The sequence below is a fragment of the Monodon monoceros genome, unplaced genomic scaffold (genome assembly GCF_005190385.1).
Source record: "Monodon monoceros isolate NGI ecotype Baffin Bay Population unplaced genomic scaffold, NGI_Narwhal_1 Super_Scaffold_16, whole genome shotgun sequence".
NCBI lineage: Eukaryota > Metazoa > Chordata > Mammalia > Artiodactyla > Monodontidae > Monodon > Monodon monoceros.
The window spans coordinates 107,803,204-107,947,382 of NW_021703772.1; the positions used below are offsets into that span (position 1 = coordinate 107,803,204).

Consider the following 144,179-nt stretch of genomic DNA (forward strand, 5'->3'; position numbering starts at 1 on the left):
AAAACACAAAATATGAATGCTGATGCAAGAAGAAAATTGAAGTGGTGAAAGCCATTCCCACTTCCCCTCAAAAGCTTCAGCCACATGTTGTTTTAGTGTGTGTGAGTTCTACCAAACTTTAAAAAAAATACTTATTTATTTGGCTGCATTGGGTCTTAGTTGCAGCTCACCGGCTCCTTAGTTGCGGCATGCAAACTCTTAGTTGAGGCATGCATGCAGGATCTAGTTCCTGGACCAGGGACCGAACCCGAGCCCCCTGCATTGGGAGCGCAGAGTCTTTACCACTGCGCCACCAGGGAAGTCCCTACCAAATTTTTAAAGAACAGAAAGTTCCCATCTTAAACAAGCAAAAGGAGCAAAACAGTGCAACAGGTGCCCAGCTCATTTTACATTTAGTGCCTCAGTCATTTCCCAGTTGCTGGCCTAGGACTCGCTGAGGTAAGCTCCTCCCTCCCCTCCTTTCCTTCATGCAAATCCAGGACTGATGGTCACGGTAACTAAAACCTTTTCAGAGAAGGGGAAGGTCAGCCAAGGCTGAAGTCAGCTGTGAAAGTGGAAGAATTCAGTTTTCCAGTGGAAGCTGGCCATGCAGAGAACCCGAGGCTGGGGCTGCTGGAGCGAGGGGCTGGGGGTTCTGCCTTCTGAGGAGCCCTCCAACCCAGCTTCACCTGGAAGGACAGATGGGAAACTGCCAACCAAAGTGAGGCCAAAGGACCACAGTGAGCTGGGGGGAGACGGCAGGGCACTGGCAGGAGCTGGGAGGCAACGGTCCAGGAACCGGTGGGCCAAGTCTCAGGGGAGGCCAGGAGAGCCTGGGTGGCAAGACGGGCCCCAAGGGCTGTCCCGGGAGAGGCCACAGGTCAGGGTGATGGTGGCCATATTGAATACTTTCACTGCAGCTGACCGTGTGATGGAAATCTCACACCAACCAGAGGGGCGAACTGCTGAGGGTCCCCGTTTTGATGAAGAGGAAAGAGGCTAGAGGGGATGCCTAAGTTGTCCCTATCGGGGGAGTCCGGCTGGGGGTGTGGTTGGCTCCAAAGTCCCTGCTCTGTCCTCTGTGACACGGAGCCAGGTCGCAGGTGAAAGAGGAGTCATGTGCGGTTGGGCAGTGGCAGGACCTGGGCTCTGTCAATATTTGGGATGGTTCAATCATTAACCAACTTCAGCCTTGTCCCTTGGCAGACTCCCCAGGGCAGGTGCTGGGCCAGGCCTGGTCCTGGCTGCAGCCCTCGGAGACTGGAGCCCTGAGCCCACCCTGCCAGCCCTCTGGGGGCTCCATGGGGCTTCTCCAGGGTTGGACATGGAGCGGCAGGCAGCTGACAGTGGCCGCCCTCTGCTCCGGAAATTTCCCGCGTGGTTGGTGGTATCCCCACCTGTCCCCGCCCACAGGGCTGCAGTCCCGTCTCGGCGGCCAAGTGAGCACGCACTTAGGATGCTAAAACAACTGGGAAATTGAGTTTGAAAGTAATCTGTCAAGAGGGAAAAAAAGGCATTGAAAGTAGTCATCATGGGAAAGGCAGAATTTTGATGGACTTGATTGCACTTATTTTGTGGTTTAGGATGATTTTTATTTTCAATTATGTATGTGGGGAAAGAAAGCACACCATATTCTTTCTAGTGCCCTGCTCACCTTGACCTGTGCTAAGTGCCAAGGACTGTTCTAGGCCCTTCATATGCACTGTTTGATTTAATCCTCTAGGCCATCCTAAGAGACACACGCTCTCCCATTTTACCCATCTTAGGCTCAGAGAGGTGAAACTATTTTCCAAATGCACAGTGAGTATGGAGAGGATGAGGACCTGCCCCCACGTTTGTCTGACTCCAAGCGAGGACCCTTTAGTTAATGTCGGTCCTGGAGAGATCTCAGCAGAGTAAGGAACTGGGGAGGGGTGCAGGGGGGCAGGTGAGGGTGTCCTCCAAGCTCTGGCAGAGGCTGGAGCTGAATGGGACCAGCCCTGGGAATGCAGGGTCCCAGTGGCTGACATGTCCCTGCCATGTGCTCTCCACAGACAGAGTTCTGATTCTATTACAAAGTGAGATGCAGGAACAAGACATCGCCTGAGATAAGGCATGTGAGCTGGAGCTGGGTGGCGGCAACTGGGTGGAAAAGCCTAACTTGGTCCCAGAGAATTGATGTTGTTTGGGGGCCAGTCACCTCACCCCACTGGGCCACAGCACTCATCACTTGACCCTCATTTAGAAGGCAAGAAAACCCAGATCTCACTGCAAGTCGATGGTAGAGTTAGGCCTGAAATCCAGGACCCCTGGTTCTAGCCCGTGTTCTTTCCCCTGCACCCACTCATCATCTTGTACTAGGAGCATAAGGGCCAGAGTGTGGGCACTGAGGTCCCACAGGACCTTTCATCAGGCAGGAGCATGTTGTACGTGCTTAAAAGAAATCAAAATTATACATGCACATGGTTAAACAACCAACTAGTACAGAGGACTTAATATGAGCGGTCATTACCTGCCATCCAATCCCTCCTCATTTACTCCTTTATTTCTCTCTTTGCTGATTTGAGTAGTTTTTATTATTCTTTCTTCAAGTTCACTAATTCTGTCTTCTCCTGTGTCCAATCCCTGTGAAATCTGTCCAGTGAGTTATTAATGTCGGATACTAAAGTTTTCCACTCTAGAATGTCCATATGATTTTCTTTGCATATTCCATCTCTCTCAAAAAAATTCTCCATCTTTTCATTCATTTTTTCTCTCTATCTTATATTGTTATAGTCATTTTAAATCATTGTCACCTATTCCAATATCTGGATCATCTGTGGGTATACATATATTGGCTTTTTTTCTCTTGGTTTCATTTTCCTGTTTCTTTGCCCATCTTGGAATTTTTACAGTATGCTGAAAACTGTTTATAAAGGAACCAGTGATTGAAGAATATATATTTGTTCCTATCAGAAAATGTTTCCCATTTCTGGTTCAATCAAAAACTAAGCTGGGGCTTCCCTGGTGGCGCAGTGGTCGAGAGTCCGCCTGCCGATGCAGGGGACACGGGTTCGTGCCCTGGTCCGGGAGGATCCCGCATGCCGCGGAGCGGCTGGGCCCGCGAGCCATGGCCGCTGAGCCTGCGTGTCCGGAGCCTGTGCTCCACAACGGGAGAGGCCACAACAGTGAGAGGCCCGCGTACTGCAAAAAAAAAAAAAAAAAAAAGAACTAAGCTGGAGACACAAACTATTATATATAGAATGGATAAACAAGGTCCTACTGTATAGCACAGGGAACTATATTCAATATCCTGTGATAATAATGGAAAAGAATATGTAAAATAATGTATATATGTATAACTGAATCATTTTGCTATACAGCAGAAATTAACACAACATTGTAAATCAACTATACTTCAATTAAAAAAAAAAAAAAGAACTAAGCTGGGATGAAGCTGGATGGCAACTTTAGCTAGATTCAGAGCCCATCTGGTTTCAAATGCTTCCTGGGGAGACACTCTCAGCTTTGGACTGAGAGCCTGACAGGTCTGTCTTGTCCACCCCAAAGATGCCGTTTCTTCCCTTTAGCAGTTTTAAGCTTTGCTCTTTAGTCCTCCCTCTCCCCACCCAACCCCCTGACAGTGCTCCTACCAAGTTTGGCAAATATCTTTTTATTTTTTTAATTTATTTTATTTATTATCATTTATTTTTTTTGGCTGTGTTGGGTCTTTGTTGCTGCATGCAGGCTTTCTCTAGTTGTGGCGAGCGGGGGCTACTCTTTGTTGTGGTGCGCAGGCTTCTCATTGCGGTGGCTTCTCTTGTTGTGGAGCACGGGCTCTAGGCACACGGGCTTCAGTAGTTGTGGCACACAGGCTCAGTAGTTGTGGCTCACGGGCTCTAGAGCACAGGCTCGGTATTGTGGTGCACGGGCTTAGTTGCTCCGTGGCATGTGGGATCTTCCCGGACCAGGGATGGAACCCGTGTCCCCTGCATTGGCAGGTGGATTCTCAACCACTGTGTCACCAGGGAAGCCTGGCAAATATCTTAAGAAGGAGACTGGAAGGTTCCTTGAGGCAGGCCCTTTTTCTGGATAGGACTTTGTCTCCCAGATACCTGAGACTAAGGGAGACTAGGCTCTACCATTGAGAAACCCCTAGTCTCCTTAATCAGCAAATTAACTGGGATGGGAGTGGGGGTAGGTACACTTAAAATTTTTAATATTTTAATTTTTAAGCAAGAGTTTTAGTTTTGCAGAAAAATTGAATGGAATGTAGAGAGAGTACCCGTATATCCTCACCTTCACCACCACCACATTTTCCCCTATTATTGACAACTTGCATTGCTGTGGTGTGTTTGTTACAACTGATGGGTCAAACTTTTTATTTATTTTTTATTTATTTTTATTTTTTGGCTGCACCACTCCGCACGTGGGATCTTAGTTTCCCGACCAGGAATCGAACCCACGCTCCCTGCAGTGGAAGCACAGAATCTTAACCACTGGACAATCAGGGAAGTCCCTAAATATTGATACGCTATTATTAACTGAAGTCCATAATTTACATTAGGGCTCAGTCTTTGTGTTGTACATTGTATGGGTCCTGACAAACCTGTAATGAGATGTATCCAACATTACAGTATCACACAAAATGTTTTCACTGTCCTAAAAATCCTCTGTCTTTCACATACTCATCCTTCCCTCCCTTCCTCTAAGCCCCTGGCAACCGCTGATCTTTTTTACCATCTCCATAGTTTTGCCTTTCCCAGAACGTCCCAGAGTACTTGGAATCCTACAGTATGTAGCCTTTTGAGATTGTTTCCTTTCCCTAAACAATATTCATTTAAGTTTCCTCCATGTCTTTTCATGGCTTGAGAACTCATTTCTTTTCATTGCTGAATAATATTCCATTGTCTGGATTTTCCATGGTTTGTTTATCTATCCCCTATAGAATGACTTCTTGGTTGCTGCCAGGTTTTGGAAATTATGAATAAAGCTGCTAAAAACATCTGTGTGCAGGTTTTGTAGGAACATATTGTAATTTTTCAAATTATGTAACATAAGTTAACATTTGGAAAAATACCAAAGAACATGACTGCTGGATTGTATGGTATGATTATGTTTGGTTTGTAAGGAGCTGCCAAACTGTCTTCCAAAGTGGCTGCACCAGTTTGCGTTCCAACCAACAATGGATGAGAGTTCCTGTTGCTCCACACCCTCACCAGCATTTGGTGTTGCCAGTGTTTTAGATTTTTGCCATTCCAATAGGTACGTAATGCTACCTCACTGTTGTTTTAATTAGCAAATCCCTAGTGACATTTAATCTTGAGTCATATGCTTTTCTGCCATCTGCGTATCTTCTTTAGTGAGATGCCTGTTCAGATCTTTTGCCCATTTTAAAATACGAATCATCTGTTTTATTATTGTTGAGGGTTTTTAAAATATATTTTGGATATCTGTCCTTTATTAGATGTGCATTTTTCAAATATTTTCTCCCAGTCTGTGGCTTGTATTTTTATTTCTTAACAGTGTCTTTTGCAGAGCAGTTTTTAATTTTAATGAAGGCTAAGTTGTCAGGTTTTTTTCAAGAATGTTATTGTATTTAAAAAGTCATCACCGTGCTTGCCTGGTGGCGTAGTGATTAAGAATCCGCCTGCCAATGCAGGGGACACAGGTTCAAGACCTGGTCTGGGAAGATTCCACATGCTGTGGAGCGACTAAGCCCATGAGCCACAACTACTGAGCCTGTGCTCTACATCCCTCGAACCACAACTACTGAGTCCACGTGCCACAACTACGGAAGCCCACGCGCCTAGAGTCTGTGCTCTGCAACAAGAGAAACCACCGCAATGAGAAGCCCACACAGTACAGTGAAGAGTAGCCCCTGCTCGACGCAACTAGAAAAAGCCCACGCGCAGCAACGAAGACCCAACGCAGTGAAAAATAAATAAATAAATAAAAAGTCATCACCAACCCCAACGTCACCTAGATTTTCTCCTAAATTATCTTTTAGAAGTTGTATAGTTTTGAGTTTTTCATTTAGGTCTATGATACATTTTGAGTTAATTTTTATGAAAGATGTATGGTCTGTGTGTAAATTTATTTTTATTTATTTATTTATTTATTTTGTGGTACGCGGGCCTCTCACTGTTGTGGCCTCTCCCGTTGCGGAGCACAGGCTCCGGACGCACAGGCTCAGCGGCCATGGCTCAGGGGCCTAGCTGCTCCGCGGCATGTGGGATCTTCCCGGACCAGGGCACGAACCCGTGTCCCCTGCATTGGCAGGCGGACTCTCAACCACTGCGCCACCAGGGAAGCCCTAAATTTATCTTTTTACATGTAGATGTCCAGTTGTTCCAGAACCATTTGTTGAAAAAAACTATTCTTTCTCCACTGAATTGTCTTTGCTCCCTTGACAAAGATCAGTAGACTGTATTTGTGTGGATCTATTTCTGGGCTCTTTTCTCTGTTCCATTATCTCTGTGTCTTTGTGTGTGTGTATGTGTGTATGTGTGTGTGTGTGTGTGTGTGTGTGTGCGTGCATGCCAGTACCATGTTGTTATTGTTGTTGTTTGGCTGTGTTGGGTTTTAGTTGAACACTTGGGATCTTCATTGCGGCATGCAGGCTTTTCGTTGTGGCACGCAGGCTTCTCTCTAGTTGTGATGCGTGGGCTCCAGAGCACATGGGCTCTGTAGTTTGCGGCGTGTGGACTCTCTAGTTGAGCCTCTGGGCTTAGTTGCCCTGAAGCACGTGGGATCTTAGTTCCCCAACCAGCGATGGAACCTGCGTCCTCTGCATTAGGAGGCAGATTCCTTACCACTGGACCACCAGGGAGGTCCCCCATGCTGTTTTGATTCCTGTAGATTTGTGGTGTTGTCTGAAGTCAGTGAGATACCTCGAGCTCTGTTCTTTTTCCTCAAGATTGCTTTGGCTATTTGGAGTCTTTTGTGGTTCCACATAAATTTAGGATTATTTATTCTAGTCCTGAGGTTCTGCCTCCTTAAGTGTCAGTAAGGGCTGCCCTTGCCCCTTCAGGAGCTGTTTTGGGTCTGAGCTGGTTCTGTCCCACACCACTGAGCTCTTCCGCAGCCACGGCGGTCCTCGCCCTAGTGTGGAGCTGTGCTGGGGAGCAAGTGGGGTAGGGCAGGTGCTAGGCTCAGGCTGGGGCACACCCAGAGTCCTGTGCAGTTTCAATCCGCTTCCTCTGCCTCGTTCCCGGGAGTAACCAGGCACTTGTGTGCTCTTCAGAGTGGAATCTTGGTTTCTCACAACCCTCCTGTTAGTCCCGCTGGTTTTCAAACCAGCTAATGGAACTCGTCGGCTCAGTGTTGGACCCCAGGGCTGGGGTGTCCAATATGTGGACTGAACTACTCACTCCCCTAAGGGGTGCCTCACCTGTGTAATCCCTTCCTCTTCCGTGTCCCCTCCTGGGGGAACAGGTCCCAACTTGATCGCTTCTGTTCCCTTCCTGCCTGATTCCATGTGGATCTTTCTTACAGACTTGGTTGTACAAGAGCCTTTCTTCCAGTCTCCAGTTAGTTTTCAGTGCGAACTATTACACGTAGATGTACTTTGTATTTTGTTCATGGGGAGGGGGTGAGCTCTGTGTGCTCCTACTCTGCCATCTTGATCTCCTCCTCTTGATTTGCTCCTTTCTCTACTTTCCTAAAGTAGAAGCTTAGATTATTGATTTTAGATCTTTCTTCTAATTATACACATTCAATGCTCTAAATTTCCCTCTACTATTGTTTTTGCTGCATCCCGCAAATTTTGATAAGTTGTGCTTTCATTTTCATTTAGTTGAACATATTTTTCAATTTCTCTTGAGATTGCTTCTTGGACCCATGTGTTATTTAGAAATGGGTTGTTATTCTCCAAATATTTTGGGGTTTTCCAGTTAACCTTTCTGTTGATTTCTAGTTTAGTTCCATTGTGGTCTGAGAGCAGACATTGTACAATTTCTATCTATTCTTATAAGCTTAAGGTGTTTTACAGCTGAGAATGTGGTCCGTCTTGGTCAATGTTCCATGTGAACTTGAGAAGAATGTGTATTCTACTGTCATTGGATGAAGTATTCTATAGATGTCAATTAGGTCCAGTTAATGACTGGTACTGTTCAACTATGTCCTTACTAATTTTGTGCCTGTTGGATCAATTATTGATAGAAGGGTATTGAAATCTCCAACTATTAAAGTGGATTCATGTATTTCTCCTTTCATTTCTATCAGTTTTTGCCTCACATATTTTGACACTCTGTTGTTAGGTGCATACATGTTACGTATCTTTTTTTTTTTTTTAAAGAACTGACCCCTTTATCATTATGTAATAACTCTCTGTATCTCTGATAATTTTTCTTGTCTGAAATCAATATAGCTACTCCAGCTTTCTTTTGATTAGTTTTAGTATGGTGTATCTTCCTCCATCCCTTTACTTTTTTTTTAGTATTTATATATTTTTTAATTTATTTATTTGGCTGCATTGGGTCTTATTTGTGGCATGTGGGATCTTCGTTGCAGCATGCAGGATCTTTCATTGCAGCACGCAGGCTTCTCTCTAGTTGTGGTACATGGGCTCTAGAGCACGTGGTCTCAGTAGTCGTGGAGTGCAGGCTCTCTAGTTGTGACGTGTGGTCTTCAGAGCACACAGGCTCTCTAGTTGTGCCGTGTGGGCTCCAGAGCATGCAGGCTCCAGAGCGTGCAGGCTCAGTAGTTGTGGCATGTAGGCTCTCTAGGTGTGGCACATGAGCTCTCTAGATGTGGCATGCAAGCTTATTTGCCCTGTGGCATGTGGAATCTTAGTTCCCCAACCAGGGATTGAACCTGTGTCCCCTGCATTGGAAGGCAGATTCTTAACCATTGGGCCACCAGGGAAGTCCCCTCCTCTGGATTTAACTGAGCATTTTGCATTATTTTTTTCTCCTCTCTTATCATATCAATCATACTTTTTAAAAAACTTAAAGTTTTTGAGACTTACCTGGGGGCGCAGTGGTTAAGAATCCTCCTGCCAACGCAGGGGACACAGGTTCGAGCCCTGGTGCGGGAATATCCCACATACCACGGAGCAACTAAGCCCATGTGCCACAACTACTGAGCCTGAGCGCTAGAGCCCTCGGGCCACAAGTACTGAGCCTGCGTGCCACAACTACTGAAGCCCACACACCTAGAGCTCGTGTTCCACAACAAGAGAAGCCACCACAATGAGAAGCCCACACACCACAATGAAGAGTAGCCCCCACTTGCCGTAACTAGAGAAAACCCACGTGCAGCAACAAAGACCCAGTGCAGCCAAAAATAAAATAAATTTATTTTTATAAAAACTTAAAATTTTGTTTCCCTTGAGTTTGCAATATATACTTACATCCAGTATAAGTCTTCTTTCAAATAACACTAGTTCATGGATAGTGCAAATACCTTATTACAGAGTGTTCCAACTTCTCTCTCCCATCTTTTATAATATTGCAGTCATTCATTTCACCTATTCATAACCTATAATCACTATTATTATTTGGAACAAAATGTTACCCGTTAGATCAATTAAGAATAAGAAAATTAAAAGATTTTAATTTACCTTCATTTATTTCTTCTCTTCCTTTCTTTATGTAAATCTGAGTTTTTGACCTGTATACTTTTCCTTCTCTTTGAAGAATTTCTTGCAAGGCAAGTTTACTCGTGACAACTTCCCTCAATTTTTTTTTTCTGAGAAAGTCTTTATTTCCCCTTCACTTTTCAAGGATAATTTTCTGGATACAGAATTCTAGGTGTGGGTTTTTTCTTTCAATACTTTAACTATTTCATATCACTCTCTTCCTGCTTGCATAATCTCTGAAGGGAACTTTGATATAATTCTTATCCGTTTTCCTCTATGGGTAAGGTGTTTTCCTCTCTTGGCTTCTTTCACGTTTTCTCTTTGCCTTTGATTTCTGCAGTTTGAATATAATATGCGCAAGTGTAGATTTTTTAGTATTTATCATTCTTGAATGTCATTCTTGAATTCTCTAGGCTTCCTGTATCTGTGATTTAGTGTCTGAAATTGATTTTGAAAATTCTCAGTCATTGTTATCAAATATTTCTTCTCTTTCTTCTTTGGGTATTTCCATTATGCATGTTACACCTTTTGAAATTGTCCCATAGTTCTTGGATATTCTCTTCCATTCTTTTTCATTATTTTTTCTCTTTGCATTTCAGTTTTGGAAATATCTATTGACATATCTTTAAGTTCATGGATTCTTTCCTGGGTTAGTATACAGTCTATTGATGAGTCCATCAAAGGCATTCTTCACTTCTGTTACAGCATTTTTTGATTCCTAGTATTTCCACTTGATTTTTTCGTAGAGTTTCCATCTCTCTGCTTATATTGCATACCTGTTCTTGCATGGTGTCCACTTTTTTCATTAGAGTCCATAGCATATTAATCATATTTTTAAAAAAATTATCAGTCTGGTAATTTCAATATCTCTGCTGTATCCAGTTCTTGTTCTGACTTGGATTGCTTGCTCTGTCTCTTCAAAATGTGGTTTTTTTTTAGTATGATTTGTAATTTTTTGTTAAAAGCCAGTGTGAGGTACTGGGTTAAAATGAACTGAGGTAAATAGGCTTTTATGTGAGTTTTATATTTAACTGGCTATGGGTTAGGCTGTGTTTATTGTTTGCTACAGATGTAGATGTCAGAGGATAAAATATATTCTGGAGTCTTTGTTTTGTCTCCCCTATTGTCTTTGGGTTGCCCTAGAGCCTTCTACTTAAATTACATCTGAGACATGCAGTTCTTCTAGTTGTATTCCTTGTTATTAAACAGGATCTCTATTGATGTGGTTGTGAAGTGTGGAGAGAGGGGCATGTTCTATAGTCCTATGATTAAGTTTCAGTCTCTTAATGAGCTTGTGATCCTGGGCTGTGACGTTCACAAGTGCTTTTCAGTTGTTTTTTTCTCTCTTAGAGAGACAGGAAGGCTAGAGGGGGCTGGAGTTGCGTGTTTTTCACCCACATAGAAGGTTAGAGGAGGCTTGAGTTAGGTATTTCCACTCCCCCAGGTCAGTTAAGCTCTGGTAAACCACTTTCTCTTCAGGGCAGGACTTATTAAGACAGAGTGTTCTGGGCATATTTCAAAATGGCCATTTTCCCCTCCCCCTCCCAGAAGCATAAGGGGATTTTTTTTTTCTGATTCTGAGAATGTGGTAGGGCTTCTGGAGATAAAACTCAGAAAAGTGGGGTTGGGGGTATAAGACTGTCCTTCTTGGAGTTTTTAACTCTCAAACTTGTCCTCACTGAGCCTCCAGCAAATCATCAATTACAGTTTAGCTTATCCAGTGCTGGTATTGGCTCCTTGGAGTTTCCACTCCTGTAAGTTGTGATTCTCTGTATCTGCCTGTCTCTCTAATTTTGTGGGCAGAAGTTGTGATCTTGACACTCTGATGGATCTAAGAATAGTTGTTGATTTTACGTTTGTTCACTTTTTTTCTTGTTGTGAGATCAGCAGTGATGACTGTCAAACTCCTTACATGACAGATTGAAAACTAACAATGTTTTCTGAAGATCAAAAGTTGTTTATTTTGAAGAAGTCCCCCCTTTATAGTATGTACTTTTTGTGTTGTTTAACAATCTTTGCCAAGCTCAAGGTCACTACAATTTTCTCCTAGAAGCTCTGTAGTTTTAGCTCCTATATTTAGGTCTACAACCCATTTTGGGTTATTTTTTGAATGTGGTGTGAGGTAAGGTCAGAGGCTTAATTTTTTGCACATCCAGTTGTTGAAAAGATTTCTTGCAAAGATTTCTTTCTTGTAAAGATTATCCTTCCTCACTGAATTGCCTAAGCATCTTTGGCAAAAGTCATATGTGTGTGAGTCTATACAGACTCTCTATTTTGCTCCATTGATCTAATTGTCTCTCTTTATGCCAATACCAAAATTTTGATTGCTGGGACTTTATAATAAGTCTTTAAACCAAGTAATTAACATAAAGAAAAAATAATTCAACATTAATTATTTTTCAAAGTATTTTGGCTATTCTAGGTCCTTTTCATTTTCATATAAATTTTAGAATCAGCTTGTCAGATTTTACAAAAAATTCTACTAGTATTTTTATTGGTAGTGCAATAAATTTACAGAGCAATTTTCAGGAGAATTGATACCTTTTTTTCCATGATAACTGTTTACTGAACTTCTATCATATCCCAGGCACTGTGCTAAGTGTTTCATGCTTACTATTATTATATTTTATTTTTTTATTGAAGTATAGTTGATTTATAATGTATTAATTTCTGCTGTGCAGCAAAGTGACTCAGTTATAGACATATATACATTCTTTTTTATATTCTTTTCCATTATGGTTTATCCCAGGACATTGAATATAGTTCCCTGTGCTACACAGTAGGACCTTGCTGTTTACCCATCCTATATATAATAGCTTGCATCTGCAAATCCCAAACTCCTAATCCATCCTCCATCCTTCCCCCACCTCCCCTTCCCCTTGGTTACCACAAGTCTGTTCTCTATGTCTGTGAGTCTGTTTCTGTTTCGTAGATAGGTTCATTTGTGCCATATTTTAGATTCCACATATAAGTGATATCATATAGTATTTGTCTTTCTCTGTCTTACTTCACTTAGTATGATAGAGAATTGATATCTTAAAAATAGTGAGACTTCTGAAACATGAACATAGTATATCTCTCGATTTATTTAGATCTTCTTTAGTTTCTAACAGCAATTGTAGCTTTCAGGGTACAAGACTTACATATCTTTTGTCAAAGTCATTCATAAACAATCAATAGTTTTCATGCTATTTTAAAATGCATTTTAAAAAATTCAATTTCCAATTCTTTGTTCCTAGTATAAAGACATATGACTGAATTTCCATTTTGATCTTGTATCCTGCCACTCTGCTAAACTCACTCATTAGCTCTAAGAACTCTTCCATAGAGTCAATGAAACTATCTACATAGATAATCACATCGTTTGTGAATAAAGACCTGTTTTATTGTTCTTTTCTAAACCATATAAACGACTTAAAAAAAAAACTTACCTTATTGTACTGGTAAGAATCTCTAACACAATGTTGAAATAAAGTGGTAAGAACAGCCTTGCCCTGTTGCTAATCTTAGGGAAAAGCATTCAGTTTTTCACCTTAAATAGGGTGTGAGCTGTAGGGTTTTTTATAGATACTCTTAATCAGGTTGAGGGGTTTCCTTCTTTTTCCTGATTTTCTGAGGGTTTCTATTTGGAATGGATGGTGGATTTTGTCAAAAATTTTTTTCTTGCATATATGAGAGGTGGTTCTATTTTAGTCTATTAATATGGTGGTTTACACTGATTTTGAAATGTTAACCACTCTTGCATTCTTGGGATAAAATCCACTTGGTCATGATATACTATCTTCTTACACTTGTTAGATTCAATTTGCTAAAATTTTGATATGGATTTTTCATGAGGGGCAACTTCCTGTTTTCTTTTCATGTCTTTTTTTTTCTTCTGGTTTTGATATCAGTATAATGCTGTCTCAAATAATGAATTTACAAGTGTCCGTTCCTCTTCAATTTCCTGGAAGAATTTGTGTAGAATTATTTCTTCCTTAAAAGTTTACTAGAATTCACCAGACTTCTTGCCTTGGAGTTTTCCTCATGGGAAGGCTTTTATTTATTTTATTTTTTAATTAAAAAAATTTTTTAAACATCTTTATTGGAGTATAATTGCTTTATAATGGTGTGTTAGTTTCTGCTTTATAACAAAGTGAATCAGTTATTTATTTTTTTTAAATTGTATTTATTTTTTAAATTGAAGTGTAGTTAATTTACAACATCCTATTAATTTCAGGTGGACAACATAGTGACTCAACATGTTTATAGATTATACTCCATTTAAAGTGCCCAGAACATAATGGCTATATTTCCCTGTGATGTACAATACATCCCTGTAGCCTATCCATTTTATACACAGTAGTTTGTACCTCTCAATCTCCTCCTCCCATCGTGCCCCCCATTCCCCAACACTGGTAGGTACCAGTCTGTTCTCTATACCTGTGAGTCTGTTTCTGTTTTGCTATGTTCATTCATTTAGTTTTTTAGATTCCACATATAAGTGATAACACACAGTATTTGTCTTTCTCTGTCTGACATATTTCACTAGGCACAATACCCTCTGGGTCTAGCCATATTATTACAAATGGCAGAATTTCATTTTTTTTTGTGGCTTAGTAGTAGTTGTGTGTGTGTGTGTGTGTGTGTGTGTGTATACATCTTTTTCTAAATTAATTAATTAATTTATCTTTGGCTGTGTTGGGTCTTTATTGCTGCATGCAGGCTCTAGAGCGCAAGCTCAGTAGTTGTGGTGCACAGGCTTAGCTGCTCTGTGGCATGTGGGATCTTCCTGGACCAGGGCTCAAACCTGTGTCCCCTGCATTGGTAGGCAGTTTCTTAACCACTGTGCCACCAGGGAAATCCTGTGTATACATCTTCTTTATCCATTCATCTGTTGATGGACACTTAGGTTGCTTCCATATCTTACCTATTGTAAATAGTGCTTCTATGAACGTTGGGGTGCACATATCTTTTGAATTAGCACTTTTGTTTTCTTCAGATATATGCCCAGGTGTGGGATTGCTGGATCATATGTTAGTTCTATTTTTAGTTTGAGGAAACTCCATAACGTTTTCCATAGTGGCTTCACCAATTTACATCCCAACAGTGTTTGAGGGTTCCCTTTTCTCCATATCCTCATCATTTGTTATTTGTATATTTTTTGATAGCCATGCTGACAGGTGTAAGGTGATATCTCATTGTGGTTTTGATTTGCATTCCTCTAATGATTAGTGATGTTGAGCATCTTTTCATGCATCTGTTGACCATATGTATGTTTTCTTTGGAAAAATGTCTATTCAGGTTTTCTGTCCATTTAAAAATTTTATTGTTTTTTTTTTATACTGAGTTGTATGGGCTCTTTATATATTTGGATATTAGCCCCTATTTGTCATATCATTTGCAAATATTTTCTCCCATTCAGTAGGTTGGCTTTTTGTTTTGTCAAATGTTTCCTTTGCTGTGCAAAAGCTTTCAAATTTAATTAGGTCCCATTTGTTTATTTTTGCTTTTGTTTCCTTTGCTTTAGGAGACAGATCCAAAAAATATTGCTACGATTTATGTCTGAGTGTTCTGCCTATGTTTTCTTCTAGGAGTTGTATGGTTTCCAGTCTTACATTTAGGTCATTTAATCCATTTTGAGTTTATTTTTGTATATGGTGTGAGAAAATGTCCTAATTTCTGTTCTGTAGCTGTCCAGTTTTCCCAACACCACTTGTTGAAGAGGCTGTCATTTCTCCCTTGTATATTCTCCCTTGCCTTCTTTGTCATAGATTAATTGACCATAAGTGCATGGGATTATTTCTGGGTTCTCTATTCTGTTACATTGATCTGTGTGTCTGTTTTTGTGCCAGTACCATGCTGTTTTGATTACTGTAGCTTTGTAGTATAGTGATTGTATAGTGTAGTATAGGATTGTGATACTTCCAGTTTTGTTCTTTTTTTCCTCAAGATTGCTTTGCCTATTTGGGGTCTCTTGTGGTTCCATATACATTTTAGGATTATTTGTTCTAGTTCTGTGAAAAATGTCATGGGTATTTTGATCAGGATTGCATTAAATCTGTAGATTGCTTTGGGTAGTATGGACATTTTAACAACATTAATTCTTCTATTCCATGAACTTGGGAAGATTTTTAACTACAAATTCAATTAAAAAAATAGATATAGTGCTACTCAGTTTATCTATTTCTTCTTGAGTTAGTTTTGGTAGTTTGTGTTTTACAAGAAATTTGTCTAAGTTGTCAAATTTATTGGTATAAAGTTGTTTACAGTATTTTTTCTATCTTTTAAATATATGTAAAACAGTGATGTTTCTTCTCTCATTCCTGACATTGTTGATTTGTGTCTTTTCTCTGTTTCCTGATCAGGCTGTTCTATATAAATGAGCCAAAGATAAGTTCTGTATATTGATCCTATGCTGTTTACTTATTCATAGCAGGCTAGGATTCGTAAGCTCTAAAGCTGGTGCCAAACTCAAACTTCACACATCCAGTTGTTTTAAATATAGCCCTAATAAACAGAGTTTTAGCTCTTTAGAACCTCTCTGCTTTGCATACCCCAGGAAACTGCACCCAACATCTGCTAGCCACAGATAAAGTAAACCCAGAAATCTCTGATCCAGATGCTCTCCATTGCATGGCTGAGCGACACTGCCTAGAAGCATAAGTCCCCTCTTTAATTCTTCTCCTCCTTTAGCATTCTCTTGCCCTCTTCCCCTCCTGGGAGGTGGTCCCTGTGCAGTAGCCTCTGTAGCATGTAGATGGTCTCAGGCTGTGAGAGACTTCCCACATGTCACATGTCAGTGTTGCCCAAATAAAGCATGCTGTGTGCTACTGCTACTTCAGGATCATATCTTTTTTCTTGATCAGCCCCCCCCAGATGCTTGAGCTCACTACAAGGGTGATGAGGAAAGGTAGGATTTTGGAAATGATGAAGAAATTGATATGGGGTCTACTGAGTCAGTAGGACAATCAATTGGCAAAGTGATCCTGGAGAGCCTTAAGCGGTTGGGACTCAACATTTGGAACATCTCCACTTCAGTTTGATGTGGCATTGCTCTGTGCCATATTGTACTCTATTTTCTGTAGTCTTTCCAGTGCCTCATTAGCTTGGACAAATGGTTCCACCAGTATTGAGTGAACCCCTGCCACTGGAATTGACTTTTGGGGCCAGAGGTCCTGAGCTGCCCTGAGTAGGAGGTCAGTCCACGTTCCTGGTCTTCTACTAGGCAGGTGCTGGACAATATAAAGCTTTGGGGGCTGGGTGGTAAAGGGGGAGGAGGGCAGACCTCTGCACAAAGGGTGGGCTACTTCCGACTGTATAACAGGCTATAGCATGAGGAGCTCCCCACAGCCAGGCTGGTAATTTAGGGAACCCTTGAGATGAGAGGCAGGTAGAGGAGCAGATGGGGCAGAGATGTCAGGCTGAGGCTGGCCTCCTTGGCAGTTGGGGGAGATGCCTTTTAAAGAGCTAGCATGCCTCTGCTGCTTGGGTCTGTGGTGCCCAACCCTTGGGCTGAACCTGCTAAAGCATTATTCAAAGTGACTAAATATAAGGAAGTTTATATTCCTGCCCCTCCCAGGACTCTGAAGGAGGTGGCTATCCTATTGAACACGTGCTCCAAACCTTGAGAAGATGAGATGCCTGTTGGGCTCTGCTTGCCACTTCTCACCAGGAACTGTCTCTTCAGGATGTCATTGCAGAGGAGGCAGGAGGTCCAACTCCCAGGGGATGAGACCTAGGGGAGGATTCTGGGCAAGAGGCCTGGTGCTGCCCTCCAGAAAAGAAGGCATTAAATACCACCACGACAGTCATGAGAAGGGTTCTTCTGCTGTAAAGAAGCTGAATAAATTACCTGGGGAAGGTTAGGGCAGTTATATGTTGGAATCTCAGCCTCAAGTTCTCCTCGTTCTGGCATTCCCAGTGCAAAGCCTGGCCCTTGCCTCATGACCCTAAAGCAAAGCCTGCCAGTCAGTGGGCTCTGCCAATTCCTATAGCTTTTCTTGTTTTTTGTTTGCTTGCTTGTTTGTTTTTTAAATATTTATTTATTCTATTTTATTTTTGGCTGTGTGGAGTCTTAGTTGTGGCACACAGGATCTTCACTGCGGCATGCAGGATCCTCTGCTGTGGCACGCGGGCTCCTCATTGTGGTGCATAGGCTTCTGTCTAGTTGTGGCGTGTGGGCTCCAGAGTGTGTGGGCTCTGTAGTTGTGGTGCATGGGCTCTGTAGTTGCAGCATGCAGGCTCTCTAGTTGTGGCCCATGTGCTCAGTAGTTGTGGTGCACGGGCTTAGTTGCCCCGTGGCATGTGGGCCCTTAGATCCCTGACCAGGGATCAAACCCACGTCCCCTGCATTGGAAGGCAGGTTCTTAACCACTGGACTGCCAGGGAAGTCCCTCCTGTATTTTAAAACATTACCTTATTCTCACATTTTAAAAGATGACTGAATACTCAACCACAGTATTTATAGGTGCATATTTGCCTGGTGTAAAAACTACTTTTTTAAAAAAGGAGATGACTATATTGAGTCAGAATAGTAATAAGCTGGTTGGGGAGGGAGACAGGAAGTTAGAGAATTCTGATAGACAGAGGCATACAGAAGGCTTCTAGCGTAATACTGGCAACGTTCACTTTCTTCATCTGGATAAAAATTCATTCAGCTTAACATTTCTGTTTCATATTTTCTTTTTTGGTATGTGTTATTTATTTTCCACAAAAGAATATTTAAAGGAAAAAATACAAACTAAGACTCACTGGATATTTGAAGAAAACCCTTGATGTGAAAGTAAAAAAACTCAAATAAAGAAATAGAAAAACTGACTCCAGAGGAAAGAGAGAAATTCAGGAAACAAAAGAAAACTGTACAAGAAAAATTTAATTTCCTTAAAGAGATTTTTTTTGAAAATTATATCCTTAAACAAGAAAAAATGTAATAAAAAAATCAGAGACCCAATTTTAAAATGGGCAAAAGATCTAAACAGACAACTCACCAAAGAGGATGTACAGGTGGCAAACAAGCATATGAAAAGATGCCCAACATCATATGCCACTAGGGAATTTCAAATTAAAACAACAAGGAGATACCACTACAAGCTTGTTAGAGAAGCTGGAATCCAAAGCACTGACCACACTAAATGTCAAGATTGTGGAGCAACGGGAAATTTTAGTCATTGCTGGTGGGAAAGCAAAATACTACAGCCACTTTGGAAGATAGATTGGCAGTTCTTACACTGCTAAACATAGCCTCAACACATGATCCAGCAATTGTGTGCCTAGATATTTAGCCGACTAATTTGAAAACTTATTTCCAAACAAAACCTACACAGATAGGTTTATAGCAGCCTTTTTGCTAATTGCCAAAAAGTATAAATAGCAAAGATGTCCTTCAATAGCTGAGCAGATAAACAAATTGTGCTATGTGCATAAATGGAATATTATTATTTTTCAAACGAGCTATCAAGCCACCGAAAGACAAGGATGAACTTTAAATGCATAGTGCTAATTGAAATAAGCCTGTCTGAAAATGGTACTTACTGTATGAGTCCAACCATATGATATTCTGGAAAAGGTAAAACTCTAGACACAGTAAAAAGTCAGTGGTTGCCAAGGGTTTAGGGGGAAAAAAGAGGTTGAATGGGTGAAACAGAAGGGTTTTTTTGGGGGGGTGGGGCTGTGAAACTACTCTATATACTGTAATGATGGATACATGATATTATTCGTCAAAACCCATAGAATTTCAGTATAAAAAGTGAACCTTAATATATGCAAATTTAAAAAATCATTTAGAAGTTTGGGGAAATCCTACAATGAAATGCAGACTGTGACAAAAAAAAAGTCTCATGTATCACAAATACACGAAACAATCTCACTTAAGGGGATTGGGGTAAAGGTGCTCACTTAAGGGGATTGGGGTAAAGGTGCTGGAAATGAGTGGAGTCTGTAAGACTAAAGGGAAAAATAACTGCATATAACAACTGAACTTGAGTTGATAAAGTTGTTTCTCTTAGGTGTATGGGTTAGCAATTCTGATGGCAGAGGGTGGAAGTCAGGATTCTCCCTGTTGGAGTGCCAGCTTACAGATAAGGAAGGGAAGGAGGCTAGAATAATCCATAAGGTAATAGATTCGAGTTGAAAACATCAGTACGAATTCATGTTTAGCTTAACACAGATACAGGTGGTTACACAGAGAAATATTTAGAGATATGGTTATATACATGGGGTGGTATACACACATTTATATCCTTGCTCTGTCTCAGCTCTTGCTGGGAGGGCCTAGATGCAGCAACACCGCAGTAGCAACAAGCATGACTAGTGCCCAGATCTTGGTTTCCGATACTATTCTCCAAAAAAAGGAACCAGGGATCCCCAGAGAAATGTCTGATTCTAGGACTGAGGCAGAAAATATACAAGATGAGCCTGCAGTGTTTTATAGTGCCAGAAAGGAAGGAATCGCTCAAAACACACATACACACACACACACACACACACACACACAGACACACACACACACAGATGGGGCTACGTCAAAGAGACACAGGAGCCAACTGAAAGAGTTCCCAATGGCCAAAGCTAGATCCATATGAACAACAAAATAAAGAAGTATAGGATTACAACTCATAATACAAAATAAATATTCATACATAAATAACACAAGGAGAAAAAACACATAAATAGAGGTGCCCAGCATCTGATTAAACGGAATACCAGAAAAAGAGAATAGAAAAAAGTGAAAAAGTACAAATTATTGAAGAAATAATAGAAAAAAATGCCCCAGAACTGAGGAGGTAAGTCTTCAAATTAAAAGAACCCATCAAGTGCCAAGCAAGGGAGTAGAAAAAGACCCACGCCTATACACACTCTTGTGAATGTTCAGATCAAAGATAGACACTGGAAAGCTTCTAGAGATTTTTTTTTAAAGGTCATCTTCAAAGGCATAAGCAAATTTCTCTTTAGCAACATTAAATGCTAGAAGAGATAGAGGAACATCTTCAAAAGTCCGTCGTGAAGCATTTACCTGTCCGTTTGGCACAGAGACTCCAGGAGGCAAACTTTGAGGTGGCTGCAACTTCTAAGTCTTGCCCTCAGGGCACTACTGGGAGGGCCCAAGTGACAGCCTCCTTTAGCTTATCTGGTTCTTGTTACTGCGTAGGTCCCCACTGAAAAGTGGAAGGTTTATGGGGGGATTCAGTAGACAGGGCCGGCAAGTACTGGACGTGAGGGGCATGCTGGCACCAGAATCCAAACTTTCCTCCTACTGTTGGGCTTCCTTGACTGATGTGGGAGGTTGGAGCGCCAACAGCTTGCCTTTGACTGGAGCATTAGTTGGCTAGGGCTGCCCTAACAAAGTACCACAGACTGAGTGACTTAAACAACAGATATTTATTCTCTCACAGTCCTGGAGGCCAGAAGTCCAAAATCAAGGTGTCAGCAGGGCTGGTTCTATTCACGCCTCTCACCGGTTTGTGATGCTTTGCTGGCAATCTCTGGCACTCCTTGGCTTGTAGAAGCATCGCCCTGATTTCCGTCTTCCTCTTGACATGGTGTTCTCCCCGTGTGTCTGTTTCCAAATTTCCCTTTTTATAAGGATACCAGTCAGACTGGATTAGGGACCCACCTACTTCTGTAGGGCCTCATCCTAACTTAAACTGATCATCTACAATGACCCTATTTCCAAAGAAGGTCACATTCTGAGGTACTGGGGGTTAGACCTTCAACATATGAATTTGAAGGGGGCACAGTTCAACTCATAACAACCCAATAGCCATGAGTGAAAAGTCCTGTCCCCCCCTTCCCCTCTCCTGTTTCTGCCACCCCCCCATTTTTCTTCTCTCTCATCTCTCTCCCCCTCCCTTCCTCCCTCTGTCTCTCCCTTCTTCCAAAAGAAGTCCAACCATTAGTGCTGGCTGTAGACGTGAACAGAAAATGATCTGACGTGAGAGAGCTGGAGAAGAAAAATTTCAGGGTACAGAGCAGTGGCAATTCCCTGCTATGGTTGTGTTTAAGAATCTGGGGAGTCCCAAAGGCCTGCCTTGGGCGTTTCTTGATTATCTGTGCCTCTCTGTGGAGCGAAGTGCTAAAAGTCTTACCTGCAGGAGCGCTCCATTAGGAGCGTGGTGAGTGGGAGAGAAAGGTGACAACAGTGTGGGTGCCGGGCCCTCACTTCCTTTCTTAGAAAGGACCACTTAGAACCACATATGCTCACGTAAGAGAGTGGAAACGTGACTGCCTGTGTGTGGTAGGGAGATTTTCACTTGCATCCTTTGCACTGTTAACTGTTTTCTTCTTCAACCATGGGCAGCTTTTACTTTCCAATTAAACAAATAATAATGTAAAAAACATGCAGGGGTGAGTGGGTAGAGAATGAAGCTCTGCCACCGGAGGCTGCGATGACTCCCGCAGCATGGCGGGAAGGCCTCCTCCAGGTGCACCCTCATGGGTACAAGAACACATCGTTTTTGACCCAAAAGATAATTATCTTGATTCAGCTGCCTCAATTAGATGTGGCTCTGAATAACTTATCATTCTTGTTCCAAGCCTGCTCTTCTTGAAAGAACAGTTTCTTACCATTATGGACACTCAGGGGACTCTGAAGATGATGTCGCGGTTTGTTAAATATTTTGAGCAATGGCAAGTGCTCAATTTTGGAATAAGTATACGCCTTCTCAGGGTGGTGTATCTCCAGATTGACTGGGTCAGGACATACATACCTGGAACTACACATTCCCTCCAACATTCCATCTTCTTGGGAAGACGGGCTTGCTCTGTCACCCGATCCTTCTCTTATGGTGAATCCTTTTCTCTCAGGGCTCCCATAATCCCTGCAAGTGGGCCTCTGTCTGGGCCACTCCAGCCCATTAATCCAATCAATAATCAAACCCAGTAGTGGACAAAGTTCAAAACTTCCCCCCCAGGTCCTTAGCTCTAACGAAAATCAATGAATATGATGTCTGAAGGAGATTGTCATCAAACCATTTACCAGTTTGGCTGAATCTCAGCTCCTACGTGGTTGTGACCCACTGAGGCTCTTCATTAGGATTTAGCTTTGTCAGTGTCCTGAGGTTTCCATTTGTTATTCAAGGTGTGATTGCACTGAGCAAAAACAGCAAGACCTGGGAGAGAACGGATACAGGTGTTCATTTCAGATGGCAGAAGTTTAACAAGGTCCAAGAGCAACTACAGGCTCAGCACAAAAACTCCAAGCATATATTTAAATGCTAGCATTTCCTCCACAAAAACACCAGAGCATAACCAAAAGCTTTGGAGGCAGAATTGACTTCAGATCCTTGGATGGCTTGCTATTTACTGTGTGACTTTGGGCTGTCATTTCATTTTGAACACATTTTCTTACTTATTAAAAGGTAATGATAGATGGTGATCACTCTGTAGTGTATACAGATGTTGAACAATTATGCTGTACACCTGGAACTGATATAATTTAAAAAATAAAAGAAAGGTAATGATGACTTCTTTTAGTTAATTAAAAAATTAACCCAACACACAGTAGGCACAAGGCTGGTTTTAGTTCCTCTCCCTTTCAGTAGAGAAACGTACAGGATGGTCCTTATAAGACCATGCTATGGGATTGACTTACAAAGTTTTGCTTTTCTGCTTTAAAAGGTTTTAGAAAAGAAAATTGGTTGATATGAGAGCAAATTCATTCTGAATTCACCTCCAAGTTTAATATGATTATGCTGAAACTCTACTGTATTTGATTCCTTTTCAAATTTCATATTGAACAATAGCATTTCTCAAGAAACACTTAAATGGCTTTATCCACCTCATGATTTTCTCTGACTGCATCAGTAAAAAGAGAATGGCAGTCATTAGGAATGATCAGAAAATAAAAGCCAAGGCATGAAAAGTCTGAACAATAAAAGCTATCACATACTCCATGTGGAAAAGATCCAATTGATAAGGTGGCCAGGAATGCACACAGGATCTGGAATCAGAAGGTCTGAGCTTGAATTCTGGCTCTGCCACTCACCAGGTAGGTGGCACCTTGTTCCCTTGGCATTATTTTCTTCATAAAACAGGGATAACACCATCTCATAGAAGTAAGTACAATAAATGTCAAAATGTGAAGTGCTGTGTGTTGGTTTAGCTCAGCAAACGGGAGACAACCACATCGACCTGGTCCATGACCCCTGGGAACTCACAGACTCTTTGACTTGGTCCTACTTCTTCCTGACATGGGTTTCAGAAGAGGCCAGCTTGGAATGGCTACACATAAATACATTGGTCAACTACCATGTAAGCTCCTCAAAAGACCAGTGCTTACTGACCTCTGCCAGTCTCACGCAGAACTGGTCCAGGGGAACCCTCTCTATTTCTAGACTATGTCTAGCCAAAAAATATAACTTCCTGCTCAAAGAGCATACAACGAAGACAAGAACTACAAATAAATCACTCTTCCTCCAAACTCAAAGGACACTCCAGAATCTAGCTCTGCCCACCAGTGGGCCAGCACTAGCCCTTGGAGCCCCAGGGGCCCTGTATCCAGCAGCGTCAGGACCGAGCCCCGCCCACCAGTGGCCAGCAGCATCTGCACAAGGCAGGGCCTGGAGACCAACCAGATGGTGGCTAACCACACCTACCAGACCACCCACAGTAATCAGCCTGCCACAACGAAAGGATGCCCGCTGCCCAAATGGGGGCACCCCTACAGCATATAGCTCTGGTGACCAGAGAGGAGTGTGCTGCTGGGACTCATAGGACATCTCCTACAAAAGGCCACTTCTCCAAGGTCAGAAAATGTAACCAACCTACCACATACACAGAGATAAAAACAGCAAATTAGACAAAATGAGGCACCAGAGGAATATATTCCAAACGAAGGAATAGGATAAAACCCCAGAAGAAGAACTAAGTGAAGTGGAGACAGCCAACTTACCTGGGAAAGGAAAGAGACATCCAGGTCCAGGAAGCACAGAGACTTCCAAACAGGATCAACCCAGAGAGGCGCACTCAAAGACACATTGCCATTAAAATGGGAAAAATTAAAGATAGAGAGAGAATATTAAAAGTAGCAAGGGAAAAGCAATAAGTTACATATAAGGGAACTCCCATAAGGCTATCAGCTGACATTTCAGCAGAAACTCTGCAGGCCACAAGGGAGTGGCATGATAGTTAAGGTGATGAAAAGGGAAAACCTACAACTAAGAATAATGTACCAGCAAGGCTTTCATTCAGATTTGATGGAGACACCAAAAGCTTTAGAGACAAGCAAAAGCTAAGAGTTCAGCACCACCAAACCAGCTTTACAAAAAATGTTAAAGGGACTTCTCTAAGTGAAAAAGAAAAGGCCACTAATAGAAACATGAAAATTATGAAAGGAAAAAGCTCATGGATAAAGGCAAATATACAGTAAATGTAGTAAATCAACCATGTATAAAGCTAATAGGAAGGTTAAAATACAATAGGAGTAAAAGCATTTATATCCACAATAAGTAGTTAAGGGATACACAGACAAAGCATGACGTAAAATATGATGGCAAAAACAGTAAACATGGTAGGGAGTAAAAATGCAGGTTGTTAAAATGCATTTGAACTTAAGAGATCAGCAACTTAATCACATATATATAGATTACTATATATAAACTTCCCAGTAACCACAAACCAAAAATCTATAATAGATACACATACAGGAAGAAGAAAGGAATTCAAACATAACACGAAAGATAGTCATCAAATCACAAGGGAAGAGAACAAAAGAAGAACAAAAAAGAACTACAAAAGTAACCTCAAAACAATTTACAAAATGGCAATATGTACATACCTATCAATAATTACTTTAACTGTAAATGGACTAAACGCTCCAATCAAAAGACATGAGTGGCTGAATGAATACAAAAACAAAAGCTATATGTACGCTGCCTATAAGAGACTCACTTCAGAGCTAAAAACACACACAGATTGAAAGTAGGAGGATGGAAAAAGGTGTTCCATGTAAATGAAAACAAAAAGAAAGTTGGGGTAGCAATACTTAGACAAAACAGACTTTAAGACAAAAACTGTAACAAGAGGAAAAGAACGACATCATGTAATGCTCAAGGGATCAATCCAAGAAGATATAACAATTGCAAATATATATGCATCCAACATAGGAGCATCTGAACACATAAGGCAAATATTAACACAAAGGGAGAAATTGACAGTAACACAATAATATAAGGGGACTTTAAAACTCCACTTACTGGAGTTGCCTGGTAGGGAACTAGTGGTTAGGATTCTGGGCTTTCATTGCCATGGCCTGGGTTCAATCCCTAGTCGGGGAACTGACATCCTGCAAACTGCATGGCATGACCAAAAAAAAGCCACATTTACATCAATGGACAGATCATCCAGACAGAAAATCAGAAAGGAAACATTGGCCTTAAATAACACATTATTCCAGATGGAAAAAAGAAAGGAAAGAAAAGAAAAGAAAGAAAGAAAGAGAGAAAGAGAGAAAGAGAGAGAGAGAGAGAGAGAGAGAGAGAGAAAGAAAGAAAGAAAGATATACATATATATAAAACATTCCATCCAAAAGCAGCAGAATACATTCTTTTCAAGTACACATAAAACATTCTCCAGGATAGGTCACATGCCAGGCCATTAAACAATTCTCAGTAAATTTAAGAACACTGAAATCATACAAAGCATCTTTTCCAACCACAATGCTATTAGACTAGAAATCAGCTATAAGAAAAAAACTGCAAAAATCACATACACGTGGAGGCTAAACAGTATGCTACTAAACAACCAATGGAGCACTAAAGAAATCAATGAGAGAGTCGAAAAATACCTGGAGACAAATGAAAATGAAAACAAAATGACCCAACATTTATAGGATACAGTAAAAGTGGTTTTAAGAGGGAAATTTATAGCTGTACAAGGCTTGACCTCAAGAAACAAAAATATCTCGGGCTTCCCTGGTGGCGCAGTGGTTGAGAGTCCGCCTGCCAATGCAGAGGACATGGGTTCATGCCCCACTCTGGGAAGATCCCACATGCTGCGGAGTGGCTGGGCCCGTGAGCCATGGCTGCTGAGCCCGCGCGTCCGGAGCCTGTGCTCCGCAATGGGAGAGGCTACAACAGTGAAAGGCCCGCGTATTGCAAAAAAAAAAAAAAAAAAGAAACAAAAATATCTCAAATAAACAACCTAACCTCACACCTAAAGGAACTAGAAAAAGAAGAACAAACAAAACCTAATGTTAGTAGAAAGAAAGAAATCATAAAAATCAGAGCAGATATAAATAAAATAGAGACTAAAAAATACTAGAAAAGATTAAAGAAACTAAGAGCTGGTTTTTTGAAAAAAATAACAAAATTGAGAAGTCTTTAGCTGGACTCATTAAGGAAAAAAAGGAGAGATAGCCAAATTCAATAAAATCAGAAATGAAAAAGGAGAAGTTACAACTGTCATCACAGAAATACAAAAGATCATAAGAAATTACTATGAACAATTATATGCCAATGATGAACATAGATGTAAAACTCCTCAACAAAATACTAGCAAACCAAATTCAACAATACATTAAAAGGATCATACACCATAATCAAGCGGGATATATCCCAGGGATGTGAGGATGGTTCAATATCTGCAAATCCATGTGATACACCACATTAACAAATTGAAGAATAAAAATATGATCACCTCAATGCAGGAAAAACTTCTGACAAAATTCAATATCCATTTATGATAAAGTCTCCAAAAGTGGGTATAGAGGGAATATACCTCAACATAATAAAGGCCATATGATAAGCCCACAGCTAACATCATATTCAATAGTGAAAAGGTGAAATCATTTCCTCTAAGATCAGGAACAAGACAAGGATGCCCAGTCTCGCCACTTCTATTTAACATGGTATTGGAAGTCCTAGCCACAGCGATTAAACAAGAAAAAGAAATAAAAAGAATCCAAATTGGAAAGGAAGAAGTAAAACTGTCAATGTCTGCAGATGACACAATACTATACATAGAAAACCCTCAAGACACCACCAAAAAACTACTAAAGCTCATCAATGAATTTGGTAAAGTTGCAGGATACAAAGTTAATATATAAACATCTGTTGCACTTCTATACAATAACAACGATCAGAAAGAGAAATTAAGAAAACATCCCATTTACAATCACATCAAAAAGAATAAAATACATAGGAATAAATCTAACTAAGGAAGTAAAAGACCTGTACTCAGAAAACTATAAGACACTAATGAAAGAAACTGAAGATGACACAATCAGATGGAAAGATGTATCATGTTCATTAATCAGAAGAATTAATGTTGTTAAAATGACCATATTGCCCAAGGCAATCTACAGATCCAATGCACACCTTATTAAAATACCCATGATGTTTTTCACAGAACTAGAACAAATAATTCTAAAATTTGTATGGAAACACAAAAGACCCCAAATAGCCAAAACAATCTTGAGAAAGAAGAACAAAGCTGGAGGTATTACACTCCCTGATTTCAAACTACAGTACAAAGCTACAGTAATCAAAATAGAATGGTACTGGCATAAAACCAGACACAGATCAATGGAACTGAATAGAAAGCCCAGAGTGAACTCACATGTATATGGGCAATTAATCTATGGCAAAGGAGGCAAGAATGTACTATGAGGCAATGACAGCTTCTTCAGTAAATGGTGCTGGGAAAAATGGACAGCTACATGCAAAAGAATCAAACTGGACTACTCTTTCACACCATGCATAAAAGTAAATTCAAAATGCATTAAAGACTTAAATGTAAGACCCAAAACCATAAAACTCCTAGACGAAAACATAGGCAGTACACTCTTTGACACAGGCCTTAGAAATATTTTTTGGATATGTCTCCTCAGGCAAGGGAAACAAAAGCGAAAATAAACAAATGGAACTGTATCAAACTAAAAAGCTTTTGTGCAGAAAAGAAAACAATCAACAAAGTGAGAAGACAACTTATTGATTAGGAGAAAATATTTTCAAATCACATATCTGATAAGAGGTTAATATCCAAAATATGTAAAGAGCTCATACAACTCAATAGAAAAAATGTGATTAAAAAATGGGCAGAAGACATAAATAGACACTTTTCCAAAGAAAACATAATGATGGCCAACAGAGAAGATCCTCAATCATCAGGGACATGAAAATCAAAGCCACAATGAGCTATCTCCTCTTCACACCTGTCAGAAGAGCTATTAACCAAAAACACAACAAATAACAAGTGTTGGTAAGGATATGGAGAAAAGGGAACCTTCATACACTTCATATGCAAAGTAGACTTTTAAATCAAAATCTGTTATAAGGGACAAAGAAGGACATTATATAATGATGAAAAGGTCAATTCACCAAGAATGTATAACATATAAACACACACATATATATAGCAAACACCAGAGCTCTTAAATATGTAAAGCAAACAGTGACAGAATTAAAGGGAGAAATAGACAGATTTACAAAAATAGAAGAAAACTTCAATACCCCCTTTCAATAATGGACAGAACAGCAAGACAGTAGATCAGTAAGGAAAGAGAGGCCTTGAATAATACTGTAGACACTAACTAGACCTAGCAGATATATGCAGAATGTGTCACTCAACCGTAGCAGAATATACATTATTCTCAAGTGCACATGTAATATTCTCTGGGATAGACCAGATGTAAGGCCACAAACAACTCCTACTAAATTTTAAAGGATTGAAACCATACAAAGTATCTTTTCTGATCATGACAGAAGAAACTAAAGAAATCAATGGCAAAAGAAAACAGGAAGATCCACAAATATATGGAATTTACACAGTACATCTGATGGCTCAAAGAAATCACAATGGGAATTAGAGAATGTCTTGAGATAAATGAAAATACAACATACCCAAACTTATGGGATGCAGCAAAAGTAATGCTAAGAGATAAATCTATAATTGTTGTTATATTAAAAAAATCTAAAACAACCTAACTTTGCACCGTAAAAAACGAGAAAAATAACAACAAACTAAACTCAGAGCAAAAGCAAGAAAATAATAAAGATTAGAGCAGAGAGAAACGAAATATAGAAAAAAGAAAAAAAAGCAAAACAAAGACTTGGTTCATTGAAAAGATCAGCAAAATTGAACTTTAGCTAGAGTGACTAAGAAAAAGAGATGACTCTAATAACTAAAATCAGCTACCAAGAAAGGGATATTACCACTAATTTTACAGAAATAAAAAGAATTATAAGGGAGTACTATGAACTGTATGTCAACAAATAGGGTAACCTAGATAAAATGGACAAACTTCTAGAAACACAATGTACCAAAACAGAATCATGAGGAAATACAAATATGAATAGATCCATAACTAGTAAGGAGAATTAGGGACTTCCCCGGAGGTCCAGTGGTTAGTACCCCGTGCTTCCAATGCAGGGGGCATGGGTTTTCGATTCCTGGTTGGGGAACTGAGATCCCACGTACCACGTTGTGAAGTCAAAAAAAAAAAAAAAAAAAAAAAAAAAAAGAAAAAAAAAAAAAAAAACTAGTAAGGATATTGAGACAGTAATCAAAAACCTCCACCAAAGAAAAGTCCAGGACAAGATGGCTTCACTGGTGAATTCTATCAAACATGAAAAGAATTAACATCAATCCTCCTCAAATTATTCCAAAGTAAAATGGAAGAGGGAACACTTCCAAATGACAAACTCTGAGGCCACTATTACCTTGAGGCCAAAACTAGAGAAAGACAGTACAAGACAAGAAAACTACAGACCAATATCCCTGATGAATATTGATTCAAATATTCTCAGCGGGGCTTCCCTGGTGGCGCAGTGGTTGAGAGTCCGCCTGCCTATGCAGGGGACACAGGTTCGTGCCCCAGTCTGGGAGGATCCTGCATGCCGCGGAGCGGCTGGGCCCGTGAGCCATGGCCGCTGAACCTGCGCGTCCGGAGCCTGTGCTCCGCAACAGGAGAGGCCACAACAGTGAGAGGCCCGCTTACCGCCAAAAAAAAAAAATTCTCATCGAACGGTGGGTGAGGTTATGGGTGAAGTAGGTGAGAGGAATCAAAAGGTACAAACTTCCAGTTATAAATAAGTCATGGCGATGTAATGTACAGCATAGCAACTATAGTTAATAACACTGTAGTGCATATTTGAAAGTTGCTAAGAGAGTAGATCTGGTAAATTCTCAACACAAGAAAAAAATTCTCAACTATGTATGGTGATGGATGTTAACTAGACTCACTGCAGTGAGTGACCATTTTACAATATATACAAATATTGAATCATTATGGTGTACACCTGAAACTAATGTATGTCAATTATATCTCAATAAAACAAAACAAAAACCCACTACTTCAGTCTAAAATATTAAAAGGTTATTTAAAAATAACTTTAATTCTAGTAATTCACACCCCCTCCTGCAAAATAAATGAAAGGATATTATTGGCTTTCAAAATTGTCACAATTCAGTATAAGGAAGTATATCAATTCTTTAAAAGATCCATGTTTAAAAGAATTGTTACAAGGAAAATTAAATGGGGATATTGAACGAGATAGGTGGAAACATCCTCAACACAGGGGAAAAACAATCCTCTTGTGTCCATGTCTTACAATAAAGTAAATAAACCTGTAGGCCTATATTATTCACTTGTAACTCAGTGAAGGTCCTCTTCAGAATGACTTTTTGAATTTTGATATGACAAAGATGATTATGTATCAGATGACTGTAAGGTTGTTCAAACTAACAATCTCTAACTGATGCTTATTATTATTATCATTAGAGTGAGGCATTTCTAATTATTTCCAAGATTATAAACATCTTGAAGCTGGGATCATACTTTCTACACCTTGAGATTCCCTACATCATTAAGTATCATGATCTAAACATAAATGTTTGTTAAACTGAATTTCTGTATAAGCTGATAGTCTTTTATTTTCAAACCCTAGGAAAATAAAATTTATTGAACTAAAAAGACAATCTATTTCTCATGCTATAATGGACTCACATGAAACTCTCGAAACTTGAGAATTATTTTCAAAAATGTATTATGACTAAGAAAAAAAGCTCTTAGCAATAAAAGTTGTATAGATACTAAACAATTATCTCTTAACTTCAGTTTAGTTAAGACATAACTTTATACGTGGATAAACTGTACATATTACCACATTTTCAAAAATAAAGAACTTGTATCAAATGTTAGAACAGAGTAATTAGAGATTGCCTTTAAAATTCTGAATTGTTTCACTACAGATACTTGGTTAATTATTAACCCTTTATTCCTACCAGCAGAGAAGGGGAAGAGTCAATATGTTAATGATAATTCTCTTGCTATATACAATAGGATTGTGTATTATCAAATTAAGAAGTTGAATTAGGCCACACTGCCAGAGTAGCTAGAAAACTAACTTTGCCAAATTAAAGTTAAAATACAAGTTGCTATTAGAGTGATTTTTAGGCCATCTGTTGAGTAAGAAATATCAGTGAACAGTAAGATCAGTGCCAGAGTCTAGGAATCATATGACTATAGCATATAATATAAGCAAGAATACACATCCATTAGGTATCATAGGTGTTCAATGATTTTAACCATAAAAGCAAGAGAATATTCAAGTAATATTAATAGAGAGTAGAGGTGAACAAAAATTTTAGTCACTCTGTGATTAATGCTGTTAACAACAACAAAACCATGGTTTTTTATTTCTGGGAAATGTTTTTTTAAAAATCCTCAACAAAATTTTAGCCAACAAATTCAATAGCACATAAAAGAATTACACACCATGACCAAGAGGGATTTATTCTTTTTTAAAAAATAAATTTATTGGGCTTCCCTGGTGGCGCAGTGGTTGAGAGTCCGCCTGCCGATGCAGGGGACATGGGTTCGTGCCCTGGTCCGCGAAGATCCCACATGCCGTGGAGCGGCTAGGCCTGTGAGCCATGGCCACTGAGCCTGCGTGTCCGGAGCCTGTGCTCCACAACGGGAGAGGCCACAACAGTGAGAGGACCGCGTACCGCAAAAAAAATAATAAAAAATAATAAATTTATTTTATTTTTGGCTGTGTTGGATCTTCGTTGCTGTGCGTGGGCTTTTCTCTAGTTGCGGTGAGCCAGGGCTACTCTTTGTTGCAGTGGCTTCTCTTGTTGCAGAGCACAGCCTCTAGCCGAGCAGGCTTCAGTAGTTGTGGTGCATGGGCTTAGTTGCTCCGCAGCATGTGGGATCTTCCTGGACCAGGGCTCGAACCCGTGTCCCCTGCATCGTCAGGTGGATTCTTAACCACTGCACCAGCAGGGAAGTCCACGAGGGATTTATTCTTAGAATCCAAGTATGGTTCAAAACACAAAAATCAATCAGTGTAACACATCACATTAACAGTACAAAGGGCAAAAACCACATGACCATCTCAACTGATGCAGAAAAAGCATTTGACAAAATTCAACATCTTTTCATGATGAAAACATTCAACAAACTGAATAGAAGGAAACTATAACAACATAATAAAGGCCATACATGACATGCTCACATCACACTCAATGGTGAAAGACTGAAAGCTTTTCCTCTGAGATCAGGAAAAATTAAGGATGCCTACTTTTGAGACTTCTAATCAAATGGTACTGGAAGTCCTAGCTAGAGCAATTTCACAAGAAAAAGAAATAAGTCAACCAAACTGGAAAGGAAGAAGAAAAAGAATGAAAAATAATGTCTGCAGACATGCTCTTAAATACAGACATGCCAATAGATTCTACACTCACACACCCACACACACCTGTTAGAATAAAACAATTCAGCAAAGTTGAACGATATAAAATTAATATGAAAAAATTTGTTGCATTTCTGCATGTTAACAATGAAAAATTCTAAAAGGGAATTAAGAAAATTCCATTTACAATAGCATCAAAAAGAATGCTTAGGACTAAACTTAACCGAGGAGGTGAAAGACTTGTGCACCGAAAACGACAAAATGTTGCTGAAAGAAGTTAAAACAATACATGGAAAGACACCCTGTGTTCATAGATTGGGAGATTCTTAAGATGTCAGTACTACCCAAAGTGATCTACCGAACCAATACAAACCCTATCAAAATCCCAATGATGTTTACTGCAGAAACAGTATAATTCATCCTAAAATTCATATGAAATCTCAAATGATCCCAAATAGCAAAAACAGTCTTGAAAAAGAATGACGTATGAGGACTCACACTTTCTGATTTCAAATTTTAGTACTAAGCTACAGTAGTCAAAGAAGTATCAGACTGGCACAAAGACAAACATAGACTGATGGAGTCCAGAAATAGACATATATGGTCAGATAATTTTTGACAAGGGTGCCAAGACCATTAAATGGGAAAGGACAATCTTTTCAATAAATGGTGTTGGGAAAACTAGATATTCACATGTCAAAAAAAAAAAAGTTGTATGCTTACCTTATATCAAATGCAAGTTAACTCAAAATGGATCAAAGACCTAAATGTAAGAGATAAAACTCTTACAGGAAAACATAAGAAAAACTTCATGAATCACCAAAAAATCTACAAACAATAAATGTTGGAAGGGGTGTGGAGAAAAGGGAACCCTCCTACACTGTAGGTGGGATGTAAATTGGTACAGCCATTATGGAGAACAGTATGGAGGTTCCTTAAGAAACTGAAAATAGAGCTACCATATGATCCAGCAATCCCACTCCCAGGCATATATCTAGAGAAAGCCATAATTTGAAAGGATGCATGCACCCCGATGTTCATTGCAGCACTATTTACAATAGCCAGCACATGGAAGCAACCTAAATGTCCATCAACAGAGGAATGGATAAAGAAGATGTGGTACATATATACAACGGAATATTACTCAGCCATAAAAAGGAATGAAATAATACCATTTGCAGCAACATGGATGGACCTAGAGGTTGTCATACTGAGTGAAGTAAGTCAGACAGAGAAAGAGAAATATCATGATACTGCTTATATGTGGAATCTAAAAAAAGGGTACAAATGAACTTATCTACAAAACAGAAAGAGTTACAGATGTAGAAAACAAACTAATGGTTACTGGGGGTAAGGGGAGGTGGAGGGATAAATTGGGAGATTGGGATGGACATATACACACTACTGTATATAAAAGAGATAACTAATAAACTACTGTATAGCACAGGGAACTCTACTCAATACCATGTAATGGCATTTAGGGGAAAAGAATCTAAAAAAGTGTATATATGTATATGTATAACTGACTCACTTTGCTGTATACCTGAAACTAACACAACACTGTAAAATAAAAATTTAAAAAAACGAACAACACTGTTGTTGGAAAAGGCAAAAATAAAAACTGCATGGAAAAGAAAAAAAAAAGCTTCATGACATTGGATTTGACAATAATTTCTTGGATACCACAAAAGCACAGGCGATCAAAGAAGAAAAAGATAAACAGAACTACATCAAAATTTAAATCAACTGTGTGTCAGAGGGTACAATTAACAGAGTTGAAAATACAACCCAAGGAATGGGGAAAAATTTGCAAATCTTATGCCTGATAAAGAGTTATCCAGAATACATAAAGCACTCTGACAACTCAACAAGGAAAAACTTACTTTAAACTGGGCAAAGGATTTGAATAGACATTTCTTCAAAGAAGATACCCAAAGCATCAATAAGAATACAAAATGATACTCAATATCACTAATTATTAGGGAAATGCAAATCAAAATCACAATGAAATACTATTTCACATCCATTAGGATGGCTACTATCAAAAAACCAGAAAATAAGTGTTGGTGAGGGTGTGGACAAATCAGAACCCTTTTGTACTGTTGGTGAGAATGTTAAATGGTGCAGCCATTAAAAAAAATTTAAAATAGAATTACCAGGGACTTCTCTGGTGGTCCAGCAGTGAAGAATCTGCCTTCTAATGCAGGGGACTCGGGTTCAATCTCTGGTCGGGGAACCGAGATCCCACAAGCCACGGGGCAACTAACCCCGCACGCCACAACTACTGAGCCCACACGCCTCAACAAGAGAGCCCACGTGCTGCAAACTACAGGGCCCACATGCCCTGGAGCCCGCACACCAGAACTAGAGAGAAGCACGCGCCACATTGAAGAGCCCACGCTGAAACGAAAGATCCTGCATGCCTCAACTAAGACCCGATGCAGCCAAAAAAAAAAATTAAATAAAAAAAAATAATAACTGGGGCTTCCCTGGTGGTGCAGTGGTTGAGAGTCCGCCTGCCGATGCAGGGGACCCGGGTTCGTGCCCCGGTCCGGGAAGATCCCACATGCCGCGGAGCGGCTGGGCCCGTGAGCCATGGCCACTGAGCCTGCGCGTCCGGAGCCTGTGCTCCGCAACGGGAGAGGCCACAACAGTGACAGGCCCGCATACCGCAAAAAAAATTAAAAAAAACAAAATAATAAAGAAAAAATTTAAAAAATAGAATTACCATACGATCCAGCAATTCCACTTCTGGCTATATACATGAAAGAATTTAAAGCAGAGTTTCAAAGAAATATTTGTATACCCATATTCATGGCAGCATTATTCACAATAGCCAGAAGGTGGAAGCAACCCAAGTGTCCATCAACAAAATGGATAGACAAAATGTGGCATATACATGATAGAATATTATTCAGCCTTAAAATAAAATTCTTTCACATGCTACACCATAGGAGAACCTTGACGACAATTATGCTAACTGAATGAATGATCCAGTCAAAAAAGAATTATGTATGATTCCACTTACATGAGACATCTAGAGCAGTCAAAATCGGAGACAAAGTAGAATGGTGCTTGCCAGGCTTGGGAGAGAGGGGAATAAGGAGTTACTGTTCAATGGGTACAGCTTCACTTCTGCAAGCCGAAAAGATTTCCAGAGATGGAAGGCAGTGACTGTTGCACAACAAAGGGAATGCTTGTATTGCCACTAACTGGATACTGTCCTTTAAGATGGCAAATTTTATGTGTATTTTACATATTCACATACAACTGATTTCCCAAAATTAAAATTAATCAACAATTAAAACTGTTTCTTTTAATTGAAAAAAAAAAAAAAAGTGATTCTGCACCACTACGTCCAAGTGACCGAAGTTAACACCACCAACACTGGGACAAACTAAAGGTCCTTGTTTTGGGGAGAAATATGCATAAGTATTTGGGGATCAAGAGGCAAGCTGTCAGCAAATGTGGCAAAACGTTAACACTTCATGTATATAGGTGAAGGGTATATGGGAGTTTACCACTTTTGCAACATTATTGTAAATTGGAAGTATTTCCAATTAAAAAAAAAAAAAAGACTATTCTCGGCCAGTTTTGAGACTTAAAATGAACCACACAGCAATGGTAGTTTATACAGAAACCAGCAATTTTTTTAACATTTTGAATTCCCCAGGTATGCTTATCACTTTAACACCTGGCACCATCAGTTTTACCCTACATAGGTGAAATTTTCAGATAACTGGAGCTTACCCCATTAAATGCCAGAATGGTGTATTAATAACTTTAAAGTCTTTTTTAAAAAATACTATTTTAACTTTTCTTGTTTAGAATTTTTAATGATCAGGATCATCAACATCTGTTTCAGTAGATGGTTGTGTTTGTTTTGTTCTCACGAGTGTTTCTGAGGGTATAAATAAAAGCAAAAATGCCATTGCAGAAAATAGTTGTTTTTCCATCTCCGTCTGGTGGTTAGCTATTACCTGATATCTTTATGTACCTGCTTTTTACAACTATCACATTTGTGCTTTTAAATTTGTTGAAAGTAAGGGTAAAGAGATCATTTTTTTTATGAGTAAAGGGCACAAACTTCCTGATTTTTTTGGTTGTTCCAAGGCTTTTATCGCCAATAAGATTCTCACGTGTTTTTGAAAATCAGTATTGCCAGATAACCCTTCTCCAGTTTGTATCATAAGATTTCTATAATTAAAATCAATTACTTACTCTTGGATTTAGTCATCTTGACTAACAAGTGACTTCTCATAAATAAGTCTGCAGAGACTAATAAAATGACTTTAAAGTATCACAAAAATAGAACAATACAGCCATAAGCAATATTATTCTCTATCCCAACTGCCCGGCTGCTTATCAGCAATTACAGTGATTTTTAATTATGTCCATGTTTCCTCTGAGACAGTATTTCTCAATCTTTTTTTTCAGATTGTAGGACCCCCCCCAAGGAGAAAACAAATTTAATTTAAATCAAATAATTAAAAATTTCCCTAACGAAAAATACTAAGAAATGACTTTGTCAGCATTTTGTTTCAACCCCAGTAGGATACTGCAATTCAGTTCTGACACTGACCACCTGAAGTCATCACTGGACTCCACAGGTGTAAGGGCTCAGTCCTCCACGAGCTGCCTGCACTGGAGATGATGGCTGCAAGTGGAGTCCATCCCCACTTCTGACCGACTAGTTACTAGTTCTGACTAATTTGGGGGATCCCACAATCCCCTCACATTCAAGAATTTGCTAAAATGACTCAGAACTCAGGAAAGCACTGTGCTTAACATTAGTTTTATTGTAAAGGATTCAAATGAGGAGTACCAGCCAAATGAAGACACACACAGGGTGAGGGGAGGTCTGGGAGGAAACACGGAGCTTCTGCACCCTTTCTTTGTGGAATCAAGGCCCATCACCATTTCAGCACGTTAGCGTGTTCACCAATCAGAGCCTCAGTGTCCAGAGTCTTTACCTGGGCTTCACTATCTGGACACGACTGAGTACATCACTGGGCAACATGACTACGTCAATCTCCAGTACCCCCCAGCCCCCAGCCCATGAGGCCTGCCCAAAGTCCCGACCCTCTAATTACGTGGTAGGCCCTTTCTGGTGACCGGCCCCCACCTAAAGCTCTCCAGGGGTCTACCATGACTCACCTCATTCGTATCACAAAGACGTCCCTAGCACCCAGGAATCCCAAGGGTTGTAGGAGCTCATGGTCGGGAACCAAGGGTAACGACCAGACAAACCACACCACAATTAGGCAGTCTACACTCTGAAGGGCCACAAACCACTGTAATATCTAAAATTTTTCTGCACTCACCAAGAACTAATTTTCACTCCCATGGAGAATGCATCCTCGAAGACAATGAAGAGACAGCCCCCCAAAACCAGAATGGAATTTTATTGTGTAAAGTTGATAGAAGTAGGACTAGTATTCTTCTGTACAAAGTGCACAACAAATGGTTTTAAATAAAACTGAGATAAATGCAAGTCCTATGACAATATTTGATACAAGCTGAATCATTTACAGGTACACTAAAAAAGTTTTTAAAATATCATCTTTCTCCAAAGAGTCCATTGCGCATTTCTTAAGAGCAGAGATAGGGAACCTCCCAGGCAGTCACAAGGGCATTTTATTGCCCTCGATGCTGATTTTTACTGCGTGTGCAGATCTGCTTTTTTTCCTGATGTCTGTGAACTTTCTCATCTGTTTATCCAGTCGACTGATACCCTTCTTGGAGGTCCCCTGAAACTAAGAGTGGGGTAAAAATTAAAGAGCAAATTATTGAAACACATACACTTAGTTTTGTCTTTCGTCTTCTTTTATCTGAAAGTCAGCAGACAGAAGAGCTCCCAGCTCTGGAATAACCAGAATAAGCTTTGGTGACCTCAGGAACAGAGCAAGTATACACAGCAGTGTTAGAAAACATATTAAATTCTCTCAATGGAGAATAATTTTGTTCTTATCTGTGCCTTACTTTCAAATTTTGCCTCTAGTCCACGGAAATTTGCTAGAAGAGAGAAAGGGGGGTTAAAACTGAAACTACGATCCCCCTAATTCCATCAGATTACATTTTGACTGTATGCTTCTCCCTTTCAAAGACCAAATGTGGAGGTGACCGCTTGACACATACACCTTCAAACAGTGCTGGCATAAAAAACAATGATCTTCTAAGGCAAGGAAAGTCATCGAGAAAAAGCCTGAAGCATAATGAATGAGGTTAGAACCGCTAGGTGCTTGCTGGAACTCTAGTTTCCGATTAGAAACTAGTCAGGGTTCTGTAACCCTGTACAAATGATGCCCCTTGTGTGAACTACTTCCAGGACTGCTGGGAGAAGTGAATAAGATAATAATAACAAATACAAGCACAGAGGCTAGCACAGAATCGGCGCTCAAAATAAAAGCAGCTATTATTGCTATTACTACTACTTTGCAATCAATTAGTCTGACACAAAAAGAAAAGTAAATTAATTCTCTTGAACCAAGGGGCTTATACTTCTTGCATCTCTTTCTGCTTGCCCTTTATGTTTAAAGGTTTGCTTGTTAGGTAATTTCTCTTCTACTTTGAAAAGACTATGTCTGAAAAGGTGTGGTCTCCAAGAAATTGACACCTTTTAGAAATGCTGAAAAGGCCTGCCATTTATGTCAGATCAGGGCAAACTCTTCTTGCTGGCTACAGTAATCTAACAATTCCAATCTTTACGACTGTCGAGTGGTTAAAAAAAGATGGGATTTTCTAATTCTTCTCCCCAGATGTTTACTACTGAATCACCTGTGAAGCTCAATTCAAAGAATGCTAAAATAAGGTGGAGACTAGGAGACACTCTAGGGTCGGTACCAGTGTGGTGAAGTTCTTTTGAGTTGGGGAGACCTCCCCCAAGCCTTATCTCACCTCTGGACTCGTCTTCCACCTCAGTTATAAGCAAAGACCTCTAAGTCATTCTTGAACAAGAGCTGCATTGATCATCCATCCTAGATTTTCTACATACATCCCAATTTCAAATATTATTTTATATCAATTTTAATCCTGGGCACTAGTAGTCTAAGGGAGCATAAAAATTCATTATCAGATGAGAAAGTTATGCGACTATCACCCTATGCATGCAATACCCCAGATTTCTAGACAGTCCCAAATGTCTGATTTCCTTTCAGACAATGTGCCCTGATTTTTAGTAGCTGCAATCAGTCCACAACGGAAGCCTTAGCTGCTCAGATCTCTGCCAACTGCCCAACTCCCAGCAGCTCTACCCCTCAGCCTGGACTTCTCCTTGTCCACTCCCAGGACCTTCTCTAATAATTTGACCCTCTAGCCTCAGCAACTGGGACATGCCCAGGCTGCGCTGATCTACTCCTAGTTACAGCTTGTATGACTTGTATCTGGCAGATGCCTGGTTACCCCAAGCCTGAAAACACACAGAACTGAGTACCTAGCCTGTCAAATTCAATGACTTCTCTCTTGATTTGTCAACCCTACACCACGTCCTTAGGACAGTAAAGCTGTATGCTGCACTGCTTTATCAGCGAAAAACCAAAAGTAGCCTAAAAGATTAGCAAGATGGGTTTGCTTAAAAAAATATGGTACAATCATATTACAACACAATATTAAGTCACTGAAGGATGGTAACTCAAATGAATTATTACCATGTTAAGTAAAACACAAACCCAACAAGGTATAAATGAGTATGATCACAATTTTGATTAGAAGTTAAAAAACAAAAACAAAAAAACACCACCACCTCCAACAAAACCCTCTCCAAGCCAGTAATAATGTTTATGTACACATATATAAAGGACTGGAAAGAAATAACCCAAAATGTTAATATTAAGGTGCGGTGGGATTACAAGCGACATTAATTTTATTTGTGCTTTTCGTATTTAAAAGTTTATATAAAAACATGCACTGCTTGTGCCATTTTAATGTTATTTTAAAAGCATTCCATGGAAAAAATTAGCATATAAACATACAATGTAGCACAGGTTACTGCATTATTTAGAAGCGAAAAATCAGAAACCATAGAGGAATGAATAAACAAATTATATATTCACATGATAGACTATTATGCAGCCATTACAAATGATAACTCTATAAGGCGGTTTAATGAGAAGTGATCAAAATTCTATACAATATAATTTTAATTATATTAAAGTATCAATAGAAAACAAGGCAAAAATTTTATCAAATTGCTTTTGAGTGGTGAGTGATTTTTCTCTTTATAATCTCAAAATTTTCTACAATTGTAAGCAGAAAAAACTAAGTTTAAAGCATTACTGAAAATACATGTAACACATCAAAACTGTTAACAGTGGTGACTTACACAGAGGAAGAGCAGGACTTGGGGAGTGGGGTTTATTCTCTAGTATATTTACTCTCGTAATTTCAAAAATAAAAATTACATTTAAAACAAAAAGAGTTTCATTTGAAAGCCATTTACTCACTCCAATTTTCTTCTTGGGAAACATGTTTTCTAGTAACACTCATTAGTGTCTGTGCAATGTGAAAGCCTTGAGTGCATATGTAAGGAAACTTCTTGAACAGGAAAACAGTGTCAGGTGGTTTAAGGACAATTTACTGAAATGTAACATGGGACTACCAGCCCCCAAAACGTGCCTTATTATTATTTTTCTTTTTTTGACAGAGCTCTGTAAGCCAGACACAGGCCAAGATAAATACCAGCCCGTTTTGATCTGGGGAGTGTTGGGGATGAAGGAGAAGAACTCTGCTTGAATTCCCCTCTCATCACGCTGGCCACCTCTGGCTCTAGCAACAGGCTGGGCCACCTCTGCCCACCTCCCCATCACCTACAGGGAGGGTGGGATCAGAACCAGCAACACCAGCAGACAGGCACACACCCTTCCAAAGAAGACTGGCCACTAGGATTTTTTATTACGTTTTTCACTGCCCTATTATAGTTCTTGATTCTCAAAATAGTGTGCTGGGGTGGAAAATGTATTACAAAAGAGAGGAATAAAAGGATGGAAGAGACAGTGAGAAAAGTAAAGGTAAAGAGAAACAGGGGTGGTGGGGGGGAAGGAGGGATATCAAGGGACATGGAAATGGAAAGAAGAAAAAAGGGAGGAAGGGGACTTCCCTGGTGGCCTAGTGGTTAGGATTTCATGTTTTTCACTGCCGTGGCCCGGGGTTCAATCCCTGGTCAGGGAACTGAGGTCCCGCAAGCCCTGAGGTGTGGCCTAAAAAAGGGGCGGTGGGAAGAAAAAAGGGAAGGAAGTAGAGGTGAAGAAATTCTTAGCACTGAACCAGTGCTCTTCTACCCTTTATTTATTCTCATTAAGTAAGACTGTGTGCTTTGTTTTGACAGTAGCTTAACAACAAAGTGAAACGGCAGGAAGGAAGGTGAGTGTGTCTGTGGAAATAGCTGCCAAAGCAGGGGTCACGGAGGAGTCACAAAAGGAAGGCAACACACTCAGACAGATGCTCAGGAGGGCACTGCCGCAAAGGCGCCACCGTTAACCTCCGAGCACAGCAGGTCAGTGAGTCTGGCTTTATGAATGTTTCAAAGCCTTCTTCATTTCTGACCATGAACTGAATATGTATTAATTAAATTTATCTCCTAAATATTCAGTGTCAGGCTTTATGCAGTGAGCCCTCAAATGCAGTTACTGAGCCACTGACAACAAGAAAAGAAGCCACCTCCCTTTCACCAAGACGTTACTAACCAATTACATGCCTGTAAGGGAGACCACTCGGATTCCAGGCCCTAACAAAAACCTTTTTAATAAAAAGGGTACCAGTCAGAAAGACCAAAATGCCTAGCCATGAGGTAATTATCTATTAGTCTCTAGGAAGGGAATCCCGTATCAATTTCTCAATATTCAAGAGGACTAGAATGTCACTAAGTGCCTGTTAGGGTCATTATTTCATAAACTAAAAGTGGTCCTGGCCTTTTCTGGTTAAGAAAGCACACACACACTGTTTTCACTCTAGCTGCTGACAACTCAAGCCCATGCACAGAGCATGCTTCCTTGGGGATACCTCCCGGATACGCTCTGGTAGGGCCAGGCCTACAGGGGCATCCTGTTGCCTTCAATGCTGAACTTGACAGCACGGTGCACTTTGCTGAGTCGTTTCTGTTCTGCAAATCGCCTCTTATGCTTTTCCAATCGGCTTAGGCCCTTTTTAAGAATACCAGGCTAGAAAGAGTAGTTTGAACGGAGAATAAAAAAAGATTACTGAGAAGCAATAAGGATCACCGAATAGTATTTACAGTGATGGCAGAAGTGTCTACCCTAATAAACACTTCACAACAGAATTACTTAAAACAGCTGAATAGAAAGGGAGGGGTAGGTTGCAGAAGCAGGTGAGTTTTGTTTCTCAGGGTTCTTAAAAAAAAACGACTGTACCAAAACACTCTAGGCTTCAAGATTCAGTTGAAATAAAGGGATTAATAGGAGGAAACTTCCCAACTTGATAACGTTTCTTTAAGTCTGAAGTAAACCTCATCAGCAGTAAGTGATCTGGCTAGATAACTGACCAGAAAATAGCTCTCGTCAAATCAGATAAACCTTAGGAGCTGTTAAGGGTTATTGAACACGAAGTAAAAGACGAACAGTAATCTGCATTTCAGATCCACCTTGCTGTCCCCCTGCTTGCTTACCCTGGACGACTCCATTTCCACATTCCACTTGGGCCTGACAACATAGTCCTTGTTCGAGGGCATGGGGACCCTTGCCCGGGCACAGAATCCAGGATCTCCAGGTCTAAGAGCCCTGAGAACGGGAAGAAGAGCATGCTGCTTATGTAGCCGACCACACCCGGGTCCATCCCATTCGGCTGCATATCTGTGTCAAACCTCCTCTGCCCTCCCGAAGTCACCCGCTCCAGCATCCTGCTGCCTGTCTTAGATGGCCTCATCATCACTCACACTGCTGTACCAATGGCTCAACTTCCCCCTCAAAGCCAATTTCCCCTGCATTTTCAGGACTCCTTTTCACCTCTCCTCAGCTTCAGATATAATCGCATCTCTCCTTTCTAAGGCTGGTTCCTCCATCAGGACTCTGAATCTCAATTTCTCTGGTCTAATAGAGTCACTCGTGTTCACGTGTGAGGTGAAAAGCCAGGGAGTCAAAATGACCCCCCAGACTGAGTATGCCCATAAAGTAGTTTACATGGTTTTGCATATGCAACTCATACAGTAATTTTTTGGTCTGTTTCTTGTTTTTAAAAAAGTTCGAGATAATTATAGATTCACATGCAGTTGCAAGAATTAATGCAGAGAGATCCAGTGTCTCTCCCAAAGGTAACAACATGCAAAAACTATAGTACAGTATTACAACCAGGATACTGATGTTGCTATAATCCATCAATTTTTATTTACATTTCCCCAGTTTTACGTGCACTCATTTATCTGTGTGTGTGTGTATTTAGTTCTATGCAATTTTATCATGTGTGTAAGTTTGTGTGTCCACCACAGGATCCCTCCTATTGCCCTTTAGTAAACATGTCCACCTCCCTACCCCATTTGCCCAGTCCCTAGCCCCTGGTGACCATGAATCTACTAATTTCTGTAATGCTGGCATTTGAAGAATGTCATATAAATGGAATAATACACCATGTAACGTTTAGAAATTGGCTTTATCCACTCAACATAATGCCCTTGAGGATCCAACCAAGTTGTTACATCTATCAATATTTTGTTCCATTTAATTGCTGAGCAGTACTCTATGGTATGAATATACCATGGTCTGTTGAACCACTCACTTGCTGAAGGACATCTGGGTTGTTTCCAGTTGTGGACTATTACGAATAAAGCTGTACTACTAATGGACAGGTTTTTGCACAAACATAAGTTTTCATTTCTCGGGGATAAATGCCTAAGAATCTTGTGCAAGTGCTGGGTTGTATGATGGTTGCATGTCCAACCTTACAAGAAACTGCCGAACTATTTTCCAGGGCAGCTGTGTGCCATTTCACCCCGCAGCAATGGATGAGTGATCTAGTTTCTCTGCATCCTTGCCAGCACTGGATGGCATCACATACAGTAACTTTTATGTACAAATTTGAGAACTACCGTGCTAGACTAACCTAAGACTATCATCCTTCAAAAGTAAAGCCTATTTGATGTCTGGGAATTCGAATCGTTCAACCTTCAGGTAACTAACCACCTCAGTGGTAAACGGAGGGTGGGTATTTGCGGGGGTGGGGGAAGAAGACGAAGAGAAGGCTAAAAAATTCTGAAATTGTTTCTATTCCCTTGTATGGTTTACTCCATTCTTAGTATCAAGCTTCTGTAACTTTCATATACGTGAACTGAAACTTCTATAACTTTCATATACATTAACTGACTAGAAAATCTCCCACAACTCTTATTTTTCCCCTGAAGCCATTGTCAGCACACCTGTCCACGAGCAAACGACACTTGCTCCCTCTAGCTCATTTCTCGTTCTCCTTTTGCGATCTGGGTGCTGCCTGATTGCCAGCCCTCACTGCACAAACCCCCGTGAAGCCTACCCTCTGCCATGGCCCCCTCCAGCGTGGCCTCATTCTCCTCTGGGTTCTCCTCCGACGTGTAGGACCACATCTGCTCACTGGCCTTCACTGGCTACAACCCTTTTCAAAGGGTTCAGTTTATTTCTTACTCTGTACTCTCTTTTTTTTTTTTTTTTTGCGGTACGCGGGCCTCTCACTGCTGTGGCCTCTCCCGTTGCGGAGCACAGGCCCCGGACGCGCAGGCTCAGTGGCCATGGCTCACGGGCCCAGCCGCTCCGTGGCATGTGGGATCTTCCCGGACCGGGGCACAAACCCGCGTCCCCTGCATCGGCAGGCGGACTCTCAACCACTGCGCCACCAGGGAAGCCCACTCTGTACTCTCTTGAGTCAACAATCTTTTCTACGGAGGTAACTATCAAATCTATGTCTCTAGCCCAAATTCCAGTTCTACGCACAGGATAATTATAGGACTATCTCAGTCACCTTACATTTAATATGCTCAAAACAGACATCATCTATGTTTTCACGTCTACTCCTCCTCTCCACTCTAGTGAAGGGTAATACCATCATCTCAGTTGCTTACGTTTAAAATTCTGGGTGGTATCTTCAACTCTAGCCAACTTCTCGCCCACCCAGCCAGACTCCTGGCAGTTGCACACCTGCGAGGGCTCCTCACCCTTCTGCTTCTCCGTTACAGTCTCAGTTTAGCTGTACCACTGCCTTCAGTTCCTCTGCCCAGCAACCCATCCTACATCGTGCTACCAGCAGAAGCATTCCAAATCAATCTGACGACTTCACGTCCATGCTCAAAAACTTTCTAGGAAACCACAAAGAGAAGTGAGAATTCCTCATCTTGACTTAAAGCACTTCAGAATTTGGTCAACAACTGCATTTCCAACCTTATCTTCCACCACCTCAGGCACCATACTACTGCCCGACTACTTGCCATCCCTAAAACAGGCCTTGCGTGCTTACCCCCCCATCTTTGCTTAAGCTCTCCCCTTTGCCTACAATCCCTCTAAAGACTTTCTGAGAGAATGGACTACTTTTAGTTTGATTCTGTATTTTCAGAGTTTACCAGAGAGTCCAGCACATAGCAAGCAGCAACAAAATCTTTACTGAATGAACTATTTCTCAATATTCTTATAACCTCCAGGGTACCCACAGAATGTGAATATTCAATAAATACTACACTAGGAATCATCCCCTGCCAATGTGAACAGAGCATCACTTCATTTGCTATTTTTCTTAAAACAAAGCAGCAAGCAGAACATTCCCAATACAGTCTACATTGAAAAGCAATACAAAAATCTTACTTTTCCTCGCCTGTCAGCACCTTTTCCAAATCTCTTCGGGGTGTCTGACCACCAGTGCTGGGAAAAAAGTAATTGATGAGTTATTAGGAAATGTCAGGACCTTATAACTAAGGAAAAAAGAGCAAAATGAAATATCAAACTTAGACCACCATTAGGTCCTTTACACTGGATCAGGGAAAATAATTCCTAATATTGTATTATAAAAGTACTACTTATTTTAATGATCATTTGCACACCAGGTTTCACTCACCTGTAATGACCCTGCCATCTTGGATGCAACTACATCCAGTTTATTGATACAAATCGAAATTTTTTTTTTCTCTTAAGGATCTGGAAATGGGACTGAGAAAGTTTTTTCTGCAAGAGGCTGAAACAACCTAAGCAACCTCCAGAACGGTGGCAGAGGCCAGATCCAACCAGAAAAGCCTGGGAGGGGAGCGGGTGTGGAGCTTCACTGTACACTACCACATTTAAACTAAAAAGTATCATGAACTACAAGACATATCAAGCAGAGGAAAGACAAAATCCTACCATCTTGTAGGTTTCTTAATGATCTTAATTACCAACCCCCGCCCTGAGTTATCGCAACAATAACGTTTACTCCACTTACTCATACCTGTTCCCTCCTACCTGTTCATTCTTCGCCGTTGAGGCATCTGTTCTAGGTCTCTCTGCTCCCTTTCTTCTCTTGTCATTCCTTTGTAGTTTGAGGTAAGACCAAATATAGGCCGAGACCATTCATCTATAACAGAGAAAAATTAATTATTTAGCCCATAAAGTAGGATTTCTACTATCATTCTTTGAAATAATCATACCCTAGTGTAAAGTCATATTCTAGGCATTAAGAACATTCTTTCCTTAAAGATAACATTATTTCAGGACCATTTGTAGAATAAACACAGCATGATACCAGCATCACAACTAGCTCCAGCTGATTCAGAAAATTCAATATAAAAAGATCACTTAAACCTGTAATCACCACAGAGGCTTAAAGAAAGTAACATCTAACTCACTTTGAAGGTCATCAACTAGCTGTGTTATTTCATAAAGACAGTTTAATTTCTAAATTTAGTCTCTTGAAAACAGAAAATCTTTTGTTTTTTTTTTAAATTGAAGTATGGTTGATTTACAATATTTAGTTTCAGGTGTACAGCATAAGTGATTTTTTTTTTTTTTGCGGTACGCAGGCCTCTCACTGTTGTGGCCTCTCCCGTTGCGGAGCACAGGCTCTGGACGCGCAGGCTCAGCGGCCATGGCTCACGGGCCCAGCCACTCTGCGGCATGTGGGATCTTCCCGGACCGGGGCACGAACCCGTGTCCCCTGCATCGGCAGGCGGACTCTCAACCACTGCGCCACCAGGGAAGCCCGTGATTCTTTTTTTGGCAGATGCTTTTTCCATTATAGGTTATTATCCCCTGTGCTACACAGTGTATCTTTATTGCTTATCTATTTCACGTATAATATTTTGTATCTGCTAATCCCATACTCCTAATTTGTTCCTCCCCGCTTCTCTCTCCCCTTTGATAACCGTAAGTTTGTTTTCTATGTCTGTATGTCTGTTTCTGTTTTGTATACAGATTCATTTGTATTATTTTCTAGATTCCACATATAAGTGATATCATATAGTACTTGTCTTTGTCTGACAAGTACTATATGATATCACTTATGTGTGGAATATATATTTCACTAAGCACAATATTCTCTAGGTCCATCCATGTTGCTGCAAATGGCAATATTTCATTCTTTTTTATGGCTCAGTAGTATTCCATTGTATATATGTACCACATCTTATTAAGCCAACTGTCTGTTGATGGGCATTTGGATTGCTTCCATGTCTTGGCTATCATAAATAATGCTGCTATGAACACTGGGATACATGTATCTTTCTGAATTAGAGTTTTCATTTTTTTTCTGGATATATATCCAGGAGTGGAATTGCTGGATAGTATGAAAGTTCTACTTTTAGTTTTTTAAGGAACTTCCGTATTGTTTTCCATAGTGGCTGCACAAATTTACATTCCCACCAATAGTGTAGGAGGGTTCCCTTTTCTCCACACCCTCTCCAGCATTTATTAGTTGCAGACTTATTGATGATGGCCATTCTGACTGGTGTGAGGTGATACCTCACTGTGGTTTTGATTTTCATTTCTCTAATAATTAGCAATGTTGAGCATCTTTTCATGTGCCTGTTGGCCATCTGAATATCTTCTTTGGAGAAATGTCTATTTAGGTCCTCTGCCCATTTTTTTAATGGTTTTGGGTTTTTTTTTTGATATTGAATTGCATGAGCTGTTTGTATATTTTGGATATTAACCCCTTGTTGGTCACATCATTTACAAATACTGAAAACAGAAAATCTTGAAATTCCTCTACTTTCTTACTCTAACCAAAAACGACTCCCTTATTACTTGTCAAAATGGTCTAAATCTTTAAAAATTACATTTTGATAGTGCAGATGTAGGGTCTGTACTTCATTAAGTCTAAGAAAGCTGCTAAGGTGATCACACAAAAAAGTACTACATGCGCACTGTTTAGCCAGTAAAAGTCCAGAGGTGCCAGCTGATGTCTTTGTTCTTATCACTGCATTGTATCAAAACAAGAAAGGACCTTTACAGACAGAACACAGGTGTTGTCAAACTAAGAAGGAAGCAAGGAGTCTCAGGGGAGTCTATATCTCTTTAAAAACTGACCCGCTGTCCCCAACCCTGGATTCAGAATCACCTGTAGTACATGACAGGTACCAGTGGGAACAGTTTGCTTCTCTCTTGCCTAGGGCAAAAAGAACGTCGAGAACCACTGCATCAAAGCATCAAATGTTTATTGTTTAATAGGCAATAAACTACAGATTATTAATAAGATCGAAGATACAATACTCCTCTAGTTTATAAAAAAAATTAAATTTCTCGAAAGGCTTTTGATAGTCTTAAACATTCAACAGAAAAATAACTACTGTATTCAGATACAAAAGTAGTTACTATTTCAAATCAGTGTTGAAGTTTAAAAATTTCTTTCCAACACAAAGCACAGGAAGAGTTAAGGAGGATGATGAAGACGCATGTGGTGTTCATAAACAATATGGCAACTGAGTAAATGAACTTCAGTTAGATTCCTCTGGATTTCTCTGTTATCATTAAGTAATAACACACAAAGGCTTTGGAGACCATTATAAAAATAACAACAATAGCAGCAGTGGCTAACGTTTCTTGAAGACTTACTGTGTTCTAGGCACCATGCTTTACATACACCTTCTCACTTATTCTTTAAGACAACCCAAACTAAACACATAACTCTCTGTTTCACAGAGGAGGAAACCAAGGCTTAGAGCTTAAATCACTAGCCCAAGGATATGCAGTAAGGTAGGTGGTAAATCTAGGATTTGAACCCAGGTATGACCGACTCCACGGCTGACATTCTAATCCCTCTCTCTCTACATGCTCCTGATCCATGATTAGAAAATGCATCATTTTACTTGTTATCTACTGGATAGCATACTTAAATATACTGAGAAGCATTTTAAGTCTAAGGGAAAAAAGCTTAGTACCTATAAGAAGGTATCAAAAAATTTTCCTACTCATTTCATTGACTCATTTTAAATGAAAATTGGTAAAAATATAGTTAGCTTTTATATATACATGTCTCTGTATATACATAAACACACCAAACAAAAAGTAAAATGTACATACTGATTAATTTCCCTGCCATGTCCTTGTTGGACCTTGATTCCTTGGGGTGTTTATAAAGATACATCACTGCTCGTCCAATCCCACTATGCTTCAGGGTCTCCTGGCTCACACTAGGTAGCTGGGGAACATAAACACAGACACACATATTAATCATTCTGAAGCTGGGAGTCCTGCCAATCTACTCTAGAGGGCCTGCAAGACCTGGTTCATTCACAATAGAACAAATAACAAAAAAGTTATATTTTCAAGGATCTATGGACACTGAACACAAAGATACTTTGTGTTTACATCAGTAGTTGAGAGTTCAGTACTACCACTGAGTTGAAGTAAAACTTAACAGTGTGAGAAAGTGTGAACTAAGCATCCTCAGAGGTTAGCAGCTTAATAAATCAAGGGTCCTCTCAGGCCTCTGAACCAAACAGACCTAACTCTGAACCCAACCACAGCCATCTGCTAGCTATGTGACCTTGGACAAGTCATTTAACTTCTCTGAGTCTTAATTTCCTCATCTGTAAAATGGAGATAATACACCTACCCTGCAGGTTTGTTGTGAGGAATAAATGAACCTATATATTTAAAAAACACCTGGCACGTAGCAGGTTCCTCGGGAATTCCTTCAGAAGTTAAGTAGCTTGCCCAAGGTGTCTCAGCCACATAAAGGTGGCCCAGATCAAGATTCAAATGCATGCTTATCTGATGCTGAAGCTGGTGCTCTTTCTACTTCAAGTGCCTCCCTACAACATGCCCACTACTATACTACTCTTCTCAGATAAACCAGAGCTACTCCAAGATCTTTTTTCCTTCAATACCACAGTCACACGAAGTTTTAAAAGGCCTTTTTTTTTTTCCCTTGCGGTACGCGGGCCTCTCACTGTTGTGGCCTCTCCCGTTGCGGAGCACAGGCTCTGGATGCCCAGGCTCAGCGGCCATGGCTCACGGGCCCAACTGCTCCGCGGCATGTGGGATCTTCCCGGACCGGGGCACGAACCCGTGTCCCCTGCATTGGCAGGCGGACTCTCAACCACTGCGCCACCAGGGAAGCCCAAAGGCCTTCCTTTTATGCTCATTTTATTTGGTATGTTCCTAATAAACGCACCTAATAAAACTCCTGATAGGCTGTGGCAGAGAGAATATATAAATATATGGCAAAATACAGAGGTTATGATAATACAAACCACAGTAGATAACTAATGAAGAGCAAACAAGTCAGATTATCTGCCTCTGACCTCTTGCAGAATCTTCAACAGCTCTTCTCGAATCTTTAGTGCCGGCAAACTCCTATCTGGTAGAGGGGAGAGCCATTCTTTGATGGCAGACATCACACCACTGTCAATAAATGTTTCTTTAAGGTCCTGCCTGTAATAAGAGGAAGAATTAAAAAAAAAAAAAAGTCAAGTCTATGAATGTTGATTCTATTGTAGCTTCCTTTGGATTTTCTTACAGATTTAGTGATGTTTCCAAAAACTGCTTTTAAAAACTGACTCATATACATTATTTACTGAGCACCTATTCATAGACTTCAACAGCCAATATGAAATTTAGTTCCTATTTTCAAGAAACAAACAGACTTGATAGGTAAAGATGATGTGTTAAAGGAAAAAAACCACACCAAATTGCAAAAGGTAATGCTGATATGAATGGTACAGACTGTAAGAATAATGAGCTTTAATTATTACAGCTAAGAAAAAAATATGTTTTATCTATGAGAATAGTGATCCTCAAACTGTTTCAAGTAAGACAGAACCCAGAATTGTGCTACTCTTTGCAGGACACCAGGGAGAATACCATTCTCCTAGCAGAAAAAAATCCCAATGAATACTGATACTATTCAAATTCCATTTTATGTACTAGAATCAATTATGGTAACAGGGAACATGACATTATATATATGAAATCTGGCACAGATAATTTTTTCTGTTGGGATACAGGTAGCAATCTTCTAGTAGAAAGTCCTAGACCATATGGCTGGCTCGTTGGTGTACTAATGCACTTCTTTAGCCATCAAAAGAAGGCTACTGCTGCGTTCAAGGAGAAATCAAAGTTGCTCAGGAATGTGAGCAAGAACCTGCAGAAGGACCAGTGACATAATTCATGATATAACAGGACACATGAGTCTTATTCAATATGTGCTTCAAGTAGTCTCCCAGCATTTTTGCTCTGTTCTCAATCACATTGGGAAAAAAGATGCAATTTTACCAGACTCTAAACAGTCTATAAAGAACAAAATAAGTGGGTTCCAAGTTTTTCTTTCATTAATATCAGTTTGCTATTTGTTCTGTTTGCATCATGCATCAAAGTATAAGAAAAATTTGCGATGAAGTAATAATCTAGGAAATTCTACTCATTATTATTTTTCTGTAGATTGACAGAAGGCAATCATTCTTTAATCTCTCTAGAATACTAGTACATAGCTTGAATATCATTCCATTAAAAGGGAACACTTTTTCGGACTTCCATGGTGGCGCAGTGGTTAAGAATCCGCCTGCCAATGCAGGGGACACGGGTTTGATCCCTGGTCCGGGAAGATCCCACATGCCGTGGAGCAGCTAAGCCCGTGCGCCACAACTACTGAGCCTGGGCTCTAGAGCCCGCGAGCCACAACTACTAAAGCCTGCGCACCTACAGCCCGTGCTCCGCAACAAGAGAAGTCACGGCAATGAGAAGCAAGCGCACCGCAATGAAGAGCAGCCCCTGCTCGCTGCAACTAGAGAAAGCCCGCGTGCAGCAACGAAGACCCAAGGTAGTCAATAAATAAATAAATAAGTAAATAAATAAATAAATGGAAACACTTTTCCAAGAAAACAGAATACTTACTTCTTAAGGTGCATGACCACAGTAGGTAATAATGTTAATTTTTTCAGTGCTGGCTTTTTTTGATTATTCAACTGTCTGTCTTCCTATCCAGGAAGAAAAAGATTGAAAAAAAAAAAGGAAAAATGGGCAATTGTTAATAGTGAATTATAACCACTATAATTCTAAACTTTAAATATAATAAAGTAGCAATTTCTCCAAGACACTACAGTTTTTCCTACAAGAAAGAATAATTACATAAAGAATAGACTTTCTGCAGAGCCAAAACCCACAAAACTATTAGAATAACTAGTTTTAACAACTACAAATCGAGAGGAACAATTTTAATTTAAAATATTGGCATAACTATCAAGTTTTCAGAGTTCATTCAAGGTACAAATTACATATGGAAAAATTTGGTTTATCATCAAGAATAATTTTGCAGCTATGGGGCCTGTAAGAAAGATAAAAGAATATGTTATTAAAGAAGGGTTTTAGTATTTGCTTGGGTATTTTTTTCCTAGTTTTTTTTTTTTTTTTTTTGCCAGGCCACACAGCTTATGGGATCTTAGTTCCCCAACCAGGGATCGAACCCAGGCCCTCAGCAATGAGAGCGCAGAGTCCTAACCACTGGGTGACCAGGGAATTTCCCCTACTTTTTTAATTATAGAAAATTTTAAATTCTACAGACATACAAAACAAAATAATACACTCCTGTCATGTACATTTCAACAATTAAACACACATGGCCAGTCTTATTTAGCTATCTCTCTAGCTACTTTTCCCTTCACCCTTGAATAATTTTGCAACAAATCCTAGACACACGTCATTGGATTATAAATACTTCAGCAAGTGTCTCTAAAAGAGAAGGACTTGTTTTTAAACATAATACTTGGGCAATTTTTACAATTTGAGCAGAATTTTTAAATGCAGTGAGTTAAATGCAATCATTTGATCAGAGACAAAAGAATGACACAGGTTTATAACATAATAAATATGAGTTTATAATTTTTTGTATGTGAAGAAACATCACTTTGTGGTAAACTAGCAGAACCTGAGAACAAAATCACTCCCCCATAAAACCAGCAAACCAATTCAGCTAGAAAGGCCCATTTTACTTAATACTTAGTCTTTTCACTTTTTTCCTAAAACACACTACTTAAAAATTAAAATTATTGGGGCTTTCCTGGTGGCGCAGTGGTTGAGAGTCCGCCTGCCGATGCAGGGGACACGGATTCGTGCTCCGGTCCGGGAAGATCCCACATGCCGTGGAGCGGCTGGGCCCGTGAGCCATGGCTGCTAAGCCTGCGCGTCTGGAGCCTGTGCTCCGCGACGGGAGACGCCACAACGGTGAGAGGCCCTCGTACCGCAAAAAAATAAATAAATAAAATAAAATAAAATAAAATAATTTCCGTGCTTAAAATTTAGAACAGTAAATGCTTATTATAAAAAACAAAAACAAAAACAAAGTATTTTTAATGTAGTTTAAGCAAGGATTAAGTGTAAAAAAAAAAAATGGCGGGAATTCCCTGGTGGTCCAATAGTTAAGATTCTGCACATTCACTGCCAAGGGTCCAGGATCAATCGCTGGTAGGGGAACTAAGATCTCATAAGCTGCATGGCGAAGACAACAAAACAAAACAGGGACTTCCCTGGCGGTCGAGCAGTTAAGACTCCATGCTTCCAATGCAGGGGATGCAAGTTCGATCCCTGGGCCGGGAAATAAGATCCCACATGCCTCGCAAACAAACAAAACAAAAAAGGCCACATAATCAATTATGTAGGAGAAAGAAAGATGAAGCTAGAAGTGACCTATCTCACCTCAGCAGCTTCATTCATCTTGACAATCATGGCGCTCACAACGTCGTCGGCATCACTAATAAAAGTACCACCATCACGGTTACGCCTGCGCTTGCCACTCATGCTCTTTTTCCGCTGCAACATCATCTCAAAGTCCGACAGAAAGTCCATGCTAAGCAGTAACCCAAAATTAAGTGAAATATAAATTCCCTTTTAAATATACATTTTCTTTTATGACAGCTAAGAACCACCAACTTTCTTAATTCTAACTCAGTGAAGTGCTACTTTCTTTTAAAGTGCAAGTACTTTTAAAATTGCTTTTAAAAGAACAAGTGATCATAAATTTTATGCTCAACTTCCCCACAGTTACACATTAAATACTAATAGCCCTACACCTTCATACACTATGTTCATGCTTACATGTGTTAGCCTGAAAAAGAACATTCCAAATTTCAAGTTTTGCCTGCCACTCCATGGTTGTTTTAGTTGCATTGCCTTTTTGTGCGGGCAAAGAGTGGTTTTCAATTATCTGAATATTTTTGTCTTATACAGAATAAGTAGGGAAAAAATCCCGCTGTTTTTTAGTGATAAGAAGTATAACTCTCAAAACATAATGTGACTGAGATAAAGATGGAGATCTATAAATCTGCTAAGAGCCTCAAAAAGACTTTGTAGCTTTCATCTGAATCTTTACACTTAACGAGGAGCTAATATGCTCTCTGCCTCTATCATATAAATAAGATGATATGGTTTATAATTTCCAAAGGTACTGCCAAACTCATTCAGCTTAATTCTTGCATGTCACTAGGAATTAAAGCATCATCTTTATAAACAGTAACAAATTATTCTATGTTTGTCACCTTTCATGACACTCGATTCTTCTGAACATAGATTCCAACCATCTCAACAAAACTATGTGAAATACAATCAAGGAATATTTTGTATCTAAAACATCCCCCCTGGGACCCCCAAATCAGCTTTCTCTCTCTCCCTCAAAAAAAAGTTTTTATTAGGTTATTTTTCAGAAGAACTTACTTGGTGAGATATAAATTAAAAGCCTGGCAACCATATAGCCCCACAAATTAAGACAGCTGAGCACAGGGCAAAAGACAGAAAAATAACAACAGCAAATAATTTTTGGACAGCACTGTATATAGAGAAGTAGATGGGAGAACAAAAATGGAAGATTCTTTCCTACACTTAATCAGGAACCAAAATAAGAAAAACAAAGTTTGTTAGTCTCTACCTTCATTTTTAAAGTTCTCTTTAAATTAAAGTCTTTTAAAAAATAAAACAAACTTACTGTTTTCCTCTCTTTATGTTATCATCAGAATCTGAATCTTCTGCTTCTTTTACCTGTGTTTCACTTTTTTCTTCTTCCAAATCTTCTTGGTTAAAACCCTAAAGGAAGGGTAAGTTAGCCGGAGTTACCGCAACCTCATTACAGACTCTCTTCTATGTAACTGCTCTTAATTTTTTGCATTTTTAAAGTAATACATTCATAAAGAATAAAAATTAAGAAGATATCAAAAGACATATAGCAAAAAAACCTCCCTCCCACCCTAGCCCTTAGTGTTATTAGTTTTCTTGTCTCCTTCTTCATTTTTAAGGCTTTAGATGATTTCACCAAATAACTACAACCATAATTTAAACATTTCCCTGATGAAATTTAGGTATGTGTATTTGAAATTTTGAGAAACATCTGCAAACTGTTTTCTATAGAGGTTACACCAAATTAACTCTCCTTCCAGGAAAGCACAAATTCACCTGTTTCCTCACCTTCCCACTACTACGGCAGGTTATCAAGCATTAATATTTGCAATCTCTGGACTAAAAAAAACAAAAGCCATCTCTGTAGCTTTCTTTGCATCCTCTTATTATGAGTAAAGCTGGGCATTTCTCATGTTTCAAAGCCATCTGTTGCTATTTCTCCGTGAACTCTCAATATCCTATGGCCAGTTTTCCATTGGATCTTTGTCTTATTGGTATGGAAAATCTCTTTAAAAATTAGGGAAATTAGACCTTGCTACATGACGGGAACTGCACAATCCTGACATCTGTACAGTTTGATTTTGTTTATGGTAATGTTTTCTGGGTGTAATTTAAATGGTCAGTCTTTTCTTTATAGCTTCCAACTTTCATGTTATACTTAGAAAGGCCTCCCCAATGGTTCCCCTAGTATGCTGTTTTCTACACTGAACTGAACCCATAATCAAGTTGATGTCCACTCTCCACACTAGAGAAACATATCTTATGCTTGTAAAATGTTGCTTAACTGAGTATAAGCCCCATGAGGGCAATGTCCAAACAATCTCTGGCATACAAGCTCTTGAATATTTGTTGAATGAATTCTTTTCTATTTTCTTTAGGTTTATTTACTATTTTTCTACCATCTTGAATTAGACTCTAAATTCATCTACTTTCATCCTCTCTTGCTTTAGTAATGAAAGTACTGACTTTTTTTTTAACACAAGAACTATTTAACAAGTAAGTTTTAAATTTGGGGGTGGCAAGGGTGCTTTTATGTGCTAATTTTGTTACTAATTTTTAATTTCATTGCATTCAGAAAATGTTGTCTATAGTTTGTACATTTTGCAAAAGCTTGATTTAAATTTTATATGGAAATACAAAGAACCAAGAAAAGCCAAGACAATCTTAGAGAATAACAACCTTAAAGGACATAAATAACCAAATATCAAGGGTTATGCATTAATGGTGCAAGGATAGACCAATGGAACAGAAAAGATACTTCAGAAACAGATTAGAAAATATATACATACTCGATTTATGACAAAGATGGCAGAATAGTGGAAAAGGATAGTCTCGTTCAACTAGATACTACAAATGGGGGGCGGAAATCTTGACTATCTCATATATACTGCACACAAAAGTCCATTCCAGGTGGACAATATAACTAAATGAAAAAGATAAAATAATCAAGCTGCGAAAGAATAACTCAGGAGAATATTTTTATAACCTTGGGGATAGGCAAAAATTTCTTACAATTCAAAAATCTTTCAACATAAACGAAAAGACTGGTAAAGTTGATTTACACTAAAATTAAGAACTTTTGCTCATCAAAGACTCCATTTAAAAAGTGAAAATGCAAGCCACTGAACAGAAGATATTTTTATCTTTTATAATCTCCAAAGGGCTTATATCTGGATTATATAAAAAGAGACACTTCTCTTTTCTATCTTTCCTGGTTTTTTGGTCTTGATTATTCCATTGTTTACATTCCACTTAGATTACAGATCTGTTCATTCTCTTCGCAGTTCTGTCAATTTTTGTTTTGCTTATACATATTTAAAGCCAAATTACTAGGTACACGGCTAGGTACAATTTTAAACCCTTTCTTCAATATAAAGGGACCCTCTTTATCTCGAACAATGGTTTTTGCCTTAAAGTCTACGTCGTTGATATTCATATAAGCTACACCAGTTTTCTTTTGGCTAGTGTTTGGAGAGAGTACCTTTTTCCATCCTTTTATTTTCAACTCTATCTTCTGTTTCAGATGAATTTCAAAATTAATATATAGCTTGTTTTTAAAATCCAGTCTTTAATTTGTCCTTTAATTGGAGCACTTAATATATTTCAGTGTGATTTCTGATATTATCAAAGTTTATATCTGCTATCTTACTATGTACTACTTTCTAAATGTCCCCGTTCTATATTTCTTTTTCTCTTTTCTTGCTTTCTTTTGGATTGACTAGCTTCTATTATTTCATTCTTCCCTCTCTATTAGGTTGGAAGTTACACATTCCATTAGTCTTTTTAGAGATTACAATGCACATCCTAACTTACCAAAGACTACTAATGTACTTTTACATACATTTGCAAAGACCTGTGAACATTTCAATTCCATGTAAACACCCAATCTGTCACTGCCATCATGTTTTAATTTCATATGCATTTTAAACCACACCAGACGTGACTCTGTTTTGGATGGTCATTACACATTTAGACCTAGCCACACGCTTTTGTTGCTCTTTTTCCCTTCCTGCATCCTTGACCTTCCACCTGAGATTTTCTTTCTGCCTTTAGTGTTTCCTTCAGTTGGCATTTTGGTAAGATGAAATAGGCAGGGAATCTTCATTCCTGAAAAGAATTTTTACTGAATATAAAAGAACTTTTAAGTTTGCAGTTATTGGATTCTATTACTTCTGTTGAGAAGTTAGCTATTAAAATAACAGCTGCCTCTCTGAATGTAATATCTTTTCCCCTTTGGCTGCTTTAAAGACTTTCCTGTTTTCTTTGGTTTCTTGCAATTTTCCTGTGGTGTACTGGGTTGGCCAAAAAGTTCAGTCAGGTTTTTCTGTAAGATGTTACAGAAAGGGACTTCCCTGGTGGTCCACTGGTTATGACTCCACGCTCCCAATGCAGGAGGCCCGGGTTCAATCCCTGGTCAGGCAACTAGATCCCACGTGCATGCCGCAACTGAGAGTCCACGTGCCGCAACTAAATATCCTGCATACCACAACTAAAGATTCCGCGTGCCGCCACTAAGACCCGGCCCAGCCAAATAAATTAATTAATTTTAAAAAAAGTTACGGGCTTCTCTGGTGGTGCAGTGGTTGGGAGCCCGCCTGCCGGTGCGGGGGACACAGGTACGGGGCCTGGTCCAGGAAGATCCCATGTGCCGCGGGGCAGCTGGGCCTGGGCACCACAGCTATTAAGTCTGCGCTCTGGAGCCCACGGGCCATAACTGCTGGTCCTGTGTGCCGCAGCTGCTGGGGCCCGCGCGCCTGGAGCCCATGCTCCGCGGCAGGAGAGGCCACCACAGTGAGAGGCCCCACGCCTCAGCAAAGAGTGGTCCCCGCTTGCTGCAACGGGGAGAGGGCCCGTGCGCAGCAGTGGGGACCCAGTGCAACCAGAAGTAAATAATGATTAATTTTTTTAAAAAAAGTTACAGAAAAACCCGAACGAACTTTTTGGCCAACCCAATATTTAAGTGTAGATTGTTTTGTTTTTATCCTGCTTGCAATTTGTAGAACTTCTAGACTCTATGGCTTTATGAATCATTTCTTTAAATATTGTTTCTGATATATATACATATACATTTCCTCCCCTCTCCTTCTGGGATTCCAAGTCACTCTGTTAAACCTTCTCATGCATAATTTGTGTTTTATTTTTTACATTTTCCACACTAATATCAATGCTTCATTCTACATAGTTCCTTCTATTTATTTATTTAGTTAGTTAGTTGTGGCAGGTCTTGGTTGCAGCAGGCGGGCCCTTAGTTCCTTCTACTTATTTATTTATTTAGTTGCAGCAGGTGGGCTCCTTAGTTGTGGCATGCATACTCTTAGTTGTGGCATGCACGTGGGATCTAGTTCCCTGACCAGGGATTGAAACTGGGCCCTCTGCATTGGGAACGCAGAGTCTTAACCACGGTGCCACCAGGGAAGTCCCTCTACATAGTTCCTTCTAACTTACCTTCCAGTTCACTCATTTTCTTTTCAAATACGTCTAATCTGTTGTTAAACTCATCCACCAAGTTTTTAATTTCAGTTACTGTATTTTCAAAGTTCCAGAATTTCTACTTGGTTCTTTTTCAGGTATTTAAAAAAAACTGTTTGCTCTAAGAAACTTTTCAATCCTTTACCTTGCTAAACATATATATATTAAAGGCAATATCTAAAATTCCTATATCTAAAGCCCCTAGGTCTATTTCTGTTACCTGCTGTTACTACTGTTTCTTTTTAAATGTTACAGATAAGTGTGTACTGTGTATTTGAAAAACTACAGAAATAATTGGAGGTCTGTGATGATGTTACTTTTGTCCTGAAAGGATTTCTGTTTGCATATGTCAGGTGGCTGAGAGCCAGCCAATGGTTTAAGAATCACTGCAATCAAACTTCTGAGACTTAGGGAGGGTGACGGAAGAGGGAAGGGATATGGGAACATATGTATAACTGATTCACTTTGTTATAAAGCAGAAACTAACACACCATTGTAAAGCAATTATACTCCAATAAAGATGTTAAAAAAAAAAACAAAAAAACTTCTGAGACTGAGGTTCTCTATGTTGCTAGGTGACTCAAAGATGGCCTAAAATCTGAGCAAAGGCTATTCTAACTTCCAGTTCACCCTTAATCCTAGCAGTCTCAATCCAGAGCATGGGGTTTTCAGGGTCCCCTAACCTCAGCAGGCCCCGACCTTCCAGTTCGCTCTCTTAAGCCTTGAGGCAATCAAAAATAAATTTAGCCTCTCAGCTTGAGTAGATGAACATCCCAGAAAAAGCAGTTGTAAATGCTGAGCTTACCTCTTTAGGTTTCTATCTTTTGCTGGTTTTTGGCTTAGTAATTCTTTGTTACCTAGTTCTTATGATGATGAGCAGATTTTTTAAACATTTTGTCTAGCTTCTGTAGTTGTCCTTAGCAGAAGGGCTGGTCCAAATTACCTCACGTGCCATTGCTATCATCAGAAGCTCCGTAACTGCTGTGATTCTTTCTCTTTAGCATTATAAAGCGCGTTCCATTGTCTCTTAATGCGTTCCTTCCTCCCTTTAATTCAATTTTGCCCGTTATTTTCTTTTTATGTCTTTGTAGACCCCTTTATTTTTCTGAATACCTTTGTTCTAGATTTTTCTACCGGATACATCATAGCTATTTATTTCTACTTGTTGGAATCTCCTACTAGACACCCACTGCCATAAAAACAAAAAAAGCATAGCATAATCAAAGAGGAAATCTTTCCATCTAATACTTACTGTAAATTCTTCCTCCTCCTCATCACCAGATTCCCCAAATATGTCTGCAATAAGATTTCTAGAAAATATAAAAAACTTTCATTTGCTTTCTTCTCATTTGCATAGGAATCATAAAATATTTTTCTAATAGGGTATAATTTAATAACAGTAAAACATGCAGATCTCAAATGTCCATCTCAATGGGTTTTGACACATTCACATAACCCTTACCCTAACAGAACAGTTCCATCTCCCCAGAAAGTTCCCTTGTGGCCCTTTCTAGTCAGTCCCCCCTATCAACATCCCAGAGGCAACCACCACTCTGATTTCCACCACCACAGGCTAGTTTTGCCTGTTCTTGAACCTCACATAAGTGGAATCAGATAACATGCCCTCTTTACTTCTTTCACTTAAGATAATATTTTTGAGGTTCATCCATGTTGTAGCATGCAGCAATAGTTCAGGACCTAAAATCCTGAATCCCCCAAGGTCATGAAATTAGGCAGGGTATATTGTATTACACCTCAACACGGAATTTTAATACAAGTTTAAAAACCCTGAAAGACAAACCCCTCTCTACCGCCTTGTATGAACCCTGGGAAGTTCAGGTTACACTGCCACTTACTCTTCTTCATTCCCTGACTCACTATCACTCCCAAAGAGGTCCTTCTCTTCATTTTTCTTATCAGACAATTCTCTCCCTGCTTCTTCTTCACTGTCAGATGCTATCGTCTTCTCTCTTTTGCCTGATTTGTCCGACATAACATCACTGTCAGAGTCATCTGCATCAGAGACAACACGACTCTTCTTTGTTGCTGTTGAAAAAAAAAAACCATCATTAATCTTCCTCCATCCCAGTCACTGTATTACTAAGTACAACGGGTGCTCTAAAATGTCAGTACGTGGCCAAAACCAAAGGCCTCATGATACACAGTTTAGAATAAAAAATAAATAGCTAAAAGATGCAGAGTCATCTTACAATTATCTGCTATATAGGAAAAAGTGGCCAAAAGATGAAGACTGGCATCAATAGCTACCTTTCCTTTGGGGGAACAGAGAAAATAAGAGTAGAATCCCTTCTATGCTGCCTAATATTAGCAGAACTCTAAAGGCTTGGATATTCTTTTGTGGAATCCCCATGTTCCTCAGTCATCCATCACTGCTCAATCTGCAATTTCTCATCTACCTTAGTAAACTGCACATGTGGTGCTCTTTTCCCTTCTCCTTTAACAACTGTCGGGTTATAAAGAAATGCCTTTTCCCAAAAAGATGTTTCATAAAAAAGTAATCAAGTAGTAAAGATTGGAATATTTTGTGGAGACATGGAGTCCCTCAGAAACTTCCTTGAATTTGGGCATTCAACAATGTTTAACAACTGAAGACAGGTACCCATGGGAGCTCAGTCACTGTCTAGATGGGATGTAGTGCATTAGCTGTCAAAGAGACCACAGTTAACTCTGGATAAGGTTGGGTTTTCATGTAAAAGTGTTCTTTTGAAACGTTACCCTTTCCAGTAAAAAAAAAAAACCAAAAGGACTTCCCTGGTGGTCCAGTGGTAAAGAATCCGCCTTACAATGCAGGGGAAGTGGGTCTGATCCCTAGTCAGGAAACTAAGTTCCCACACGGGGCAACTAAGCCCTCATGCCACAACTACTGAGCTCGCAAACCTCAACTAGAGCCCGCATGCTGCAAACTACAGAGCCCGCGCACCACAACTACAGAGCCCACACACCCTGGAGTCTGTGCGTCACAACTAGAGAGAGAAAATCTGCAAGCCACAACTAGAGAGAAGCCCGCAGACAACGAAGAGCCTGCGAGCTGCACGAAAGATCCCACATGCCGCAACTAAGACCTGACGCAGCCAAAAATAAATTAATAAATAAAAAATCTTTTAAAAACTTTATATTTTCATAGAAATCTTTCATATTGCCATTGCAATGCAGTCTAGTTTATCATTTTGAGGCAGTCAGAACTTAACAAATGCTGCTAGAACAACTCAAAGGAAATTTAATATTAAGACTTGCCAATGAGGGAAATCCCTGGTGGTCCAGTGGTTAGAACTCCAGGCTTTCACTGCCAACCTCATGAGTTCAATCCCTGGTGGGGGAACTAAGATTCCACAAGCCACATGGTGCAGCCAAAAGCACCAAAACAAAAAACAAAACAAAACAAAAAACCGAAACACTTGCCAATGAAAACCAGTGTCCTGGTGATATTTTAGAACATCAAGTTGAATAAGAGAATACAGACCTAACATTCCAGGAAAAGAAACAATGCTTCATAGTTATAAGCTTAGACAACAAGTAAAGCTATGGAGGGACTTCCCTGGTGGTCCAGTGGTGGAGAATTTGCCTTCCAATGCAGGGGACACAGGGTCAATCCCTGATTAGGGAACTAAGATCCCACATGCCATGGGGAAGCCAAGCTCACGTGCCGCAACTACTGAGGCCGTGTGCTATGGAGCCCACGTTCCACAACTAGAGAGCCCGTGTGCCTCACCTAAGACCCGATGCAGCCAAATAAATAAATAAATAAATAAAAGTAAAGCTAAGGATAAACAGCCCAAAATAATCCCTTACATGCTTTTTCTTCATCGTCACTATCAGAAAGCACAGCAGCTTTCCGCTTTGCTACTTTCTCCTCCACCCCCTCTTTTTCTTCATCCTCATCACTGTCGATTTTGGGCCTTTTTGGTTCTTCCTCCTCGCTGTCAGAACTGCTGAACCGCTTCCTGTCTACATGGGCATCTGAATGAAAGGGGTCAGCCTGCATTTCTGTGTCCTCTCTCTTATTCTCCCCGTCACTGTCCTCATCAGACTCCGGCTTCTGTCTGTGTCCGGGGGCAGCCTCAGCTTCTGAATCGCTGGCAGGCCCCTTCTGAGGCTCCTCGCTCTCAGAGTCACTGGCTTGGGGCTTGGGAAGCTCCTCATTTTCAGAATCACTGGCTTGGTGCCTTGGCGGGTCCTCGCTTTCTGAATCACTAATTCGGGGTTTGGGAAGCTCCTCATTTTCCGAGTCACTGGCTTGGTGCCTTGGGGGGTCCTCGCTTTCCGAATCACTGATACGGGGTTTGGGAAGCTCTTCATTTTCCGAGTCGCTGGCTTGCTGCCTTGGCGGGTCCTCGCTTTCTGAGTCACTGATCCGAGGCTTGGGAAGCTCCTCACTTTCCGAGTCACTAACTCGAGGCTTGGGAAGCTCCTCATTTTCCGAGTCACTGGCTGGGTGTCTTGGGGGCTCCTCACTCTCAGAGTCACTGACTTGGGGTTTTAGAGCATCCTCTGTTTCCGAGTAACTGGCAGGACTTTTGGGGAGCTCTTCAACCTCTGAATCGCTGGCAGGGGGCTTCCTAACATCTTCATTTTCGGAGTCGCTGGCGTGCCCATTAAGCAGCTCCTCGTTTTCAGAGTCGCTCACAGGTAACTTCCTGGGCTCCTCATTCTCAGAGTCGCTCCCATGGTGATTGGCATCCTCGTTTTCAGAATCACTCGCAGGAGGCTCTGCATGCCCTTCGAATTCAGAGTCGCTGTCCTTTTGCCTTTGAAGCTCCTCACTTTCAGAGTCACTGGCATTAAGATTTGAGGGGTCATCGTTCTCAGAGTCTGTCACATGATGTCTTTTGTTGAGACCATCTTCTCGATCACTAGGTTCATTCTGAAAAATCAAGGGAGAAAAAATTAGGAAAGTGCAAAAAAAGCTTTGGTAGTAAAAATGTTAAAAATTTTCAACTTAAAAAAAAAAGCAGGAATACGCATGCTTAAAGGTAGAATTCTCATCCTATACGTATATAGAAACATCCCACTTTTAAAAAGGCCATTCATCTGTGAAATGGTAGCATGGTTTAGATCCCAAAATGAGGAACGATAACCTGCCTTCATGAATCTGTAAAGCACAGACCCCCAGATTACTCTACGGTACCTTATACTTTGAAAAGCTAGATTAAACAACAACAAAAAATAAACCTTAACTTCCTCATATAATTCTAGCTCCTAAATATATTCTTTAAGTACATACAAGCAAACATGTACCCACGTTCTCTTAAAAAAGGAACATTCTTGGGTTTTATAACGTTAAAGTTCTTTCAAGGAAGAGAACTATAAAACTTTATTTAAAGGGCCAAATTATACTTAGGGCACATTCTCCCAAGTGAATCTGAACAAATAAGGAGAGGAGCAGAGGAGCAATTAATAGAGCCAAATACCATGTTAGGGTCTCTCCTGCTAGTTTACTCCTCACGAGAGTATTTTTCATGATAAGAAAACTGAGGCTTAGAGCAGTCTTGGACATATATCCAGTAACCCTGGCACAAAAGTTTAAGTTTTAGGGAAAACACTGACTAACCTAGCTATACTAACAAATAATGTTATATGAAGTAATCTGAAAACTCTAGGGTACAAATTTGATATTATAGCTATGTTTTTTAAATGCAGAGAAAAATATATAAAACTAAACATACCAAAATACTAATAACTAGAATGTGGGGAATTTTTTCCCTTCTATAATAGTATCTTTACTTTCAGTAACATGGTAATTAATATTCTGGCTTAAAAAGTAAAGTACTTCTGTGTTTGGGTTTTCCCCCTTAAAAGTTTACTGAGCCAAATATATATATATATATTTTTTGCAGTACGCGGGCCTCTCACTGTTGTGGCCTCTCCCGTTGCGGAGCACAGGCTCCGGAGGCGCAGGCTCAGCGGCCATGGCTCACGGGCCCAGCCGCTCCGCGGCATGTGGGATCTTCCCGGACAGGGGCACAAACCCGTGTCCCCTGCATCAGCAGGCGTACTCTCAACCACTGCGCCACCAGGGAAGCCCTGAGCCAAATATTTTTCTTTACAATATATGACGGACATTTCCTGAACTTACCACAGATCAATTTTCAAGGAACAAAGAGCCTTTAATAAAGTGTATGCCCACCATATCACGCAATGAAATAATTAAGCAGTAAGAAAATATACAGTGACAAGATAAAAGGCATTAAAATGTTTTCACAAAACCCACACTTTAACTTGCTTCGGGCTCATTTAAAGAAGATTAAATATGTTGTGTCTACAACTTCAGAAAGAGTACAAAAAATTATAAAATAAGCTTATAAAATATGTTTGAGGGTTTTTTCCCTCCATATTTCATTGCCATCTTGATAGCACAGAGTTCCAAAGATACAGTAACTGCTATACATATTCATTCAAGTATAACACATTCAGGAAACTTTCTAAAATAATAAGCTTTTCAAATTTCCCAAAGATATTTTTCTTTTATTATCATGGGACACTCACAGCATAGCACTGGATTCCTTGTCAGTCATACATCCTACTACCCCAATGAAACTGGCATTTATCTATTAAATTAGGACAGGAGAAATAACATAGAACCTTTTGATACAGTACAAGATATAGTACTCTATATATTGGTAGAAGCTTACTCTTGGCCATACTTCAGAATTTAATTCTTTTATATTTTAAAAGAATATAGATGAAAAAATTAACTATCCAGAATGTAAGCCCTAAGAAGGCAGGCATTTTTTGGTCTGTTTTCTTCACTGAGAAGGCACACTCTGTGCTTCAGAGCACAGAATGGTGTCTGGTATATACAAAATCACAGTAAATTCTTACTAAGTAATTACTTACCTACTTACTTACTGTGTAAGAAAGTAATTACTTAATTTTCTCATTTAATAAAAAGAGTTAAATGAGAATAATTTAAAGTGAGGAATAATTAACAAGTATTTGTTTAATGTCTACTACGTGCAAGGTGCTAGGAATCAAGGCTGAACATGTCTCAGTGCCTGACCTTAAGGAAATGTTGTCTAATGAGCCAGCCAAATATACCATAACAATACAGTATAACATGCACTGTTGTGAAGGTATGTGTGACATTCTGAAAGCCTACCGGAAGTGACTTATATGAGACTAAGCTATAAAAGGTGTGTAGACAACAGGTATTGGGAATTAGTTTGTGATGACTGAATTAAGAAGTTAACTGCATTACTGAGGGCAGAAGACGAAACATACAGGTACCAGCAGAGGCAACTAAAGCAGGAGGCAAAAGGGGAATTGTTAACTGGCTTTTGGAATGCTTTCCATGACATACACATGACATAACTCTAACAACATGTTCGTGTGTGACTCAGCTGCAAACCACAGAAATCATCTCAGGCTAGCTCCAGAAAAAAAGAATAATCTTTCCAGAATCAAAGTGGAATAAATGGCTAAAGGCTCAAGAAGGGTAGGAACCAAGGCAGCTCAGAGAGCTTAGGAAAGGAAACTCAAGGACCTTTCACTAGAGCACTATCAATAACATGACTCAGCTCCCACGTTGCTAAATTTCAGTGTCCAGGATCTAAATTTTAAATTCCCAGGAGACATAATCTAATGGGCCACGGCAACAGAGGATGTCGTTACTCTGTGACTCAATGCCAGAGCAGGGGCACAGCACTGGGAGCCACTCCCAAAGAAAGGAGAGATACCATGAACTGAGTAGTCTTCCCAAAACTTATCTGTTACACTCTACCCTGGACTTCCCAACACATGGTGTATGCATTCCAAACAAGCAACCATTACAAGGACACTACATGTAATTCAGGATTGTGAAACTTATGAATTCCCATCAATTTTTGAGGAGTCTCATAAAATCCTGAGTATCTATCCATTATGTGTGGCACAGTGGGGAAAACGTGGGAAATCACTGCAGTAAGAAAGTACTGGTCGACAGACTCAAGTTAAAGAAGGCAGTTAGGTGAAGACATCATAGGATTTGGGAAAAGAGTTAAGCTTAAAAGTTATCAAAACACTACTCAAAAATTTTAGACTGGTTTCAGCAATTAGTCTAAATTGCAAACTTAAAAAAAAATCCAAAATACAGTTTTTAAAAAGTCAAATATGAGTACAACAAATCAATAGTAGAAGCTGCCATTTAAATGCTATTTCTTAATAATATTTTTAAAAATCCCTAATTTTACCTGTCAGAGAAATTGAGCACTCTAAGTGTCCTCAGAGGCTTTAGAACTGTCTATAATGCCTCACACTTCCCTCTTATGATCATTTACATTGTAGTTATAAATAACTTCTGGTTACCCATAATGAATGATCTGATCGTTTATCTCAGCAATCAAACAGTAACACACTCTTTATGACCAGCGCCATAATATACATGCACAGAGATAATTAACATTTTTAAATTACAAAATAAATAATAAAACTGCTGTAAAGGCAAACATCAATTTGTAAATTACAAAGTAGTATAAGAATGTCAAATAGGAGTCCTTGTAAAGAACCAAACAACTCAGGACACCTGTTTCCAGTAAAAGAAACTCAAAACTGTTGAACTTGCATTCCAACCTTCCATCATAAATTGGTAAAACATTCAACACCAAGTCACACAGTAAATTCCATGAAGAAATATGTATAGGAGCATTTTCAAAAACATGTTTTACTGGACCTTAGTTCCAGAAGATATATTTGAAATCCTCATCTTGGAGTTTGTCAATACATATCATCTTAAAAGCATAAGGAAGAATCTGGGAAATCCAGTTTTTACTACACAATGCTGTTAATCCAGGGTAGGTCCTGGAATGCTGCAAGGCTTTGACTCTGAGAAACTCCAGCTTTACAGCAAGCGCACACACACATAACAAAACGAAGATGTATACCAGTGTCCTTTGTTGATCTTAGAGCTGGTTGATCTTTGAATCAGTCAAAAACAGAAGCACTCCTGATGAGTACTAGAAAAAGAAAATGTCTACACAAAGCCTAAGAGTTTATAATGGGGACTTCCCCAGGGGTGCAGTGGTTAAGAATCCACCTGCCAATGCAGGGGCCACGAGTTCCATCCCTGGTCCGCGAAGATCCCATGGGCCGCGGAGCAACTAAGCCCATGCGTCACAACTACTAAGCTTGCGCTCTAGAGCCCGCGCACCGCAACGAAGAGTAACCCCTGCTCGCCGCAACTAGAGAAAGCCCGTGTGCAGCAACGAAAACCCAACGCAGCCATAAATAAATAAATAATTTCTGAGAAAAGTTTATAATGATGAAGCAAACTCCTGCCTACCTCTCCAGACTCATTTCTGCCCTCTCACCACCATCAACCCTATGTGCTGCAGCAGCAGTTCCCAAACTTTTGCATAAGAATAACTTGGGGAGCTTTGGAGGAAAACATACAGATTTTTGTGCTTCTCACCTCCAGATATTAATACAGTAAGCTTGGGGAAGAGGTCAAAGAATCTGCATTTTGACATCTAATCCAAGTGATTCTAACCGCACATTATAATTTTACTGCAGACACATGGAACCACTAACTTCACTGTTACCTCCATGCTTTTACCTCACCTTGTCCTTTTCATACCTCAACACTAGGCAAAAATACCCCCTTCCTGAAGCCTCTTCCATCCTCCTCTCTAGGTAGAATGGACTCTGCCCAATATAATGTGACAGTTCACAACGTGGACTTTAGTGTCGGTAAGACCTGGGGTCCAAACACTAGCTCGCAGCCACCTTCTACTGTGTAATCTAGGGAAATATTCTTAACTTCTCAAAACCTCAATTCCTCAATATGACAGAGTCAGAAATAGTTTCTATAACTTAGAGGGCCGTTCAGAGGACCAAATGCATGTAATGTAGTTAGCATGTGCCTGTGAGCATTCAATACATGTTGTTAATCATTTATAACAAAAATATCTTATTAATTACAAAACATTCACCCTTCAAGACTCAGCTCAAATACATCATCTATGAAGGCTGAGCTGGTCAGTCATTCCTTCTTACATGTCCCCATAGCATCCTGTATCTCTACCTCACTGAAAGGTGATTTTTTACACATTTATCTTCATAATATGATTGAATAAATGACCTTAAGATCAAAAAACTATCTTTTACCTTCAGTATACAGAAGATACTCAAATTAAATTCACTGAAATAAAACAAACCCACAAGACAATGCTTAACAAAAAAGAACCAAAGCAAAACAATATTCTTCTCCTCAATTTGGTAGACTCAAAGACAAAGGCTGAAACCTAACACAAAAAAAAGAAGTGTAGATGGAATCAAAAGAACTGATAAGAAATAGGGTAAACAAGGACGGCAAAAACCAACAAGAATCTTCTACGGGCTCTGATCTACTCCCCATAGGAATATTTTCCTCATACTAGCACAACGTCTCTGTGGAAAGATCCAAATGACCGCAGACTGCCATCTTTACTCAATTCAAAGTAAGGTTGGAGCTAACAGGGCTGTCACCAACTTCAATGACAGATGGATGGTTGTGCCCACTAGGCTTTGCCTACAGTCAGAAAACAAGGAGAAACTATGTGCCATTTCCAAACAACCTCTTCCTCGATTGTCCCACATACTACTTTTTTCCTGTGAGAACCTCAGGAAGGGAACACTACTTTTCTATGCAGATGAAATCTACAAGCTGTATTTTTATTTTATTTTTTTAAAGTTTCCTTTTTTTAAAAAATTTATTTATTTATATTTATTTTTGGCTGTGTTGGGTCTTCGTTTCTGTGCGAGGGCTTTCTCTAGTTGCGGTGAGCGGGGGCCACTCTTCATCGCGGTGCGCGGGCCTCTCACTGTCACGGCCTCTCTTGTTGCGGAGCACAGGCTCCAGACATGCAGGCTCAGTAGTTGTGGCTCACGGGCCCAGTCGCTCCGCGGCATGTGGGATCTTCCCAGAACAGGGCTCGAACCCGTGTCCCCTGCATTAAGCAGGCAGATTCTCAACCACTGTGCCACCAGGGAAGCCCGACAAGCTGTATTTTTAAATGCTTATTACCTTCAATGTATTTCTGTGGAATAAAAACCAGCTGACCACAATCCACAACTAATTCCACACTGTTCAAGAGAATTTTTTTTTTTTTTTTTTTGGCCGCACCTTGCAGCATGTGGGACCTTAGTTCTCAGAACAGGGATCAAACCCATGCCCTCTGCCCTGGAAGTGTGGCGTCTTAAGCACTGGACTACCAGTGAAGTCCCCAAGAGAATATTCAAGTAAAACAACAAAAAAATTAGAACTGGCAACTAGTTATAACTAGGTCACATTCATGCTCAAATTGCTTTATTAAAAAATGTGTTTCCAGTGATGACTATTCAAAACATTTTTTAAAAAATCATTCCCCTTTTCCCTATCTGCCCTACCGTCAACATTGTGTGAAGATTCTGAGTTCTCAAAGTGCTCTACACAGAATAAATATACTTGAAAACTCCCCTGATATTCATATCCCTATACTTAGAAACCTAGCCCAAAAGATGTTAATAACCTAGAAACAAATAATTTAAATATGTAATCAACTTATTACTGCAATTGCTTATATATACATTTCTTTAAGAAACCAGGCCTAAACTTAAGAATATTATTTTTAAATTTCATTTCATAAGGTAAGTCTCTTTTGCTTTAAAACAGTGGGCCTCAACCTCATAAAGATTAACTCTTAACTAGCCCCCCTAAGAAATAATCTGCCTAATTACTATAGAGGCTAATTGTAAAATAATTAAAGGAAATCAGATTATGTCCCCTCAAAATATGCCTCTGACATAAAAATTTTGATCTGAAGGCAATTAATAAGCAGTAAACACAAGAGTAGCTCTCTCTGTCTTCCTTCCTTTTCCTTCAAAAGGCAGGATATTCCCATTACTGGAGACAGACTGTCATTAGCCCAAAGACACCAGCAGAGCAATCAGCAAACAAACTTTACTACATTAGTTTCTTCCCATATATTTACCTTCGCAGTCTGTCACCCTTGGAAGCCTAGAACTGCTTTCCTTTGTCCTGTCACTTCTCCACAAAATGATTACTCTTTGTTGAAGATGTTATATAAACTAGAATTCTAAGCTACTGCTTTGAGTTACTCTCTGTTTTCTCCTGTGTGATGTATGCTGCACATGTTAATAAACTCGGTTTTTTTTCACTTGTTAATGTCTTTTTGTTAAAGAATTCCAGCTGAAAACCTAAGATGGGTAGGGGTAAAATTTTGCCTCCCCTACATAACTGCTATTACAATTTTCAGAGCTGCTACATAAGTTTTACTTAGCCCTCATAATAATTATTTTAACCCACTGTCAAGATGGTGGAGCTAAGGCTCAGAGATGAAATAATTTTTCTAGGAGCTGACAGTCATTATGGTTATTAAGTGGCAAAGCCAATATATGAAACTACACTTTGGCCATCACACTGCCTTTCACTCTGAAGAGCTATGCAAATACAAAATTTTACCATCATCACCCAAGAGAGATTTGCTGTTACACCATTTAACCCAAACAATTCCTTCAGTATCATCTTCCATTAAGCTATCCCACTTTCCAGGTCACAATACTCATTCTTGAAATATAACAAGTCCTTCTCAATTCTAGGCCTTTGAACCTGCGGCTCTCTCCAGCTAGAATCATCACCAGCACCCCTAACCGGCTTCTCCATCTGGCAATAATGTCAGACTCGTTCCTCAGAGTCCACTCAGCCCACCCTCCCATCCTCCCATGGCCCTTTGTATGTGCCCTTTCTGTAATTTTAAAGTATATTTTAAATTATTTGACGCATGCTAGTAAAAATAGGTAACCATATAAAATGATGGGACAGTTATTCTATCTATTCTCCCTTTGATTTTAAATGTGCCAACACAGGAAAGTATAAAGAAAATTAAAATCACCTTTAATAACCCAAAGATCACCATCATTTCTAATTTTTACAAGGAATTTCTTCCCAATCTTTTCTTTGTGTTAATTTACTTTAAAAAAGTAAACAAGGATCTAGAATCACAATTAATTTAATGGCTGTAACACACTGAATTCTCCCATGTCACAAAATATTCTTTGAAAACAATCTTAATGGACGCATTGCCATTCTTACAAATGTTCTATTTATATTTTAATCACTAGTTTTTTATATTGTTGGATACTTCTTGTTTCCTTTCTTACGCTTTCTACGGTCATTTGTCCATTTCAGTGTCCTCAGCCTAAGGGTAGCTCTAGGTTCTCCCCTAAGGGGGCATTTGTGAATGCGAGGGACCATTTTTGGTTGGCAATGACTGGAGAGGATATGATACTACCATTTTATTTAATGTTTGGGAACCAAGATACTAAATGTCCTGCAATATACAGGCCTGCCTCCAAATGCCAACAGCTGGCTTACTCAGAATCACCTGTTTAGGAAAGCAGCACTGGGCTGCTCTCCATGTAGAGGAGGCCAGACAGGACCCACACACACACAGGCAGGAGACCCAGTGAGATGACAAAGAGCCAAATGGCCTGAACAGAGACTGTGGTAATAGACAAGTAAAGCATCCTGGGTTCTTCTGGAATGTGAATTGGGGAATATGGAGAGGTTTGACCAATGATTAGAAGAGAGAAAAATGAAGCCAGATGAGGACTTCTGATATGAAAATGAAAAGCTCTGCTGACCCACTCTCCAGTGAAACTGGTTAAAAGTATTTAAAAACAACTATTCAAAACCCCTGGAAATGGTCCTAAAGACAAAGAGAGAATAAAGAAACATCTATCCAAGAAGATCTACAAAAATTTGTAAGAGAAGCAGAAGTATCTGGTATCTGAACCAAGACCATTCCTCACTTTCAACTTCACAGCTCAGTCAGAAAGGCTCTACTCCAGGCTGTTGCAGCCAAAAACAAAGGGTACTCTTTCCCTCTAGCTTCCAGGGGCAGGGTGTCTTCCCAGGAAGAGCCCGATGTCAGCATTTCTCATTCTGCCTCCAGCTACCTGCTGCTGAAGGTAAGTTCCAGGCAAATATAGTTGCAAGTGCGGGCTCCCATCTTCTGCCCAGCACTCAATCACAGTAAGAAGGCTCTGCTTTGGGTACAGCACACTGACAATACTGGGGCCCTGATCACCCTTGCCCCAATTTGTGTGACAGTGGTTCCATGCCAAGAGAGGCAAGCCAGGAGCACCTCAGGCTGCTATCAAATCCCCACTGCACACTGAGAGCTCGGCTTCTAGAACTGGGATGTCACTCAGAAAGAAACCTGCCGTCACCCTCTCCCCACCTCCTACCACAAACTCCAGAGCCCCGGCTCAGAGATTTTGCTTGGGGAAAAAGCAGGCAGTAAAGTAGATAGCTTCTAATTTTTCCCCAAAGAAACCAACTTCATTTGTAACCAAGCTTGGGGACGTTCAGGCTAAGGCACTTTCACTAACACTGGAAACTGGTGGAAGGCACTTAGAAGGAGATTCAAAATACAGAATAAACTGTAGGCCAGCTAGTTTGCAGGAGATAACCAGGTAATAATACAGCTGGGAGGAGCCATCCTGAGGTCAAAACAAAGCAAACACAGACCTCAGAAATTATTCCTTCAAAGGAGCCAGAATTTGATTAGACTAACTTGTTGAGCAATTTATGACACAGGGCATGGCTGGAAATAACAGAGCCATCAGCGGAGTTTTTTTTTTGTTTTGCAGTATGTGGGCCTCTCACTATTGTGGCCTCTCCCATTGTGGATCACAGGCTCCGCGGCCATGGCTCACAGGCCTAGCCGCTCCGCGGCATGTGGGATCTTCCCGGACCGGGGCACGAACCCGTGTCCCCTGCATCGGCAGGCGGACTCCCAACCACTGCGCCACCAGGGAAGCCCCCTCAGTGGAGTTTTAACAGCTGATTGTGGTCAGAGAAAGAGCAAAAAAGAGCCCTACTAATACCACTGTCATCCCAGGTGACTGTGAGCATGTCCCAAAGTGCACATCTCTGAGGATGCAACACCAGAGATTTAAAACTGTGGGTGAGGAAACAGTATTCACTAAAATCATCCAGCTAGTCACTAAACAATTACTCTAAAATGCCCAGTTTCCAACAATAAATTAAAAGGCATGCAAAGAAACTGGAAAGTATGACCCATAACCAGGAAAAAAGCAGGCAATAGAAACTGCCTGTGTGAGCAACCAGATATCAGATTTATCAGGAAAAGACTTCAAAGTGGCCATTTGTAAACATGTTAAAAAAAATAAAGGCATGATGACAATATCATATCAAATAGAGAATATATATAGAAATAGAAATTTGACTAATCACCTATAAGAGTAACCCAGTAAGATTAACAGCTGACTCCTCAATGGAAACAATGGAGGCAGAAAGCAGTGGGATAACATATTCTAAGTGTTCAAATAAAAACTATCAACTAAGAATCCTATAACCAACAAAGCTATCTTTCAAAAATAATTAACAAAAAAGAAATGAAAACTTTTCTAGATAACCAAGAAAAGGAAAGAATTTGTCAAGCAGACCCACCATACAAGAACTGCTAAAGGAAGTTCTTCAGGCTGAAAGCAAGTGACCTCAGTGAATCCACATGAAAAAACAATAAGCACCAGTAAAGGTAACTGTGTAATTATGAAAGACAGTATAAATGCATATTTTTTCCTTTCTTAATTTAACTGATTTATATAACAGTTGCATAAAGTAATATGTATATACTGTATTGCTGGACCTGTAATACATAAGACCAATGACAGTAGAAAGAAGGTGGGTGGGAACAAACCTGTATTACACGAAGGAAATAACTTCTGTAACAATGCATTGTTGGATTTTAGCATTAATAAATATAATATGTATAACAATAATATTATAAAAAGAGAAAAAGAATAGAGCCACATAGTACTAACCTTACTATATACCATTGGAATTAAGCTACCATAAATCTGAAGCTGATTCTGATTAATATATGTGGTAAACCCTAGAGCTACCACTAAAAAAAAACAAACCTCAAAACCGTAGTAAAAATATTATTAAAGAAATTAAAATTGCACAGAGTATTAAAAATATAACTACAATAATTTGTTAATGAGTACACTAGAGAAAAAGACAAAGTGTGACATCAAAAACATAAAATGTGGGGGAGAGCAAAAATGTGTAACTTTAGCATGTACTTGAAGTTATCAGCTTAAAATAGACTGGTATAAGATATTTTACATAAGCCTCATGGTAACCCACAAAGCAAAAAGGTATACTAGATATACAAAAAAAATTTTTTTAAGTAATCTAAGCATACCGCTAACAGAAAATCATCAAACCACAAAGGAAGAGAGCGGGGAGAGGGAAAAAAGGAATGACAAAACAGTCAGAAAACAAAGAACAAAATGGCAATAATAAGACCCTACCTATCAATATTTACTTTAAATGTAAATGGACTCAATTCTTCAACCAAAAGATAGAGTGGCTAAATGGATGGGAAAAACAAAAACAAAAACTGAACTATATGCTGTCTACAAGAGACTCACTTCAGCTTTTAGGACACACGCAGACTGAAAAAAAAAGGATGGAAAAAGATATTCCATGCAAATGGAAACCAAATGAAAGCAGGGGTAGCTATATTTATAATCAGAGAAAATAGACTTTTAGCCAAAAACTATAATAAGATACAAAGAAAGTCATTATATTGTATAATGATAATAGAGTTAACCCAACAAGAGGATTTACCATTTGTAAATATTTATGCACCCAACATCAGAGCACCTAAATATTAACAGACCTAAAGGAAGAAATAAACTATCAACACAATAATAGTAGGGAACTTCAATGCCTCACTTTCAATAATGGATAGATCATCCAGACAGAAAATCAATAAGGAAATATTGGGCTTAAACCACACGTTAGGCCAAATGGACTGAACAGACATTTACAGAACGTTCCATCCAACAGGAGCAGAGTACACATTCTTCTCAAGTGCACACGAACAATCTCGAGTACAGATCATATGTTAGGCCACAAAGTAAGTCCTAATAAATTTAAGAAGATTGAAATCATACCAAACTTCTTTTCCAACCACAATGGTATGAAAGTAGAAATGAGTATGAGTATGAGAAGTACGAGAAGAAAACTGAAAATTTCACAAACATGTGGAGATCAAACATCATGTTGCTAAACAACCAATGAGTCAAAGAAGAATTCAAAACATATCTTGAGACAAATGAAAATGGAAATATTGATATAACATACCAAAATTTATGGAATACAGCAAAGCAGTTCTAGGACGGAAGCTTACAGCAATAAATGCCTACATAAAAAAAAAATCTCTCAAATATCAACTTTACACCCCAAGGAACTAGAAAAAAGAAACTAAGCCCAAAATTATTAGAAGAAAAAAAAAATAACAAAAATCAGAGCAGAAATAAATGAAATAGAGACTAAAAAGACAATAGAAAGGTCAATAAAATTAAGACCTGTTTTTTTACAAAAGATAAACAAATAGACAAACCTTTAGCTAGACTTACCAAGAAAAAAAAGAGGACGGAAAGAAAACTATAAAAGAAAGAGGAGACATTACAATTGATACCACACAAATACAGAGGATAATAAAAACCAAGAACTGTATGCTGAGAAACTGGACAATCTATAAGAAATGGATAAGTTCCTAGAAACATACAAGCTACTAAGATTGAATCATGAAGAAACAGAAAATCTAAATACACTGATTACTGTGAAGAGATGGAATCAGTAATCAAAAACCATCCAACATAGAAAAGTTCAGGACCAGATGGCTTTACTGGTGAATTCCACCAAACATTTAAAGAAGAATTAATACCAGTCCTTCTCAAAGAGTGCCAAAAAATTGAAGAGGAGGGAGCACTTCCAAACTCATTTTATGAAGCCAGCATTACCCTGATACCAAAATCAGACATGGACACAAGAAAGGAAAATTACAGGCCAATATCCTTGATGAAAATAGATGCAAAAATCCTCTACAAATTATTAACAAACCAAATTCAGCAATACATTAAAAGAATCATACACCATGGTCAAATGGGATTTATTCCAGGGATGCAAGGATGGTTCAACATCCACAAATCAATCAATGTGATATACCATATTAACAAAATGAAAGCTAAAAATCACATGATCATCTCAACAGATGCAAAAAAAAAAGTAATTCAACGTTGATTCATGACAAAAACTCTTAACAAACTGGGTAAAGAGAGAATGTATCTCAACATAATAAAGGCCATATGACAAGCCCACAGCCAACATCACACTCAATGGTGCAAGCAAAGGTGTAAGCTTTTCCTCTAAGATCAGGAACAAGACAAGAATGCCCACTCTCACCACTTTTATACAACACAGTATTGGAAGGCTTAGCAATTAGGCAAGAAAAAGAAAAGGCATCCAAATCAGAAAGGAAGATGTAACATGGTCTTTATTTGTAGATGACATAATACATAGAGAAAACCCTAAGACTCCACCAGAAAACTGATAGAACTAATCAATGAATTCAGTAAAATTGTAGGATACAAATCAATATACAAAAATCTGTTGCACTTCTTTACACTAACAATGAACTATAAAAAGAAATTAAGAAAACAATCCCATCTATAATTGCCTCAAAAAGAGTAAAAGAATCTAGGAATAAATTTAACAAGGAGAGTACACTGAAAACTGTAAGACACTGATAAAAAAAAATTGAAGACACAAATAAAAAGAAAGCTATTATGTGCTTATGGATTAGAAAAATTGATATTGTTAAAATGACCATACTACCCAAAGCAATCTACAGATTTAATGCAATCCATTTCAAAATTATGACATTTTTCAAAAAACTAGAAAAAATAATCCTAAAATCTCTATGGAACCACAGAAGATACTGAATAGCCAAAACAATCTTGAGAAAGAACAAATCCAGAGGCATTACATGCCCAGATCTCAAACTATATTACGAAGCTACAGTAGTCAAAACAGTATTAACACTGGCATAGAAAAGAGACACATAGATCAACCGAACAGAATAGAGAGCCCAGAAACAAACCCATGCATATATGGTCAAATGATCTACAACAAAGGAGCCAAGAATATACAATGAGAAAGAATAGTCTCTTCAATAAATGGTGTTGGGAAAAGTGGACAGCTACATGAAAAAGAATCAAACTGGATTACTTTCACACCATATACAATAGTATACTCAAAATGGGTTAAAAACTTAAATGTAAGACCTAAAACCATAAAGCTCCTAGAAGAAAACATATGCAGTGCACTCTTTGACACTGGTCTTAGCAATGTTTTTTGGATATGTCTCCTCAGGAAAGGGAAACAAAAGCTAAAGTAAACAAAGGAACTATATCAAACTAAAAGTTTGCATAGCAAAGGAAACTATCAACAAAACAAAAAGGCCACCTACTTAATAGAATAAAATATTTGCAAAAAATATATCTGATAAGGGGTTAATATCCAAAATACACAAAGAATTCATACAACTCAACATTAGAAAAACAAATAACCCAATAACGAAATGGGCAGAGGATCTGAATAGACATTTGGCCAAAGAAGTCATACAGATGGCCAACAGACACATGAAAAGATCAATCATCATCACGGAAATGCACATCAAAGCTACAATATTACCTCACACCAGCTCTTATGGCGCAGTGGTTGAGAGTCCGCCTGCCGATGCAGGGGACACGGGTTCGTGCCCCGGTCTGGGAAGATCCCACATGCCGTGGAGCGGCTGGGCCCGTGAGCCACGGCCGCTGAGCCTGCGCATCCAGAGCCTGTGCTCCGCAATGGGAGAGGCCACAACAGTGAGAGGCCCGCGTACCGCAAAGAAAAAAAAAAAAGACAAGAAATAACAAGTGTTGGGGAGGATGGGGAGGAAAGGGAACACTTGTGCACTGTTGGTGGAAATGTAAACTGATGCAGCAAATGTGAAAAACAGTAGCAGCAACTTAAATGTCCATCAATTGACAAATGGATAAACAAAATATGGTATATCCAAAGAATGGAATATTACTGATCACAAAAAGGAATGAAGTACTGATACATGCTACAACTTGGATAAACATTGAAAGCATTAAGTGAAAGAAGCCAGTCACAAAAGACCACATGTTATACAATTCCATTCATATGAAATGTCCAGAACAAGGAGGGGTTGGGGGGTGGGGGTGATAAGGAGGTAACAGCTAAAGGGTTTCTTTTCAATGTGATGAAAATATTCTAAAATTGACTATGGTGATGGCTGTACTACTGTGAATACACTAAAGACCACTGAATTGCATACTTTAAAATGGGTGAATTGTATGGTATGTAAATTTATCTCAATAAAGATATTTGAAAAAAAAAGGTGATATTTTTAAAGGTCAAATTTGACACAAAAATCCATGATGAAAAAAATACCAAAATTTAAATACTAGCATACATACGACTAAGTTTTCCTTTTGCTTCAGGCTCCAATATGGACCAGTAAAGCACTGTTACTGATCCTGACTTTAAGATTTTGATTTTTTTTCATCATATTTTTTGCATTGTTTTAAAACATTATCTTGATCTTTTTTAACAGTTTCCTTAGAGATCTAAAGAAACACATGCAGAATGAGTATTATAGATAAAATGAATTAAAAAACAAACCAAAAAAACAAACCACAACTAGCCTGAACTCCAAAATGCAAACGGGAAAAACATTATTTGGAAAAATCACGTTGTGAGTACCATCTTGCAGCAGGCAAAACAATGCCCCCACAACAGATGTCCACATCCTAATCCCCAGAACATGTAAATATGCAAAAGGGATGTGCAGATGTAATTAAGGATAGGAAGATTACCCTGGATTATCTGAGTAGGCCCAGTATAATTACAAAGGGTCCTTATGGGAGGGAGGCAGGAGGGTCAGAGTAAGAGACAGACATGTGAGAACACAAGCAAAGGTCTGAGAGATTTAAAGATGCTACAGTTCTAGCTTTGAAGATGGAGGAAGAAGCCATATGCCAAGGCCTGTACAGCTAGAGAAGGCAAGGGAGCAGATTCTCCCTTAGAGAAGGAACACAACCCTGGTGCCACCTTGATTTTAACCCAGTGAGACCCACTTTGGACTTCTGACGTCCAGAATTGTAAGAAACAAATCTCTGTTTTTTTAAGCCACTAAATTTATATCAGGTTGCTATGGCAGCAATAGGAAACTAATACACATCTTTTAAGCTTGGGGGCTATAACCTGCACTGCTCCATTTAATATAACTGTACTCTTTCAAGGGTACAATTGGCACTCAAACTACTAGAAGTTTAGCAAATTAGGATAACCCTCCTGGAGGGGAAAATCTACGAAAAGCACAAAAATATGTTCATGGCAGACTTCATTTATAACAGCTAAACAGTCTAAATGTTAATAATCAGGAAACTGTTGAATAATAGCCCATCCATATTATGAAATATTATGCAACCATTAAAAATTACACTTAGTGGGAATCTTTAACGACATGGGGAAATACTTAAGTATAATGTTAAGTGAAGAGATAAAAATGTTATATTGATACATAACATATATAGTAAAAACACAAGTAACTTAAAATGTATACATACGTTCTATATAAGGAGAACAAAAATGCAGGAGAAATGATGTAAAAAAGTTAATAGTCATTTCTGTGACAGGAGTATGCTGACTTCAATTTTCTTCTTTAAACTTTTATATGATTTCCAAATTTTCAACATGCACATTTATTTATTTAGAATCCATCTCATTAAAAAAGTAGTTGAAAAAAAGAAAGTCAACACTACATTTATACATTTATAACTGAAGCGTGAAGCCATCAATCTCCTGATGCTGTTTTCCAAAATGGAAAGTTAAGATATTATACACTAAATAAACTGTAACAATGTTTATGTTATCAAATAATTTCTACCTATCAATTACATTTTAATTAGAATTTAGTCTAAATGCTTAAGAGTGTACCAAAAACTGACGTCAAAATAACTAAAAGATAAGCCTTCCTCTCACTTCTGATCTCACCTGCCCCCTATTTATTCTAGCCACAACGGCTACCACCTTAGATCTTTGTTAGGAACGTTCATCCCCTACATAGACACGTGCTATTCCTTCACCTCCTTCCACATCTTGATTCAAATGTCACTTTCTCAATAAGGCCTACGTGTACCTCCCTATTTAACACTAAAGCCTGCCCTCCACCTTGGCACCCTTCACTCTGTTCAAACTTTCTTCTTTCTCCACAGCATTTATCACCTCCTAACAAATTACAATTTTTAAAAAGAAGTGTGGAGGGCTTCCCTGGTGGCGCAGTGATTAAGAATCTGCCTGCCAATACAGACAGGGGACACGGATTTGGCCCTGGTCCGGGAAGATCCCACATGTTGCAGAGCAACTAAGCCCATGCGCCACAGCTACTGAGCCTGCGCTCTAGAGCCCACAAGCCACAACTACTGAGCCCGCATGCCACAACTACTGAAGCCTGCACGCCTAGAGCCCGTCCTCCACAACAAAAGAAGCCACCACAATGAGAAGCCCGCTCACCACAACAAAGAGTAGCCCCCGTTCGCTGCAACTAGAGAAAGCCCGTGTGCGGCAACGAAGACCCAATGCAGCCAAAAATAAAAAAATTTTTTTTTAAAAAGTGTATATTGTTTAATGTCTTTCTCCCCCTGCTGGAAAATAAATCCAAGGAGAGGATTTTCGTGGCAGTGGAACCTCATTTGGTCACTCAAAAGAGCCTGACACATAGCAGGTGCTCAAAAAATATTTGTTGGATATATGAATAGACTAGTGATATGTCAAAGGACAGAGTCAATAATACAATCTCTAACAACTGCATCTACTACTTAAAATTGGACAATTTTCTGTGCATGTGCAGTCAAGCAAAATATATGGTATATTGGCCATCTTTATCATTCCTACGTTTCAGTTTGTGTTTACCAAAAACTTACACCTGAATTATTGGAAAATGTCCCAATTTTATTTTGTTAACATTGTGCAGTACAGCCTGTATAACCAGGGAAGCAAATTAAAATCATATAAATTTAATAGGTGATAACCACCATCACTTTCTATTTCAATTGATGTTTCTTCAGATTGCAAATCCGCACTGCCCCACTAAGACATCATTCTGGGAATGGGGAAGCCTAGTCAAATATCAAAAGCCTGGCCTATTTTCTGAATCAATAAGCACAGTTGAAACTGCCTAATATCCAAAATGGGACTCAATCCTTATTTCCCTGTGATTTCATAAGTAACCAGACTATCCCTATTTATTTACTTTTAAAGCAGTTATCTATCATTTTTGAAGGGTTTGAAGCCTAGACCCTAAGACAGGGTCTCTACAACTCCTAAATAAAACAGGTCTCATAGAATATGCAAGGGAAAAGCCTCCCCAAAGATGTTGTTTAGCCAATACCTCTGAATGACGTTCTACACTTCCAGTGTCTGATCCAGAGTGCTGCTCATTTACATCATCCTCAACGTCTGACCCTGAATCCCGTTCATCCTGTACTGGGGTAGCGCCACCATCATCTGCTTAAAAATAAAACAAAAACCCACTTGAGGTGTAAGATGGACGACATCTACAACCGAAATGAACACAATGAATCAAGAAAAATGTAAGAGCAAGAACAAGTGTAAGAGCACTGATGAGGCATAACTAATGATGCTAATCTGGGAATAAGACAACAGTACAATACTTACATAAATACCAATAATCATAACTTGTATTGTTGACACATGTGGCAGCGAGAATATATCATTAAAGGAATATGAAGCTTAATAAATATCACTAAGGACCAAGTCAACAAACTAATAGTGTGCACTTTATTTCAACTTTATGTTAAAATAACTGAGTCTGTTTTCTCCATAGCACTACTTACCACCTTCTGATGTACTACATGACTTTCCAAGTTAGTTTTGTTTAATGTGCTTCTCTCCTCGCTTGAATGAAAGTGCCAAAAGAACAGGGATTTTTGGTTCACTGCTGAATCCCTGGAGCCCAGAACACTGTCTGGCACAGTATTTGTTTATGAATGAAGAACACAAGGAACTCCAGTCCAGAAATAGTGTAAACTCCTTAAAGTAAAGCATATACTACTATACTATTATAAAACGAATTGTTACCTATCTTTAACCAATACTTTAAAAATACAAAGTAAAATTGTACTGAGAGGAATTTAGAGTTGTTGGAGAATATGGGAAGCCTTGGTTAGGAGTTTACTAAAAATAAATAAATTTTTAAAAATGAAGCACTCAACTATAGGAAAATCAAAAAAATGTGTAAGAATGAAATCAGTATCATACTAATGAGCTTCTCTACTTAGCTAAGGAGTAAATAATATATATATTTAATATTTAATATTCTTATCATATAGTCATAATAAAAAATTCTGAAGTGTAATGAAAATGTATGCTTCAATGGTTAGAATATGGGGGAAAGAGGGCACAGAGAGGCTAAGACCCTGTCCTAGCATAACAGGAAATCGTTACACAATGCCTAAAAATGATGCAACGAGATAGCATAAGTTAGGAATACAGGGATGAACGTCAAAAAATGGCTAAAAAAATGAAAAGTCAGGAAATTGCTAACTTTTCATGTCTTTCAGCCCGTTATATACACATATTACATATGATTACTTATTTAAAAGTAATTTAAAAACACAAATGAACTGACAACTATTTTTGAAAACATCAGGAAACCGTTTAAAGCAAAACAGCAGTATGTGTTTGGAAACGTGTTTGCAGTCACTACCATTCGCCATCACATAATAAGGAATCGAAGTGAACTCAAAACACAACGGAGTAATTAACGCTTAGAAAATTATTTAAGCTCTTTTGATAGAGAATACTCAATGGAACTAGGACACAACAGGAAAGCAAAAGTAACGTTTTTATTCCCCACGAGGTTCTGCCTTATTCGTCTTTGGATCTCCGGTGGCTAGCACGGTGTTAGCAGAGGGGGTGGGCCGTGTTTACAGACTAAACAGGAAAAGAAAGAACTTCAGTGAGGAGAAAGGGGAAAGATCTCAAGGTGAAGGAAAGGAACAAAAATCGCTAGTAAGCCCCAGAGGAACACGCCTTATTGTAAAATATGTATACAACTCAAATACGGGTCCTACGTGTTTGTTCTTTAATGGGAGAAACTAGTTTGCAGGCGAGATCAAACTAGTACCAACTCCTAGTGAAAAGTCTACATAAGATCCTGCAACCCCACTGAACAGCTAACTCCCTCGGATTCTCGAAAATCACTCTCAACTCCTGAAAAAAATCCCCTATCAGTAGACCTTCCCTCGTACTTTGCACACAGTGTTTGATGTATGAAAGTGGCTCCCTAATGCAGCAACGTCCTTCGCCGATTCAGAAGACAACTGTCCCTCTAAAATCCCCTCTCCGAGGTTCTAACTTCGGGGGCCGCAGCCCGTCGGCGGGCTCTCAGCGCTCAGCCTCACTCCACGTTAGACCCAGTCGGCGGAGGGAAAGTCTCCGGGGCGTCCTTCCCCTCCCCACCCCTCCCCCGCGGGAGGGAGTGCGAGGCCAAGCCCGGCCAAATAACCGCTCCGCCCCCAGCCCTGTCCCCTAGGTCCGGGCCCCACCTGACTGGTCGCCGCTGTAATATTCCGAGTCCATGGCAGGCGGGTCTCGGCGGGGAGTGTCTGCGCCCCGCGCCGCCCCCGTCACCTCCTTCCCGGCTCTGTGACCACCGACGGCGCGGCCCGGTGCTCAGAGGCTCCCACCCGACTAGAGGCCTTGGAGGCTGCGGAGATTAAGGCAGCAACAGCTGCAGACGCGAACAATTCGACCTACAAAGCCCGGGCAGGCGAGGCCGTACCCGGAAGGCTGGCAAGGTGTGTGGGTCACCGCACTACTTCCCAGAAGCACCTCTAGGGCCAAAATGGCGCCTGCCCACGACCCTCAAAAGAATTCAGTGCGCAGGCGCCGTCACCTGTCATCCGGCCAATGAGGAGGCGCAACGGTAATGACGCACGACACGACCGGAAAGGAGACTACTGGGAAAATTGAGCGGGAGCCGCGGCTGCGGTTAAAACCTTCCCTTAGAGGAACCTGGTCTGTTCCCCATGGAGATGATAATGTTACTGTATGGGTTCTCCGTCCGCGCCTTGTTCGAGGACCTTCTAAGTTACTCTTCTGAAAAATGAAGACCCGCTAAAATTGAATTTTCCATCATACGGAAATTAACTGTTGTTCCCATCATGCAGCGAGGCGCTTGATTCCCGCCCTTAGTACGGAGAGGAAGTGGCGCATTGCCCTCTGGGACTTGTAGTTCGAAACCTGGCGAGGTAGGCTGAGTTACCAAGTGGCATGATCAAAAGGGCCTCTTTTCAAGGCATTTTTCTTCCTTTCTTTTTAAAAATAACGACTTAACTTTCATCTTAAAAAGCCATTTGGTCAACAATACGAAGTACAGGTTTTTGCTTCCAGAAGAGTCCCCCCTAATGAAATCTTGAGGAAGTCACACTGTTGAACTTTACTTGAACACTATATGCTCCCTGGAGACAACAATGGTTAGAAACTTCCTGACCTGTCAGTGTTCCCAGAACGGCTCACTGTAAAGAACCATCCTTGTCCCTATCTCTTAGGTAAAACTCACTCTCCACCCTTTTTCATGAGTCCTGTAAGACTTACAGAAGACCCCCTTGTTTACCTGTGACAAGGCCAAAGACCTTTCCCCATTTTTCTGAACCTGCTCGTAAGGGCGGACTCAGATCCTCAAACTTCCTGTTCAAATCTTTGCCCTCTAAAACTAGCTAGATACGGAGATAAATATTTTCTGTTCAGCTGACTGATTGAAACTTCTGATTGCAAATCAATCCCGACTATAAATCATCCCACCTTCCTCCCTATGAAAGCCTGAGACAAAACCACACAACCTAGACATTCTGATCTTCATATCTGGTGTGCTCTCCCTATTGCAATACCCCAAATAAAGTCTATTTCCTTGCTTGTTTGTTTTTCTCTTAAATAAAGAGGACAATGTTACTACCTTTGGATTGGAGGAGGGCCAGAGGAGGTATAAGCAAATGTTCCCCAGCAGGTATAGAATTGCAGAATTAGGGCCTTTTGTTAGTGACAAAGCATACACCTTGAACTGGATTTCTGGGCATGCCTAGCCTGCTGTAAGGCCTCATGTGGTGCCCTGAAAGGTCCGTCTCCTACCTTGGAGTTGAGATATGTGAATTCCCTGATGCTAGCTTTGCTATGAATTCTCAAAATGCCTTTAATGTGAAGCCACATTCCAGCTTTGATAATCCTGGAACCCTTTGTTAGCCAGTCAGAATATGCTGGCAGAACCCAGTTCTGGGCTCCAGAGAAGGACATGAAAAGAGAAGGAAGAGAGAGGGATGGTTTCTCTGGAAATTGTCATTTTCTTGCAAGAGAGTTCATGGGCATTCTTGCCCCTGTATAGTGGAAACCAGCTTTGAAATCCAAGTCTGCCCCTTCAGCTGTAAGAATGACATCTTCTCAGGCTGTTGTGAGAATTATAAGAGAAAGGAATTAATGGTGCCTGGAACCAAGATGCAAAATTAAAATATTCATTTCCTTCCATTTAATAGAAGAGGCCCCAGGATCTAAGCTCTCTTCTAAAGAGAGTGGGTGAGATTGTACCTGTGTAATAAGGCAAGGTGAATAGGGCAGAAGTCCAGGAAGAGATTAAATGGAAGGGAACCCACTGCAAATCCTGCCAATAAAGAACTTGTAATTTCACAAAAGGTACAAGACCAACAGCCGTGAAAGTAATTGGGCTAAACGATGTAATTACAAGAGGATAATTGCTGAATTTTAACATAAAGATTCTAACTGTCCTGGCGGTTTGGAGAATGGAGAGATAGAAGTGGACTGAACACACAGTAATGTGCGGAGCCCCAGAAGGCTGTAAGGAAGTGTCAGATCTATTTTTTGTACTCAAGAAGCCATTAACTTAGTGAAACAGGACAAACTTTTTGAAATAAACATAGAGTCTTAGTCAAAGCATTGTGCCTGTAAATGCAAACACAGCTCCAGGAAAGTTTTCCAGAGTCCCTTTTCACCAGCTAGCTGTCCTTCAGAGCCCCCAGTGGAGAAATCCTGGAGCAGCACAGGTGTGCTTTTCTGAGTCCTGGCTGCCTTGCATCTTGGAGACCACCATCTCTCCAATCCTCATTCCTCTCTCCAGTCCCAGCACAGCTGGTCCATGCTGGTGGTGGTAGAGAGGCTCTCAGGGGGGGAGGCTGTTTTTCCCACCAAGGATAATAAGGACAGAGAAGAGAGGAAGGGAGAAGTGAGCTTGCAGCCATCCAGAACTCTCTTTCCCTTGGCTAATAACCCAGAGACATATAAGATTTATCTGACCAGCCTTTTGAGACACTGTAACTTGATGAACATGTCTCGGAGTGAAATGTTACACAATATAAAGAACAGCTTGGAACTGGCAGAGCTTCATACTGGGGGCTCAGAGATCTGGGTTCTGGGTCAAGCTCTGAGCTTATTGTGTCAAATGAGGGAGTTGAATCAGAAGATTTCAAGGCCCTTTAATTTCATTATTCTATGTCAGAGAAACCAGGTCTCCAAGTCTGACCTGCCTTCTTGTGTTTGAGCCACTAGAGGGCCCTGCCGGTGAAGAAATGAAAGAAACAAGTGCGTTCTAAGCCTGCTCCCCAGGTCTGTGCACTGTTCTCACACCCCAGCCCCATGACTCACTAGGACACACGCAAGATGTGTCCTGCCAAGTCATTTGTAATATTGAAAAGTGGGACTCGCTTGAAAGCCCATTAATAGTGGTTAATGAATCACTAAACATCAGTACCATGGCACTCCACACCGCCACTAATACAATTGAATTGAGTCTTTAGCTCTCATATGGAAGGATCTCCACAATATATGAAGTGAACAAAACGGTCATAGAATACTATAAGTGGTATAACATTATTTATGTGAACAACCAAAACAGCAAACAAAAACCCAACCTAAGAATTCCTTCATAAAAATAGAAGGAAAAGAACTTTCTAACAAAGATTGAAAGCTAAAAGCCATAAAAGGCTGAAAATTTTGACTAAACATAAAAACTTTAAAAAATAATAAAATAAATGTAAAAACATATGCGTAGCAAAATCCACACACCATTATCAGAACCAAGAGATAAATGATTAGGAAGTTAAAAAAAAAGTATTTTTCAACTCATATCATAGACCAAAGGGCTAATCTCCCTAATGAATATAGAGCCCCTAGAAATCAATAAGACTAATAACTCAATAGAAAAATGGGCAAAGGATATGACAATTCACAAAAGAGAGAAAAATTTTTATAAGGAACAAGGTTTTTTTAAATAAATTTATTTATTCCTTTATTTATTTTTGGCTGTGCGTGGGCTTTCTCTAGTTGCAGCTAGCGGGGGCTACTTTTCGTTGCGCTGCACCGGCTTCTCTTTGCGGTGGCTTCTCTTGTTGCAGAGCACAGGCTCTAAGTGCATGGGCTTCGGTAGTTGTGGTTTGCGGGCTCAGTAATTGTGGTGCATGGGTTTTGTTGCTCCGCGGCATGTGGGATCTTCCCGGACCAGGGATCAATCCCGAGTCCCCTGCGTTGGCAGGTGGATTCTTAACCACTGTGCCACCAGGGAAGTCCCGAGAAAATTTTAATGGCTTTAAGATGCATGAAAATATATACTAAAGTAAGATAAAAGCAAATTAAAATTATATTGAGATACTAATTTTCACTTCTCAGATTGCAAAAATCTGATAACATTCCATTGGTGAGGCTATGGAGGGAGAAGCCCTCTCATAGGGTGCTGGTGGGAGTATGTTAGTGTAGCTCCCTAAAAAAAGCAATCTAGCAATGTTTATAAAAATTACAAATGCATATGCCCTTTAGCCTAGCAATTGCACTTCAGAAAATGTATCCTACAAATATACTTTACTATGTGCAAATAATGTATCTACAAAATTATTCATTGCAGCACTATTTGAAAAATACTGGAAATAACCTAAATGTCCAAACAGGAATGATCACAAAATTATGATACACCTGTACAGTGGAATGTTACGTAGCTATAACAAAAAACAAGAAAACTCTCTTATGTACTGATATATAAAAGATTTATAAGCTGTGAAAAAATGCAAAGTGCAAAACAGTATGTCATCTTTTGTGAAAAGGGGAGGAGAACATATATTTGTAACTATATCTTTTAAATTTGAAAATCGTATAAAAAACAAAATATTGGTGTCTGTCAGGGGAAGGGAGGACAAGGAAAGAGGGTGGGAATAAGCTTTTAAGGTTTTTAATAAACACATAACATTTACTCTTGCTCCACGTGATAACTCCTATACAACTCTATTTAATTTTGTCATGTTATATCTGTGAAAATTGATAAGCAGAAGCCTCATTTAAAATGGAGTCAGAAGGTCAGAAAGGGGAGCTCTTATGCCCTACTGCTCCACATCAGTTACAGACCCGACAGAAAGAAGTATCTTTGCATGTCCAACAGGAAGAAGATTACTGCTTTACTACCCAGCAGGAGGAAGGAAGAAATTTTCCTTGCCTGGTAATAGGCAGCCAATGAGAAACGGTCACACCTTAGCCAATGAAAAGCCACTACACTTCAAACTCCCAGTTTCCTCCAATGGACTCCGTTTAACAGCCCCTCCCAATGCCCCCTTCTCTATAAAGAAAATGGACCTCTCCTTTGTTCACTGGGTGAGATTGCAGTTCACCATAGATTGCATGTCGTGGACATGAATGAACATTTTGCTGGCAAAATAACTGGCTGTTTTATTGTTTTAGGTCAGCATATCAAATTAACTTCACAGCCCATATCTTGAAAGCTTACAGCCCATAACTTGAAAACCGGAAGTGCCAGTCTCCAGTTGCCCATGGTGTGGAAGCTACCCGGACCAACCTGCTATGATTGGGCCCCATCTCTAGGCCCAGTGATCCAGGCAGAGATATCTTCATGGATTCTGGTCTTGCCTTTTATAGAAACCATAGGTGTGTGCCCTGCCCTGAGCAAAGCCTCTTCAACGCACAATTATGTGTGTGGCTGAATAATTATTCAAGTTAAGGGCTCTTTGTTTTTGTTTTGTTTTAGTTGGTTTTGGTTTTGGTTTTGGCTTGTGGTGAGGACCATATCACTGGAAGTGTGGGAGCAGAGACTACCTGTGTGTCATAAAGGGGTTCAGCTTTGGAACCATGGTTGGACCAAGTGACCTTCACAGCCTTTTTTAAAAATATTTTTTATATTAGTAAAAATATATATATAACATAAAACGTGCCATTTTATCTATTTTTAAGTGTACAATTCACTGGCATTAACTACATTCATGTTATGTAACCATCACCAAATATTTCCAAAAATTTTCACATCCCAAACAGAATCTCTGTACCCATTGAACAATAACTCCGCATTTTCCCTTACCCACAGCCCCTGGTAACTTCTAATCTACTTTCTTTCTCAGTGAATATGCCTATTCTAGACATTCCATACAATATTTGCCCTTTTGTAACTGGCTTATTTCACTCAGCATATTTTCAAGGTTCATCCATGTTGTAGAATGTGTCATTACTTCATTTTTTTATCGCTAAATAATATTCAATTGTATGTATATACCACATTTTGTTTATCCATTCTTCTGTTGATGAACACTTGAATAGTTGCCTCCTTTTGGCTACTGAGAATAATGCTGCTAGGAAGAGCAAAATTGCAATACAAAATCAACACTCAAAGGTTAATTTTTTTCTATACACTAGTAATGAACAACCTGAAAAGAAAATGAAGAAAACAATTCTAAGAGCATCAAAAAGAATAAAATGCTTAGGAATATAGTTAACCAAGGAAGTGGAAGCCTTGTGCACTGAAAATATAAAACATTGTTAAAACAATTAAAGAAGATATAAATAAATAAAAAGCTATCTCATGTTCATGGATTGGAAAACTTAATATTGTTTAGATGGTAATACTACCCCGAATGATCTATCTACAGATTCAATGTAATCCCTACCATAATCCCAATAGTGTTTTTTTTTTTCAGAAGTGGATAAACCTGTCCTAAAATACATATGCAATTGCAAGGAATTCATGAAGAGTTAAAACAATTTTGAATAAGAACAAAGGTGGGGGACTTTCACTTCTTGATTTCAAAATTTACTACAAAGCTTCATTAATCCAAACAGTGTGGCATTGGCATAAGGATAGACATATAGGCCAATAGAATAGAATTGAGAACCAGAAATAAACCCTCACATCTATAGCCAACTGATTTTTGACAAGGGTGCCAAGAGTGTTCAGTGGAGAAAGAACAGTCTCTTCAACAAACGGTAACAGGAAAACTGGACATCAACATACCAAAAAAATGAAGTTGGACCCTTATCTTATACCATATACAAAAATTAATTCAAAATGGATCAAAGATCTAAATGTAAGGGCTAAAGGTATAAAACTTTTAGAAGAAAACATACAAGCAAATCTACGTGACCTTAGATTTAGCGATGGTTTCTTAAATATGACACCAAAAGCATAGGCAATAACAACAAAAATAGATAAAGTGGACTTGGTTCAAACTAAAAACTTCTGTACATCAAAGGAGCACTATCAAGAGAGTGAAAAGACAACTCACAGAATAGGAGAACATTTTTGAAAATCATATATCTGATAAGGGCTTAATATCTAAGATATATGAAGAACTCCTACAATTCAGTAACAAGAGGACAAATAGCCCAATTCAAAAATGGGCAAAGGACTTGAGGAGACATTTCTCCAAAGAAGATATAAATACAAGTGGCCGATAAGTGCATGAAAATATACTCAGCATCATTGGTCATTAGAAAAATGCAAATCAAAACCACAGTGGGATACCATGTCACACCAACTAGAATGACTGTAATCAAAATAATAGAAACCAACAAGTGTTGGTGAGGCTATAGAGAAATTAAAATCTTTATACAGTTGCTAGTGGGAATGTAAAATTGTGCAGCCACTGTGAAAAAGTTTGGCCATCCCTCAAAAAGTTAAACATAGGATTACCATATGACCCAACAAATGTAATCCTTGGTATGGATCCCCAAACAATTGAAAGCAGGGGCTCAAATGGATTTTTTGTTTTATAATACATTTAAAATTTTGGAATAATTTTAGATTTACAGAAAATTTGCAAAGATAGTTTAATTTCCATATATCCCTCATCCAGGTTTCCTTAATATTAACAACCTACATTACCATTTGTCATCAGTTTTGTCAAAACCCAGAAACCAACACTGATACATACCATTAACTAAACTCTAAACTTTATTTATTTTTCAATATTATTTATTTATTTATTTGTTTATTTTTGGCTGCATTGGGTCTTTGTTGCTGCAAGCGGGCTTCCTCTAGTTGCGGCACACGGGCTTCTCATTATGGTGGCTTCTCTTGTTGTGCAGCATGGGCTCTAGGCGCACAGGCTTCAGTAGTTGTGGCATGCGGGCTCAGTAGTTGTGGCTTGTGGGCTCTAGAGCGCAAGCTCAATAGTTGTGGTGCAGGGCCTTAGTTCCTCTGCGGCAGGTGGGATCTTCCTGGACCAGGGCTCGAACCCGTGTCCCCTGCATTAACAAGCGGATTCTTAGTCACTAAGCCACCAGGGAAGTCCCTAAACTTTATTTAAATTTCAACAGTTTTTCTACTGATGTCCTTTCTTTGTCCTAGGACCCCAACCAGGATACCACATTGCATTTTACTGTCTCCTTAGCCTCCACTGGTCTATGACAGTTTCTCAAACTTCCCTTGTTTTTCATGATCTTGACAGTTTTGAGGCATCCTGGAAAAATAGTGTGTAGATTACAGCAGTCCCCAACCTTTTCGGCGCCAGGGACCAGTTTCATGGAAGACAATTTGTCCACGGTGGTTGGGGGGTATGGTTCAGGCAGTAATGTGAGCAATGGGGAGCGATGGGGAGGGGCAGATGGAGCTTCGCTTTGCTTGCCCACTGCTCACCTCCTGCTGTCCTGCCCAGTTCCTGACAGGCTGCGGACAACTACCAGTCTGTGGCTGGGGGAATAGGGACCCCTTGTGTAGAATGTCCCTCGATTTGGTTTGCCTGATATTTTTCTCATGATTAGACCGGGGTTATGGGTTTGGGGGAAGAATACCACAGAGGTGAAATACCCTCTCATTACATCATATGAATATGACATACCACAGGAGATGTTAAACTTGATCACTTGGTATATTAGTCTGCTAGGGATGCTGTAACAAATACCACAGACTGGGCAGCTTAAACAGCAGGGATTTATTTTCTCACAGTTCTGGCAGTGGGGAGTTCAAGAACAACGTGGCAGCAGGGTTGCATTCTTCTGAGGATTCTTTCCCTGGCTTGTAGATAGCTGCCTTTTCCCTCTGTCTCTGCCTTGTCCCTCTTTATGACTATGTCCTAATCTCTTAAGGGTATCAGTCAGATTGGAATAGGGCTCTACCCTAATGACCTTGTTTAACCTTAATTATTCCTTCCTTAAAGGTCTTATCTCCAAATACAGTTCCACAACGGGCCACCTCAAGACCCTGGACTTCCTTTTGTCTCTAATAGTCTGGGTTGATTTAACAGAAGATACAAATTGAAAGAAGATTTAGGAGAAGTTACTAGGAGTTGTAATCTCTAGTTTTAGGGACTATGCAGAAAAAAAAGTTGTTTTTTTCAAAACTAGTTTAAAGTAGCAGTGAGTGAGTTTTCCTGGATTATTGGACACATTTTCCAGGCCTCTGGATGGTAAATACATACCAGCACTGAGAGCAAATCCTGCCCTGCCCACACAGTTTGCTTCCAGCTGACCTGCAGTTCCCTCAGCCAGTAAGTGGTGGGTGACAATTCCTCTCCACCTTGCCGGCTTCAGGTATTAGAACAAATGGGATCAATACCATTGCTCCCTGCCCAAAAGGGGCTGCAGTTTCACTGGACATACAAGCTAATGGTCCTGAAACAATTATGGTTGAGATGGTATAATTACTGGAAGCTTAGTCATTACTCAAGTTTCTGGGTGTGAATCCTGGCTCTGTCACTTTCTAGCTTGTGACCTTGGACAAATTGCTTAACCTCTCTGTGTTTGGGGATATTAGTAGTATTTATCTCATAGAGTTGTTATGAGGATTAAATGTGTTTATGTATAAATAATGATTCCTGGGACATAATATATATATATATACAATACATATATATTAGTTATTATCATTATTATTATCAGACACTGTGAAGATACAAAAAAACTAACATATAATTCTTGCCTAGAGAAACTTACAATCCATCAGAAGTCCTACTCTAAAAAGAAAATACATGGTAACAGGTAAATCATGTGATCTGAGTAACGACTGCCTTAGAAATTGAAAGGTGGGCGAGGCTAGAGTGAACTGTAGCAGTCAGGGCCAACTTCCTGGGAGAGGAGTATTTGTGATGGTATTTGAAAGACAAAGGCCGATTTGGATGGGAGAGGGATCATGTTTTAATTATGGAAGGTTAACTATTACAACAACAACAAATTTTAGTGGCTTGAAACAAAAAAATTATTTCTTGCTCTTGTAAATGGGCAGTGGGGGGTCAGTGGGCGTACTCTGCACCCTGGAGTCATTCAGGAACCCAGGCCCTTTCCACATTGTGGCTCCACCATCCCCTAGCGCCTCAGAATCCACTCCTGGATGCTCTGCATGCCACCAGCAGAGGGGAGAAGAGAGACAGTGCAGAATGGCACAGGAGGTTTTGACGGGCCGGGCCTGGAAGTGAAGCATATCACTTACCCTCATTCTGTGGCCGATCCTAATCATGAGTGAGGCTGAAAAGAGTATCCCAGCTGTGGGAACAGGAGGACACACAGAGCATTTGGTGCACACAGAGCATTTCAGCCAGGGGTAAGATTCCAGCATCCTAATGCTTCTTTTTTCTGAAATAAAGCTCTTAGCAATGGGCCTCTCACCCTCAACCTCTTCCAAGAGCTGGACAAAGTATTATTATTATCATCAAAATCAGCATCATTTAGCTGGTTATTGAGCTGCCACATAATCAGGTTTTGCTTTCCCCTTCCACTACTTCAACCTCCCCAGGGAAATCATATTAGTCACCAGGATGCCATTATTCTGGTCATGGGGCAGAGGTCCCCCTGTTTACAACCAGTGGCCTGGCTTTAAGTGCCAGAGGCCAAGACTGAGATTTATTCACTGGACTGCCCACAGCTCTCCAGAGAGGAGAAAGGGACTCTTATTTTGTGCCTGTATGGTCAGGCCACTCAAGATAGCTGTTCTCTTGCTCTCTGTACATCCTCTGCCCAACCAGTGCCTGCTTCACCTATATTCTACTCACCTGACTGACCTTCCTACATACTTGCCTCAGGCCTCAGCTAATGATTGTTCTTATCAAAAAGACAGTGAGGGGCGTGTCCCTCTGCTGGTTTCCCTGGTAACTAATGAGCCAACCTGAGGTCAATTTCCCCTTATAAACTGGCCACCATGTCCTGCCTGCCGTTCACAGCACACAGTGGGGTGTCACTCCAGGACCTTGCTTCAGGCTCCCCCGCATCCATTAAACCATTGATGTCTCTGTCGCTGACTCTGGACTCTTCCTTTGGTCTTAAAGCTGGGCAAGGGCAGGCCTTAGAGGCCTGCGGGGTGCAGCCCAACAGTGCCCCTCCTGCGGCCTAACCCTTGGACAAACCTCTGGGTGGGTCCCTCAGATGGGGTATGATAAAGCACAATCAGAAATGAGTCATTCCTCCTGGACAGAGATTGTAGACACCCCCCCCCACCCCCCCCGGCCCATCAGGACTTTGGATCTAAACTTCACCCAGTCTGGAAGTGTCTATCTCACAGCTGCTGATCCAGGGAGGATGCAGTAGCTGGGCTTCCCTGATGATACAGGCATTTCCTTGGTTTGTCAGAACCAAGATCCTCTAGGGAACACAGTCCAGTAGCCCCTTCCCTGTACCTGCTCCCTCCCCCATCTTCTGAGCCATATTTTCTTGCCATTCCAGGAGGCCAACTTTGGTGTCACCTCTTCCAGGAAGACATTCCATTCTGGCTCTTGGGGGCCTCCACTTTTTCCCAGCCGTAATTGCACTTGGACCTATGAGCTATATATTGGTTCTCAGTGGGGGCTGGTTTTTCCCCCTATTTGGAAATATTTGGAGACAATTTGATTGCACCGCCAGGGGAGTGCATATAGTTGGTAGAGGCCAGAGGTGCTGCTAAAAATCCTAAAAATCCCACAGTGCACAAGACAGCTCCTCCCAATGCCCCTATAAACAATAATCTACTCTGAAGTGTCAATAGTACCAAGATTGAGAAATTCTGAACTACCCAGATAGAATGTTTTCTGTGACCTACAGTCCTGTACTGTGCATAACTGTTTCTGGGGAAACATTTAAGCCCTGCTTTTCCCCAGATATTTCTCTGCCGTTGCACTTTGGAGATCACAGAAATGAAAGGCGAAAGGGCCGTCAGATCCTGAGCTAGGATGAGCAAGTTGGAGAAGCACCTTCCCTGAAAAAATCTCTGAAAATGGAAGTCTTATCTGTCTTTGAGGGAGGGGAGGGAGTCCAGGTTTGTTTGAGGGTTGGTGTGGTGTAATGTAGAGCACTGAGCACTGGCCCTGGAGTCAGGTTGACCTCGATTCAAATCTTGCCCCTGCCACTTTTAGCCATGTGACCTAAGCAAGTTTCTTAACTTCTTTGGTTTTAATTTTCTTACTGTGAAATGAGGATAAACACCCCAAATTTGTAGGGTTTTTGATGAGGGTTGAATGGGTTCACATGCAATGAAGCCAGTACACCAAAAGCACTCATTAAGTGCTCATTCTCTTTGAGACCGAGAATTATAAAATTCTCTAAACAGTAACTCTGTCACAGAGGTCTGTGCTTACTGCTGTGCTATTTTAAAGTGTTAATGGATAACTTGGCTGCTGTAGACCAGATGGGAAGTTCGGGGTTACCAGGAAACAAACCACTTCAGGTCGCTCTATGATATGTTGGCAGAGCTGAAATGAAATACCCACTGTGCTCTGTTTTAGTTGCTATGGTGATACTACAATGGGTTTGATCATTGGACAGAAATGGAATGAAACAGATTGTCCCATGGAGGCATTTTGGCTCAAGTCAGAAACACATTCTTTTTTTTTTCCCGTGGACTTAATTTTATAATGTGTATAATACAAATATTAACTTCTATCATCTTCTCATACGTTTACTTGTGGCAGGCAAATATTATTTAAAACACACACACACACACGTACACACACACACACACACATATACACACAGCTCCCTGCATCTTGAGGAGAATCCAGGTAACTGGAGTATCCAAATTGTCCTTTGTTTGCTGACAAGTGAGGGGTGTATGGACACGAGACTGAAGAGCATGGAGGTGGAGAGTTGAAAGGCTCTAGCAAAAACGAGGTTGGTTTGGTTGCTTGGAAGAGGCGATTGTCAGCTGGTGGCCTGGACGAGGGCCTGGGGGAGAACTGTGCTGAACAATGTGAATCCCACCTTCCCAATCCCAACCAAACTTCTGTCTCTCTTAGGAGACCATTAGTAAACTTTCCATGTCTTGTTAAGGGGGTGGATTTTTCAGGGAGGTAGAAGGGGAGAGTGCAGAAGCGGTATGAGAACACAGGCTGATTGCTGCATCCAATTATTTCTGGGTTACATAGCTTCTCTTTCTGGGATATAAGTGCTAGGTCCCCAAATTACTAATAAAATGACAGTAAAGTAATTTAAAATTTTGGAAGACACTATAAACATCAACTTGTAATTTGTTTACTCTAGATTCTTTTCTATGTATAGGAATTAGAAAAGAAGCATAAAACTATACAACAATTAAAACCTGGTTTAATGAATGTCAATTTAGTCCAATTCTCATGGCCTCCTTCCAGATCCTGTTTTATGTCTGTCAGATACACAGAATTATTACTGGATAACTAGGCTTTCCTGTATCATTCTAAGTGGAGTTCAATTATTATTGAACATTTCTTTTTTTTTAATTTATCTATCTATCTATTTATTTATTTATTTTTGGATGCATTGGGGTCTTCGTTGCTGCACGTGGGCTTTCTCTAGTTGCAGCGAGTGGGGGCTACTCTTCCTTGCGGTGCACGGGCTTCTCACTGCGGTGGTTTCTCTTGTTGCGGAGCATGGGCTCTAGGCGCGCAAGCTTCAGTAGTTGTGGCTCACGGGCTCTAGAGCTCAGGCTCAGTAATTGTGGTGCACGGACTTAGTTGTTCCTTGGCATGTGGGATCTTCCCAGACCAGGGACCGAACCTGTGTCCCCTGTATCGGCAGGCGGATTCTTAACCACTGCGCCACAAGGGAAGTCCCTATTTCTTTTTCTATGATAAAATTCTTTTGAAAATAGCAATTTCAGAAATGAAAAATTTCTAAGATTGTGAAGTACCATATCTAGTAAAGTCATAAATTTTCAATATTGAATAATAGAAAAGTCCATTCCTCTTGCCCACAAAAATCCAGATACATAATAATCTAGTAGACTGGCTTCCTTTAAACAGGTTTGAAGACTTTTGAAATCCAAAAACTTTTCCAGTTTCTGTTGAACTCTATCTACACTCTCTGCTAGCATTTCAGGGATCTGGGCAACTGAAAGAAAATCTGGAGACAGAATCTTTTCATGCTCCTGGAATTCAGTGTCTTTCTCCAACTCGGACACGGTTCCCCCGGAGTCATCCCCGAGGGGGTCGTTCCCCTCACCGTCCAGTAGTCCCCACAGACGTCACCCTGATCCAGCCGCCACGCAGTGGCCCCTCGTCGCCAGGGCCCAGAAACACATTCTTAAAGGTTAGCGGACTATTTGCACCTTGAGGAGAATTGTGGAAGTAGCACTAGGCCATGGGAGAGCCCAGTCTGGCCACACATGTGACAGGGAAGAACGTGCCCTGACTTCCCAGCCTCTCTTCTTGATTTCCAGGGCTTGGGGTACCTCAGCAACAGAAAACCCAAGACTCTGAGAGAACTGCCCCTCAGGTGTTCCCTCTGAGCTCTGCCAACTGACACAGCAGTCAGGCCAGGTCCTTGAAGTCATATGGACACTGTTTGCTGGGAGGGAGGACTTGACGTGCCACTTGAGAAAGGTTAGCAACAAAACATTCAAGCCCCTTGTTTCAGTAAGTTCCCTTCTGGAATCTCCCTGTAATGACATAATGCAAACAAAGCTGTGAGCACAGATTTGTCCACTGCAGTGCTGTGCATGATAGTGATGGACTGGCTGCCTCCTGAGGTCCATTCAGGGATGACTGTTACACAAATAATGGAGCACTTGTAGATTGGACCACCACGCTGTCTTTTTTTTTTTTTTTTTTTTTTTTTTGTGGTACGCGGGCCTCTCACTGTTGTGGCCTCTCCCGTTGCGGAGCACAGGCTCCGGACGCGTAGGCTCAGCGGCCATGGCTCATGGGCCCAGCCGCTCCGCGGCACGTGGGATCTTCCCGGACCGGGGCACGAACCCGTGTCCCCTGCATCGGCAGGCGGACTCTCAACCACTGCGCCACCAGGGAAGCCCTTTTTTTTTAAAATTAATTTTTACTGGAGTATATTTGATTTACAATGTTGTGTTAGTTTCTGCTGTACAGCAAAGTGAATCATTTATACATATACATATATCCACTCTTTTCTAGGTTCTTTTCCCCTGTATGCCAATACAGAGTGTTGAGTAGAGTTCCCTGTGCTATACAGTAGGTCTGTATTAGTTATCTATTTTATACATAATAGAATGCATGTGTCAATCCCAACCTCCCAATTTATCCCTCCCCCGCCTTTACCCCTTTGTAACAGAAAGTTTGTTTTCTACATCTGTGACTCTGTTTCTGTTTTGTAAATAAGTCCATTTGTACCATTTTTTTCAGATTCCACATATAAGCGATATCATATGATATGTGTCTTTCTCTCAGCACGCTGTCTTTAAAGACTGGTGGTTAAAGTTTGGTACAGTGTCAGAAAATGCTTATGATTTAATGTCAGATGTAAAAAAAAAAAAGGAGGAGATGAGTTTGTAAGTATCCCAAATGTGTTTCTATCAAATTTTAAGACAGGCTCTGGAGAGAGATGTCTTATAAGTCATTTTGTTCTACAGAGATATTCTGTTTCACTACCTTCTTTTGCAAGAGGACAGTGGAATGAGAGCTATAGAGGACCTAACCTGGTCCCGGGAGTCCCAAAGTAGGGGGCTTGCCATTTCCAGGAGCTGCTAGGATCAGCAGTGCCAATCCTGTGGGAGTGAAATGGTATCTTTCTAAACCAGAAAAGCCACCATCCATGTGAAGCCCCCCCAGAAGCAAGCATTGGCCCAGGAACTGGATGAGGTTTTAGGGGCCAGGAGGCTAGTTGGAGCCGGGCAGATCTTGAACACAGTGCTTGCGGGGAGTGGGTGGGAAGCTGGCTGAAAGCCTCGGAGCGCACGCTTGCTCCAAATGGCCCTTCCTTAAGTCACCTCCCAATTCGCTTCCCTGCCTTTGTCCTGGGCTGGTTGGTTGTAAGCAACAGAAACTCCTTCAAGCTGTCTCAACAATGGAGTGTGCAGCAGAAGGAAGCTTCCGTGGAGCGCGCTGCAGGAAACACAGAAAGCTCAGGCAGCAGTGGCCCCTGCCTCTCTCTGGGGCCACGTGGTCTCTGCCCCTGTGGCTCTTCTACTTTAGCCTTCTCTCTCCCACCAGCATTTGGCTCCTGTCCCCCAAAGAGGCCCAAGGTCAGGGCTGCTGCCCTGCTGTGGCCTCAACTCTGTCTAAAAGATGATAGCTGGTCCTCGCACCTCTGCCTGGGGCTCCCTCCCAAGTCCTGGAGAAGGGATAGAACCTGACCGGCTCTAGTTGGGCCAACAGTGAGGACTCCCGAGGCCTCTGCTGGCCCAGGGAAAGCATTGCAGCTGAGCAGGTATCTCCCGTGGACTCATTTTCCACCCACCTCCAAAGCCCTCACCCTCACTTCCAGGGACGGCCTGTCCCCTCCAGCCTGGCCTCTCCCAGGACACACTGCCTGATGCCCTTTCCTTTGGAAGGATCTGTGTTGCCTCATAGCAAAAATCCCTGCTGCGTTCAAGTCCCAGCCTAAGCCAGACCCCTCTGCTCCCAGGGACCCTCCTGGGAATCTAGTTGCCCCAATGGCCTTTAGCTCTGGTGTAAGGCTTCCTGGCATCTCCTGTATGTGACCCCGATTAGGACATGGGGTGTTTGGGAGCACAGCCCCCGCGTGGGCTGCCTTGGAGTCCCCTTGATGCCCGGAAAGATGCTCAGCTCCCTGGATGGATGGTCACCGTGGGATTTGGCTGGTGGCCAGCAACAGGTGTGTGGAATTGGGCTCCAATGGCCCATGGAGACTCTCTGCTGAAGAGGCTGGGGTTAAAGATCGGACCGCCGGGAAGCTCTGCTAGCTGGGGCTGCAGGAGCCATGTGGGAGTGGGTGTGCCTGGAGCCCAAGGACAAAGTCCTGTAATAAATTACGTGGGCCCAGAGGACTCTGCCGTTTCCTCTTGGGGCCCTTCCGCCGTGCTCTCCGACGCGCCCAGAGTCCTGGCACTGCCTCCTTGCCCAGCTCTTTCAGAGTGCTGAGGGCAGAGGGGAAGGTGGTCAACAGGAGCCCCACCCTGACAAGGTAAGAGAGCCCTTGGGGCCCTCTCTGTGTGCCAGGTGCCCCGGGCCTGCGTTCTGCCAGCTGGGGGCATGGGAGGGGAAGTGCCTCCCGGGAGGAGGGTCTCTGGGCAGGAGGTGGGTTGGGAGACACAGACCTGGGGAAGCCCTGTAGGGAACAAGGTGGAAAAAACCTCGTCCACATGACCAGGAGAGAGCTGGAGAGCCCCTGCGGCAGGCTGGAAACCAGAGCCCCAGCGCAGAGATCCATCCTGGCAGCTGCAGGGCCCCTGGGGGGCTGAGCAGGAGGATGGACAGGAGGCGGCCCAGGCTTCTGCTCTAGGAAGGCAGACTCAGGAGCGGAGGGGAGAGACAGGAGCCGGGGCTGCCTTTTTCCAGCAGGAGGGCCTCGGTGGAGGGGGGGGGGGGGGCCCATGGGGCGTGAAGGACAGCCTAGGCGCCAAGGACCGGGCACCTGGCAACGTCAGCCGTGCCATAAGTGCCATGTCACTGCATGCTGGTGTTTTACCGACAAGGAGACTGAGGACCATGGGAGTCAAAGTGCCCATGCGAAGAAGCAGAGGGAGACTTGACTCCAAGGCCCGGGCTCCTCTGAGCCACCACCTACCTTCTTGAGCAATTGTGGACACGTGTGTTAGTCACCTCTGAACGGCCTGGGTCCCCGGGTAAGGCAGGACCCTGCCTGCTAGGCCTCAAGGTCTTCCCTGGGAGGGGCGCTGGGCTGTTGGGAATGGAGGGCTGAGAGGAGGACCACCACCCTGGGCCCTTCCCTCGAGCAGTCAGCGCGGTGGGCACCCGTCCCCTCCTCCCAGAGGAGGGAATCTGACATGGACTCTCTCTGGGGAGGGGCTGGCAGCGGGCAGGGGGCGACCCCATCCTAAGCCTCCTGACCCTACAACCAGGCCTCCCCTTCAGCCTCCACTCTGTAACTCTGCACTTGAATTTTGTTCCAACCCATAAAACCCCTGAACTCCATACAGTATTTTATTTTGAAGAAAACCAAAGCTCTGCGTGCGGAGGACAACCCCCCCCAAACCAAGGAATGTTTTTTTCAGAAGCACTCAGCTGAGGGACTTCCCTGGCAGTCCAGTGGTGAAGACTCCGCGCTTCCAGTGCAGGGGGCGCGTGTTCGATCCCTGGTCGGGGAACTAAAATCCCACAAGCTGTGCAGCACGGCCGAAAAAAAAAAGTAAAGATGCAGAGGAAAGAAAGTACAAGTCCAGCTCGGGCACTGCTGGCTCCTGGCAGGAACCCAGCATAGGTGTAGGGAGGCAATGGGAAATGCTCTTTCCATGCTGAGAGCAGCGTTCTCTCCTGCATTGTCTAATACAGCAGCCACTGGCCACATGTGGCCATGGAGCCCAGGGAGTGTGGCCAGTGTACATGAGGGACTGAATTTTTAATTTTAGCTAAGATTAATTTAAATTTCAATAGCCACATGTGGCTACTGGCTACCGTAATAGACAGTGCAGCCCTAGAGAGTGGAGCATGTCAGACTCAGGAAAGAGGTAAAGTGGAATCAACGAGAAGAGCCAGACAAGCGTGGGTTCAAATCCTGACTCAACCACCTACCAAGTATGGGACCTGAAGCCTCGGTTTCTTCATTGGTCAAATGCAACCACATCACTTACGTGGCAGCATTATTGTACAGATTAAATGAATGGACTACCATTGGAAAACTTTCAGCACAGCGGAGTATGAGCCCCTACTCTGTTTTGGGGGCTAGGGACAGAGCGCTGAGGGTACAGAAAGGGGCCATAGCACAGTGGGAGACCGGCATGCACATGTGGATGTATCTATCAACCTCTCTTTCATTCATCACCCGCCTTATTCGAAAGTAAACAGAAGAGAGTCACTTGAGACAGCTTACAGAGATACGTGCAATACAACAGAATCAGAAACATGAATAAAATAAATGAGAAACCAAGATGAAGGAACATTAAGGTAAATACAATGCACCTGGAGAAAGGTTTGCAAACGAAGCTCCAGTCTATTTGCTAGACAGAGCTACCAAATGTATTCTGAGCTTCCTGGCGGATAATGCAGAAATAAAATAGCGACTAGATTAATAATGTCCTTGAGTTAAGAACAAGCCCGTTTCTGAGAAGAAGCCCATCTTTCCTGATGGGATACCATGAAGGGGGTACCAAGAGAGGAAATGCTATTGACATAAATGGTAAATTCAGGAGGGCTTCTCAAGGGCCGTCCCTGCCAAGCTCTCTCCAGGCAGGCTGACAGCACCCCACCAAAGCAAAGCTTGAGGAAAAACAATGTTCTCTGGACAGGTATAAACCATGGGTTTCAGTGCAGGGTGGTGAACATCCTTCCCAAGGGCTGGCTAGGGTCTTCTGGGACATGAGAGAGACAGATATTAGCTAGGGTGGCTGAGGACAGCGTCAAGGAGGCTGCAAGGGGACTCTTAAGCCAGGTCTGGAAGAGTGGCCTGGAGATGAGTTTGGAGAGGCAGGGACTTCACCTATACCTGCAGGGAGCCAGAAAGCACTTGAACCCAGGTGTGAGAGGGGACTGGATAAACCTAGTTTAATTCACTCACTATATGACTTTGTGGAGGACCAGCAGGCTTGCTGAGTTCCCCACAAGTGCACTGCATCTCAAGAGTGGGAGTAAAGCCCTGCTAGGAGGAGAGACTCCCCTGTGAGGGTCCCTTCACCGGGGCCACCCTGCCATCTCTGACTTCCCCTGCAGGGGCCAGGAGCCTGGCTCCGGGGGAACGGGTTCTCTCATTGTCTCACACTGCAAGGTTTTTGGCAGTGAGGGTTGCCAGGGCCTGTGCCCTCTAAGGGAAGATGGGACCCAGGACTATACCTTCACATCCTCACCCTGGGTGACCTGGGCAGAAGGGAAGGAGCCCTAGGAAGGACCCAGGAGCATCACATCTCTGGGCCGGGGGCACCTCTCTACACCTTCTGGGCGGCCAGTCACGTGTATTCCTGGGAGTGCCACCCCTGGACATCATCCCGAATGCCGGGCAGTCCTGGGTGGGGTGGGACTTGCTTTCAACAGAGGGTGTGTCCTTCTTCAGGCCCTCTGGGGTCCTGGGCTGCAGAGAGGGGCTGAGCTGTCCCTGGGTGGATCAGGGCCCACAGAGGGGCTTAGAATCTGGATTCCCAGGCTCTTTCCTGTATGCGCAGCTGAACCCTGCCACACTGAGAGCTCCCAGCTCAGTGGGGCTGCTACTGCCGTGAGCTTTTCCATACTGCCCTGTCACTGAGCTTGGTGGCTGATCGTTGCAGGTAGTCGTCACTGTGGGGACGAGGTGGGATTTCAGGCCCCTGGACAATCCTGTGAGCTGTAAAATAAATAATGAAAGCAATCTCTGGCTGTGGAAAAGCTCATCTCCCTCTGCTCCCCCTCCCAATTCCCTTCTCCAGAAGAAACCACTGTCGATGGTTTAATATAGTTACCTCTAAAAAACATGTATCTCCAAAAAATACATCTTATAGCTTGTGTGGATTACGTACTCATATATCAACATGTATTAGATGGAACCACATGAAGCTGCCAGTATTTGACTTTTCTTGACTGTCTGGAGTGGGTGGTCCAGCCCGCATCCCTATCACCTGCTGGACGATACTGATTTCCACAGAGCATTTGCCCTCCCCACCTTTGCCAGCCCATGCAGGCTTTGTTTTCCTTGCAGTGACGGATTCTACACTAGGGACCTTGAGCTCTGGGAGCGTGGGGAATAGCCAGTTAGCTGGTGGCATAGCGTATGTACCTTCCAAGCCTCTCAGTCTCTCACCCAACCCCAGACACCCTTTCGACCCAAAGATGCTCGCATCCCTGACTTGGGCAATGCTTTGTCGGCCCTCTAGGACAGGGGCTCCTTTTGGCCTGGCAGCCCATAGACTAGAGTCTCAATTTGGTTTTGCCTCTTAGACCCCAGTCACCTGATCTGTGCCCCACCCACCACCTGGCACACAGCACCCTGCCCACTCTGGTCCCTCCTGGTCCCTGCAACCTTTGATTTTCTCCCCAGGTCCACTTTCTCATTCATCTTTCAGCATTTTCTTACCTACACCCGCCACACTGCTGTTCAATGATGACCCAGAAATGCATGTTGTGGTGTGGTTTTAGACCTCCAGCAGCTCTGAGGACGTCTTTGGGAACCAGCAGCTTACCCTTCTCCCCTCGGGTGGTAGTCGTCCCCCTTCTGATTCTTAAGATTAGGTAGACCCTGGGGCCAGTGCAGGATACTGACCACCGTGGGCTCAGCCACAGTGACCTGCCTCAGAGCTGGACAAGAGGGTCTGAGCTAAGAAGAAGCATCTCACCTCCAGGGGGCAGGAACTTGCAAATACCCCTGGGCTTCCCCTCAGGAACAACCCCTTACCTGCCATCCTGAGATGTGGGCAGGGCTGCTTCCATCCCCCAGGAACCATTCATCCATCCACCTATCCACCCACCCATCCATCCATTCATTCAGCAATGATATCGTGAACTCCTTCTGGGATGAGTAAGGCACAGTTCTGCTCCTAAGTTTCTCACAAATGTGGGAGAAACAGAAGTAAGTGATATAAGAAAAAAACAGAAGTAAGGGATGATGTAGCAAGAGCTGCTGCGTGTGAGATGTATGTGCCTGTGTGTGAGTGCATGTGTGCATGCGTATGTGTTCCTAACTCATTTCAGATCAAGTTCAGAGACACTGAGGTGAGAGAGAATATGGGGTATTTCAGGAACCACATGAAATTCAGCACATCCTGGGAGAAGAGGTGAGATACAGGGCAGGCTGAAAAGGTAGGCAGGTTAGGATCCCGAAGGACCTTGAATGCTATAAAGATACAGCACACTCTTAGCTGTGGAGAGGCATGACATGATTGATTTTTTCCATCTTTTAAAGATTACTTGGTTGGTTAAGTGAAGAATGATTTTTGGAGAGAACGGAAGAAGCAAGTCCACCTGGGAGGCTTCCATTCTACCAAGTGAAGGATGATGGGGACTAAGGGATGGGCAGGGGGGAGAAACCCTCAAGTTTTTCCTTTCTTTTAATGTCTGTTATCTGGTTTTGGTATTAGGGTAATGCTGGCCTCATTGAATGAGTTAGGAAGTGGTCTCTCTGCTTCTGTTTCTCGGAAGATATTGTAGAGAATTGGTATCATTTTTTTCCTTAAACGTTTGGTAGACTTTATCAATGAAACCATCTGAGCCTGGCACGCTCTTTTTTGAAAAGTTGTTAAGTATTAATTCAATTTTTCTAATAGGTAGAGACCTATGTAGATAGTGTATTTCTTTTTACAAGAGTTTCAGTTGATTGCATCTTTCTGGGAATTGGTCCACTTCACCTAAGTTACCAAATTCGTAGGGATAGAGTTGTTCATAATATTGCTTTATTGTCCTTTTAATGTCCCTGGGATCAGATCAGTTATCAATGGGGTGTCCCTCTTTCATTTCCATATTAGAAATTGTGTCTTCTCTCATTTTTTCTTGGTTAGCCTGGCTAGAGGTTTATCAGTCTAATTGTTGTTTCCTAAGAACCAGATTTTGGTTTCATTGATCTTCTCTGTTGATTTCCTGTTTTCAATTTCATGATTTCTGCTCTAATTTTTAATATTCATTTATTTTTCTTATTGTTTTAGGATTATATTGCTCCTCTTTCTCTAAGGTGGAAGCTTAGATCATTAATTTTATATCTTTTTTCTTTTATTTTTGAATTTAAAAATTTTACTGAAATATAGTGGATTTACATATTATATTAGTTTCAGTTGTACAGCGTAGTGACTCAGTATTTTTACAGATTATACTCCATTAAAAGTTATTACAAGATAATTGCTGTATTTCCCTGTGCTATACAATATATCTGTGTTGCTTAGTTTGTGTCTCTTAACCCTTACCCCTAATTTGCCCCTCCCTCTTCCCTTGCCCTCTCGGAAACCATTAGTTTTCTATATCTGTGAGTCTGTTTGTGTTTTGCTATATACATTCATTTGTATATATATATATATTTTTTGGCTGCACCGTGTAGCATGTGGGATCTCGGTTCCCCAACCAGGGATCGAACCCGTGCCTCCTGCAGTGGAAGCTCAGAGTCTTAACCACTGGACCGCCAAGGAAGCCCCTCATTTATATTATTTTTTAGATTCCACATATAAGTGATATCATACAGTATTTGTCTTTCTCTATTTGACTTATTTCACTAAGCATAATATTCTCTAGGACCATCAACATTGCTGCAAAGGGCAGAATTTCATTCTCATTTTATGGCCAAGTAATAGTCCATTGTATATTTATATACCACATCTTCTTTATCCATTTGTCTGATGATGGACACTTGGGTAACTTCCATATCTTGGCTATTGTAAACAGTGCTGCTCTGAGCACTGAGGCACATGTATCTTTTCAAATTAGTGTTTCTGGTTTTTTCTGGATATATACCCAGGAGTGCAAATGCTGGATCATATGGTAGTTCTATTTTTAGGTTTTTTGAGGATGATGATAGCCATTTTGACAGGTGTGAAGTTTCTCATTGTGTTTTTGATTTGCATTTCTCTGATAATTAGTAATGTTGAGCATTTTTTCTTTTTGTTAATATTTATTTATTTGGTTGTGCTGGCTCCTTAGCTGCATCACATGGGCTCCTTAGTTGTGGCTTACGGGCTCCTTAGCTGTGGCATGCAAACTCATAGTCGTGGCATGCATGTGGGACCTAGTTTCCTGACCAGGTATCAAACCCAGGCCCCCTACATTGGGAGTGTGGAGTCTTATCCACTTCGCCACCAGGGAAGTCCCGAGCATTTATTCATATGCCTGTTGGCCATCTGTATATCTTCTTTGGGAAAATGTATATTCTGGTTTTCTGCTCATTTTTAAATTGGGTTCTTTGGTTTTCGTTTTGTTTTTGATACTGAGTTGTATGAACTGTTTATACATTTTGGATATTAACCCCTTATCAGTCATATAATTTGCAAGTATATTCTCCCATTTAGTAGGTTGGCTTTTCATTTTGTTGATGCTTTCCATGCTGTGAAAAAGTTTTAGGTCTAATTAAGACCCATTTGTTTATTTTTGATTTCATTTCATTTGCCTTAGGAGACAGCTCCAAAAATTATTGCTACAATTTATGTCATAGTGTTCTGCCTATTTTCTCTTGTAGGAGTTTTGAAGTTTCAGGTCTCACATTTAGTCTTTAAACCATTTAGAGTTTATTTTGTATATGGTGTGAGGAAATGTTTGAATCTCTTTTACATGCAGCTGTCCAGTTTTTCCAGCAGAACTTATTGAAGAGACTGTATTTTCTCCATTATATATTCTTGCCTCCTTTGTGATATATTAATGGACCATAAATACATGGGTTTATTTCTGGGCTCTCTATTCTGTTCCATTGATTGATATGTCTGTTTTTGTGCCAATATCATGCTGTTTTGATTACTGTAGCTTTGTAATATAATCTGAAGTTAGGGAGCATGATGCCTCTAGCTTTGTTCTTTCTCAAGGTAGTTTTAGCAATTTGGGGTCTTCTGCGGTTCTATAAAAAATTTAGAATTATTTGTCCTAGTTCTGCGAAAAATGTCATGGGTATTTTGACAGGGATTACATTAAGTCTGTATATTGCTTTTGGTAGTATGGACATTTTAACAATATTATTCTTCCAATCCAAGAACACAGGCTATCTTCCCACTTCTTTGTATCATTTTCAAATTCCTTCTTCAATGTTTCATTGTTTTCAGAGTACAGGTTTTTCACCTTCTTGGTTAAGTCTACTCCTAGTTATTTTATTCTTTTTGATGTGTTTGTAAATAAAATTTTTTCCTTAATTTCTCTTTCTTATAGTTCATTATTATTGTATGGAAAACCAACAGATTTCTGTATATTAATACTGTATCCTGCAACTTTACTGAATTCACCTATTAGTTCTAATGGTATTTTGGTGGAGACTCTAGGGTTTTCTATATATAGTATCATCTCACCTGCAAATAATGGCAGTTTTACCTCTTCCCTTCCAATTTGAATGCCTTTTACTTCTTTTTCTTGTGTGATTGCTGAGTCTAGGACTTCCAATTCTGTGTTAAATAGAAGTGGCAAGAGTGGGCATCCTTGTCTTGTTCCTGATTTTAGAGGAAAAGCTTTCAGGTCTTCACTGTTGAATATGATATTAGCTGTGGGCTTGTCATAAATGGACTTTATTATGTTGAGATATTCCCTCTATAACAATTTTGATGAAAGTTTTTATCATGCATGGGTGTTGAATTTTGTGAAATGCTTTTTCTGCATCTATTGAGATGATCATGTGCTTTTTTATCCTTCCTTTTGTTAATGTGGCATATAACATTGATCAATTTGTAAATATTGAACCATCCTTGCACCCCTGGAATAAATCCCACTTGATCATGGTGTATTTTTTATATATTGTTGAATTAAATTTGCTATTTTTTGGAGGACTTTTGTATCTATATGCATCAGAAATATTGGCCTGTAAGCTACTTTTTTTTTTTTGTAGTGTCTTTGTCTAGTTTTGGTGTCAGGAGAATGGTGGTTGCTTCACAGAATGATTTGGGGAGTGTTACATCCTCTTTGATATTTTTGGAATAGTTTGAGAAGGATAGGTATTAGCTCTTCTTTATATGTTTGGTAAGATTTCCCTGTGAATCTGTCTAGTCCTGGGCTTTTGCTTGCCAGGAAGTGTTTTTGTTTTTCTTTTTTAATTACAAATCAGCTTCACTACTAGTGATTGGTTTGTTCACATTGTATAATTCTTCCTGACTTACTATTGGAAGGTTGTATGTTTCTAAAAATATTGTCCATTTCTTCTAAGTTATTCAGTTTGTTGACATATAACTGTCTGTAGTAGTCTCTTACAAATTTTTGCATCTCTGTTGTATTGGTTGTTATTTCTCCTCTTTCATTTATTATTTTGTTTATTTGTATCTTATTTGGTTTATTTGGGTCTCTCTTTTCTTCTTGATGAGGCTGGCTAAAGGTTTATCAATTGTGTTTATCTTTTCAATGAACATGCTCTTGGTTTCATTGATCTTTTCCATTGTTTTTTGGTCTCTATTTTATTTATTTCCATTCTGATTTTTATTATTTCCTTCTTCGGCTGACTTTAGGCTTTGCTTGTTCTTTTTCTTCCTTTAGATGGAATGTTAAGTTGTTTATTTGAGATTTTTCTTGTTTCTTGTGATAGGCCTGTATTGCTGTGTATCCCTCTTGGAACTGCTATGCAGCATCTCAAAGATTTTGGAAAGTTCTGTTCACATTTTCATTTGTCTTAAGGTATCTTCTAATTTCCTCTTTGATTTCTTCATTGACTCATTGGTTTTTAGTAGCATGTTGTTTAGTCTCCACATATTTTTGCCATTTTTCTTCCTGTAATGAATTTTTACTTTCATACCATTGTGGAAAAAAATTGCTTGATATAATTTCTTTCTTCTTAAATTTGTTGAGACTTGTTTTGTGGCCTAGCATGTGATCTATTCTGGAGAATGTACCATGTGCATTTGAAAAGAGTGTATATTCTGCTGGTTTTGGTTGGAATGTCCTGTGATACGTATTCAGTCCAACTGGTCTATTGTGTCATTTAAGACCACTGTTCCCTTACTGATTTTCTGTCTGCATGATCTGTCTATTGATGTAAATGGGGTATAAAGTCCCCTACTATATTTTTTCTTTTTTTGTAACATCTTTATTGGAGTATTATTGCTTTACAATAGTGTGTTAGTTTCTGCTGTACAACAAAGTGAATCAGCTATATGTATACATGCATCCCCATATCTCCTCCATCTTGCATCTCCCTCCCACCCTCCCTATCCCATCCCCTAGGTGGTCACAAAGCACCGAGCTGATCTCCCTGTGCTATGTGGCTGCTTCCCACTAGCTATCTATTTTACGTTTGGTAGTGTATATATGTCCATGCCACTCTCTCACTTCGTCCCAGCTTACCCTTCCCCCTCCCGTGTCCTCAAGTCCATTCTCTATGTCTGCATCTTTATTCCTGTCCTGCCCCTAGGTTCTTCAGAACCTTTTTTTTTTTTAGATTCCATATATATATGTGTTAGCATATGGTATTTGTTTTTCTCTTTCTGACTTACTTCCCTCTGTATGACAGTCCCTAGGTCCATCCACCTCGCTACAAATAACTCAATTTCATTTCTTTTTATGACTGAATAATAGTCCATTGTATATATGTGCCACATCTTCTTTATCCATTCATCTGTTGATGGGCACTTAGGTTGTTTCCATGTCCTGGATATTGTAAATAGAGCTGCAGTGAACATTGTGGTACGTGACTCTTTTTGAATTATGGTTTTCTCAGGGTATATGCCCAGTACTGGGATTGCTGGGTCATATGGTAGTTCTGTTTTTAGTTTTTTAAGGAACCTCCATACTGTTCTCCATAGTGGCTGTATCAATTTACATTCTCACCAACAGTGCAAGAGGGCTCCCTTTTCTCCACACCCTCTCCAGCATGTATTATTTGTAGATTTTTTGATGGTGGCCATTCTGACCGGTGTGAGTTGATACCTCATTGTGGTTTTGATTTGCATTTCTCTAATGATTAGTGATGTTGAGCATCCTTTCATGTGTTTGTTGCCAATCTGGGTATCTTCTTTGGAGAATGTCTATTTAGGTCTTCTGCCTGTTTTTGGATTGGGTTGCTTGATTTTTTGATATTGAGCTGCATGAGCTGCTTGTATATTTTGGAGATTAATCCTTGTTCAGTTGCTTCATTTGCAAATATTTTCTCCCATTCTGAGGGTTGTCTTTTCATCTTGTTTATGGTTTCGTTTGCTGTGAAAAAGCTTTTAACTTTCATTAGGTCCCATTTGTTTATTTTTATTTCCATTTCTCTAGGAGGTGGGTCAAAAAGGATCTTGCTGTGATTTATGTCATAGAGTGTTCTGCCTATGTTTTCCTCTAAGAGTTTGATAGTGTCTGGCCTTACCTTTAGGTCTTTAATCCATTTTGAGTTTATTTTTGTGTATGGTGTTAGGGAGTGTTCTAATTTCGTTCTTTTACATGTAGCTGTCCAGTTTTCCCAGCACCACTTATTGAAAAGGCCGTCTTTTCTCCATTGTATATTCTTACCTCCTTTATCAAAGATAAGGTGACCATATGTGTGTGGGTTTATCTCTGGGCTTTCTATACTGTTCCACTGATCTATATTTCTGTTTTTGTGCCAGTACCATATTGTCTTGATAACTGTAGCTCTGTAGTATAGTCTGATTCCTCCAGCTCCGTTTTTCTTTCTCAAGATTGCTTTTGCTCTTCAGGGTCTTTGGTATTTCCATACAAATTGTGAATTTTTTTGTTCTAGTTCTGTGAAAAATGCCATTGGTAGTTTGATAGGGATTGCATTGAATCTGTAGATTGCTTTTGGTAGTATAGTCATTTTCACAATGTTGATTCTTCCAATCCAAGAACATGGTGTATCTCTCCATCTGTTTGGATCACCTTTAATTTCTTTCATCAGTGTCTTATAGTTTTCTGCATACAGGTCTTTTGTCTCCTTAGGTAGGTTTATTCCTAGATATTTTATTCTTTTTGTTGCAATGGTAAATGGGAGTGTTTCCTTAATTTCTCTTTCAGATTTTTCATCATTAGTGTATAGGAATGCAAGAGATTTCTGTGCATTAATTTTGTATCCTGCTACTTTACCAAATTCATTGATTAGCTCTAGTAGTTTTCTGGTAGCATCTTTAGGATTCTCTATGTATAGTATCATGTCATCTGCAAACAGTGACAGTTTTACTTCTTCTTTTCCAATTTGGATTCCTTGTATTTCTTTTTCTTCTCTGATTGCTATGGCTAAAACTTCCAAAACTATGTTGAATAATAGTGGTGATAGTGGGCAACCTTGTCTTGTTCCTGATCTTAGTGAAAATGGTTTAAGGTTTTCACCATTGAGAACGATGTTGGCTGTGGGTTTGTCATATATGGCCTTTATTATGTTGAGGTAAGTTCCCTCTATGCCTACTTTCTGGAGAGTTTTTATCATAAATGGGTGTTGAATTTTGTCAAAAGCGTTTTCTGCATCTATTGAGATGATCATGTGGGTTTTCTCCGTCAATTTGTTAATATGGTGTATCACATTGATTGATTTGCATATATTGAAGAATCCTTGCATTCCAGGGATAAACCCCACTTGATCATGGTGTATGATCCTTTTAATGTGCTGTTGGATTCTGCTTGCTAGTATTTTCTCGAGGATTTTTGCATTTATGTTCATCAGTGATATTGGCCTGTAGTTTTCTTTTTTTGTGGCATCTTTGTCTGGTTTTGGTATCAGGGTGACGGTGGCCTTGTAGAATGAGTTTGGGAGTGTTCTCCCCTCTGCTATATTTTGAAAGAGTTTGAGAAGGATAGGTGTTAGCTCTTCTCTAAATGTTGGATAGAATTCACCTGTGAAGCCATCTGTTCCTGGGCTTAAAATTAAATTAAAATCAAAATTAAAATTAAATGTGTTAATTTCAAATACATGCTACAAGAGATACATTTTTTATTCTTTTCCCCCATACTTTGTGTTTTTGGTGCCATATTTTATATCTTCATGTTTATACCTTTACGGATTATTGTAGTTATACTTAATTTTATAATTTTTTGTCTTTTAACCTTCATACTAACTTTTTTAAGTTGCTGATCCTCAGTCTTTACTATATGTGTGCCTTTACTAGTGGGATTTTTTTCTTTCCTATAGATACTTACTTCTTCTTATAGCTTTTTCTCTTCCACCTTGTGAAGACCCTTTAACATTTCTTTTAGGGTTATTTTAGTACTGATGAACTCTTTCAGGTTTTGCTGGTTTGAAAAGTTGTTTATCCTTGAATTCTAAATGATAATTTTGCTGGGTAGAGTATCCTAGATTTCAGGTTTTCCCCTTTCAACATTTTAAATATATCATGTCACTTCCTTTTGGTCTGTAAAGCTTCTGCAGAAAAATCAGCTGAGAGTCTTATGGGGGTTCCCTTGTATATAACTCTTTGGTTTTCTCTTGCTGCCTCTAGAATTCTCTTTTTTCTTTAACTTTTGCCATTTCGATTATGATATGTCTTGGTGTGGGTCTGTTTGTGCTCATCTTGTTTGGGACTCTCTGTGCTTCCTGTACCCAGATATATGTTTCCTTCTTCAGGCTTGGGAAGTTTTCAGCCATAATTTCATTAAATACATTTTTTACTTTCTTCTCTATCTCTTCTTCTTCTGGGACTCCTACGCTGTAAATATTGGTACACTTGATGTTGTCTCAAAGAACCCTTAAACTGTTTTCATTTTTTAAAATTTGTTTTTCTTTTTACTGTTTTGTTTGGGTGATTTCCACTATTCTACCTCCAGATCACTTATTCATCGTTCTGTATCACCTAGTCTGTTGTTCATTCCTTCTAGAACACTTTTCATTTGAGTTATTGTATTCTTCAGTTCTGACTGGTTCTTTTTTATACTTTCCAGTTCCTTGTTAAAATTCTCCCTGTGTTCATCTGTTCTTTTCCCTAATTCAGTTAGCATTCTTATTACTACTGCATTGAATTCTTTATCTAGTAAATTATTTCTGTTTCATTAGCTGTTTTTTTTAGGGGATTTCTCTTGTTCTTTCAATTGAGACAAATTCTTCTCTCTTCTCATTTTAATTATCTTTCTCTGTCTCTATGAATTTTAGTTAAATTGTTACCTATGGTGGTCTTGAAAGTGTGTCCTTATGTGGGAGCATCCCTATACATTTTGCTTGTGCTCAGTGGCTTTGCTGGGAGAGATGGATTTGATGTGAACACAAGTGATGTCTTTCCTCAGGGTGTGTTGGCAGCTGTCTTCTTGGTAGTAGGTGGGGCTGGAGAAGGAGGGGCTAGGGCTAGAGCCAGGTGTGAAGTGGGGCTTACCCTTTGTTCAGTGGCCAACTTTGCCTTATCAAGGGTGGGGTTAGGTCTCAAGTTGCTGGAACAGAAGCCCTGAGTGTCGGGTGTGAGCTGGCTACGTTCCCTTTAAGTGTGTGCTCTTCCCCCTCCCAGCACCAGCACCTTCAGCCCCAGAGGGGAGCAGAGCTGGAGCAAGAGGCGCTGGGCTGGTATTCAATGAACGTTGGGCACAGAGTATGTTGATATGGCCACTGTCAAAGATCTGGAGTGCCTCTGATGTATCACTTGTGCAATCACCAGTAATGACAGCCCCCTCCCTGCTCAGAAGCTGCTTAGTGTTTGAGCTGCCACGGTCTCACATCGAAGCTTTTTCCTTGGCCATGGCAGCCCTCACTGCAGTGTGGAGCCGTGACGTGGGGCAAACAGTGCTGGAGCATTTGCTCAGCTCGGGTTAGGGCATGCTCTGGGGTGGTCCTGGGAAACAAGTCAGCCAGCTGTGTGGTTTCAATCTGCCCTCTCCACCCTGCTTCGGGAGTAGGCAACTGTTCATGTGCTCCTCACAAGCAAGGTACAGGATTTCCACCTCCCTCCTGTTAGTCCCACTTGCCCTCCAATGAGCCAAGGGGGCTTGTCTTCCCTTTGTCAGACCCCAGGGTTAGAGCACCCAATATGTGGCTCAAACTGCTCCCTCTCCAGGGAGGGTCTCTGCCCATGTAATCTCTCTTTTCTTCTGAGTCCCCTCCCAGGGGCACAGAACCCCACCTGACTGCTTCTCTTCCCTTCCTACCCAATTTTGTGTGTATCTTTCTTAGAGCCTTGGTTGTACAGGAGTCTTTCTGTCAGTCTCCAGTTCGTTTTCCACAAGAATTGTTCCACATGTAGATGTATTTTTGATATGTTCGTGGGGGGAGGTGAGTTCTGTGTCTTCCTACTCCACCATCTTGATTTGGATCCTCATCTTTTTAAATATAGTCTTTCAGTATTATAAATTTCCTTCTAAGCACTGCTTTCACTGCATTCCACAACTTTTAGTAAGTTGTACCTTCATTTTCAATTAGTTGAAAACACTTTAAGAATTTTCTTGAGACTTTGACTCACGTTATTTATAAGTATGTTTCTTAATCTCCAAATATTTGGGGATTTTCTAGTTATTTTGATTTCTAGTTTAATGTCTTTGTGGTCTGACAACAGACATTGTATGATTTTTATTTTTTTAAATTTCCTCAGGAGTGTTATGGCCCAGAAGGTGGCCTATCTTGGTGAATGGTCCATGTGAACTTGAGAAGAAGGTATATTCTGCTGTTGTTAGATGAAGTATTCTACAAGTGTCAATTAGATCCAGTTGACTAACGATGCTATGCATTTCAACTATGTACTTACTGATTTTATGCCTGCCAAATATGTCAATTACTGATAAAGGGGTGTTAAAGCCTCCAACTATAATAGTGGATTTATCTTTTTCTCCTTGTAGGTTTACCAGTTTACCACATGTATTTTGATGCTCTGTTGTTACACACATACATGTTAAGTAAAGTTATGTCTTCTTTGGAAATTGGCCCCTTTATTATTATGTAATTCCCCTTTATATTCCTCATAATTTTCCTTGCCCTGAAGTCAGCACTACCTAAAATTAGTATAGCTACTCCAGCTTTCTTTTTTTTTTTTAATATTTATTTATTTATTTGGTTGTGCTGGCTCTTAGTTGTGGCAGGGGGGCTCCTTAGTTGTGGTTCGCGGGCTCCTTAGTTGCAGCTCCTGATCTCCTTAGTTGCGGCTCACCAGCTCCTTAGTTGCCACACATGGGCTCCTTAGTTGCAGCTCCAGGGCTCCTTAGTTGCGGCTCACTGGTTCTTTAGTTGTGACACACGGACTCCTTAATTGTGGCACGCAAACTCTTAGTTGTGGCATGCATGTGAGATCTAGTTCCCCAACCAGGGATCGAATCCAGGCCCCCTGCATTAGGAGTGTGGAGTCTTATCCACTTCACCACCAGGGAAGTCCCCAGCTTTCTTTTGATTAATATCAACATGGTATATTTTTCTCTATCTCTTTATCTTTAATCTATCTGTGTCTTTATATTTAAAGTGAGTTTCTTGCAGACAACATATAGTTGGGAGCCTCAAGCTTTTAAAAGATGAAATCTTCAGATCCTGGTGATCATTTAGATATGAGGATCATAGGATGACTCAAGTGTTTTCTTCAAAAATTGCTAGTTCCATTCAATGAGATAAAGAATGAAGGGGAAAGAGCAGATTTAGGGACAGAGGAGATGTGTGGTCATGTTGAGTTTGTTGTGCCCATGGCCTATCTGCTGGAGATATCCAGAGACTAGGGCCTTGGTGGAGCTGGAGTTCCGGATAGAGATGAGAGTTTGAGACATTGACTTCAGACTCAGAAGTGCTTTGATTTTGTCAGTGGCCCTGGGAGAGGGTGGAAATGTGCAAGGGGAGTGGGCAGACTGAAGGAGAATAGAATGAGGGCCACCATATCAATGAGAATTCTTTGGTTTCAATGACAGAGTACAGATGGCTTAGCTCAAATAACAAAGTGCAAAAAGTCAAAGACAGGATTTCTGTCTTTTGTCTCATTCCCTCCTGTCCTTCCAACTTTCTTCTCTCATATCAGCTATTTTCAGGACACTAGGACCATAGCCCCTGGCAGCTCTGGAATCACATTTCAGAACTTTGCAACTAGAGAAGAAAACTAATCCCCAGCTTCAATTCAGAACATCTCAGGGAAAGCCCTTTCTTGGATTGCATGCCATCTTTGAGGTACCATGATTCATGGTTCCTATCAGAAACATTTTGGACAAAGGGAGGAGAATTTCCCCCAAAAGAAAATAGGGGAAGGCACATCAGGCAGACAAAAACAACCAGCATCTCCCTCAGACACCAAGAGATCAAGGTGAGGGAAAGGGCCCTGGGAGGGGATCGAGGGGACCCCCTAAAGCAAAGGAATGACAGGGAAGTGTAGTCCTGCAGAAGCCAAGGGGGCGTGCTCAGGGAACAGGACCTGGTTGAAAAAGTCCTGTCATAGGCTTGGGCAATGTTAGCCCTGGAGGGGTCGCTGCAGCGTTTGTGGGTATGTGTGTGTGACCCAAGGCTTGGGAAGGCATGAAGGGTGAGACAGTGGAGGCAGCATGATGGGGCAACTCTTTCAGGCAGTTCAGCTGTGGAATAGAAACAAGAGGAGAGCAATAGCTGGAGGCGGTCATGAGGCCAAGAAAATTCATTTTAAGATAGACAAAACTTGTATCTCTATGCAGGGAGGAAAACCAGAAGAGTAAGAAAGAATGAAGATGTGAGAGGGAGGGGTAATTGTATTAGTTATCTACTGCTGCATAACAAATTACTCCAAGATTTTGCAGCTTAAAATGACAAATATTTATTTCCTCACCCAATTTCTGAAATCCAAGAACAGCTTATCTGGGTGGTTCTGGGCCAGGAACACTCACGTGGTTTATATTCATTTTCTAGGGTTCATTTATATTCAGCTTCTGGAGCTGGAAGTCTCAGACCAAAGATGTTGGCAGGGGTGGTTCTTCCCAAGGCCCCTCTCCTTGGCTTGCAGACAGTTACCCTCTTGCTACTTTGTCCTCGTATGACCATCCCTTTGCATGTACAGCTCTGGTATTTCTTCCTCTTCTTACAAGGATATCAGGATTACGCCCCACCCTCACAGATTCAGTTTAACTTCACCACCTCTTTAAAAGGGCTTTATCTTCAAATACAGTTCCATTGTGAGGTACTGAGGGTTAGGACTTCCAACATATGAACTTGGAGAGGGGTTCACAATTCAGCCCATAACAAGGCTGCAGTCAGGACGTTGGCTGGAGCTCTGGTCATCTGAAGCCTTGACCACGGCTGGAAGATCTGCTTTCAAGATCACTGGCTGTTGACTGGAGACCTGAGTTCCTCAGCACATGGGTCCTCCTTGGGGCTGCTTGAGTATCCTCATGACACGGCAGCAAGTTCCCCCAGGCCGAGTGATCTCAGACAGAGCAAGGAAGAGGACACAGAGCCTTTTATGAACTAGTCTCAGAAGCTATACTCCATCACTCCGACCTTATTCTATTTGTTAGAAGGGAGTCACTAAATCCACATCCACAGTAGGGAGAATGAGTCTCCATGTTTGGAAGGGAGAGTGTCAAAGAATTTGTGGGAGTATTTTAACCACCAGAGTAATTGATAAAGCAAAAGCCCTGATGGAGGAGGCCAGAGAGGGCAGGGCTGGAAGGGTTAGTGTGGGGCTGTCAGGGGGCCCCTTCCCCTGGGCAGTCCCTTAAATGTTCTCAGATATAGGGAAAGGCAGGGAGTGGGCAGAGCTGGAAGCTGAGGGTGATTTTTCTCTCTTTTTTCAATGACACAGATCAAGGTGTTCTGCAGAGTGAGTAGTGGGAGGGAGATTTGAAATAAGAGTGTTGTTGGGTTTTTTTTTTCCAGAAAGAGCTGACCAGGGCCCACTCAAGTGTCCCTGAACATTTCTAAGGTCGTAGGGGAGGTGCCGGCCCCTGTCGTCAAGATGGTGTGACCCATCCTTGGTGTGCTCAGCTTGGTGCTGGGACTTCGCAAGGTACAAGCAGGAGTCAACAACATTCACAAGACAAGGGTGGACCAGAGGGGTCCACGTAGAGTGCAGCTTGCTGTACTTTATTTTTGTATTCCGTTTATGGGTACTTATAAAACCACTTTGTTTCAGAAGAGATGTAAGTCAGTTTCTAGGCAGGTTGGGATAGAAATGAAGCTCGGATGCCTGGTTGATAGAATGGAGAGAAAAGCAAGGGCTGAGGGGTCGTGATGAAATGAGGGAACAGCTGGCCATGGGCGGAGGGCCTGGTGCTGGCCTGGGGTGTGGCTGGAGGGTGGCAGCTGGAGGACATGTCTTCTGAAGTGGAGAGGTTCTGGGACACAGGAAGACCAGGGCCAGTCGTGGGGGAGTGGAGGTCAGTGGAGTCTGGGGACCAGAGGAGTGGGAGTCCAGAACACTTGGCAGGTTCATCCCCCAGGGATGGCAGGACTGGTGGGGGGCACCTATGGGACACATCCTGGTGCCTGGAGAGGGATTATGTCCATGGAGGTCAGTGCCATGGGTGAGGGGGTAGAGGGTGACAGAGCTAAAGAACGTGGGTAAGCCTCAGATTCCTACCTGGGGTGGAGAAGTGAGGGGACAGAGCCACAGTGGGGAGTGAGAGGCAGGCAATGCCCTCTGCGTCTTTCCCACCCACCACCTCATTGCAGTATGTGAGGCGCGGAGATGGACCAGCCTCCCCTTGAAAGAACGGTAGCCTCAGACCCTTAAAAAGGAATCTCAATCTGATTACTACCGCCTTTTACATTGTAGGCACTCAACAAATGCTAGGAGGATTAGATTGCCATAAACATATAAATGCTCACACACTAAAGAAAAATTGGAATAAGAAAATTCTTTGTCCAGCAGAACAGAGTGGCAAAGATTCTCTGTCACATTCACCCACTACCTACACCTCTACTCTCCTCTTACCTCCCAGCTTGGTCTGCTCAACCCAAATGTGCTGACCCCTCACATCCTTTGCACTTTTCCCTCTGCCTTTGCTAAAGTTGCAGCATCCCTAGAGAATCGCTCCCCCGCCCCTTTTATTTTGGTCTCGCGGCTTGCAAGATCTCAGTTCCCTGACCAGGGATTGGACCCGGGCCACGACAGTGAAAGCCCTGAATCCTAACCACTAGGCGACCAGGGAACTCCCGAGAAGGCCCCTCTTTCCTTCCACTGTGAATTCTTACAAATCTGGCAAAACCATTGTCAAAGGACATCCTCTCCAAGGGCTTCGTTCTCTGTTTCACTGAACAACTATTTCCTGGGTCCCTCCTTGGAGCAAGTCTGTGTTAGAAGCAGGGAGCATATGATGAACAAAAAAGCCAGTACCTGCCTCCCGCTGCTCAGTGAGGCAAGGCTGGGGATGGGTGGGGCTCCTCCTTGAGATCAGGGCCTCCGCCCTCCCCTCCCTCCCCTCCCTCCCCCACCTGCTGGCAGCTACACAGGCCTGCCAGGTGCTGCGGACAGGTTTGAAAGGAGGCAGGTCCAGGTTGAATCCCCAGCTGTGCTACTGATCAACGGGTCACCTTTCCTTTGTTGAGTCCCATGAGTGAAATGGGGGATATCTGTGTTTTGGGGGTGTCCGTGAGGTTTATTTATTTATTTTTGGCTGCATTGGGTCTTTGTTGCTGTGTGCGGGCTTTCTCTAGTTGCGGCGAGCGGGGGCTACTCTTCGTTGCGGTGCGCGGCTTCTCATCGTGGTGGCTTCTCTTGTTGCGGAGCACGGGCTCTAGGCGCACGGGCTTCAGTAGCTGTGGCTCGAAGGCTCTAGAGCACAGGCTCAGTAGTTGTGACGCACGGGCTCAGCTGCTCCGCGGCATGTGGGATCTTCCCGGACCAGGGCTGGAACCCGTGTCCCCTTCATTGACAGGTGGATTCTTAACCACTGTGCCAACGGGGAAGCCCCTGTCCGTGAGCTTTAGATCAAGTATGTTGTGTCTCTAGTTCTGCTGGCTGCTTCCCTCAGCACTCCGTGTGGTGTAGGGTGATGACCGGTATTCACGGATGTCTGACCAGACACAGCTTGAGCTTCTGGACGGCAGGGATGGTGTCCTAGGGATGTTCAGAACCACCGCACTCCCAGCTGAGCCCAGTGCCAAGTGCAAAATAGACGTTCGGTAAAGATGAGATAGGATGGATGAAGCTGAGGGAGCCTCCTCTCACACTTGTGGTGGGACAACGACTCATCCGTCCATTCATTGAAGAGTCATTTCTCGGCCCCATGCCAGGGGCTCAGAGCCACGCTGATGCACACACGCGGCTCCTACCCTCCAGGGCTCCAACTCAGGGCCACGAGGACTGACATTCTGCTTTCTCTCTGCACACAGGCTGTCAGGAGTGGCTGCCTCGGGATGTCGGGCTTGAGACTGGTAAGAATGGCATCTCTTCCATCGAGGGGTTGTTCGTGGGAGTTGCCACAGGCTGAGTCAAATCACTCCCAAGGAAAGAAGAAGAGAGGCAATGAGACCCTATAAGGAGAATACCGGAGACAGGGAGTTTGGAGGAACGAGACAGATTGTATTACCTAAAGAAAATGACCTTGGCCAACCTTTGGGCTTTGGCAGGGGAGCCACACTTGCACAGTAATCCCTCACTTATATTCAGGGCTTAAAATGTCCTGACAAAACACACTACAATATATAAAATAGGTAACCAACAAGGACCTACTGTATAGCACAGGGAACTATACTCAGTATCTTGTAGTAACCTATAATGGAAGAGAATGTAAAAAATATATATATGTACATATACATATATATATGTATAACTGAATCACTTTGCTATACACCTGAAACTAACACAACATGGTAAATCAACCATATTTCAATAAAAATTTTAAAAATAAAATAAAATGAAAAATAAAAGAACAGAAAAAAATGTCTTGACAGGGTATTTCTCATTGGTTGGATCCTTCATTTATCTAAGTAAAGGCAGCACAGAGGCATCTCTAGGCCCATCTTTTCTATGGGAAGAGAAGACATGGCAGGTGGGCACACGGGATCAGGGCACAACACCCATTTCAGCCAATGTCCAGAAGAGCCAGCCCACCTCGGAAGACTGAGGATCAGGTCTCCCGGAAGTGGATTCTTCACGGCCTTGGGTCTTTGAGTTTCCTTGTAGTTAATTTCTGTCTCAGGCTGGGGAAGGAACTTTTTGCATCATGGGTAGCAGCCAGTTGTCAGGTATTTCTTATCACAAAGAACAAGGAAGGTCACGTAGATCTCTCTGCTTTCTGTAATTCATCCTCTGTTTCTTGAATCTCAATATAGACTTTACTTTCTTTCAGCTGATAGCTTCTGCTTTATCTCTTCTCGCTCACTCCTCTCCTGATCCAGCTGTTTCTGCACAGTCATCTTTTTCTTCCAATAGAGTTCATGAAGCAGCTCTATTTTCTGCACTCGGCTTCTCATTTATTTCCTAGGAGAGCTTTGGCCAAATGGAGTGAACAAAAGTCATGTTCTAGCTCTTTTGTTTATTTTTCCAGCTCATGTTGGCCTGACACCTTATCATTAAGTGTGGACTGGAAATGGTCTTTCTCTTTTTCATCTCTGGTTAATATCAAGTTCACTGTGAGATACCCATCATCTGTCTTTTTATTTATGTATTCATTTATTCTTTGGCTGCGTCGGGTCTTCGACGCATGCGGGATCTTCGTTGAGGCATGCGGGATCTTTCGCTGTGGCGTGCAGGCTTCTCCCTAGTTGTGTCCTGAGGGTTTTCTCTTCTCTAGTTGTGGTACATAGTCTCCAGGGAACGTGGGCTCTGTAGTTACGGTGCGCGGGTTCCAGAGCGCGTGGGCTCTGTAGTCTTCGGCACGTGGGCTCTCTAGTTGAGGTGCGCAAGCTCAGTAGTTGTGGCACTTGGGCTTAGCTGCCCCGCGGCATGTGGGATCTTAGTTCCCTGACCAAGGATCAAATCTGTATCCCCAGCATTGGAAGGTGGATTCTTTACCACTGGACCACAAGGGAAGTTCCCATCATCTTTGACTGATAATCTTCTCATTTGGTAACTTGCCCGCTGTTTCAGCTGCATGCCGCAATTTTCACACTGGAATTTTATCCTTGTTGTAAGAAAGCTTTTCTAGGTCTCTGAGGTTCCTGATGTGATTCAATTAGTTCACTGAATCTAGTACGCTTCTCAGGCTGGTCTTCTGCATCCTGTGGCAGCTGTTCCTTACTGTTCTTTTTCATTTCGCTTTTAGTTTTATTAAGCTGTCTTGGGCACACAGTTTGAAGAATCAGTCCCCCACTTCCTCTTCCAGAGAGGTGACCACCTCGACCTTCTAGTCGATTCATTGATACTTCCCTCTGTGTCTCTAAAGAACGTGTGTACAGGGCTGTTTGAGTTTTTGGTTCCAGGCATCACCTATTACTGACTTCCCACTAGGTGAGAAGGGCCTTAGCTCCTTGCCCCTAACGCCCGCCCACAGCATTCATACTGTCTCTCCTTCCTCCCGAAATTGTTAAATCCTAGCTTTCATTAGATCTACATACAGAGTTTACTTGTTTTATCTAAGAAAATGTTCCTCTCAAACGAAATTATGGTCACCAGGGGGAAGTGTCAGGGGCGGGGAAGGATAGTTAGGGAGTTTGGGACTGACATGTACACACTGCTATATTTAAAACAGATAGCCAACAAGGACCTACTGTAGAGCACAGGGAACTCTGCTCCATATTATATAACAACCTAAATGGGAAAAGAATTTGAAAAAGAAGAGATACATGTATATACGTAACTGAATCACTTTGCTGTACATCTGAAACTAACACCACATTATTTTTTTGTTGTTGTTTTTGTTTTTATTTTTGTCTGCGTCGGGTCTTAGTTGCGGCACGCAGGGTCTTCGTTGAGGCACACGGGATCTTTCTTTGTAGCACGTGGGCTCTTCGTTGTGGTGTGTGGGCTTCGCTCTAGTTGTGGCCTGTGGGTTTTCTCTTCTCTAGTTGTGGTGCACAGTCCCCAGGGTGCGTGGGCTCTGCAGTTGTGGCTCATGGGTTCCAGAGCACACGGGCTCTGTAGTTTGTGGCATGTGCACTCTAGTTGAAGCACTAGAGCTCAGTAGTTGTGGCATACGGGGTTAGTTGCCCCACGGCATGTGGGATCTTAGTTCCCTGACCAAGGATCGAACCCACGTCCCCTGCATTGGAAGGTGAATTCTTCACCACTGTACCACCAGGGAAGTCCCTAACACAACATTGTTAATCAGCTATACTCCAATATAAAATAAAAAGTTTAAGAAAAGAAAGAAAGGAAACGTTCCTCTGGACTGAGCCCTGCAATGTATTGTAAGTGCTGTGCTTCCCTTTGCTAGACTTTGTAATTGTCCTTCTGCCCTATCTGCTTTGTTTTCTCTGTACTTATGACGACATAACCTCCCCCCGCCCCCCGCCACCCAGCTTTCTCCCAGATATGTCAATGTCCTTTCAAAGTGATTCATCTGGGAGTTCAATCAGTTTCATCCTCAGGAAGAAGTTTCTCCCAGCGTTGCTGAGGCCATATCTAAACCGGCATCTTCTACTTCTGAGGCACACATCTCAGAATTGTCCTGGGGTCTCCTTCACAACCACCCTGAAGATTTCTTTCACCTCTCCTTTGCACTGAATCCCTTTTCTTAGACCCAAGGTTCTTCTCTCTCTTGGTTTACTCCCTTGTTTTGATCAAGCACAACCTGTAATAGCTTCCTGAGAAAGGATACATATGAAGTATTTTTAACAACTTGCATGTCTGAAAATATGTTTATTCACATTTGAATGTCAGCTGGGCATAGGATTCCGTACTAGATGTAATTTTCCCTGAGAACTGTGAAGACATGTACTCCTTCTGGTTTCCAGCCTTGCTATGGAGAAGGTGGACAATATTTTAATTCTTGAGCCTTTGTATAAAACTTATTTTTCTCTCTGAAAGCTTTTATGATCTTTTCTTTGTCCCAAGTATTTTGAAATTTCTTGATGTGTGTGTTGGTGTGGACCTATTTTCATTCTTTGCACTGTTGACTGAAGTTTGTCCCCAATCGTTTTTTTCCAAAAGGCTTATGGGAAAATATTGTATCTTCAAAAATGTTTGTTATCTTTATACTGGAAAGACAATTTGGCTGGGTAAAAAAATTATTGGATTTTTTTTCTGTTTTATTTTTATTGTGGTAAAAATATAACGTTCAATTTACCATCTTAACCATTTTTAAGTGTACATTTCAGTATTGTTACGTATATTCACGTTGTTGTGCAACAGAAAACATTTTCATCTTGCACACTTGAAACTCTATACTCATTAAACACTATTTTCCTTCCGTCCTCCAGCCCCTGACAACCACCTTTCTACTTTCTGTTTCTATGATTTTGACTACTTCAGATACTTTCCATGAGTGGAATCATACAGCATGCGTCCTTCTGTGACTGGCTTCTCTTGCTCAGCATAATGTCCTTGAGGTCCATCCACACTGTAGCACATGACAGGATTTCCTTCTTTTTTAAGGCTGCATAATATTCCATGGTGTGTAGTATTCATTGTGCTATGTCATTTTATATAAGGCACTTGAGCATCCATGGATTTTGGTATCTGCAGGGGTTCCTGGAATCCATCCCCCAAGTACTTTTAGGGATGACTGCATATACTACATTTTTGTTTATTTGTTCATCTGCCAATGGACAATTGGGTTGCTTTTACTGCTTGGCTATTTTGAATAACGCTGCAATGAACATGGGAATGCAAATATGTCTTTGATATCCTGCTTTGAATTTCTTTGGATATTTACCCAGAAGTGGGATTGCTGGATCATATGGTAATTCTATTTTTAATTTATTGAGGAACCTTCATACTGTTTTCTCCAGTGGCTGCACCATTTTACATTCCCACCAACAGTGTACAAGGGTTCCAATTTCTCTACATCCTCAATAACACTTGTTGTTTTCTGTACTTTTTTATAATGGCCATCCTAACAGCTGTATTGCTCTCTTCCTGAGATCTTTGTAGGAGATGTTTGGCCCTCGTATATGATTTGAATTTGTCCTGAATTATCTCCTTATAAGTGAACTTGTCTTTTTGTCTGCCTACCCCTCAAAAAATTATTTCTTAATTTTTTAGTCCAATACCTTTATGTCCTAGAGTTGATTTTTCTTTGTCATTATTTCAAAGAAATAATGGTGTGTCTTCAATCCATAGATTCAAGGCTTCATTAATTTCTTGAAAGTTGTCTTGAATTTTATATTTAAGTAATTTTTCTGGTTTTTTCCCCGATTTTCTTCTTTGTGCACTTCAATTACTAGTATTTTTGTCTGCCTTCCATATCTATCCTTTTTTTCCTAATCCTAATTTTGAAAATTTCTCTGTCACTGCTCACTTTTCTCCTCCTGTCTTCTATGATCTTTACTATGATTTTAGCAAGTGCTTATTCCCCTGTTGTTGCTTCCAGTTTTGCTTTCATCTCTGGCCCATGTTTACTTCTTTTCCTCCCTTTCTTTCTTGAGCTCTGCCAATTCACGTCCCATCCTTTTCAGTTGTCTCGGCGTCTAATTTCTGAGCTCTCGTGCCTCAGCTCCACACCTCAATAAGTTTTTTGGAATCATGGTGAGATACTTGGTCACAACTTTCCACTGCTCTGTGGCAGTTTGTTTTCTCCTGGTGAGTGTTATTCACCTGCTCATTTCCTCCTTTTGAATTTCAGTATATTTGCATGTGGATCTCTGCTTGTTCCTTTGGGATTCCTCCTCTTTGAGCAGGGTGAGCTTTCTTGGATTAGAAAGAGGTTCATGTGGGCCAATGCCCTGTTGCAGGCCAGGCACAAGCCTAGTGAGATTTTAGTCTTTGTCTTTCCCCAGCCAATGGGTTTGGGTGCTACAGGGCTATTCGCAGGCCAAAAACTCTCTTTTTGCACCTCACAGAGAGATACTTTCCTGCAAAAAGCTAGGCCAGGGAAGCTTCCCCTGCCACCTCCCATTAACTTCCTGGCAAGAGTGAGAAAGGGCCGGGAGCAGGGTAGGAGAGAGGGAAGAAGAAAAAGAAAAAGGAGGAGGAGGGGAAGGGGGAGAGAGCATGCCTCAGCCACTGTGGGATCTCTTGGTTGGAAGGGACACCCCCCGGGGAGGTAAGTCTTGAGCAGGAAGGGGAAGGTGGATCAAGCATCTGACCACCGACTCCTCTCTGCTCTCCAGGGTGACCACGTGTGGCTGAACTTCACCTCTGCTGACAAGACCAGCGTGCCCATCGGGGGCATCATCAAAGAGACAAAGCCTGGCAAGATCTTGGTTGAAGATGATGAATACAAAGTCAGTATGGCCTCGCTCTCCTGAGGGGCTCAGCCTTCTCAGCCCCATCCCCTCACCCCTCCTGGGCCCCGAGCCCCCTCCCTTCTCTGGTGCTGCCCCCAGCACCAGGGATTTGAGAGCCCAAGTCAAGGACCCATGTGGCAGGACAGACTACAGGGAAGTCCCGTCGTGGTGAACGTTGTGTGTCTGTCTTGGGAACTGCTTCTATAGTGAAGAAGCAGGGAGTGTGTTGGCAGATGGAAAATTAGGACAATTAGGGGAGCAGGAAAGCGTGAAGTGGGAAACGGGCGGTGACAGAGAGAGGGGGAGGGCAGGAAGATTGTTTGCAAAGTAAAGGAAGCTGAGCAGGAAGGACAGGAGGAGGGAGGGAAAGGTGAGAAGGATGCCTGGAGGGGAGGCCCTGGAATGTGAGAAGATGGAGGAAGCCCAGCTCACGCTGAGCAAAACAGCCCAGAAGAGAGAGTAGGAAGCTCAGGGTGACCTGCTGGGAAGCGAGCTCCGTCACCTGGGGGGCTGCAGAGCAGCAGGGGAGCGACAGTGGAGAAGGGCATACAGAGTGAGGGGTCCAGCTGGTCATTTAAGTCCTCCTTGGGCAACCCTCTTTGCTGAGGTGCTTCAAAGTAAAGCATGTGGAGACTTGGCCTCCAAGGAGAAAATTCTAGACTGTGACCTGTGAGCCCCACAGATTGGAAGCCAGTCAAATGTTAACAATAATACCTTCTATTTGCAAAATGATGTCATGCCATTTAAAGAACACTTTTACTTGCACACTTTTATTCCAACCATCTGTGAGGCTCCCCAGCTGCAAACGGCCCCTGATCCCAATCACTGACCCTCAGTGCACACTGACCCTCGGCCCTAGACGTGTGCTGACTCCAGCCTCGGACTGAGCCGATCCCTTGACCTTCACCACAGACCAAAGCTGGCCAGGTGCCGGCCACTAGATCGTCTGATCCATTGAGGACATGGGGGACAGGTTGGCCCAGGACAACCCCCGCTCAGGAAAGCCTGTGCCCTTTGTTCCAGGAACACTGGATCCGAGCAGAGGACCTTGGCACCCTCAGCCCCATGCACCCCAACTCTGCTCAGGGCGTGGATGACATGATCCTCCTGGGGGACCTGAACGAGGCGGGCATGGTGCACAACCTCCTGATCCGCTACCGGCAGGACAAGATCTACGTGAGTCCCTCCTGGCCACATGGGGCCCCCTGGTGCGCTGGGGCCACACGTGCTGACTTGGCTGGGGAAGCAAACTATGCCCCAGGCACACCTGGCTCAGTCCCTACTCCCCACGCCCTCATAGTATGAGGATGCTCATCGATCTCTGCTCCCCAGTCTGAAAGAAGCAGGGGGATAAAGCCTTCGAGTGTACAGAAAGCTGACATGCAGCATGCCAGCTCAGTACCTGGCACATAGGAGGCACTCAATTACTGCTGCCTCTTCGCTCCTCTGTGGCTGAGCAGAAGGCCTGCTCTGATGGCCGAGTGGACTGAAGGCCATGGGGCGTGGTCTTCTGCCTGGTTCCTTCCTAGGCATGTAGCAGAGACAGGGTCACCAGGCAGAAGACCTCTGCCCTCCTATGAAGTAAGTTGCGTGATGACCAGGAGGGCCGCGTAGGTAACTGCGGGTTCCTCTCCCAAAGCCTAGCGGTGGATGGGAGGGTCTCATCCCTGTTCTAATGCAGACCTCCCAGGGGAGGTGGTATTCCAACACTGACACCAGCCCTGCCGTGAGTGGGTGTGACCCGGGGAAGTCACCACCTGCCTGGGCTTCTCAGAGGGAGGTGGCTCATTGACCTCTCACCAGCCCTGATGCTGGGATGCTCAGAGGAGTGGGAGAGTGAGCAGGGGCCCCCGAATAGAGGGCTGGGCTGGGAGAGGAGAAGGAGGAGACCCTCGGGAAGGAGATGGGGATGGGGCACTCTGAGTCCACTTTGGATGAGTGAGCCTCAGCTGCTGGGACCAAAAACAACAATTATCCAAGTTGAACTGCAGCTTATCTTTTCCAAAGAGCTTATGCTTGCATTCTTTTATCTGGTGGTTGTCATAGTCCTGAGCCAGAGAGATTATCCTCTCCCTTCCTAAAATGAAAACGAAGACACGACTTCATGACAAGTCATGAAAACATGACTGTTGAGGTGGCCATCCCCGTCCCAACCCAGAGGGGCAGGCAGGCCCAGTGGAGGCTCCAGATGAGTGGGAGGGTCCAGGAGGGGTCCGTGAGGGCTACTGTGGTGGCCCAGCCTCACGGAGGCCCCTGTGAAAGGCAGGTGAAGACTTGCTTCGTACATTCACTCCATTTTTTTTTTTTTTGGCTGCGCTGGGTCTTCGTTGCTGCACGTGGGCTTTCTCTACCTGCAGCGAGCCGGGGCTACTCTTCATTGCGGTGCGCAGGCTTCTCATTGCGGTGGCTTCTCTTGTTGCAGAGCACGGACTCTAGGCGCATGGGCTTCAGGAGTTGCAGCACGCTGGGCTCAGTAGTTGTGGTACACGGGCTTACTTGCTCCGTGGCATGTGGGATCTTCCCAGACCAGGGATCGAACCCGTGTCCCCTGCATTGGCAGGCAGATTCTTAACCACTGCTTTTTTTTTGCGGTACGCAGGCCTCTCACTGTTGTGGCCTCTCCCGTTGCGGAGCACAGGCTCCGGACGCGCAGGCTCAGTGGCCATGGCTCACGGGCCCAGCCGCTCCGCGGCATGTGGGATCCTCCCGGACCGGGGCACGAACCCGTGTCCCCTGCATCGGCAGGTGGACTCTCAACCACTGTGCCACCAGGGAAGCCCCATTCAGTCCATTTTTATCAAGCCCCTCCTGAATACCAGACAGAGCGCCAAACATGAAACACGACCACCTCATTTAACGTCCCTGTGAATGCACCCCTGCCTGGGAGCTCTCTTTCCTGGTGAAGGATCTGAGCTGCTGAGGGTCTCGTCTCTCGGTCCAGAATCAGACCCCGCCTCCCCGCCACAGTCAGCCAGCCCTGGTGGCCCTCGGGGGGTGGCATCCAAGGCCAAGATCAGGGCCAGGCAGCGCTGATCCTCAGAGTAGGGGTCACTAACCACCTTCTCCCTTCCCCAGACGTACACAGGCTCCATCCTTGTGGCCGTGAACCCGTACCAGGTGCTGCCCCTCTACACCGTGGAGCAGGTGCAGCTGTACTACAAGCGCCACGTGGGCGAGCTGCCACCGCACATCTTTGCCATCGCAAACAACTGCTACTTCAACATGAAGCAGCACAAGATGGACCAGTGCTGCATTATCAGGTGAGGTCCTGGGCGGGCGGGTGGGCCAGACTCTGCCTCTGAGCATCTCATAAAGGAGGGCGCATCTCCTCTCCCAAAACCTCTCCAGAGTAGTGTGTGACTTAGGGGCTCCCGTTCAACTGCAAACACCCCCCTTCATGGCCACGAGCTCCCCTGCGTCTGGCCCCTGTGGCCCCTCCACCCTGAAAAGTCCTTCTGAGGCTGCCTTCCGTCAGAACCTGCTCTTCCACTGTATCATCAGGGCCTGGACCGCCCCAGCCTTCTGTGAATATTTCCTGAGACAAGGAAGGAAGGGTGGGGATGGGTTGGTTTACAAATGGGACCCAAGATAGGCACTTGGGGTGCAAGGATCCAACAGGTGAGGCCCCTCAAAAACCACCTCAGGGAGACTTCCCTGGCAGTCCAGTGGTTAGGACTTCGCCTTCCAATGCAGGGGACATGGGTTCGATCCCTGGTTTGGAAGCTAAGATCCCACATGCCTCAGGGCCAAAAAACCGAAACATTACACAGAAGCAATATTGTAGAAAGTTCAATAAGGACTTTAAAAATGGTTCACATAAAAAAATCTTAAAAAAAAAAAACCTCAGGGCAAGTCTCAGGGAGGACAGATCTCAGGTACTTGGGCCCAGAAGGGATGTGTCCCTCTCCAGTCCAGGTGATGCTGCTGCTTCAGAGACTCGGGCCTGGCCTGGCTTCTCTGCCTTCTGCCCTCCTGGTACCCATGGAAGGGAGGCAGAGCGGGAAAGAAAGCGGGGAGAGGGAATTTGGCTCCAGGACACCTTGCTTAGTTCTCTAGTAGAGTCATCCATTCACTCAGTCACTCATTCATTTGTTCATTCATCCACTCATCCATCCATTCACCCATTCATTCACTCATTCATTCATTCATTCGAGGTTCTTTTGTGCTCCAATTCTGTCTCCTGTCCTGTCCTAACATGAGGAGACAGCAGCAAAGGAAAGGGACTAAAATCCCTGCCTTGTGGACCTTACATTCTAGAAGAGGAGACAGGCAACAGACAAGCAAATTGTTTCAGCGGGTAATAAGAGCTTTGAAGGAAAACACTGCAGGGAAAGAGGAGAAAGAGTGATGGGGCCGCTGCTTTAGGTAAAAGGGCAGATCGGGCTAGCCTCTCTGAGGAGGGGACCTTGGAACAGAGACTGGAACGAAGTCCTACAGCTTAGGTTATCATGTTTCACGTTGTCAGCAACTCTCTGTAGTAGATACTCCTATTCCTGTTTTACTGCTGGGGAAACCTCCCACCGGTTGACATTCTTTCCTAGAGACACACAGCTGTTAAACAGGGAATTTAAACCCAGGGCTCTGGGAAAAGAAGACAGAGCGATGTCTTGCCAGGAAGCCTCACCGCCAGGACAGCAGTGCCTGTAGAAAAGCACAGAGCACCCGGGTGGCTGTTTGCATGAGCATCACTTGAGTCAAACTGCCTCCCCAGGGCGCGAGAGAGGCACCTGAGCCCTCTTCCTTCGGAGTCATCTCTACATGCAGGGGTGTTCTCCTGACTGGCTCCCCTGGCATAGTGATCAGGGATATGTGGATCAAAACTTTTTAAAAAAATTAATATTTTCAGAGGAAACCGTATTTGTCTGAGGTTTGCTTCAAAACAGTACAGGAAGGGAAACAAAACTGGTCAGGAGTTTCATTTCATATCCGTGACTCATTTATTTTGTGACTGGAAGTTTGTACCTCTTAATCTCTCTCACCTATGTCTTTCCTCCCCCCACCCCTGACCCTCAGGCAACCACCTGCTTGTCCTCTGTATCTACAACTTTGTTGATGTTTTGTTCTGTTTGTTCATTTGTTGTGTTTTTTAGATTCCACCGGAAATCAAACAGTATTTGTCTTTCTCTGTCTGACTTATTTCACTTAGCATAATACCCTCTAGGTCCATTCATGTTGTAGCAAATGGCAAGATTTCATTCTTTTTTGTGGCTGAGTAATATTCCATTGTATATATATCATTTAGTCCCTTTACATTTAAAGTAATTGTTAATAGGTATGTCCTTATTGTCATTTTGCTAATTGTCTTCGGGTTGTTTTGTAGTTCTTTTTGTTCCTTTCTTCTTCTTTTGTTCTCTTCCCTTGTGATTTGAGGACAATCTTTAGTGTTATGTTTGGATTCCTTTATTTTTCTCTGTGTGTATCTATTATAGATTTTTGGTTTGTGGTTTCTGTGAGGTTTATATATTGCCATGTAGATATGTCTGTCATATATCATACATATAATCATGTATATAATCATACGTATACATGATATATAATACATAATCATACATCTATACATACATATATATACATGATTATTTTAAGTTGCTGATCTCATAAGCTAAAACGTATTTTAATAACACTGCATTTTTACTCCCCCCGCCCAGTTACTATTTTCCACATCATATTTTATATCCTTTTGCTTTGTATATCCCTTGACTACTTATTGTGGATTTAACTCCTTTTGTCTTTTAACCCTCCTACTAGCTTTGTATGTGGTTGACTTACTATCTTTACTGTATATTTACCTTTACCTATGAGCTTTTTTTCCTGTCATAATTTTCATGTTTCTAGTAGTGGCCTTTTCTTTTTTGCTTAGAGAACTCCCTTTAACATTTCTTGTAAAGCTGGTGTGGTGCTGCAGAATTCCTTTAGCTTTTGCTTGTCTGTAAAGCTTTTGATCTCTCCATCAGATCTGAATGAGAGCCTTGCTGGGTAGACTATTCTTGGTTGTATGTTTTCCCTTTCCTCACTTCAAATATATTGTACCACCTGCTCTGGCCTGAAGAGTTTCTGCTGGAAAGTCAGCTGATAGCCTTATGGGGGTTCCCTTGTATGTTACTTGTTGCTTTGCCCTTGCTGCTTTTAGTATCTTCTCATCCTGTTATCATTTTAATGACAATGTGTCTTGGTGTGGCCCTCACTGGTTGATCCTGCTTGGGTCTCTCAGTGCTTCTTGGACCAGGATGTGTGTTTCCTTTCCCAGATTAGGGAAATTTTCAGCTATTATGCCTTCAAATATGTTTTCTGCCCCTTTCTCTCTTCCCCTTCTGGGACCCTTGTAATGTGAACGTTAATATGCTTGATGTTGTCCCAGATTAAACTGCCCTCATTTCTTTTCATTCTTTTTCCTGTTGAGCATCAGTGATTTCCACTACTCTGTCTTCCAGCTTCCTGATCCATGTCTCTGTATCATCTGATCTACTGCTGTTCCTTCTAGTGTATCTAGCTGATGGGTGGGGCCAGTTCCCGCCATGGCTAGCTGCAGGGTCTGGGGTGTCCCAAACCTGGCTTCGACCTGTTGGTGAGGGGGGCTGGATCTCAGGGTGTCCTGGGGCTATTGCTGGCTCACTGTGGACAGAACTGGGTTCCCAAGGTGTCTCAGAGTTGGTGTCAACCTGCTGGTAGGCAGGGCCTGGGGATTTCCAAGGTTGGTGTTGGCCTGTTGGTGGGTGTGGGCTGGTCCCAGGGGTTCATGAGGCTAGTGCCGGCTCACTGGTGGGTGAGGCTGGGTTCCAGGTCCTCTGGTGGACAGAGCCAGGTCCTAGGGCAGCTGTCTGGGGGGTCTTAAGGCAGCCTCCTGCTGGTGGGTGGGGCTGTGTCCCCACCTAGCAGTTGCTTGGCCTGAGATGTGCCAGCACTGGCAGCAACAGACTATTGATGTCTTGGCACTAAAGAGCTAGAGGGAGGATTCCACAATGGCACCCCCCAGCCCGAGTGTCCACTTGCTCAACAAGCTCCCCAAATGGCTGCCACCAGTGTCCGTGTCCCCAGGGGGAGCTGCAGTTGCCCCTTGCCTTCAGGAGACTCTCCAAGATCAGCAGGTCTGACCCAGCCTCCTTTCAAATCACTGCTTCTGCCCCAGGCAAGCAGTGTGAGGTTTTGTGTGCGCCCTTTAGGAGTGGAGTCTCTATCCCCCACAGCTCTCTGGCTCTTCTTAAAGTAGGTCCCATGGGCCTTCAAAGGCAAACATTGTGAGGGTCTGTCTTCCTGGTTCAGGAGCCCAGTGCGGGGCTCAGACCCCTCTCTCCTTGGGGAGAACCTCTATAATTGTAATTATTCTTCCACTCGCGGGTCACCTGCCCGGGGGTATGGGTCTTGACTATACTGCATCTCTGCGCCTCCTACCATCTCATTGTGGTTCCTTCTTTGTTGTTGTTGGTTTAGTTGTTTTTTTGTTTTTGAGTTGATATAATTGAACCGTGAACTAAATGTATTTTATTCTTTAAACATAATGCCATTTAACATTTAGTCCCAAGACAATCAAGCAAATATTTTTGTTTGTTTTGTTTTGTTGTTGTTGTTGTTTTGGGGTTTTTGTCTTTTTAATTTTATTAGAGTAGAGTTGATTTACAATGTTGTGTTAGTTTCAGGTGTACAGCAAAGTGATTTAGTTATACATACACATGTATCCATTCTTTTTCAGATTCTTTTCTCATGTAGGTTATCACAGAATATTGAGTAGAGTTCCCTGTGCTGTGATTCCTTCTTTATGTATTTAGTTAAAGAATTTCTTTTCCTCTAGTCGTCCAGTTTTTGTCATCAATAATTTCTCTGTAAATAGTTGTAATTTGGGGGGACTTCCCTGGTGGTCCAGTGGTAAAGAATCCACCTTACAATGCAGGGGACGTGGGTTCGATCCCTGGTCAGGGAACTAAGATCCCACATGCCGCGGAGCAACTAAGCCCGCACACCACAACTACTGAGCTCACGCGCCTCAACTAGAGAGCCTGTGTGCCACAAACTACAGAGCCCACGCGCCCTGGAGCTCAAGCACCACAACTAGAGAGAGAAAATCTGCCCACCACAACTAGAGAGAAGCCCGTGAGCCACAAAGAAAGATCCCGCATGCCTCAATGAAGATCCTGTGTGCTGCAGCTAAGACCCGACACAGCCAAAAATAAAATAAATAAATAATGAATAAATCTTTTAAACAAATAAACAGTTGTAATTTTGGGGGGCTCATGGCAGGAGGCAAGCTCAGGGTCCTCAAGGTCCTTCTCTAGCACCATCTTGGCCACTGCACTGCCCTAAAATATGAAAAAAACTGGTTTTCATATTTTACCGTTATGAAATTAATATATACTCACTATGAAAATGTTAGAAAATTTCAGAAAAATATTCTCAGCAAAAATATTGCTAGACATTTTTGGAAGAAAAAGCTTCCTCTACCCACTTGGTTACAATTTGACTGAATACTGCCTACATTTACCACTTCACTTAATTAGTAAGCATTGCTCGTGTGACTGCAGGCTCTGTGAAGACCTGGATTAAGTGGCTGTACAACGTTCTCTGACTGGATGGACTGTAACTAATTTCCCCCATTTTTGTTGCTTCCCATGTAATTTCAATGATAAATAAATAAATAACACTTCAATGAGCAGGAAGCTTTGTGGAGAAGGCTTTTTCTGATTTTAGGAGTCTTTCCTTAGACTAATGGCGGAATAATTCTGAAGCATTTTGATACCTAGGCCAGACTGCTTTCCCAAAAGGCTCATGCAGTTCCCCCTCTGGCCAGCGTGACCTCACCGCTCACAGAGAGAACATTATTATCAGGGCATTGCATCACCTGGTCTTATTCATTCATGGAGTTACTGAACACTGTGCCAGTGACCCTGGAATGAACCACATACAACCATACCTGCATAGTCGAGCAGGAAAGATGAACACACTAATAAACTAACACAAAGTAGGCAGGGGACGTCAGGGAGAACGCAGTGGGATTTCTGCACAGGGAGAGAGCATCCTTGTTCAGACCGGCCCAGAAAGCGGGCATGTGATGGGTCTGCAGGAGAGTTGACAGGTGTTGAAAACTCGTTGTTCTACTGACTGACGTTCCTGCATGCCCTCTTTGCAGTGGCGAGTCTGGAGCAGGGAAAACAGAGACCACCAAGCTCATCCTGCAGTTCCTGGCCACCATCAGCAGCCAGCATTCGTGGATTGAGCAGCAGATCCTGGAGGCCAACCCCATCCTGGAAGGTATGCAGTCACCCACGGGACCAGCCTCCTTTCCAGGACCTGTGGGCTGGCACCTTCCTGCCAGGGGGTGCCTGTGGGGGAGGGCAGGATAAGCCATACTCTTCTAGTGACTTCTCAGGATTTAAAAAGAGCTCCAAGGGACTTCCCTGGCGGTCCAGTGGTTAGGACTCTGCGCTCGTACTGCAGGGGATGCGGGTTCGATCCCTGGTCAGGGAACTAAGATCCCACGTGTCGCGCAATGCAGCCAAAAACTAAAATACAAAGGGCTCTAAGATGAAATCAATTTGCGAAATGCTGGGAATGGATTATTGATACAGGGAAGGATCCCAAATGCATTCTACTGATAAGAGTAGACAGATCCTCTGTTCTTTTCACTTATGTGTGCAGGTGAGGATGTGTGTGCAAAGGATCTCTCTTAATGCAGTCACATCATAAAACCTTGCAGAAACAGCTCTATGGAATGCACTTTGGATCGTGCTGCAGCCCAAATGCCATCTGGTCTAAGCTCCTTATCTGCGCTCTGACCCGTGCCAGCTCTTGCCACTCTCTCTGCGAGCTTGCCCTCTCTAACCCAGCCTCCACCCTACAGCCTGAGCAATCTTTCTAAAATGTAAATCCGCCTCCACACTCCCTCAGGAGGTTTCCTCCTTCCCCCGTCACCTGTGGGACTAATGCCAAACTTCTTAGCTTGGCATTCAAGGCTCTGCACTACTTGGCTCCACCTGCTAACGGTTCCATCCATCTTCCACTGCTTTCCTCCTGTATCCTATGGTCCAGCTGAATTTCCCTCCCTGGAAGCACACCCCATGCTTTCTGACCTCCGAACCTTTAGCTGCACTTTGCCTTCCTCTTAGCAAACCCTTGGCTGCCACCACTGTCCAGTGTAATCCTACCCATCCTTCGAGTCTGGGCTTGGCCACCTCCTCTGAGAAGCCTTCCCAGAGGACCCCAGTAAAAGTAAATTTTCTCTTCTCTGCTCCCGTCATGGGCATCATCCGTCGGCCCTCAGCCTTCGGAAATGCCAAGACGATCCGAAACGACAACTCAAGCCGCTTTGGGAAGTACATTGACATCTACTTCAACTCCAGTGGGGTGATTGAGGGGGCGTGCATCGAGCAATTTCTCCTGGAGAAATCCCGGGTCTGCCGGCAGGTAAGGCCTCCACCTGCTGCACTGGTCCTGGGGGAGTCTTCTCCCACCCCAGGATGGGAGTCAGGGGATTGGGGAGGCTTCCAAGAGGGGTCCCTTCCATCACTCTCACCCCTCCTTTCCTCCACCCCAGACTCCCATAGGCCTTAGCTTGCTGTCATTGAACCCTGGTCCGAGATGGGCCAAGGACCCTTAGAATTGGATAATGATGGTCCTTCCCCAATATTCAAGGAAATGATTTATTCAAGGATTTTCTCTTTTGAATTTTCCATCTGTATAGTTGGCCTCGTCCTTTGGTGCTTACTACTCTTCACCTCTACTATAATTAATTCTGAGGCCAGGCCAGTCCCCAACTGGGGGTGGATGTATCATCAGGTGTGCTGGGGCCCCTGGCAGGAGGACCTAGATGACACTGTTCAAAAGACCACCTGCAGGAAATGAGGTGGCATGTGGTCTGTCTCGTCAACACAGGGCCTTGTACTCGCAGGGGCCCGGTCTCGGTTTGATGCTCTGTCGTTGCCATCTTGAAATTCTTAATAACTCTTTAGCAAGAAGCCCCATGCCTTCATTTCGCACTGCGCCCCACAAATCAAGTAGACAGTCCTGGGTAACAAGGAACCCAAAGTGTGGCAGCCACATCGGCTGAGTTAACACGGCTTTGTTGGGGGTAAGGTGCTCTCTCATATGATGGTATAACCCCTAACACGTGTGTGCATGAGTGCACATGTACCACACACACACGATGTTTCAGATTGGGGATATGCCACCAAAGGGACTGGCGCTGTGTGTTAGGACAGACAGACACCTGGGCAAGCTGAAGAAGGAAGCTCACCTTTAGTGACCCCCACCTGGTGCCAGGTGTTTCCCCTGCATTATCTCATTAGACCTTCACAACAACCATGAGAGACAGGTCTCTTTCTCCCCATTGTAGAGATGAAGAAACTGAGTCCAGGAAAGTTAAGTAACTTACCAAGGGTCACAGAACTAGTAGAAGGTAGTCTCTCCGACTCCAAAGTTTGCCCTTTCCAGAAGCTTATAATTCTTCGCACGGTGGTTGGTGAATTCAGAGAATTTGTTCCTCAAAGAGGTACCCCAGAATGGACAGGAGACTTCTAAAGCAGATCAGAGACAAGTCCTGTCCATGATAAGATTAAAAAATTTTGGCATATCTATACTGTGGAATGCTGGGTCAGTTAAAAGGCTGAGGAGGTGTGTCTGTGTCAGTGTAGACAGATGGCTAAGAGACCCGTTTAGATGAAAAAAAGAGGAAGCTGTAGAACAATAAGTATGTTCTTGCCTAAAAAATAAACTTTTTATAGATATACTCTAAGTAAATACATTAGTGATGTCTACAAAGGAACACAGACCATCAAACTGTTCTGAGGAGGTCATTTGAGGAGTGGCAAGTTGGGGCAGAAAGAAACTCACCCTTTAACACTCTATACTTGGAATTGTTTGAATTTCACAACGGGGATGTGAAATAAAGTTTAAAAATAATGTTTAGGGCTTCCCTGGTGGTGCAGTGGTTGAGAGTCCGCCTGCCGATGCAGGGGACACGGGTTCGTGCCCCGGTCCGGGAAGATCCCACGTGCCGCGGAGCGGCTGGGCCCGTGAGCCATGGCCGCTGAGCCTGCGCGTCCGGAGCCTGTGCTCCGCAATGGGAGAGGCCACAGCAGTGAGGCCCGCGTACCGCAAAAAAAAAATAATAATAATAATAATAATGTTTAAAAATGCAGAGGCCCAGCTAGGTAAACCAGTGGATGCCAGGTCCTGGGGGTCACAAGGTGAATAGGAAGGCTTCACCGTAGACTGTAAAGAGTCCGGGGTTCTGAGTCAGAGGGCCCGGGTCTGAATCTGGACTCACTGCCTCACCTGTGACTCCGGGCTGCAAGGAGCGGTCAGGATGCAGGGAAGCCCCGGGGAGTGACGAGTTCCAAGGGCAAGGTGGCCTTTCCGCGCAGAACAATCAGGATGAGCTGGCCTTGGAGGAGGACAGCGACCAGGGATGGCCATCCCTCGGGTCAATGCCGGAGCGCTACCCGCTGAGGAAGAAGGAAGCTGGGACAGGGGTGGGGGCAGGAGACAGTCCTGAGGCCCCGCAGCCTCAGGCGAGATGCTTACAAGCTCCCTGGAACTCCCTCCCCACTAGGCCCCAGAGGAGCGGAACTACCACATCTTCTACTGCATGCTCATGGGCATGAGCGCAGAGGAGAAGGACCTGCTGTGCCTGGGCGCGCCCTCCGAGTACCACTACCTGACCATGGTGAGGCCCGCGCTGCGCCTTCCCTCCTCCCCCCTCCCCTTCCCACCCTGCCCCCGCCCTGCCCCGCCTCTCCCTGCCCCTCCTCTCCCTTCCCCTTGCCCCCTCCCCTTCCTACCCCTTCCCTCCTCTCCTGCCCCTCCTCTCCCCGCCCCTCCTCTCCCTTCCCTTCCCCCCTCCCCTTCCTACCCCTTCCCTCCTCTCCCTGCCCCTCCTCTCCCTGCCCTTCCTCTCCCCTCCCCGCCTCTCCCCTCCCTGCCTCTCCCTTCCCCTCCCCCCTCCCCTTCCTGCCCCTTCCCTCCTCTCCCTGCCTCTCCTCTCCCTCCCCACCTCTCCCTTCCCTTCCTCTCCCCACCCCGCCTCTCAATAACAATGAGGAAGACAGAAGAAGGGCCGGCTCCTGCTCAACGCTTGGTTTACAGCCTCATAAAAGCCCAAACTGTGGTCGGGCCCCCGGGCAGGGACTGAGAACTCCCCTTTTCCATTCTCCACTCCAGCCTTCCTGTGTTTGGCATCCACTTTACGGCCATCAGAGGCTTACCCCTGTCCGTGTGCTTCCTTGTTTCCTACTGAACCCATGGTCCCGCCCCACAAGCCTCAACTTTTTTTGGTACCTATGGACAGAAGGCTCTGAAACCCTCGTTTCATTCCACTCACCGTCCTCGTAGGTGCCACTAGAACTTGAGCTCCAGGAGAGCAGGGGCCTTGCTCGCTGCGTCCCCATGCACGAACAGTGTAGCACAAGCAGCCATCAGGCTCACCTTGCTGCTGAGGGAATGAATGAAACCCACGTCTTGACCCTGTGTCCTGCCTAAGCCCTCTCTCCTGGGTCTCTGCCTGGAGACCTTCATCATCTCTTGCCTAGACCATGGTGCTAGCTTCCTCCTGGGTCCCCCCTCTCTCCAGACTTGACCCCAATCTATCATCCAGCCCAAGACCTCCCACAGAGCAAGTCTGACAGACCACGTCTCTCATTACAGCTCTTCAGGGGCTCCTTGTGTCTCCTTGGCAAGGTTTCCAAGTCCCTCCAGATCCCACCATCCACCAACCTCTCCCCCTCAACGGTGACGCCAGGCTCCTTGCAGTTTCCACCCGTGCCTCCCACCTCACGGCCCAGTTCTGGCCATTTCTCCCCTGTGCTGCTGTGAAGCTCAGCCTGAGGGACCACTCAGATGCCTCCTCCAGGAAGCCTTTCCCCAGCTCCCAGGAGGCCGCCCCAGCCCCCTTTGGTCTCAGCGCCTGTAACAGCCTATGACCCTGCCATTCTCTTTGTGCCTCTCCTCCTGGATGCAACAGCACCCAGGGCAGGGCCTGGTCTCTCCATTTCTGAATTCCCAACAAATAGCCCAGGGGCTGGCACACAGTGAGCCTTGGAAAGTGTTTGTTAAAGGAATGAACCCGTGATGTTCCCGCCCCCACCACCACCACCACCACCACCAGAGGGTGAGGCAGGCGTTACCATGGATGGCTGACAAATAGAGGCTCAGAGAAGCCTAATGACTTGGCCGTGGCCACACAACTGTCAAGCTACCATAGCACGCTGTGTCTGTGTCACCACCGTTCCGCCTCTGTGTATTTTCTTTTTCTTTTTTAAAAATATTTATGTATTTATTTATTTTTGGCTGATTTGGGTCTTTGTTGCTGTGTGCGGGCTTTCTCTAGTTGTGGCGAGCGGGGGCTACTCTTCATTGCAGTGCGCGGGCTTCTCATTGTGGTGGCTTCTCTTGTTGCAGAGCACAGGCTCTAGGCGCACGGGCTTCAGTAGTTATGGCACGCAAGC

The 144,179-nt window shown here is 42.0% G+C and overlaps 2 protein-coding genes across 9 annotated transcripts in view; one reads left to right on the forward strand and one right to left on the reverse strand.

Annotated features, from left to right (window-relative positions):
* Positions 1–20,859: 20,859 nt before the first annotated feature.
* IWS1 (interacts with SUPT6H, CTD assembly factor 1) lies at positions 20,860–86,437 on the reverse strand. Of its 8 annotated transcripts, XR_003793880.1 has the most exons (15): positions 86,130–86,408; positions 83,951–84,069; positions 64,443–65,514; positions 62,489–62,678; positions 61,885–61,942; positions 56,476–56,573; positions 55,194–55,344; positions 53,397–53,479; positions 51,809–51,938; positions 50,583–50,700; positions 47,529–47,640; positions 46,899–46,955; positions 43,751–43,862; positions 22,476–22,608; positions 20,860–21,072 (listed from the first exon to the last, which is right to left on the reverse strand). XR_003793880.1 is itself a non-coding variant. In XM_029224858.1 (14 exons), the coding sequence occupies exons 1-14, from the start codon at positions 86,161–86,163 to the stop codon at positions 38,757–38,759; spliced, it is 2,463 nt and encodes an 820-aa protein (XP_029080691.1). In that variant the 5' UTR covers positions 86,164–86,437; the 3' UTR covers positions 38,520–38,756. The 8 variants fall into 8 exon arrangements, 3 of the variants coding, with proteins under 3 accessions (XP_029080691.1, XP_029080690.1, XP_029080692.1); XM_029224858.1 differs by lacking the exons at positions 20,860–21,072; positions 22,476–22,608 and adding an exon at positions 38,520–38,888 and having other exon boundaries at positions 83,951–84,066; positions 86,130–86,437; XM_029224857.1 differs by lacking the exons at positions 20,860–21,072; positions 22,476–22,608 and adding an exon at positions 38,520–38,888.
* A 37,337-nt stretch (positions 86,438–123,774) lies between these two features.
* The window catches only part of MYO7B (myosin VIIB), a 75,823-nt gene continuing 55,418 nt past the window's right edge, over positions 123,775–144,179 (forward strand). Inside the window, exons 1-7 of the mRNA XM_029225932.1 lie at positions 123,775–123,855; positions 129,634–129,747; positions 130,774–130,926; positions 132,826–133,010; positions 138,869–138,990; positions 140,000–140,142; positions 142,289–142,402. Coding sequence (XP_029081765.1) covers positions 123,838–123,855; positions 129,634–129,747; positions 130,774–130,926; positions 132,826–133,010; positions 138,869–138,990; positions 140,000–140,142; positions 142,289–142,402 — 849 coding nt within the window. The 5' untranslated portion in view covers positions 123,775–123,837. The remainder of the gene's footprint in view (positions 123,856–129,633; positions 129,748–130,773; positions 130,927–132,825; positions 133,011–138,868; positions 138,991–139,999; positions 140,143–142,288; positions 142,403–144,179) is intronic.

What these genes read in the sequence shown, in the direction of transcription:
- IWS1 (XM_029224857.1), bottom strand. Translation starts at nt 86,163, where the DNA reads ATGGACTCGGAATATTACAGCGGCGACCAGTCAG. An exon ending in CAACGGCGAAGAATGAACAG is followed by an intron (nt 46,956 to 47,528) that starts GTAGGAGGGAAC and finishes CTTTTTTCCCAG; the next exon opens with CACTGGTGGTCAGACACCCC. An exon ending in TGGAAATGGAGTCGTCCAGG is followed by an intron (nt 38,889 to 43,750) that starts GTAAGCAAGCAG and finishes CCCCACTCTTAG; the next exon opens with TTTCAGGGGACCTCCAAGAA.